We start from the raw sequence: 144,179 nt of genomic DNA, 5'->3' as shown, positions 1-144,179 counted from the left end.
TCTTGCTGGAGACAGGGGGGAGAAGGCTCTCTACATCCATTCACACAAGAGTCACAACAGAGAATAATTACCTGAATTCATAAGGTTAATTCCAGTCTAGACTAAAGCAAAGAGTTGCCACCTATAGGTCTCCATGGGAGAACAATATGTTTGTCTTTCTGGACTCTCTGGTCAGCCTGTACTGCCTCCTCTGCTATATAGTACAAATATTTTTCTCACGGACTGTCACGCAATTACTGCGTCTGAGCACTAGACTTGCTTTCCTCCTGTCATTATCAGTTTTATAACCAGTGTGAGCCACCGAGGAATGAGGCTTTGACAGTGGCTTGACCTGGCTCGCTGGAGTGAGTGGAAATTCTCCTGCAGACAGCGGTTTGGGCGTAGGTGTCTGGCACTGGAGAAGTTGTTGCCTGAGTGAACTAAGGAAAATGTATTAAAAACATGCATCAAAAACTTACTAGCTGCAATCTTGAAGGTGAAGCTTGGAGTAAATTAATGCGTGGGTTCGATAAAAAGGACTGAGATAACTAGTGGAGGTAAAAGAAGAACATCAGATTAATCACTGCAGGAATTTCAGTGGCTGTAATGGGCAGAGCAGATGGATGTGATGCTCCTGTCCAGACGAAGTTCTCCAGACATCTTTGCAAATTATTGCTAATGAGCCATTATTGCAGGCTTTCCTCTCTATGAAGCTTGTGTGAGCAGCTCTGCCTGGTTTGTCCCTGGCCAGCCTTGTGTTCAGTAAAGCCACACTAAGGCAGGCAAATGACTGACTTGAAACTGGCTAAGTAAAATACCATATTGAAATGCTTGGATTTTCACTGTGCAATTGTCTCAGTTTTACAGCACTGCCATGTCAAGACAGCTGTACTAATGGTGGTGTCACTTGGGATGGTTAAAAGATATCATAAAAGCCTGGCTTGTGAAGAGAAATAGCATCCTTCAAGTAAGGGCTTTTACTGTGCAACTAAAAATCTGTCTTCCATTCCTGTGAAGTGTGAAAAACAATGGCTCAGTGCTCATACATTTCTTGGAGGGTGGTACCTACACTAGATGCTATCGCTTCTTTCTCAACTACTAGCCCACATCTTCCTTAGATCCTAAGGCTCCTAACTGACCTTTGTGCCATCCATTTTTGCACCCCTTGCTGAAACTTCTCTCTTTGACTTCAGTAGTTTTGCTTTCCTCAAGATTTCTTTCTATTCCCCTTTAATGCTTGTAAACAGTTTCATCTAGTTTTCTCCCTTCTTCTGAAAGGACAGTTCCATAATACTCCAGTCACCCTTGTCTGCATCTTAACCCTGTGTACCCTTTTGTGCTTAAAAGAGCAACTCATTAGACTGGAAGTCATGTTATTCAATTAAATTTGTTAAGTCCTTTGTATCTTACTCTCAGATGTCACCAGCCATTAACTGTCCTCTTTCTGACTCTGTATGAAGGTAATTTCTGCAGCATGAGTTACTTTCTATGCCCAACATGGCGTTTTAATAGTTCACTGTGGCAGAATACTTCCTCCTCCTGGGCTTCTTAGTATCAAAACCAATTAATGATACCACCTGTGCATTGATAAAGCGATTTCTTTTCCTGTCTTATCCCTTTCTTCTTCTGTCTTTGTTATAATTAAGCACAAATATTTTCTGCTCACTTTCCAGTCCTCTGTTTATTTACTTGTTGATTTGCATCCTCTGCTATGACAGAAATTTCAGCTTCATATGCCTGGTTATCTAGTTTCCCACTGACTATACACATGCAGTCCTCATCAAGGAAGGGAGTTCCTTCTGATACCGGTCTTTAAAATCTGCATCTGATCATTTTGCTGGGAATTTTTATTACATTGCCTATGCAGTGGTGCCCATTAAGCACAATTGTGCAGTCAGCTGAGGAAATAAAAAGACCTGTTCTAGGTGGTTTTTTTCCCCAAAAATACTTACATGTGTGTGACTGAGCTATTTATGGTGATCTATTTAAACAGGACCAGAGTATGTGAGAAGGAGGCAGTGAGAGTAGGTGCATGATGACTGTGACTTGGGAATCTGGCTTTGATTCCAGCTCTGCCACTTGTTTGGGATGCTCCAAAAAGTTACCTGCTGGGGCCTTACATTCCCTATCTTTGAAACAGGGAAAAATTTGCACGTTTACAGAGTGCTTTGAGACCATATGATAAAGTGCAGTATAAAATAACCAGATAGTGTCACTTTTCCTGTCCCGTTCTTTCTTGTTATTTATCACACCAATGGGTTTCAACTGCTGCTAAATTAGATCACAGGCATCTGAAGGAAACCTACATTTTTCACAGTGTGCTGGTAGAAGCATCTCAGGGCTCCCTAATTCCCAGGTAGTAATGCAGGACAAGCAATTATATTAAGAGCACCTCTCCTGGAGTTATGGACAATACTACAAATGGGAATGCTAAGTGCCTCCACTATACAATGTGGATCTAAAGCAATTTCTCATGACATTTTATAGTCTGACGGTTGCCTGAGAGAGACCCCATATGGGATGTAAATTGCATGTGTTGCTGCCATATGCTTGGGGAAGCAAGATGCATTTGTACTCTTAGAATAGAGCAGCCTCCTGAATTCAAACAAGGAATCAGATACACATCACGTTCATTCCTGCTTGTGTTAGGTCTATGGCAGTTTTTATTCTTTTTCACTTGAGCACTGCATAAAGCTCTATTTGGTGTAGCTGAGCTTCTACTGCAGGGAATTTGTGTACTATTTTTGAAGGGATGTAACAGATCCCAGTAGAGGTCTGTATTTTCACTCCAAGGGAAAAAATATGAAGCAGCCCATACAACACATGAAGCCGAATTTGGGCAGAAGTCTCACTCCATGAATTTCATGACTTAATGAGTGTTCTAGTCGCTTATGTGAGGGCTGAATTTGGCCTGGGATGCAGATTAGTATACTAGCTTGTTATTTGAAAGCCACAAAGTTTCTATTAAATCTTTTCAAGACTTTTGTTCTTCTCCAATAATTCACAGAAGAGATAGGAAGGGTGGAGGTTTTTTATCCAAGTCTTGTCTATGTTCTCTATTTCTTGCTCTGTTTCTCTATTGTGACACTGTAATTTTTAGGGATTCTTGTTCTTTATGTGAGCCATGCGGTGGTTTTATGGCTATGCATAATTATGAGAAACAGCAACTAGGGAGGCACTGTGAGATTGAAAATCTTCATTATTTGAATGTACAAGGCACCCATCTTACTTGACCTCTGCTATAATTTTAAAAAAAACAAGATGATTTTTGTTTAAACAAATGTGTACTCAAAGGAACAGAACAGTTGTTTAGACCCTTAGCAGTATTTTTGCAAGGTCCATGTATAGATCAAGAGGAAATGATTTTGCTTCCAAAATACACATTACACATATCACTGTAGGCTGGCTGGGCTTGCCATGTTTTTCAGACAGAGAAGTGGCAGGGCAGGCCCCTCTCACCTGGTGGCAGAGGCCTTCACTCCTGGCACTGGGCCTTGTATTAGCCATGTCAGCTCCTGTGTTGGGAGCATAAACAAGCACTTCTGCAAAAGCAGACATGACAGCCCACCCACCCCAACCTCAGCCATGGGCAGGGCTGCCCCCCACCAGCTCAGGCTGCTCAGGGCCCCATCCAACCTGGCCTTGAGCGCCTCCATGGATGGGGCACCACAGCTTCCATGGGCAGCTGTGCCAGCACTGCACTGCCCTCTGGGGAAAGAATTTCTGCCCAACATCTGACCTAAATCTCCTCTCCTTAAGTTCAAAGCTATTCCCTCTTATCCTATCACTGTTAGTGTAAAAAGTCGGTACCCTTCTTGCTTATAAGGAGCAGGATTTATATGGCCACCCCTGGGCATGGATGTCTCGAAGGGAAGGAAATCTGCTTGCAGAGTTTCAGTCTATCTCCATGAGGTTAAGGTGATACAGTTTTTACACTCTTGACATATGTCTTTGACTACGACAACCTTGTATCCATATCTTTCATTACTGATTTTTTTTTTTAACGTGACCAAATGAGAACACTTTTACTGTGAATATCTGAAAGAGATACTCACCAGCTTTCATTTGCATACTGATAAAAGTTATAAACCATGAAATAAGCTAGTCTTATATCATCCATATTTTCACCTTCCTGCAGGGCTTTGAATATGTCTCCCGCAAAGATATCTGAGGCAGTCTACCCACCTCTAGGCAAGGGCAAAGCATCCCTTCTTGTTCTCTAACCTACATGTAGACTGCCAACAGAGAGCATTTCACTCACTGAAGCATTTAAGAAACCAAAAAGAGAAAGCAAGCCAAGGCTGTGAAAAAAGTCCCTGGAACAGAAAAAGGATCGTAAATTAAAAACATAAAAAACAATTGCCGTGGGTTAAAAGGGCACTTTCTTGGGATACTGCAAAATGGAGCTGTTGTGGTTCTTTCTAGTTGGGGTACAGTGTAGATATCTCAGGCCATGTCATACACCATGCTCCTCCAGACCTGTTCCTGTGGTTTGCTCAGCACTCACTGCTGTCTGTCTCATAACTGCACCAAAAGTAGGAGCAGCCAGGAACCAGATATCTCATCCTCAACAAGCTGCACGGCTTCAAAATTCAGTTTCATTCTGAATTATGAATAAAGTGATTATGGCATAATTTTTCTTGGAGAGAAATACAAACGTTGAGGACAAGATGTTTCCTTTGGACTGACTCACTTAGGTTTCATTTTGCATTTATGTAAATCAGCAGTGTAACATAAAGGCTGTAGTAAAAAGGTACAGAACATTTCAGCATCTTCTGCAAATATTTTAATGAGAGCCGTATGTACTGGTAGAAAACTCCAGTTTTGTCAAACAAGCATTTTCTGATGGAAAAAAAAAGAACCGCTCTGAAAAAAACCCTACTCTGCTTTCTCAGTACATTCACCTAGTAGTTAAGATTGGGTATTAACCAGTCAACAATACATATTTGTCTTGCTACTTCTTTGATTTCCTTTCTGGCAGAAGGAAGGTCATCTAGTGATTTATGGAGGCTTGTAAGACCAATAAGCTTTTTTTTTTTTTCCAGTGGAGAGAAGCCTGAAGATTTTTCATATCTGTCTCATACAAGGCTTAGGCCTGAGGAACAAAGAGGAATGTTGGGAGGTGAGAGAACAGAGAGGAACCATAAAACAGCCATGTGAGGTTGTTGCAGAGGAGCGAAGACTGAATTCCCTGTTTAAAAGCAGGCAAGGCTGAAATTCAAGTGTGTGGGAGACATCATCATTTGTCATTATTTCCTGATTAGTGTATTGTGGTACAGGCCTCTATTGCATTCACATCTGAAAGAAGCAATGCCACATACAGCAGCAAGTAAATTCAGGAAAATGAATATTCATCTGTCCCTCTATGGATCAGTCATTCTCTCCTCAGTGGTCTCTTTAGCAATAGGTTAATATGGTAAAATAATGCATAGAGCTCAGCAATTATGAAACTCTAATAACTTGTTAGGGTCAAAAAATGAGCTTGTGTGCTCTTTGACAATATAGCAATTACAAACCATCGTGTTAGATTCCTGTGGGAAGAAATAGTGATTACAGGAAAGTCACACCACACTGCATTAACAAAGCATTCAAAATGCTTTTAAGATGTAGATAATATTGTACATATAGCTCTGGGAAGGAGATTCAAATCAAGACTTAACTTAGGGAACACCTCTTTTGATGAAAAAAAAATGTGTTCCCAAGAACAGCTGGAGTCATTTGCTGAGATAAATCAGATGATACGTTTATGGGTTGCTAAACCCATGAAATATATGGTATGTCTAGGATTTGTTGGCTGCATTCTTGTGCTATGAACACAGATACTGTAGTTTGCTAACAAAGAATAACGATGGACCCAGCAGGCAATGGCAAAGCCATACCTCCTTTTTTTCATTTCTACTGATTTGAGCTGAGAGAAATCTGCTCAGGCGAACCCCTTTGGTTCCTTCTGATTCTTCCCATAATAGGCATAGAATGGAAACAACATGTATTTCCTATTGCATCCTGCACCTCTCAAAAGGAAAGCTGAGGAAGTATCATTGAGCTCTTTAAGATAGAACAGAAGATTCCCTAGGTGTCATAAAGATTTTTAAGGATGCTGCCTCAAGGCATAATCTTGGGGACCACTAAGTGCCCATGTCTCTAGCATCTCTGAATATATAATAAATACATTCTTTTCTTTTTTTCTTTGTGCTAAATTATGTAAAAGGAAAATATAACTTATTCTAAAGATGATAAAAGAAAACTGCAAAAGCAACAAAATATGAACTGTATTGCAATTTTATCTACTCCTTCCTCCCATCCCATGCAAAACAGAGCATCTCCAAATATACATATATATATACATTACCACAGACAATTGTGTCTGAAGACTCTTGTCCAGGGAACCATGGAGACACGATTTGTATCACACAACAGTGAATTTATTGTGGGTGCTGGAGATAGGGATGATCAAAGATGAAGATGAGGTAAGCCATAAATACAGGTGTATATGAACAAATACAAAAAGGCAGGTCTCAACATGCAAGAGGTACAACAAAATATGTGATGAAGCACTACGAAAGAATGAAAAGATGCTTCGTTCCTTTTTTTCTGCTTTTTGCAATGTAAGTTCAGAGCTCACAGAAAGCTCTGCTTCATAGCATTGCTAGAGAAGGTGTGATGTAAGTGATCTGCCCAGTTCAGATCTTGTTTTACTTTCATGAACTGCTGTGATCCTTGGGTGTGGTGGCTACAAAGGTAACCAACAGACTGTTGTACTTCAGGGGCTGATCTGTTTGCCAGTGAGATGCACAGTGTTTTCTTGTAGAGATTTTCCATGTTCTCCTTCTGTTGTTTTTCTTAGGCTTTGTTACTATTCATGTTTTGGTGGTTCCTCTGCTAATCTGCAAAATGCTTTGAAACGGAAGCTGAATTATCAGACAAAATTCAAACTGTTGCGTTTGTTGGCAGCGAGGAGGGAAATCACAGCACTGCATTACAAAAAAGCCTTCAGCTTTCCGTTCCCACTCTTTTCCTTTTTTGTTTATTTTGTTTTGATTTGCTTTTTTTGTTGTTGTTGTTGTTTGTTTGTTTGTTTTCCTTTATTTGTCCTGCATAGAAAGTAACTAAAAATATGCTATTAACTTACAGGGACAGTATTTTCTTACTATTTTTACCTTTCATTTTTTTAGTTTCCATATTTTTTTTTTCTATAGTTTCATCCTTTTCTGCCAGGCAGAAATGTGCAATTTCTGAGGAAGTGAGGCAATGGAAAGTACCTCAGGTGAGTTGCGACACTCCTGCAGTAAGAACATGCCTTTCTCCCTTTCTGTGCCAAACACAAAAAGTTCCCGCTCTAAAGTAAAGATGTTTTGAGGGCAAATCCTGTTGGTAAGCTAATTATAATTGATATTAGAAATGGTTTTAAAAATAGCATGGATTAACTCAAAAAAACACTAATAAAAATTGAGCTATTTGCAGAGATGAGCAATCCATCTGGTAGCTTGAGTTGAAGCCATTAGCATAATGAAAGTTTCTGGAGACCCTAGTAGTGCTGATGGCACTGCGTAGGGTAAGTGGGTACCCTTGTGGAGCTGGGTGTACTACAGAAAGGGTAATGAAGCCTAGTGAAGACAAATCCATACATGTATATTCATATGATTTTTTTATCTCACTCACTTGATCCTGCTTTCATAAACCAACATGCACGTATATTTTCTTTATGCATTGCACATTGACTTATGCTGATAGCTAAGAAAAGCCAGTGGTTCAAAAGGTCAGAGAAGTGGTATGTGCTTTTCCATCAATGGAATGAGGAGGAAACTTAAGAAACACTACAAAATCTAACAGTACCAACATACTAACAATAGCAATGAGCACTAACAACAGGCTGTATTCTCCAAGAAAGTCGGGGAAAGGGGTGTATGAGTAGGAAGGAAGAAGATGACTTTGTAAGCCAGATGATTTCTTTGTATAATTACAGAAGAAGTGCCTTTGAAACTCTGAGGGAGAAAAAAAGGGGAGAGCTCCACACCTTTCCCACAGTTTCTCCTTCTAGACTGGAAAAAAAGACATTCAACAAGTTTCTGAGGATGAGCTGTGTGCAGTTGTTCTGACACGGGTACAGCAACAGCACCAAAAAGCCCGGAGCAGATGGCAGAAGCGTGGGTGGGGAGTGGATTGCTGAGATTCCAGGAGGAACAAAAGGAGAATCACTGGTTATTGAGAGAACTGCAAATGAGCATGGGCATGGCTTAGTGCATTTTTAGCCACCCTTCCCTGCACAAGCATATGGGGCATGAACATGCTGGAGGGGTATCAGCTAGTGGGAGGAGTGTGGTGAGACAATAATACTCTGAGATGATTAATCAGAGCATGGGGAGAGTTGCTGTTTATATCTAGATATTCTTCTCCTCTGTGTTATGAATCATCTGGTACTCTCAAGACTGAGAACAGATTGCGGTGGAGTATGCAGTACTCATGGTTGGGTACTTCCAAGGTAGAAGAGTTAGAAGAGCAGGCAAAGTGTGTCCCTGCTCCTCTTCAACTGGCTCATCTGGGTTTAGGGAATATGGGATGAGGAGGCAGGAGGCTGGTGCATTTCCAAGTTGTGACTCAACCCTGGGTCTGGAAATAGGCAGGAGGCTCACACAGATACAGAAGCTGGGAAATACCTCCCGGTAAAGACATGAAACTTAAGTTAGTATTGGATAGATGAGCTGGTGATTCAGGCAGTTTTTTGAAAGACTTCATCAGTGATGCCAGTAGTCAATATCTCCACCAGTACCTCCATCAGAAACAGTGCAGTTTGGCATACTGTACAGAGAGCCTGCAGATGAAAGATGCATTTGGGGCAAAAGAATGGGCATCACCCAGTCTGGCAAGAGGGAAAGGAAGCCATGTCACTGTCAGTGTTTACATCCCTGATTTCAAGAAGTTAGTGCAAGTGCATAAGTCATAGACATCAAAGAGAGCAGAAGGAACTGTGGCAGTGTAATGTCCCATTGAGACAACTTATAAGGAAAAAGGATGGAAGGTTTAATCCTATTTTGTACCTTTTGTTCTTTCTTCAACATCTAACATACCCCTAGCAGAGTGCCAGCCAGTGTCAGCATTGTCCTGCCACCAGGGAAAGCAGGAGGCACTTACACACAACAATGCAAAGGTTGTGATCACAACTTCACATACAAAATGCATTACTGTAGCCACACATCCACGCTCAGAGATCCAGCCCTGAAAATAACACTCAAAGTGAAGTCATTGTGAAAATGATTCATCCGAACATGTGCCAGTAGGCAGTGATGGAGGTGAGGGCTGCACTCTGTCACAAAGCATGGTAGCATCTGCATAGCTGGGCACCAGCCCCACTGGAGCAATGGCCTCAGGGTGGGCTCTCCTTGCCCAGGAGACAACCTGCAACATGAAACTTCCTTATTTCACTTGTATTTTTGCTAGAGGAATTCTCACTCCATTCTGTAAATCCATAACACCAGACACCCATCTGTCAGCAGGTACTTGAGGAAGGCATGACAGAGTCCCTGGGGCAATGCTGTTGTTGATTATGCTATTTCAGCAGATCCAGGGATACGTACCATATGCAGAAAATTATTTCAGGAATGTCAACAGCTCTAGGGTCACGAGGTCTCCCAAAGCCACTTACAATAACAAAAGAACTTATTTTCTCTTAATAATCATATCTAGTTCATGTAATCACAGAATGGCCCAGGTTGGAAGAGACCTCAAGGATCATGAAGCTCCAATCCCCTGCCACAGGCAGTGCCACCAACCTCCTCCCCATTTAATACTAGACCAGGCTGCTCAGGGCCCACCCAGCCTGGCCTTGAACACCTCCAGGGATGGGGCATCCACAATCTCTTTGTAATCTGCTGTTATCCCTCTTCTTTTTGTCTTTCCTTCCTATTCTCCTACAAGATGGGTCATATTGTGTTAATTTGGTTCCTAAGATTTCTGGGGTAGTGAATGCATCTTGCTGTGCTTGTGGTGTGTACATCTGGCATTCTCTAACTTCCAAGTGTTTATCTATGTAACCTAAACAAATATCATTTTGGCTTGGCTTTATTTGTATTGCCACATCATATTTACATTAATAATGTATCATTAAATATTGGCAGAAAGTAATTTGTGATGCAAAATGAAGTGAGAGGTGGATATGACAAAACTGTAGTACTATAAACTGCAAAAAATGCAGTGTATTCACAAGATGACTGAATTAAATACTGCAGGGCTGGCTGTAAATACAGCACTTTTTATTTTCAAGCATTTGGCTTCACAACTTGAATCTTGTTTCTTAAAACGAAGCTTTAACTGTTTTAATTCAATTACCCATTATTTCCATATTGTGATCAGGAAGAAATTACAGCAAGCTGCTGTGACTGTGAGAATAACTTTAACCCCCAGGCACAGATATATTGAATGAGATTCAACTCTGGACCCAGACCTTGAAATGTTAGAATAGTTGTGAGACACTTGATTATCCTCCTATTGTTGTCAATGGGATCTAAAGAACTAAAATGGGCACAGCTGCAGAAAGCTGATTCTGGCAAAGAATCAAGTTTTTCCTGAAGCTGAGAACCAAGCAGGGGTTTTTTTTGTTTGTTTGTTTTGTTTTTTCACGATATAATTTTTCACAATTAACCAGCCAAAACTTAACAAGAATTCCATTTTTCCAACCAAAAAGGCTTTGCTCCTCCTGAAAACTCAATTTGCACTAAGACTGAATATATGAACTTTTCTCATGAAACGTCACAATCATCTTTTGTAATGGAAAACACTAAGCAATATAAACTGACAGGGCCCTTATCCACTCTTCCAGAAATAATCAGTAGGTGGCACAGGCTTTTAAGAGAGGATAATGAGGATCGAGGTGCTTATCACACATACGATGCTATTATTTAAATGGCCTGAATGGGTGCCTGACAGGCAAATCATCTTGGAAGTTGCTTGTACCATTGTGCCAAGCCCTCGTGTTGGCTTGTGTGATGCTCACTGAGTCTAGAATGCAAAATCAGCTTCTCGGACTGAAGCTGCAACTCTCTGAGCTATTGTTGGAAGGCATTAATGAGATTTTGCTTTGGGATTATCTGTATGAAATGGAAGACCCAAAGGAGACAGAAGGCACAATAGGCATAGGCAGGCTGTACTTGAGAAAACAGGTTCTGCAGCTGCAATGGACTTGTGTCTCTGATGCAAACGCATGGGATACTGGGCACATTCTCCAAGCTCCTTCAGTTTGCCAGTTACACATAGCTTTATTTTTCTTCATCCATAGCCTCTGCTGGAAAACAAGTCAGAGGGAGCTGAGAGGTGTGTTGAACAACACAGTAGGAATGACCCACTTGCCCCTCTCTGTGTGATGCTGAACTGGAGCTGTGGCTGAGGCTGACTAGTGAAAGAGTCCTCTCAGGCCCTGGGGTGAGGACAGATATCTGTGCTTGCACCAGCTGCCCCTGGGAGCTTTTTCTCCAGGCCTAGCTGATGTCCAAATGCGCTAATGTAGCCTTTTAAATGCACTCACCAGATATCCCACCAGCTATCCTAATGGACGTTTGACTGGTTCATATCCTGAGGCAATAGTCACTACACATTTCTACCTGTGCTGTAATTAATTCACATCTGACTCCTCAGGAACCCTCTGGGAAGGTCCCTGATGTTCTCTTCATTTCTGCTTCACAGCTGCCAAGCTGCAAACTTCAGAAACCGAAGTCCCATTGTAATGGAGCCGCTTACTATACTGCCTATGAGCAAAAGACTGTCGTGACCCCTAAGGAAAGATTACTGGAGTGCTACAAGAATTCAATAGTCTTAGTCATGAAATATGTGTGGGATAAAAATCTGCAGTTCTTTGTTTGCATATTGAGTCTTGGGCAGAGCGCAGAGCTGCCCGTAATGTGCTATTAAAATACAGTTATGCAGAATATTATATGCTAGCGGAAAGCCGTAACAGTGATGGCAGAAGAGCTGCGGTACAGAACCAAAACAGATCGTGCATTTTGTAACAATTTAAATGCATCCTGGCTCTAACTGATTACTAAATTACCGCTGTAGCTGCTGCACGGACATGCTGGGAATACTGAGGCTTTCTGACTGCTGCTTAAACCCTTTCCTCTGTGGAATGACAAGTCCCCATTTTTTAGTCTCCATTACTCAGTTCACCCTGTTCAGATGCGTTCAATTATACAGACACATTTAATTATTTGTATTATCGGAGCAAAATTCATACACCAGGATTCAAGACTGCAATTGTCATACCAGGAAAAAGAAAAGATGAACGGGTTATCTTTTCCTTTCCCAGTAGAAAACCCTTTTGCTTGATTTCATCCTACCAGCAAGAAGCAAGCTTTACTTTCTCAGAAAGTATTGCTTCTGTTCTGTACATTTCTTTATTTGGTCCCTGTCTGTTACTTGGATTTCTCCTTACAAGCACAAAGCCACGCCGTCTGCCATCAGTTTTCCATGTTCATACTCCTCAATCTGCCACTGTACATCTAATATGAGGACCCCACCTTTCTCATCCAACTCTGATGTTCTGGATATGCAGTATTATACTAACAGTTTCTCATTTTCACTCTCCTATTCGCGGCTGCCTCAGTAATTTCTAAACCTCACCTCTCCTCCTGTGCAGGGCTGCCCCTTTCTGCAGCTGACTCTTTCCTACATGACATCCTGTCCATAAGTTCCAAGCAAACACAACCTCCATGGCGGCCTCTCTCTGTACTCCAGGACTGCCTAGGTGCCCTGGATTTTTAGCTTCCCAAGTCCTGGCCTCCCTATTCTCAAGGGAGTTTCTGTTACAAGCAAAGATGAACTTAGGCAAACCAGAGGTGCAGCTTCTAATGTGCATTTGCCTACTCCTTTGAGTCAAGATAGGAACTTTCAATAGCTTCCTCCATTTGCTGCTCATGCCCACTGCTGCTCTGAGGGGCATGGAAAGAAGAAACAGGCTCACTGTGTCCTGCTTCTTTCTCATTGGAAAAGGAGGAAGTGTTAAGCATACTGCTGCTTGTTTCAAATGGCTGCACAAGTTGTTGCCAATTAAAAGTCACGTTTTTCTCCTCCCAGTCCCAAGTTCAGATAATAACATCCCTGAACATCACTTTTGACAAAGGAAGTATGGTTCAGTTACCAGAAACACAGGACAGACTGGAGGTAATCAACTCTTAGTTAAAGCCTGGAAAAAAATAATAATCCATGTTAAATATTAATACTGAAATTTAACTATTACACAACAGAACATATTATGGAAGGACTTTATACACACGGGTGAGTTTGTGCACATACAGTTAAATCCATGCTCCACTGAAGTCAGCAGGATTGAGATTTTACCTGCTTGGCTTTTCTGAACTCAGGTATTTGTCTGCAGGTTCTCGGTTTGAAGACAGTGTGGGGTACCATACAGTCGACAGCTCTCATCATTAAATGTCACAAAGGACAAAGGAAAGGATGGAAGACTTTCATTAGCTACAGCAGGTTAGTAATAATAAAATATTTCCAACACCCTGCAAAGATGTGACGTGAGTGATTCACCAACCATTCCTGCTAATCCACACCATTCTTCAAACTGTTATGACAGTATTTGTGCTGCTCCAGCATCTCTTCCCTACAAACAAAAAGCAGTTACACAAGCAGAGAACAGCAGCAAGATGCAACTGTAATCTCCTCCTCCTCACGTGTCTTCCTAATATTTTGTTTGCCGGAGCTGGCTGCTAAGCATTTCTGGCAGAGTCCTGTTCTCATGTGAACATGCTGATAGCTCCAATCACAAAGCTGAGAGCCCTGCACACACACCCTGGTGGTAATTGGTCTCTCTAATTTCACAGCCGTGCTAAATTACTACTGGTGCAATTCTGCAGTGCACTGAATTCGATCTCAGCGGTAAAAATGCACCCATAGATTCTGCCTGTGTGACCCTGTTTAAATTGGAGCACTACAGAAAAGGCAAACAATTGTGACTGCTTTTATTCCAGTCACTATTACAGATATTTTCCAGCCTGGTGTGTTGATAGGAGGGAGAAGAATAATCATCCCTGACCGTCTTAGCTGTGTCAGCAGAAGCCTCTGGTGCAGATCCAGCTGTACTGGCAAGAGTTCATGTTTGCTGGGATAGTTTGGTTTGCTCACAAAATACATCTTAGTGTTCTTTAGCAGTGCAAAGAAATGGTGGCACAGCTACACCTCTGTGCACAGAGTGTTGTTTTCAGGTTAGTGTGCCTTGGTCATTACGCAAGTAAAGTACTTGTAGGGCTGGCATAGCTTATGACTGCTACGCAAGAACTTTGAGAAACCTGTGGCTACTGCTTCAATACATGAGCAGCTTCAGCTGTCGCTCGCTTCCAGTTGCAAAGGTTATCCCCTCTTAGCAATGTGAGGAGATGGAAAAGTCACCTGCTTCTTGGTTGCTCCAAATTATGGTCTGTAGTGTTAACTGAAGTCATCAATGTGCCAGAATTCCGAATGCGAACAGATGTAGCTGGGTGATGTCCCCTACTACTGACTCCTAAAAGGTCATAACTTTGAATGGGGTGGCTGGAGGCAATAACATCTGAAACTGCTACAGCGTGGGTTGACATCTGGTAAAGCCTTTTGTAATGAATCGGTATGAACTGAATTGAGAAAAAGAAATTTTAATATCAGCTACTAAAGCCCCAAGAAATATGGGAAATATGTGGGAAATTTCCTGTGTGTGTCAGCAGTGCTCCAGGATTCCTGAAACCAGGATTTGACCCTGTTGCTATACCTTTTGACTTGGTCTTTAGTGAGAAAATGGCAATACTTTTCAAACTCCCACGTGCTTGCTAGTAAGGAAACCTGCAGACTGGGTCGTTTCTTGTGCCCACATGGGTAGGAAGAGTACAGTACATCGCAGGGATCTGTTCTTGTAGACACCTAAACACTTGAAGAGCCTCTCTGACTGCCCTCAAGCCATGGTTGGAAGGTGAGAGTCACTGAGTGAGAAACAGAAGAGGCAAGAGGAAAATGACTCCATCTGGCCCTCAAGTGGCAGTTGATCTGTCTTCCCCAAAAACACTGGATTAATCCCAGTGACCATTACTGTAATTACAGATACATTGCAAGGAGAAGAAGCTTCTGCTACTTTCCAGACTCTTTCTTGTCAGCTTTCCTAAGCCTCTTCCCTGACTACAGAGACTTCTACTGTCAGCAGGGCAGAGAGCATCTCATAGAATCATTCAGGTTGGAAAAAACCACTGAGATCACTTAGCCCAGCCACTAGACTATCCCTACCATGCCCACTGCTCATGTCTCTCAGTGTCACATCTCCACATTTCTTGAACACCTCCAGGGATGGTGACTCCACCACTTCTCTGGTCATGCTCTCTTCCCAGCTCCCCTTTATACTGAGGTTGGTATAAGTTCCTATTCAGGCAAAACCAGATCTGTATAGACCAAGGAAAGTATGGAGGCAAGGCTGTTCCACACGTTATTACAAGGGGAGATGACAGAGAGAGGCAGAAGAAGAGAAAGACACACTTTTCTGTAAAAAAAAGCTGCTGATGTTCTGCAGAAAGGCAGTACCTGTGGTGGAACGAGTCATCTGTCATTTCCCACTAATTTCTTAAATAATCAACAGAGAGAGAGTATTTTCAGTCTAAGACACTGAATCAGTATCTAGAAGATTCTAGGGACTCCTCTTTCCCTTTCTTAACTGTATGGAGAATTTACTTTGGGAAGGCTGGATTAAACATTTTTTGTACTGTGGAGCAGAGAGTTAAAATGTAGGCAGGTGATGTCCTAAATTGAATGCTTGTCTGCTTTTGGACGGCAGTAAATCAGGACACACACCTTAGGAGCACATCTGCAGCACCCCAACCCCTGACTGGAGCTCACCCCAGGGACAAGACTTGAATCAGACTGATGTAAACCCTTTTCACATTTGTGCAGTGATGCTGATGGATGCTTAGCATCAGAAGGCCACCCCTCAGTCTCTAAGATCTGCCTCTGCTGCTTCTCCTGACCGACTCATGTGAGCACAGCCCAGCTCAGTAGTGCTGCTGCACCCTTCCCTTCTAGCCCATCTTGCTGCTTGTAACACCACTTTCCTGCTCTCCCTTTTCTCTTAGCAAGCTGTTTGTCTTCCCAAGATAGCTTTGCTCTCCAGGTCAGAGAAGCTGATAGAAGTGGCTTTACTCCTTATTAGTGTTTGAGAAGTTCCCACCCTGCTTAGGTCAGTCTGCTTTGCGTTACAGACAGCTATAACATTCCTGCAACTCAAATCTAGTGACACAAACTAGATTTCAAGTGTATCGAACTGACAGCGTATCATAGCAACAAATATATTTTTTTTAATAACAGAATTTCTAGACATGTTAAACAAACACCTACTGTAATAGTCAGAATGCCCCAGGGCACTATATATTGTCCTACAACCCATTTTCTGTTGACTCATTCTCACTCAAAAGAGTTGTAAAATTAATGTCATTGTCCCAGAGGGATCATCTTTAATGTCCTCACAACATTTTAGACTGCTATCAGAAACGAAGCAGAGCACTGTGCTCTTATTAGCTACCCACACAGACTTGTTGTAGGAGTTTCCTCTGACCACCTGCTAGATATTTCTGGTTGTTGTTTATAGTGATCTGCTCTGAGGAGGGATGCTGAACTGCTTTCTTTCACTGCTGTGTAGTGCACATACAGAGACTGCAACAAGCCGGTCACTTCCCTAGCAATGAGAGCCAGGCTGATGCCTGCTGTCTTCAGCCAGCCCTTGGTTGGCATCCTCACCCTGAAGCTGTCAGGAAGCAGCATCTCAGCTATCCTGCTTGTTCAGGTTCATTCATTGTACTGGCCCAAATTATCACGAGGCTCTCCATGCATTTCCTTTGGCCCTTAGAATTTGGGAAGGATTTTTATTATAAAGAAATGTTTCTCTTGAAAATTATGTAGAGTGAAAACATTCAAACACTGGGATAATTGCTACCATAACCACCCCTGTTTACTGTTCTATTGCCATTGTAAGTTTAGCAATTACCTTTTTTCTCCCCTGCTGGCTAAACCATGAGAATTCCTGTGACACCAAGCCATAATTTGCATGGTCACAGGTATAAATATGTGAAAGCAAATAACAGTTTGTCCTGTGGAATAAAATAACACAGCATGAAATTATAGTAGCTTATCTTCATATTCTTTGATGCTCTCTGGTTGAAAGTTCTTCTGTTTGATAAAGCCCACTAGCCTTTGAATGTTTCTAGAGAGACATTTTTCTTAGCATATCTTCACATGAGATAAATCCAGCCTTTCTCGTCCCCTGCACTCATTGGAATTCAGCTTTATTTTGGGAAGGGAATACTACAGTCATCAGAAGGTGCAGCTTCTCCTGTTGAGTATTTTCATGAGGAATGGTGAGCATTGCATTCTCCATCCCTCTCTAAGGAAAATCCAGCAGGGCAGATTGTTTCCCATATTGCCGCCTATTAATTTGCTTCCCCAACAGTGAATCAAGAGGAGCCCAAGGGAGTCCAGGCCAGGCCAGACCAGGCCTGTTCTCACCTGGCTCCCACTGAATAACTCTTTTTCCAGGCTTACTTCAGTCCAATAATTTTCTCTCTTCCTCCCACCGCTCTCCTTTCCTGGTACAAACAAGTATTTGTGTACAGCCAAGGGAAAAATATCCTTCACAGTTTTAAAAATAAATAAATGTCATTCTGACACTGTATTACATCTTTCAAGGTGGGAAGCTGTTCAAAAGCTGCTGTCATGCATTATTTTGCAAACCTTCCTGCAGTGATCAGGTAGATCTCTTGTTCTACAAAGCCTGTGTCTGGGCAGGAGAATTCATAGTGACACCCCATGCCCTGAGACAGCCAGTAGCAGAAGAAATGCTATGGTAAGAATTATTTGCAACCTATGTTGACAGAGGAATACTGCTCACCTTTGCCATTCTTGCTTGTTAAGAGTCTTGGCCAAAGTAAAGCCTATGGTGCAACCTGCATGCCTCCTGAGCCAAAGGAGTGTTCTGGGTGGGATGCCAACATGATTTGGTCTGAAGACAAACAACTCTTCCTCTGACTGTCATACCATGACTTCATCAGCAAAAAAGACACTGAGAGAAACAGCCTCGTCATGGGATTAGATTGCTTAATTTGGAACAGAAGTGCTTTGAAGGTATTAGTCTATTGATTCATTCTTACACGAGAACACAATTTGATTACTGTATTCACTGTTTTTCAAGTGTTGTAAATGATCTAATTAGCATCTTTGCTTCAAGTTATGTTTGCTCTATACTGCATTGTGATAAATACTAGAAAAAAGGCCACTGAGATGATTTACTCTTTTAGGTCACACCAAGGGAAGCCTCATATGGCAAAGGCAAGCTGAGCTGTGTAAGGCTTCTTCTGCACCACCTATATACCACATAGGCAAGCTGTGTTCACTCCTCCAACATACCCTATTGAGAAAGTACAGCTGACTATGCCAAATGCATCAGAGAGCATTATTCTGATTCATGACTCACATTTTTTTGCAGTTGCATTAACCAACTTCTTCCAGTATTTCTCTATGCCTACAACAGACCCCAAATCCACTACTGTCTTTCTAAGTGGAACACTTCTTTCTGTTCACCCAGAATAACTGTGCATATGTAGGTACATGCACATATTCATCTACATCAACTAGGGCAGCCTGAATTCATAAAAACAGGCAGGCTGTTGGTGGTTTGTCTGTTTTCAGCACTGCTTTACAGCTGAAGCAGGAAAAATGATGCAGAGTAGCCATTTAGCTTCCTGCTCTCCAAACTCAAAGCAGATTTCACTACTGCTGAGATGTTCATCTTGCCGCTGGTTATAAAGCAGTCTGACATCAGCTCTTGGGATAAATGAGATTTTGGGAACTCTCAAAAGAGAAGATGCCATATAAACATGTGAGCGTTGAGTGTTGCTTTATAAACTAACCTAAATCTATTTGCAGCTAGCACAGGAATGCATTTCAAAGCACTGGTCAGGTTATACTAAGGAAATGAGAGATGAAAGATCTGACCTTTAAAAATGTGACTTCCTTGTGTATTGAAAGTACAGCCACCTCCTCCTTCTCCCTCCTCTGAAGGCCAACCTTCATGCTGAAGGCTCTGCAATGTCATCACCTGCAGTTCAGTCCAAGATACAGAAGCAGAGGTTTCTCTGGTGAATATCAGTATGTTTCCATCATAGACACTGGGTGACGAGTTAGGTAAGCAGTTAAGTATACAGCTGGAACATAGCTGAGAAAATGATGGGGAAGTGTAGCCTAAAATAGTTGTGCCTAATTAGCCAGATAATCCAGCTCAGCCAGTCTTGCATCCCTCTCCTTTGTTTTTCAGCAAACATTTGAGCTGCACTGTTTGTTTGCAGACATATTTGGAGAGGAGCTGTAGTTCATCAAGGCCTGCATACAGATAAACACACGCTGCAGGAATTGGTATAATCCAGGCTTAACCCTCACTGTGTGAGGAAGCATAGGGAGGAGACCAGGAAACCAAGCAGCTACCACCCCAGCAACTGACCACAGACAGTGGTGGGGAAGAGGAGGAATCCTTGAGATGTGGTGAACTCCTTGATCAGAGATGAGGTGTTTGTGGTCCAGCCTTAGAGCATGCATCACGGTCTATGAGCAGGAGCTGAGTAAAGGGAGTTACAGGACTGTCTACAGCTAAGGGCAGAGTCCTGTTTGCATAGTCCCACTTCAGCTCTGACCTTAAAGATAACTGAAATGGGCTTGTTTGGGTGGAAGAGTGAGAAACTGTCAACTCTTTAGTATGTTGTTCCAAATCTGACTGCACACTTGAATGAAAAGGACAGCCACCAGCTCTGCTGTTCAGGAGTAAGTGTGAAAAGCGAAGTGAGCATTTGGCAAGATTTCTGCTGGAGGTGAATTCAAGCTGCAAACACACGCATTGTTCAAAAGCCCAGCAATCCTTGTTGCTGTCTTCTCTATATTGAATCAATTTCCTCTGTCTTCCGGTAGCTCAGTTTTTCTTTGAGACATTTTATCTGAAGCTCAGCTCTCCATTTTAGGTGCAGGCAAGAAATTAACAGAAGTATTGGTATCAATCATCACTTGTAATTTGAAACAGTCATACAATTATTTTGGCCTGAAAAGCTTAGCTAATATTTCAAATGCAGCGCTCTACCGTGAGAGCTATATTACCCTGTATAAGGCCATTTAGTAATCCAAGTACAGATACAGAAACAACTAATACCTATTAAGCCACAATGTTGAAATCCAACTGAGTGGATGTGTCCACAGCTAGATATTGTGGCAACTCCATACAGATGACTTTGGATAGTTAGCCTCTATTTCTCTATTTAATTACATGTTTGCTGTTCTCTTACTGTTCTCTTACAGTATTTGTTTTCCATTGAGCTATGTGCACTGTAGGCTCCCACAAGTTTTCCAGTTACAAGTTACTAATTAACACTAAGTGGTTTTCTTAGTCATTTGTCTATTATTTCATTGTCTGGACGTACTGTCACATCTGGCCCTATTTTCCATCAGTTTGTACTGACTGTTCATCAGTCCAGGAGTTTATGATGGATGAGTAAGAAAAGACACCGTGGAGATCACAAAAATCATAGTAGGAAGTACTCAAAATTATCCTGTAGTCAGTTCTTTAATTGTCCACGGTACCAACATAAGTCCAAGTAGTGTCATATGTTTCTGTGCGCTAGAAATGATACTGAGCTTTTCCTAAGTTAAGAGTAGCTAGCAGTGTTTTAGATAGTTTTATTTCTCTGGTAATTTCTTTGTTTTCTCCTCAGCAGTGACCATGTTGAACCTGACTTAATTGCAGTTCTCTTTTGGTCACACAGCCTTTGATTGTGAAGCCCGTTGAAACCGCCTCAAGCCAAAAGTAACTTGCCATAGAAAAAATATTAAGAAAACCCCATCAGTCAAAAAGCAATGGTAAAGCACCCACTGGTTAAAGAGAAGAATATAAATGGAACTGAAGAGCAAAAGTTAGGAGGGGCGGGCACTAAGCCAAGATCTGACATCTTCTGTACCAGATCTCAGTTTTATTTTGCTGTCTTTCTCCAGATATGCTTCTTGCTCTATCACTTGTCTGTTGCAAAGGGAGATAAGATTCTTCAATAAAAGATGAAATGCAAAGCTATGCACTTTCATAACTAAGCTTCATTACTTAAACGTAAACTTGTCTCACATTTGGGAAAAACAGCATGCAGAATTTCATCTTCAGACATTATTCTTGAGCTTCAAATTAATATTAAGCATGAAAAAAAAAAAAAAGTGCTACCAGAAGAGAGTAGTAAACACCAGTGTTGCAGAGCCAATTCCTAGATGTGTATAGATTCCAGGATGGCTATCAATATTTTGCTTCCTTGTTTCACAGTGCCTAATTAGAGGAAACTCCCAAATGCTCATATAAGCTCTGAAACTGCCTAGTCATCTACCTTCCAAATTTAATTCCTCTCTGCCATCCCTCTGCTGTATTTTAGATCAAACCAGGCTAAATAAGTTCTTTTTAATGAGTGTTAATTACAAAATGTCTTGGTCCCATCCTTCTTCACTTGGTGAACAGCCCACTGCTAGACTGTTCTGAACTTGAACCCCATCCTGCATTCAAATTCAATGATACAGCAATTCATCAGCTTGATTTTGGCAGTGTTATACATGCCCTCTGAAACATTATTTTTGGCAGGCTCCCAAATCCCAAATGACTTTCAGCATACACATCACTCTGACTTGCTGCGTAGTTCTCCTTCACGATCCTTGATCAGCATCAGCTGAAGACCTCAGCTGACCAGCATAAACCCAAAAATAGTTCATTAGACAGCTCAAGTCTGAATAACAATTAATACAGAAGCTTAGTTATAACAGTCACTCAGTAGGTTCATGGGGTGCTCTGTAGCTGCCTTGCTCAAGCCCAGTTTGGATGAGCTAGTCAGGAGGAAGAAGGTGCCCAAGAGGGGCCTGCAGCTGGTCCTTGAAGCTGGGAGCTCTCCTGTCATGGCCTCGGTTCGAGTAGTATGACTGCATATTTTTGTATGCTTCGGAACATTGTGCAAAACTTTCTGTCTTTTTTAACTGCCCGTAGTTGAGTGTTAGTTGGCCATGATATACCAAAAGGAAAATGGTAGCACTGCCCAGATTTAGTGCATGAGGACCAGATCCCAGGCATTTAGATTGTTGGATCTCACCTCTTTAAGTCCACAAAGCTTCTACAGAAAAGTACAAGATGTCCCAGCATCTTCATATGCAATCTGTGAATGTCCAAAGAACTGCAAAAGCAGCAGGAAATATTCCACACTTACAGTTCTATAATCCAGCAACTAAATGTCCCTATGAGAAAGCATCATGCCCACCTATACCTGAGATGCGGTGGGGTTCTGTTCAAGTCTAGCTGGACATAACCACCACAATCCAAACACAACCTTCAGGAACCCCACGGAGGAGTTGCCTGCACCCTCTGCTCCCTTGGAAGGAGTCTGGAAGTGACTCATCATGGATTTGATTTGCCTGGCAGCCACCCTGCTTATTGCATTCGGCTGACACTGTTGTGCAATACCATTTTCACTGATAACAAATAAAGTTGAAGCTCTTCCAGAGAAGAGTGATACGAAACTTGCTTCAGTTTAGCTTCATTTCCTGAGGACAGCATCCTCATTTAGCAGACAAGAATCACTCTCCATTGCAGTAATCCTCATGCCTTCTATTGCAGCCTCCCTACCCAGGGTCTCTGTGTTTCTTGCTGCCCAGGAGTTGAGCCCAACCCTTCGTGCCCCGAGGAGACAGAGAAGGAACATAGGTTGCAAGCCTGATTTGTCATTGTGTGTATTTCATACCAATAAACAGCAGCAGTGAAATCTTTGTTGTTAGTGTCAGTAACAGCTACTTTGTGATGATGAGGAATCAGGCTCTGTAAAATGTAACCAGAAATTAAACAAGTAAAACTGGGGCAGAGCAAGCAGCTCTGGCACATCGAGGTAATTTATATCCCGTTAACCAGAGAAGCGGGCACAAGAGACATCTGGAAGTGAAAATTAACTAAAAACAGACTAATGACATAAACAAGAGAGAAATACAGCCTCCACATCTGTGTAGCTGAGCCTGACAGATGTCACAAGTTGACTGATAAGGGGTTTTATTTAAAAAACCCACAACAAGTCAAAGAGGGAATTTTCCATATAAGGCCATAACTACTCAACACAGAGATTTGTGGGGACATAAAATGCATAAGCGCAGAGGAAAAAAATCAGCTGCCAACGGGTTTAGATGCTTGCTGGAACCAGAATTAACTGAATAACAAAAACCATTATTTGAGAAACATTTTTGTTGCCAACATTCACAACTGTTATTATTCACAAACTGCTGCATGACCACCTGCAGATCTGACTGAACTTAAAAAAAATACATGCTCAGATATGCATGTAGGAATGGTCATGAACTCAAAAAAGAAAAAAAAAAAAATGACTGTAGAATAAGCGTTTACAATGTCATGTAAGCAAGCAAATTCTCCCCCTGATACAACAGTCCTTCCACTGAGGGCATCTGTTGATGGTGGTGGAGGTATTTTCTGTGTTTGGTGCACCTCTGCGCTGGGAAGCGTAAGTATCCCGGTAGCTGCTGCCTACAGAGTTCTTCATTGCCTCTAAATGTATGAGGAAGGCTGCACATGCAACCATTTCCACCTCATCTGTGACCTTGAAACCCGTTACTATTTTCTTGCATATCTAGCTATGAGATTTTCACCTGAACTACATCAAGATCTGCCATCTGTTTGATTCTCCTATAGATCTGGGCAGAGCAGTTTTATGATCTGCATTCACGTCTATAACAGGTGGTGTCTTTATAAAGGTGACAAACACTATCACTTAAAAAACAGAGTCAAGGGCAATGTTCATTATTTGCTAACATAGTGGTAAACAAAAAAGAATGTAAGGAATCAGATTTTGGGATATATACCATGATATATCTTATCCATCAACAGTGATGCTTGCCAAAGTCAGAATCCACAACATTTCTGAACAGAAAAGTAGCTTTTAAATCCCAGGCTAAGTTTGTAGTGCTGACATAAAATACTCTCTTGCCTAACTTAGAAATGGACCCAATTTGATAGAAAAACCTCCAAGAGAACATAAAGATAAAAGTCTGTATTTTATTTGATACTGCTTTACTAACTACAGCAATGCTCTGAAGTTCAGTGGTGTTACTCAGGGCTAGAAAACATCCTGCATTAAAACATGTGTCTGGAAAGGATATATGCTTGACTCACTTCTTCACAGATATGGCACGACCTCCACTGTACATCCATCCATTTTGTCTTCCTCCTGCAAAGGGCTAATATCCTGTCAGCAGTTCCTGAATGCTTCAGAGTTCCTTCTTGTGACAATGGCACATGCACAAGAACTCATCCCCTTATCCTGAAGCTTGTTGCTGATACTGCTGTCTACCCATGGCCTCGTAAGGAGGGAGAGGGGAGCATGAAGCATCATGTCATGGTATCTTTCCTGTGCAGCTCCTTGCCCTTCTGCTGTCTACTTACTTTGCCTTGAGCTCATTCTTTCGCTCCTGCTGCTTGAGCATATGGTGCTTTGTTTTCAGAGCCAGGACTTTCAGAATAGGCTGTCTGTGCCTCTTTCATTTTCTGACAGGAGTCCATCAACAGTTGAGGACTAGCTTGGAGGAACAGCACTGGTGTGGACATGGCTGCAACTAAGATGGAATGAAGCTCCAGCGGAGTGCACAGGTGCAGTACTCTTCTTAAGAGAACCTCCTGAGGAGTGCAACCATTGACACCAAGGCTTCTCGCAGCTTTCTGAAACACCTCTGAATCAAGATGTGACACCTGCAACCAGTATCTCCGCTGGCCTGGAGCCCGAGCAGTCAGGACTCTAGGAAGGGTAGAAGGGTGTGCTAAAGGACCTGACAGGTTGCTGACACTGCTAACTCACATGGATTGAGTGCCCCAGAGTATGCTGCTTCTCGAATTAGAGGACTGGAGTTCTATACAAAATAGCTTTGAAACTGTCATGTGGTTGTGGAAGAAATGAGGCTGCTCCCTGAAAGATCCTGAGGATGAGCAAAGGGTGTCTGAGATTGCTCTTCCAGAAGAAAATGATGTAAATGCAGAGCAAAAAATCTTCTGCAAGGGAAGAAGAGTTGCTCTCATCCACCTCTTGGCTCTTACAAGGGACCAGCAGTGTCTGAACGAGCAGTATGCCATCCATGCCATCCCACAGTACCACCACGAAGGAGCCTGTTCCAGAAACAACAGCCAGGCCCCTAACATGGAGCTGTATCTTCTGCTGTTCAAGTAACAGGTACTTATGTGTAACATGCAACATCCTGTCCTTAAAAATCAAGATCTCCACCTACAATGGCACCGAGGTGGGCACAAAGCACGCTCGTAATATCACTCTTGTTTTAAGATCTGCTGTCAGTACACTTTATCTGTAATGAATTGTTTTTTAAATGTTATTGCTTTATTTAGCTTAGCTCTATCTGCCAAAACACCCTGGCTATATAACTGTGGTAATATTTTATCTTTTCATTATTTTGTGCTGTTGTAAAATAAATGGCTACTTTAAAAATCAATCTTTTTGTTTTCTGAATGCATGAAGAGGAAACATTGATTGGAAGAGAAGAAAACCTGGGCCCCACATCAAAACACAATGGAATAAAATTCATGCAGTGTTCTTGGGTTTATATGGCAAGGTTTGGTAACAGAGGTCTGTGGCCTTTGTGATGAGATCAGACCCGGTTCCAGCTGCTCCAAAAGGGACCCACCACTGCCCAAAGCTGAGCCATGAGAGACTTCACAACCTGTGAGCTGTGCATAAGAGACACAGCAAATCTAAACAGTTGTAACTGGTTGAAGTGGTCATTACCAAGAGGTTTCGGACACAAATATGGTTGACACAAGTATTCTGGCATCCAGAGCTATGTCAGCTGGATAGGAGCAGTCTACTGGTTTGTCTGCCTCTTGCCCTGCCTACCTGCTGGTGGCTGATGGGGCAGGTCTTGCAGGTGGCCAGGCCTTTTACTATAGAGAATTCAGAGGAAACTCATAGGAAGCATCTCATAGGTCAGCCAAGGAGGGAAAAGAAAGAAAATGCTGATAATTTTGTATATTGTGGTGTTGAAATTTTAAGGCTTGACAGAAGCTAAATAACAGAAAAACAAGGGTAAGGGGACCTTAGAGATGCTTCTTAATCCATTGCATAGATATTTCCAGAAGAAGAAACTGTAATTCCTTCCATGGTAATTGTACAATACCTACTAAGTTTAAGGATATTTCTTGGTATTTGAAGGATACTAGAGCAGAATGCATTGCTGGCATTCGGAGCTACAGAGAAAGAAAGTAAATTTAAAAAAAAAGAGAAAACGCAGAGTGCGATAAACCAATCTGAGTAACTTGGCAACTGTGCAGGGTTAATTGTCACTTTATTGCCAAAGATGGAGATTATAAAACTGAATGGCTCCATTTTTCTTGCTTTGTGTCAAAACTCATATCATTTGGAGATGTAATAATGCTCCTCCTGAAGTTTCATAGATATGTTCTTTGTGTATTCTTCTGCTTTCTGACCTCTTATCTTTCCCAAATACCCAAAGTCCTACATAATTTCTCTCTAAATGCTGGTGATCTTAACTCATCTCGTTACGGCAGTTGTGTTCAGTCAAAAATGTATTTTTGGTTTGCTTGCTTCAGACAGGACATTTTGCATAGCTTTGGGGTAATCAGGAAAGTCATCACAAGCTGTTAGGAGCTCCTGCCTGCAAAAAAGGGAGAATCTTCCTTTTTTAAATCAAGGTATTTGCTGAGCTGGTAAAAGCTGGGAAAAGCATATCTGTACCTACATTACTGAAAATAGCCAGATATTACATGCCTGCTCTGAAGGGAGAAGAGGTGAAAGACACCCCTCCCACCAACTATTCCATTCTGTGTCAACACGTGTGTGTGCACAATGATAGCAATTGGTCCCCCAAAAATTGTGTAGCACAGCACTCCTACAAACAAAGGGCATGGAAACATGCAGAGAAAACAGCCAGGGGAAGAATGGCCCACAGTTTCAGCACAAAGAACACACATATGTGGCCTTTACAGAATGGACAACTTAGACAAACCAATCTAGTGCTTGATTTAGTGGTTTGTAACAGTGCAGAAAGGAACGGAGGTTGGAACTATATGATCTTTGAGGTTCCATCCAACCCAATCCATTCTGTGTTTCTATAATTCTGACATAAGCACTGAGGGCTGACATCTGAAAAACTTGCTCTAGGGAAACCATTCATACCAAAGGACTCCAAAGGACTTAAAACTTTCCCAAGACTTCACAATCACGGAACAAAGGGTGAAGGAGGGGAAAGCAAAATAATATGGTATAAATCAGAAAACTGAATTATAATAAAATTAATAGAAAGACAAGGCTACTTACTACTAAAAATGTGTCAGTTCATGGACATTATATAGCAGCAATTGGTTGCCTTTGGAGACAAACCTGCTCCAGCCTCAGAAGCAGAGTAACCTTTAATATACATTTGCGAATCTCTAACAATTTTGATCTTATAACTGGTTATTTTGTGTTGTGAGAGGGGTAATTTTCACTCCTTTTACAGTTTTTCTCTCCTAAAACTACTTCTCTCAATTCTTATTCCCTCAATATATCTTTCAGGTGTAACGTAATGTTTCATTTACAAAGCATCATTCATAAAGGGTGATGCATATTCCTGCAAAACAACTTTCTTAAAAGGCCCAGGAAAGCTTCATAGCATAACTTCAGCTTTCTCCATAAGTATATACCACTCACTCAGTCATTTTAGGTGGCATTGTGTCTTGCAGTAATGCCATCCAACAAACCACTTTTCCAAAATGTCTCAGTATGTGTTTCATCCTAACTCATACCTGTTGCCAAGCTACTGAAGCGGATGTCTGTATTTGCTCCCTTATCTTTATGCTGCAGGAAGCTGCTTCTTCATTTGTTGTTTTTCAAGTGAGGCACCTCAGCTGGTTTCATCAACACCACATCTGCTGATTCACAGGGTCTCTTCCAACAGATCTGAGATTGACCACATACCCTTTATGGATTCCTTCGTAACACGCAGAGCCTGAGGCTCTCCTATAAGAGACATTTTGGAGATCAGGCCTGACAGCTCGATCCCACTGAGGCACTTGCCGGAATCATGCAGCTACAAGCCATAGAAAGCTACAGCTGCTGTGCATGAGGTCTGCTTTTTAGAGTCCAAAGTATGGGCCCAGAGGTTTCTATGGGGCCTACATGGAGCTACCTGAACTCACCAAAGACAAACGAGCACAACAGCATTATCAGACTTGTGTTTTTTTCCTCTGCTTTCTGCATTCTCCCCAAAAGCTGCTCTTTAATTGGCAGTGGACTGATCTAGGATGTGGGTATGGTTGGCTGAGGGCAACCACAAGTGGGAATGAGAGAAGGAGAAATGACAACAAACTGCTGGCATCAGGGGAGGCCTACTAAGGTTTGGATTATGAGCTCAAGTGCCCACTAACAAATGGCAGAGACTGAAGGCAGAGGTTGCAGTCTTTACCTTAAACAGCACCACAGGGAACCTGGGGAAGGCCAGAGTGGGCATGAAGAGAACAAAATAGAGGTTTCCCTGACATCTTTGAGGCACTAGGCCTTACTACACTCGATACAATGGCCGCTTACATCTTTGCATCAGTTCCCCCAGGAACCTTCTACTTAACCATCAAATAAACAATGTTAGCCTTGGGTGAGGGTGAAATCATTCCTCTTCTCTATCTGTAGCACGATGCTTCCCTGTTCTGGGATGAAGGGGCTCTTTCTAGACAGATTCACTGCAGAAAGACTTATGAAGAAAGAGGCTATTCCCCGTGCATTACAAAGAGAAAAGAGCTTGCAGGCACCAAATTGTCAGATGAATCCCCTGCAAACCAGTGGTGTTCTAAAGAAATATTTTTCAAATGACACAGTTAGGCAAAAATGTCCTTTTTAAAATAAATACCGGAATGCTCTCTCTACAGGGAGACATAAGGAGCAATTGCATTCCTAGCTCTGCAAACACAGATTTCTGTACCCAAAATGTACTCCGCTTTAGAAAGCAATGCTTGGCTTTGTTTAAAAGATGCTTAGCACTCCCAAATCTGAAAAAATAATAGGATAAAAAATGTAAAAGATAAACTTGTTCTGAGGGCCAGCACTTGCTCAGTAACTCCATTTTAGCCCTAAATGTTTTTGATGGCTTAGTGCTTCTGTCACATTTTAATGGTATTTACTGTAACTAGACAGATTTATGCCCAGTTCTGTTCAGACCTTCTCATTTTTAATCCAAAATTTGCATCTACATCCAATAAAGTTTATGCTGTTTCACTGTATAACAGAAAGCAATTCAGTGTTTTTCCAGACAGTCTGAGCAGGGGACTGTAGTTCAGGGTGGAGGGAGCACAGAGCTTCTGCTCCTCACTGCTCAGGACATCATCACTCCATCCACTTCATGAATGAAGGAACCACATTTCCTGAGGTGGATGTATTGCACCTGTGCTTTCTTTCTGCTGCTCTGGAGCAAGGTTTTAACAAATGGGGAAAGTGAAGTGCTGCAAGCAGCAGAATCCCTGACATACCATTCCGAGAAAACTCAAGGGCTGATGTTTCTTCTATAAGCAGCTTGCCCTTCCCCCATGCTAGACATCAGTGGGAAATCCTTTCCCAAAGGGTGGTGAGGTGCTGGCACAGCTGCCCAGAGAAGCTGTGGTGCCCCATCCCTGGAGGTGCTCAAGGCCAGGTTGGATGGGGCCCTGGGCAGCCTGAGCTGGTGGGGGGCAGCCCCCCTGTTCCAGCCCCAGCCTGGAACAGCAACATTTATCATTTCCAAAGCCCATGTGAGAGGAGCAGGAAGATAAGTTTGGCTATTTTCTGTCAAAAATCTCACAGTAGTTTTTGTACAGTGAATATTTATAACTGTTGTTAGTGTCAACGTAATTTTTTTTGCAGTTACTGCACTTATTTACATTTTAATGGCCAAGTCAATAAAGATTTATGCATCCGTCATATGAATTTTCCACAAAAGCGGTGAATGCCTCACAAAACAGTAGCTCCCGCAGTACGCTCCCCCTCCGAGCATCCTTTTAAACGCCTTCATTGTTTCTGGAAACAGTGGGCTATCCATTAAAATAACCAACCCTTAAAATCATAAGTCAGACCCAGAGGAATGTGTTGTGGCATTCTTCCTCACAAAGCTTCTGCATATTGAAAGGGCTTGTAAAGGGATCATTTTATTTCTTTTTTTTTTTTTTTTCTCTCTGCTTCTAAACACTGCCCCTTGAATGGCATCATTAAGGTTGGAAAAGACCTCTAAGATCACCTAGTCCAGCTGTTGACTCATCCCCACCATGCCCACTGCCCATATCCCTCAGTGCCACATCCACATGACTCTGGAACACCTCCAGGGACAGTGACTGCACCACCTCCCTGGGCAGCCTGTGCCACTGCAGCACTGCTCTTACTGAGGAGAAACTACTCCCAGTATCCAACCTGAACCTCCCTAGACCGTGAGGCCATTACCTCACGCCCTACCACTAGCGACCTGGGAGAAGATCTTGTCCCCCTTCGCCCCAACCTCCGAACGCTACTCGGGGCAGTCCCTATCCAAGCACAGCCGGCCCGAGTCCTGGCTCCCCCTGGCGGTCCCCGTGTGCCGGCAGCGGTCCGGGGGCGGCAGCAGGCGGCGCGTTGAGCCGCACAACGGGGCGAGCCGAGCGCTGAGCTCACCTCCCGCTCCCCCCGCCTCCCTCCCTCCTCCCCGCCTCCCGCCCGCCTCCCTCCCGCGCCCAGCCTGCAGCCGGGAGCTCAGTATTATGGCATCGAGGAGAATGGAGACCAAACCCGTGATAACGTGTCTGAAAACCCTCCTCATCATCTACTCCTTCGTCTTCTGGGTGAGTCAGCCGCCCTCCAAGGGTCACCCCCGCGACCCCCACCTGCCCGACGGTGCGGCCGGTGCCGGGAGTCCGGGGAGGGCTGTGTGCGGGGCTCCGTGGGGCTGACACCGCCGTGCGTGGCGTGGGGGGGGCTAGGGTGGGCGTACGTCCGTGTATACAGATGTATACGTGTGTATACACAGATAGATACACACGTATTCTATATGTGTATACACACACATATATATACATACGCAGCACGTATACATACACGCGTATATAGACACATAGACACCTACATATATGCACATATAGATATATATGTATGTGTGTATTTTATGCTTCTCCATATCGGGGTAAAGTTACCGGCACAGCCCCGGAGCGGGCGGAGGAGGGATGGAGCCGAGCCTGCCGCAGCCCCATCGCCCCCCGGGTAACCGCGTACCACCCCCCCGGCCCGGTGCTGCGGGCACCGCTGGGCGATGCTCGCCCTGTCTCAGGCAGTGGGGGGGTTCCCTGGGCTCTGCTGCTTGCCGGTGTGAAGGGAGCGTTTCGTAACGCGGCTCCCGCAAACCGTTTTTCTGACCCAGATACATTAATTGAGTGGCAGCGATTGAGTGCCGGAGAGCCTGGATTTGCAGGCGGCCCCCAAAGGCTGGAGATAGCCTCGTTGTCCTGGCCTGTTACTCAGCAGATCACTGACATCAGCAGCATATTGTGGCAGCAATCTGGAGATTAAAGACCTTTTAATGGTGTGCGGTGACAGCACGGGATAATGGCCCCACTGTGTACTATTAAAGACCGTAATCTGCGCATCATTGATGCGATACGCTGAAGCGAATTTGTCACCGGCTACTGAGGAAAGCTGATTGTGTTTGATCGTTGTAATGGCTTTATGCTGGGAGAAGTGGCTGTGAAATAAGAGTAACTGATTTTCATTATTCTGCTTAAAATCGTATCCTGAACAAAGCCTTGCTTATTCATCGCAGTCATACTTTATATCTTTATCGTCAGTGTGTGACTCTTCCTGTTCGACTTCTTAGGCTTTTGCAAGTGAAAACCAGAAAACAGAACCAAAAGCCATTCTGCTTCCAGCAGGACCCTGGCTGTGACCCACACGCGTTAAACATGCCCACCCTCCTTATTTTAACAACAGCGGTGGCACCCACAGTGGGTCTGTTTGAGATGGATAGGGAGCCACTGTCCTCTGCTGGTTTCATGTTGATGAGTGACTCCTTCGTGCCTGTCTCTCATGAGGAGGTAGGCTGTGAAGTTGCACGTAACTCAGTGGAAGGATTTTCCCCTCCCTGTGCTCTGTTCTCAGCAGATCCATGAGAAACCCCTGCAGAAGCGCCGGTGAATTCATGGTGTCTTTTCACATGAGGTCTTTGTGAAAGTGACCGCAGTTATCTGTTACGTCTTGACCAAACACAGGGCTTCCATCGCCATGCCCATTGAACGGTGATCTCACTAAAAAAGAGAGAAGTGTGTCGAGCCAAGCAGCTGGCCAAGGGCCTTATGCTTCAGGCTGTGCTGATGGAAGGCCAGGTTGGCAGCTGGGACCTCTCAGGGCAAGAAGCAGAGCTGAGCTCTGGCCCGGGCTGTTGCAATGGTGGGATGCTTGGATGCAAACCCTTTTCCTCCAAACAGGCTGTTCCTGTGTGACCCAGTCTTTTCCAAGGGCATGGCTCCTCTGGGCACCTAAAGCCTTGCAGCTGCTGGTGTTTGTCTGTGTGTTCCCTTCCTTGAGCCTGAAGGAGGAATATAAACAGCTGGAGACAGAATCCAAAAGAGAAGTGATTTTATTTTTCCATCATGCTCTACGTTGCATCTGTTTCCCCAGGGCACCAACCTAGGGAAACCCAGGCAGATCTTAGTGGGAGAAGTCAGCAGAGGGGTTGGTGAACAGGCAGGGTGGCTGACAGCAGGCTCTAAATCATTGCCATTTGTTCCTTCTTTCAGGGTAGGAGAACAAAAACTAGTTTATGTATTCTGGCCTTTTTCTGGGTTGGAATCAACCCTTTAGTATAAACTGGAGCAAGCTGCACCTATTGCCATAAAGGACAAGGTGAGAAGGGGCTTCCAGTGAGCTGCTTCAGAGCGTGGAAAAGGAGCTCTCACTGTTTACACTGATTATAAAAGAAGAAAACCTGTGTGTGCAGATTGTTCCTATCGTGAGTGATAATTTCTCAAGGTTACACCTGAACTGTGTTTTCTGTCAGTGGGTGAGATATATGTGGCTGAAGGCTTTTAGTTTAACTATTAGACAAGGCTCCACTGACTACATAGGAGCGTCAGCGTAGTAATGAGAAGACATGGCTTATTCACATTTTCTACTGCGTAGCTCGTTCCTTTCCAAATAGGTTTTATTTAACAGTATTTGTTACTTTGATAGCTTTCTCTTCTCTCCTGCACTGTGTTTCCCTACTTCTATCCATAAATGTATCAACATGGTAGAAAAATTCCATAAACAGAGATAACAAGCTTTTTATGTGCTCGCATGTATCGTTATTCACGGTGCACATTAATGCCTGGGGTTACCGCTTTTAGTCCTTAAGGGACATAGTAATAAAAATTCAACAGCTGGTTTTTTTTTTTTGCTAATCAGAATACTGCACTGAATGCATCTAGTTTGGAGCCAGTAGATTAAAAAAGGCAGTAAAAACGCTGCTGGCTTGTTAGCTTTTTTCTTTTCTATTTTTCCCTTTGGGGTATCATAAATTGCTTACCTGGCAATCTGTAGTATCACCTGCCTTATTTTTAAGAGAAGGCTGAGTTTTGGATTAGAATTCAAAGTGCCTTTCCTATGTGGGGGTGAAATGTTTAAGCCTTTTATCTATCCAGATCTTTTGACATCTTAAGATGTATGTATTCTTAGTTTTTGTCAATGTAAGAGCTTTGAAATGTATTCTGTTATCAAGTTAACTGCCTGCCTTGGTGTGTTTTCAGGGGGAGTTTCAGGGGCAAGTCCACTGGCCCTAAAGTCAGAGGGCTGCAGAAACTGGCTTTCATCTTCTATACAAATGTTACTGTTGTCCCAAACAGACCCCAGAGCAAAGTGGTTAGCTCTGATTTTAGGTCCTGTGAGACACTTGGCACTAGAATGAGTGCTTTGGTCACTCAGTTCTGCTAGCATGGGGGATTATTGAGGTTAATTAACACAATAACAGCATATTAGTAGAGTTTCAGGTGTTTTGCAAGGCAGATCGCTGACCAAGATTGATATTTGCAATACCGAATTAGGTTCTTAGATCTTGGTTTGTCCTTTGAAATGTCATAAAATTGAGTCTTGAGATACTTACTTATAATAGCAGTTGTTTTCCAAGTCTTCACTGATTGGGAAATGGCCCTGTGCATTCTTGTATGTTCCTGTGGAGCTTGGTAGGTGACAGGATTGCTGCAGTGTGTGACAGGAGGTGTAACCAGTGCTGTAATTGTAAAATTACCCACTGGAATCACCCATTTTCATATCATCAGCCTTCCTTGCAGGCAGTTCCTCTGTTTGCCTCAGGGTTGCTAGGTCAGAACGTGGCTCTGTGACATAGAACATGCTCAGTATTGTGAGGTCTGGGGTGTGTGGGCTTCTCTTTGGAATATCAGCCCTGGCTTTCCATCCTCTTGCGGGCTTGCAGAAAAGGAGGGTGGCAGCTGGGGGCTGCCTGAGATAAAGATCAGGTATGGTGGCCTGCTCTACAATGCGAATTTATGGCTGAACTGCTGGCCCATCTGGAAATACAGCGGATCAAACTGTGAGTTATAATTTGAGATTAACTTTGTGCATCCCTTTGCATTACCAATGGCATTAGTTATCTTCACTATGGACGTCCAACTGGTTTATTGGAATTGCCTTTTTTTTCCTCCCCAGAACTTCTTTTCAGTGCTTCTGAATTGGTTTCTGCTTATGTCTGGTGTTTTAAATCCCTCCCTTCATGCTTATATCTTTTTTTATGTTTGTTTATTTACTTTCTAATAGCTGTTTAATAGCTCTTAGCAGTTGTGAAGGAACTATGCTGGGAAATGTTTTAGCTATCCCACGTGGTTTGGACTGTCGTGTCGTTTGGTGGTTCTGTTGACTGCAAAGTCGTCATTACTGTACTTTTGGAGAGAAATTTCATTGTTTGCATTCAGTTATTTGAAATCCAGAAAGATCTTGCTTTCAGAAGTGCACATTAACCCCGACTTGATGGATCTGAAGTGCTCCATTGTTTGGGCACGAACCTCAAGCCTTTCCTCCTTAGGTCAGTTGTTTCCCTTTCTGTTCTCATAATGACATATGTGAAAGATTAAAGATAACGGTGTTGTGAGCACTGCCCAAGGTGCTTTCTGTTGGCTAAATAAATGACTGGATTTAAAAAGAAAGAGGATAGATGGTGTTCAGAAACATAGCTCTGGATTCGGCTTTCTAAATTTCCTCCTGTGTTACTCACCCAGCTGGGCTTCACTTTGGAGTGGGATTTTTTTGTTTTCATTGAAGCTATGGTATTAAAAAAAACACCTTAATTGCAGTCCTCCATGTGAACATGGCAACTCTAAGCCAAAAGAAAAGAACAGAGTAGATAAAGTGACTTAGACGTGGGCTCTGCAGTAGTTGCCGTCTGGCCTCCAGTGTGCTTGGGTGAGGACGAGGGGGAAGTTGCCTTGTTGTGTCTGCAGGCTTCAGATATCATGCAGACCTAATGTCTTTCTCCTTCTTGGCAGACTTATTGGCAAAACTGTTTAGCTTTTGCATTGCTGATGTCATAGAATCACTGAGGTTGGAAGGACAACTAAGATTACCTAGCCCAACCAGCAGCCCATCACACCATGCCCACTGCTCATGTCCCTCAATGCCACATCCACACGGCTCTTGAACACCTCCAGGGATGGTGACTGCACTACCATCCTGGGCAGTCTGTACCACTGCATCATTGCTCTTACTAAGAAAATTTTCCTAATACCCAACTTGAGGCCGTTCCCTCTCGTCCTATCACTGTTACCTGGTAGAAGAGGCTGACTTCCACTTCACCACAGCCTCCTTCCAGGCAGTTGTAGAGAAAGATAAGGCCTCCCTTGAGCCTTTTCCAGACGAGTTATGTTCCATTCTATTCATGTTTTGTTACAATTAGCATTGTAGAAAAGACTCATTTAGGGGTGTAATTGATTTTTCTGTTGACCAAATGCTTCTTCTTACCTTGCTATCTGTGTAACTCAGATGATGTCTCGATGAGGTACTTGCTACGCCTTGATCTTGGAGTTTGTATCAAGGACACTTCTCTAGCTTGGAGATGGTAATTTTTTTGCATAATAAATCACTTTGGACTGATGGAGAGAGGTAGTGCTCAGCTTGAAGTGCTTTGGGGAGGGTGTAGGCTGGATGTGTAAACAAGCCGTGGTGGAAGACCTTGATCTTTCACAGGTGGTGTGCGGTAATGCTGTCTGTGTAGTGATCACTGCTGCTCAGTGTTCACTCCTGCTCTCAGCAAACTGCTGCGTGGTCTAAATAATGCCAGTGAAAATTCTAGGAAGAGTGCTCAGGAGGTCTTGTTAGTACTTCTTGTTCAAGGAAGCAGTCATATCCTTTTTCTTGGCTGCTGGCTCCTGGTAGCCCCTCTTATCAAGGAAATGGAGACAATTACTGTAGATAAACCTAGGGAATTTAAAATGGATCCAAGAGTCTGATTTGATCTTTCATTATGTGACTATTTGTCAATTCCTTGTGTTGCCAGGAAGGTAAATTAGATTACATGGTACCATTAGTTGTTTCCATCTCTGGATTTTTATCGTTTCTTCTGGTGTTGTGACTATCCTATAAATTTATGTGCAAATGAGTTAATAGATGAATATCTGGAAAGCCTGTGTATGCACGCATATCCTACAAACTTACACTCTTGTAGAAGTATCTCCTTCGATCTTTCACATGCTTTTAAGTCCAATGCAATTTGTCACAGTGATGCTAGCATAATGCTGAATGCATTCAGCATCCACCACGCCTGCAGGTGAAAATCCTGTTAGCCTCTCTCCAGTGCAGACATCAAATGGTTAGAAGGATGATTATAGAAGTGATGATTGAGAGCAGGTAACAGTTTTACAGGAAAGCCATTTTTATTTGCATAGTGCCATTTCTTTAGGCTCATCACTATTAATTAGCATGTAATAGTCTCCTAGAGAATAGACGCTTCCTATCTATGCAGCAGCCCTGTTTCCCATTTCAGCTTTCTCTCACTTGAGCAGGCAGATGGCTTGTGTGTTCTGTGCAGTGCCTTTGTACCAGTTCTGGGTTATGAGAGGGAAGCATTTAAATGTCTTGTGTTCTGAAGGGCCTCTGAAACAAACTATGAAGCATGGCATGCTTGGGTCTCGTTAGGGTACTGTTATTTCATAGCATTGAGCTGAGGAAGTAGGCCATGGGGCTTTCAGGAGCTGTGATGAAGGAATACAGGTGATGCCGTTAATATGCTGTTAATATTAATTTTGCCATAATTTCCATGTTGCATTTTGCAAGATGTTTTCCAGATGTTCTTTATTTTTTCCTTTATTTTTTTCCCATACGTATTGTTTTGGGGAAGAGTTGTAAAAACCTTAAGAAGAGCAGGTGCACCACAAGAAGCTTGGGCTGGGCAGAAGGCTGCAGTCGTGTCTTCTTGTCATTTCCTTCTGGGAGTTACTCTTTGGGAGCTTTGAGCAAAGCAAGAGTTGGGTTTGGATATGGGTGGATCAGGGTGAAATATGTATTTTTTGTTGTTTTGTTTGCTAAGGAAAAGTGGTGGCATGAATGATGTGCTGATGACGTTAATCTGTAAAAGTCTCTGGATCTCTGGAGCGGGCCTAAAACATGAGTGTGTGGTGCAGCAGAGGGAAATGAGAGGGCTGGATGGGTTGAAACCCTGTGAGTACCACAGTAAGAACACTTACATTTCCCTACAACTTGGAAGTCCAGAGAGCCCCCTGATAACCACCTGGGGCTTGAATATAACTTGGGCAGTTTCCTGTGGCTTGCTTTGTCTGGCAGTGACTTTGAAGAGTTTAGAAGATCTCTTTCAGCAGTTTTTGCAATAGAATGTGACAAAGCAGCCAGCTTCGTGTGACTGTAAAAAGAAGTAAGTGGGGGCTGTATCACAACTGAAAACTTGGGTGGAGGTTGTCCTCTTAAGGATGGAACCAGTTTGATAAAGACCTAAAAACTGCAAAGCTTTTAAAGGAACAAGTTCTGGAATATGCCAGATAATGCTGACATTCTTCTTTGGACCCTGATGTTAAACTTAAGCCAGTTTATAGCATCATCTGTTGTCACGGGATGTGTTGAGTCAGTCCAACCAGGCGGAACCAAGGCCCTCCCTTTTGGTGATGTATGGAGTGTGTTGGTTTCAAGTCATGGCTGGGGCTGGGACCTGAAACAGCACTGAAAGTTGTTGGTTGTGGAGAAACTGAATCCTCTGGACACTTTCTAGACAAGCAGTTACAAAAGAAAAGATAGGATCTCAATCCTCTTGTATGCTCTTCACTTCAATAGTACTTAATATCTAAATTGCTCTAATTAGGCTTGGAATGATAACATAATTAAGTACGTGTTGCATCTGTTTCCCTTTGAAAACAAACAAGTAACCAAAATACCAGTATATCAGCCTTCATAAGTTGTAGCTGGGTCTGATTTCTGCATCTCAGTGCAGTGGTCATTGCTGCTGCTGCAGCTGCTCCAAGCTGGTTGAAGTGCCTTCCGCTCTGACACGTACTGATTGCAGTGTGGTTACATTTACCCACACCATTTATGATATTATTTTATGTTTAGATTTTTTTTTAACCACCTCTCGGTTTACAGCTCATTGATACTCAGGAGTTGGACTCTGATCCTTTATGGGTCCCTTCCAACTTGGGACGTTCTGTGATACTGTGTTTGGATTTCACCAGAGCATTTTTCTGCAGCTGTGCTTTTAAGTCAGTTGAAGCAGTCACAATTTGCATTTGCTAGCCAATGTTGAGACTGCATATTATCTGGGACTGATTTTATTTTTCCTGTATACTAAGGGGAAAGTTGCTGAGTTAAATTATGTGAGCAAAACAATTTAGAAGATTAAGTCCATCTCCCTTATCCTGGAAAAAGCTAACAGACTGTCTGTGCTTCACCTTCAAACTTCAGTTTTATTTACAGGAAAGTACAGTTTAAAGTCTCTGAAAGAAGGAATCAAGATCTCGGGGCATTGGGAGCTGGCTAGCAGAGTGGTTCAGTATTGTTTCCTGTAACAGAGAGGCCAAGCCCAAGTTTATTCCTTGCTGCCTGTTCTCATAAAACCAGGAGCAATAGAGAGTGATTGGATCAGGAAGTAGTGGCAGAAGGTCACACCTTTCAAGAAGAAAACATGTTTTGCAGGGATGGCATTGCTAGTTTATTTTTTTGTGGCTGGTGAGATCGAGGCAGCTCATGGCCTATAGGAAGCAGCAAGAAGTGAGCATTTGCTGTGTGTGTGTGTGTGATCATAGAATCATGAATCACCGAATGGCTTAGATTCGAAGGGACCTTGAAGATCATCCAGCACCAACCCCTGCCATGGGCAGGGCTGCCCCACACCAGGTCAGGCTGCCCAGGGCTCCATCCAACCTGGCCTTGAGCGCCTCCAGGGATGGGGCACCACAGCTTCTATGGGTAGCAGTGCCAGGGCCTCATCGCCCTCTGGGCAAAAAATTCCCCCTTAATATCTAACATAAATCTCCTATCTTAGTTTAAAGCCACTCCCCTGTTTCCTATTGCTGTCAGACAGTGTAAAACATCTTTGTGCAGCTTTGTGTTTGGGTAGGATGGTATAACTAGCTTCTTTGCCTGCAGGCTTCTACATAAACACTTTCTTAGGGAAAAATATTCTTGCTTTAATTCTTTTCTTGTTTGTTGCTTCAAGGCAGTGCTTTTGTTGTAGGTCTTTCCAGTGTAGAATCACAGAATGCCTCTGGTTTGAAGGGACCGCATGGATAATGAAGCTCCAACTCCCCCCCTCCCCCTCCCTCATATGCAGGGCCACCAACCTCCATATCTAATACTAGACCAGGCAGCCCAGGGCCCCATCCAACCTGGCCTTGAACACCTCCAGGGATGGGGCATCCACAACCTCTCTGAGCAACTGTGCCAGCACCTCACCACTCTCATAGTAAAGAACTTCCCTCTGACATCCAACCTTCCCCCCTTCAACTTAAAACCATTTCCCCTTGTCCTGCCATTATCTACCCTTGTAAATAGTTGACTCCTCTCCTGTATATAGGCTCCCTTTATGTACTGACAGGCTGCAGTGAGATCACCCCAAAGCCTTCTTTTCTCCAGGCTGAACAAGCCCAGCTCCCTCAGCCTGTCTTCATAGGGAAAGTGCTCCAGCCCTCTGATCTTCTTAGTGGCCATCCTCCAGACCCTCTCCAACAGCTCCCTTTCTTGTATCGGGGGCCCCAGACCTGGACACAGTACTCCAGATTGGGCTTCACGAGGGCAGAGTAGAGAAGGATAATCACCTCCCTGTCCCTGCTGGCCACCCCTCTTCTGATGGAAGCTCTGTGTTTCAGGCCCCCATGCATGTGTTTGGCAGTGGGATAGGGCAGTCCCTGCCTTAGCCCAGGTGCTTGCTGTCCAGAGGAGTGGTGTGATGGAGCATGATCATAAACAGAGCACTGCATCCCACAGTCAGAGTGTTGTTTTTTTTTAGCTGAAACTAGCAACAAAAATAAAACCTCCCACATCCAGGAGTTTTGTGTTTTGTAGACAACAGCTCCTTGCTTTCTTCTGTGAAACATAGTTGTCCTTAAAATAGATACATCTGTGGGGGAGAGAATTTCCAGCTGGTGAAATTGTCCGTAAGGGTACAAAAAAGGTACCTTAGTTTCTATGAGCTGGTACTGTATATCTACAGTACTTAGACAGAGAGACGTATGCTCTTGAGCTTAAAACAAACTCGGTCCCTGTTTTACCGAAACCTGAGCATGCTGCTCCATAGCTATTTTTTAACAGAAGTATCAGATTTAAAGTATTCCCTCCTCCCTCAGTCACTGACCTCAGATTGCCAGGACCAGAAGGGATTCACCCCTGCACCCTGAAGGATATCCAGTGTTACAGTAAGGAGCCAGGCTGCTTGCTAGGGCACTGCAATCCCCACATGAACAAGGACATAACCGAGCCACAACGGCTGAGCTGATTTATCCTTTTAATTTCATGAAATGCTGAGCTTTGCAGTTTCATGCTAAGTGTTAGACCAAAATGTCTTCCTAGTTTTTCCAGCACTGTTGAATATATTGAAGACCTAAGATGGCAGACCTCTCCATCTGAAGGATATCAAGAATTTGGATATTATATTCTGAATCTTTGCTTGTAGTTACATTCAAGCTAGTAATGCTATAAAAAAATAGAACCATCTCATCAATGAGAAAAAGTTAAACAGTTTTTCTTTCAGTACCATACCTCACCAAGCCAGTTGTACACCCAAGCCAGAGTTCACATGGCAGTAATGTTAACCTTCTGAATGTTTATTTACTCTATATACTCACACAGTACTGGTAAGCAAAAGCATATGATGTGAAATGCCATTTTAAGAAGTATTACGTCAGATGAGGTTGATGACCGCATGTCAGTATACTGAGCCTTGTCCATATGAAATGTATAAAATATCTTGCAGTCATCTTTCTTTGCTTTAAACTAGTGAAAACTCCTATGAAATTAGTTGATTGTTTTCTTTAAATTCTCTTATGCTTAATATTCAGGTATGGTGAAACAGAATGTTTCCCTGACTTGGATACTGGAGTTCCCATAGGTCAATCTTGTTCCTTTTTCTTTTCAGCCTCAAAGTAAACCTAGTAAATGTCATCTTAAACCTGCAGTGCCACCGGTACCTGGTCTTTTCCTATCTCTGTCTTGCTCTATCTACATAGCTTTTGGGGAGTATAGGACTTCTCTGTCCTGCGCTTCTGTCCTCGTGAGTATAACCTGAAAGTGACAACGCCACTGTATAGAGAGAACATCACTCATTTAAAACAAAGTAGGGTAGAAGTAGAAGACAAAAGCATGCAGTTATTTGTCTTTGACGTACTGAGTGGTTTCTCAGTTTGCTGGGGCTTGTGATATTAAGGCCCATCTACCCAATACTGATAAACTGTGGCTTTGCTCAAGTATTAATGGTAGAATTAAGATTGAGGTTGGGAGGGTTTGTCACTTGTTCTTGTGATGGATATCACAGCAGGATAAATCTTTTCTTCTCTTTCCTTTAATGGATAAGATGGAAGACTTGTAAAGTTTTACCTTGTATGTCTGGACTTGCCCTTTGATTCTGCAGCCCAGTGTCATTCTGCAGGAAGATGTGGGCTTCTACAAGGGCTTGAATGGACACCAAAGAAGGTAGAAATGTGTGTAAAATATTGCAGCTTCTATAAAAACAAAGCCTAAACTGAAGAATGCAAGAGCAAAATACTTGATCTGTATCTGTATTGATGAGAGGTAGTGTGCTGTGAGATCAAACACAAGTCAGCAGGTAGACGAATAAATGCTGAGTATTCTGACCAGAATCAGAGGGCATGGCAGAGTGAATGTTCTTTGTATTGAAATCTGGAGGAGAAATGGAACCTGGCCGCTCCTGATGGATTAATAAGGTGGGGACTTTTTTACAGCATTGATGGTTATGTTAACATCTTTTCTTTTCTGTTCATAAGAAGCATTGGTTAATTACTAATGGGGAAACAAAATCTTCAGATTTATTTACCAGTGAAGGTATGTAAAAAATAACAATTGTTACACCTGTATTTAAGAGGGAGATAACAATGCAAGTCAAGCAAGATATCTAAGGAACAGTTTGACAGTCAAAGTGGGCACAATTTTGAATCAGTTATTTTAAGCCTCTGACTGAAATCATTACTAAATAATAGCACTCCCTTTGACATCTTATTTCAATTGCAAGAATGGCAAGTTGAAATAAAAATTGAATTTTCCCTGCTGTTAAGGTAGTTTGTAGACTACAGGAAATATTTCTGGGAAGTCTAATGAATACTGCTTGTGGAAAGAAATTGCATGGAGCAGTTGGCTGTTTCTGAATGATGAAATTAGCAGGCTGTAATACTACTTTATTCTAAAGCTGCATACACGATGTACTGCAAGGAGCATATCAAGTTGCTTAGGGTTTTGCAAGAGGGAAGAGAGCTGCCAATGAATGGGACTAGACCCCCAATTCAGTGGGCATCCACTGCTGAGGACGACCAAGGCATCCTTCCTGCCCTCACTGACTGGGCAAGCCCTGTTGTGGGGAACAAAATTGCTTACCCCTCATGTAGAAAATAAGAATCTTTTCCTTTGAGGAATGAAGTGCACAGTTTTGTAAATGGACATCCATCTCTATTTCGAAAGCTGATCTGACTGATGAGTAAGAAGGGTTTGTTGACACGCTTGCCCCAAAGGAAGGAAATGGTGTGCTAACTTAAGAATGTCCTTATCCTCTTCATACCAAATGTCTGTGATCTGTTATCTCCATGGCATGTACCAAGTGTGGCAAGTGGGATCAAGTTTAAATGTTGACCTCAGAACAAGCTAGTTTGCGTATTTTATCTTCCTGTGGGCATCCGTGGAGAAGGATTTTGCTAAAATGAAGCTTTGCTTAAAGACCAATGTACAAAGTTTTGTGATTTGTGTATTCTGTCATGGATTTTCTGAATGAGTTTGCCAAGTGTTCCTAGGAATTGGACTGCCTTCTCAACTAATTTGTCTCTAATTTACGTGTGAAATGGATGCTATGACAGCTGTGAAGACTTCTTGGCAGTTTTCATAGCTGAATTTTAATTGGACAGCAACAACGTACCATCTTCTTGACGGCGGCTCTCTGGAGTCTGCCTTAGTGCAGGAAAAGTGCATTAGTACCTCGTTGGGCTCAGGCTGAGTTCTGCTGGAATGGACAGAATTGAGTTCCCAAGCTGCCACTGAAAACCAGAGCAGGTTGTGAGAATAAGGCTTTCAGTCATTATTGCTCATGGGAAGTATTTAGTTTGGGGACTTCTACAAGAAGAACAGGGTTTGTTTGCATGGAGAGCCTATGCGATAGATCTTTGCATTTCACCACACCCACAGTGAGACCTATTGGGAAGAAATTAATGCTCAGTGCATTTGGTTTTATGTCAGAGTTAAATTAAGGTCTCTCACTATCTACAGGGTAATGTGTATTTTGTCGTTTTGTGCTAGTGGGTGTAGGAGTGACAGCTCGTGGAAAGAAATGGTCATTCATCCTAGTATTCATGTTGAAGCTGAGTGGATTTGGGGGTATTGCAGGCTATTTCTGTTCTGAGGGCCTCTTCCTCCATCAGTGCAGCTTTATCCTAATGTCACTTGTGACTGCTATTCCAAGGTTCCTGGACTAAGAGCAGAGCAGGATAGTTTAGAGCAGTCGCTGCTTTCTTATCTTTGTGTGCAGGCTGGTGAACAAGAATTCCCCCAGATTACAGGGAATTCAGGATTTTGCAAAACAACATTAATTCCCATGGCATTTTTGGATATTACTATCTAAACCATAGAACTGTTAGATAAGCCCCAGCATGATTTCTGTTTCCTACTACTTCTCCATGAGTGGTATCATATACAGACTGAAACTGTCCTGTGTCTTAGGTCCTGCTTTGGTATCCTTTATCACCTTATTTGGCATAGTTAAAGTTATACTTTTCAAGTATGTAAATTACGAGCAGCTCTTAAGGTAATTTAGATAAGGCTTCATAATGGCGTTTTTGTTGGCGGTTTATTTCATCCTTTTCACATAAATGGTACCAACCTACTGTTTAGTAGGACTATCTACTAAGTAGTAACAGATGGCTCCTGCAAGCTAGGACAGGGAGGATCATAATGGTAGGAGCCAGTGATACCTACATGTGTGTTTTGGGTCTCAGCATGCATGTTTTGCAGGAGGGAACACAGCTAGCACTGGAATTATGGCAATCTGATTTTTGGTGTTCTTTATTCCAGCACTTGGCATGCTTGAAAATTAATGTGTGTGGTTCATGTTGGACTATATCAATAATATTGAAATTACATCCCTGCTTGGGTAAAACTGCTGTGCTTGCTGTTTTTACCCTTTCTTGAGTTATCCTGTAATCAAAAGTACTTAGTGACAAAGTAAGTATATAGAAGAGAGCAGTCAGTTCCATTATGTAATCTCACTTCCATTTGTGCTGTGCCACATGATAGCCTAAAATGTAGTAACTGATGAAAAGCTGCAGGAGGAAAAACAGAATTAGTCATAGCTGTTTTGGACCAGTTTTCCCCTGCTAGCCTCTCTCCTTCACTAAAATGCTTAAATACCATGGTGGCCATGGGGTGAAAGAGGAAAGGGAGTATGTTAAGGACCAGCTGCATTGAAATATTGTTTTGGTATTTTATCTTAATGTGGTGAAGGCAGCATTGTCCACACTCTGACTTGGTTTACTTGCGTAGCAATAAGTGTATCCGAGGCAGGGAGAAAAGAACGATCTTGAATACAGTCTACTGAGGTAAATCTTTGATTCGACTGAGGTAGGTGTTGGAAGGGACCCTGGGGATTAAGTCCTGCCCTGTTCCCTACAGTTGGTTGCACAGGAAAGTATCCAGGTGGGTTCTGAATATCTCCAAAGAGATGAACTCTGAAGATGTAGTCTTGTGATTACAGTTTGGTATATCAGGCCTTTCTGAGGCCTTGTGCAGTATGTTTCTTAACTGGCATCTGTCTCCTTTTAACACTAAAACAAATCTCAATGTGGAAGGATACTGCTTTTTCAAATGAGTACAATAGACCTTCTTTGGTATGGTGTGAGTCTTCTTAACAGTGCTGTCACAAAAATGACATTTTGAATAGTATTTTCCCTATCCTTTTGCTTTAACCTGGCTGGTCTCAAACCAGGAAGGGTATGAGCAAGGTCATTTCAAGGCACATTCAGCCTGAAGAAGAATGGCCTTCATTAAGAATGTTTTCATCCTGGGCATATGCGAGACAAGTGTGTGATCTTTGTGCAGAACATCTACAAAGCACTACTTCTGAGTATGACCTTCAGAGGGTAATTCTGTTCTGGCCTATTAGTCTGGCAAAAGCTAACTCTAATATTAAAAAAGATCCAAATTTGTAAAGAAACCCTTGTTCTTTGTAAAGACAGTTGAGCAACATCTGAGCTAGCCTGTCCTCCTAGCACAGTGTAGCATTGTTCAGAGGCACCTAGATCTTGGAAGAAACATGGTCAGGATTAAAGATTTGCTCTTCTTTGCTTCTTCAGAGGATTTGACTGTTTTGTGTGCACTTGTACAGCTGCCCCACAGTTCTGCATAGTGTACTGCAGGTGTAGGTCTAGATGTGCTCATTCAAAATCTCCAAAATATTTCAACTTCTGTTTTCTGTGCAGGTGCCTCATAGATGGCTTGGAGTTGGTCTCTCAGGTGTCTAAGTGATATTCAGCCATTTGGAGAGATGTGTTGTTATTTATATATGTATTTCTATTTATATACACACCTATTTCTTCTGATGAGCAAATCATTCTTTAATTTTTCTAGTCAGTGAGAGTATTTTTATTTATATACTTATTTGTTTTCAATTCATTCAGAATCCCTCAATGAACATTGGACACGGGAAAGGGGAACTGCTGTTCTCACTGGGAATTTATTCTTGGTTGCAAATTGACCAGGCTAAGAACTCCAATGAGTTTCCTTCTCCTGTATGAGCTACAACTCATATGTTTGGCACAGTCCTGTGCCCTGCATTTTCATCACTGGTCTCATTTATGGAGATAGAACTGGAATTACATGGTCGATCTTTCAGGACAAGAAAAGAATAGATTATCCTCACATGCTGCAGGAGGCACTAAGTACATGACTGTGCAATATGGTCAGATGCACTTACCCTTGGTGAAGGTTACAGCTGAGCCTTTTCTGGCTTTTTTATTCTCTGTTAGCTATGATAGATATACAGTGTACCTTCTGGAGAGCAGCAAAGAAGAGAGCATCAGCTTTTGTACCTAAGCTCCTGAAGGGATAAAAATATTTAATGATGACTCTCCCTTGTGCTTGCCTTCTTAAGCTCTGCTCTTGAGAAATTGCTCCTTAATTTGTTAGGGGCCTTCCAACCCTTCCTTCCAGCTGAGAAAGGAGAGCGCAAGGCCACTCACAAATGAATTTGGGCCATGTTGGGTGTCTCCTGAGCATTCAGGAGTGAGTTCTTTCTCTCCTTGCTTCAGTGGGGAGATCTGGAGCTGGATGGGGTGGAAAGTGCTTTCTTTTGTGCCACATACTAACTTGCACACTGTGTGTAAAATCTGTTCTTGATGGACATGAGAAGTTACCTAAGAAATAATGGTAAGGGCTGTATACTTTACATAAAATTCTAGCTTAATCATCACCTTCCTCCCAAAGCTTAACTCCAGAGACTAGATGTAGTATCTTTCCTTTTCAACAATCTGTATGTATATTAGGAGTTGACTGTCAGAAGGATCTTTAGAATAATACTCTGACCACATGTGTCACCTTTTTGGTAGATGGAGTTGGCAGGTTTCTTTTGTGTGGTCTGTCTAACAAGCACTGCTAGAGGAGAATACAGTTCATTACGTGTTTAGGAAAGAGAATATTAGTGTCTTTACACTGCCTGTTGCTGGTCTTTTCTCTAGCTCACTGATAAGTGTATCACAGTGAACAGTGAGCTCTCTGCCTGACTTCGAAACTGGCATGAAAACCACAGGAAAACTCTGAAGTGTAAATATTTGCACTTGTTTCCTGTTGTGGGAAGATGTTGTGGATTTTGAAATTGTTAATGTGTTCAAGTTGAAATTAGGTGTAATTCTGGGCAGAGGAAGTGCCTGTAAAGAAAGATTTACTGTGCTTTGTATTCCAGCAAACAATACGTCAATGATGAACCATCCTGAAAAATGAAAAGAATTTTGGTAACTTCATCTATGATGAGATGGAAAGACAGCCTGATCACCTGATGATTAAATGTTATTCTTAGGTACATCTAACCTAAATAATAAATAATGAAATCAATAACAATGTTGAAAACCCTGAAGGTGATTTAGAAGTTGAAAAATCACTCTGAATCTGATACTTTAGCTGATGACATGAGAAGATACCTAAAAATAGAAGAATAGAGAAGAGGCTGACCCCCACCTCGCCACAGCCTCCTTTCAGGTAGCTGTAGAGAGCAATAAGGTCTCCCCTGGGCCTCCTCTTCTCCATACTGAACAATCCCAGTTCCCTCAGCTGCTTCCCATAAGACTTGTGCTCCAGACCCCTCACCATCATTGCTGCTCTGCAGACACACTGTAGGGCCTCAACCATCTTAAACGCTGTGTGTTTGTGCACTTCCTGGTTATCTGGGGGTTAAAAATTCCTTGTAAAATAATATCTTTTCCTCCCCCCCTCCATTTTCCTCCCCCCCCCACTCATTTTAATGCATTATCATCTGGTGGTGGGTTGGTTTGAATGAACCTGGCTCTTCTCCTGTTGCTCTCCCAGAGTCCCAGCTTTGCTGTGGCTTTTGGGCTGCACGATGGCCCAGGCATCATTGTGCTCACTGGAGTTTCATTTTGCAGTCTAAGGTTTAAGGAGAGGTACTGGTCTGTGTGGTGGTTACCAGCCTTTTGGATGCTGCTGCTGGGCTGTGAGCATGGCTGTGCTCAGCTTTGCCAGGCAGTTCGGCCGTTAGCAGTGGAGGCTTAGCCACGAGGGAAAAGAGATTTATACAGACGCTGAATAGGACAACCATGCTAAATCCATCCTGTGCCAGCTGCATCTTGGATCTGTAATGCTCCCCTAATGAGGCCGCAGTTATTTACTGTGCAGACTAAGCACAGCAGCTGATCCTCCTACGCACCTGCAGCAGGGTGCAGGGCCGAGATGCTCTGCAATGCCAGGCGCCCTGCTTCAGCCTGCATTGTGCCCTTGGGATGCATAGCCCGCATTTTGCCCTTGGGATGCATAATTTGTCTTCTTTTTTTTTTTTTTTTTTTTTCTTCCTTCAGCAGTTTGTAAAGGAAACAAAACAAAACAAAACCCTGCAGTGCACTAATAAGAGGCAGCTAGAAGATGTGAAACAAATGGAAAGTGGTAGCACAAAGGGGAGTTCAAAAACATAAGCTTCAGTGCAGCGCATGCTGACACAAGTGGCAGTGACACTGGATGAAGCCACAGCATCCACGGGGATGCTAGGAGTGCAAACTGGGCTGCAAGACCCTAAAAGCTTTTGTGTCACCTTATTCACAGTGAGCCCCCCAGGCAGCATTACCTCTTTACTCTCCTGCACCACGTGATATCAGCAGCCTACCTAGGGGAAGGGTCCCTGCCCCCTCTGCTCAGGTATTTCTGGAAATGAAGGCAGAAGAGCCCAGGCTATGCCTTCTCTGCTCTGGGAGAAGACATTAGGTCCCTTGTGCCAGAGAAGGTTCAGGTTGAGTATGAGGAACCATTTCTTCTCAGAAAGAATGTTGAGACACTGCCTCAGGCTGCACAGGGAAGTGATGGAGTCACTGTCCCTTGAGGTGTTCAGGAGCCATGGAGATATGGCAATGAGGGACATGGGCAGTGGGCATGGTGGGGGAGGACTGGTGGTTGGACTGGGTGATCTTAGTGGTCCTTCCCAGTTGAAACAATTCTAAGATTTTAAGTGACACCAGCCATTGGCAGTGTAAATGTGAAGGCTGAACCCTGTGCCAGGCACCTGTGCTGTAAATCAATCCCCATGCCTTTCGGTATGCCCTTGCCACAGCATTTTAAGTTTGCATTTTATATCCTGGCTGCACAGGGAAAGGGGGTGCTTATCAAGGATACTTAGCAAACATCTCTGGCTGCAAGGGCTTGTGTCACCTTCAGAATGACACGTCACAGAGCCACTTACAGCAACATCTTCAGCTGTCAGTCTTGGAACAGTGGGTCATGTTGCCATTAGTGAGTGTGAGCATTCAGGCCCCAACATGTCCAGCCATTTGCTGGATGCATGGTATGTGCCTGCTTGATCCATTGCTTCTATATATGTTTGTGCTGCGGAAATGGGGCATTTAATCCAATCCTAAAGCTCAAAGATCCCTGGTTTCCAATTAGCTCTACAGGTGTGTAGCTCTACCAGTGTCTCGCTGTCTGCTGTGCTCTTGTAATAAACGCTATTTTCCCATACTTCTCAGCCAAGATCAGTAGTAATCTTGTTATTTTTAACTATAAATTTCAGAAATGCATGAGCTGCCTGGGGGTGATGGAGCATCCCTTTTGTTTACAGAGCAAACTGTGAGATTTGTGCCAGAACGTGCTTGATGCAGAGTGGCTGTACGAGGCTTTTCTGGTGTCAGCAAGGGACAGAATATGTTAAGACAGCCGCAGCTTCACCATTACTCATTCTTATTGCTTATGGGCGGCGAGTCTGTGCTGACAGCCGAGTACTGCTTCAGAACATTTGTGCTAATAAACTTTCTTTGTGCTCCACTTGTTTATCTGCTTTGTCCCCTGAAATGATGGTGCATTTGTGGATAATTTTCTCCTCTGATGAGCTACCCCCATCCAGTTGAAAGTTGTCTATTTTTAAAATGCCAGCTGCCTTGCACATAAAAAAGCCTCCGCTGATGTACTGTTGCTTGCAATGCATTATTCAAAGTCCTTTTTAGACTCCCTCGTATAAAGAGCTTCATTAATATTGCAGCAGTCGCTGTGATTCTCTGCAAGGGGCTCCCTTCCTTTTGCTGCTTCACACCCCTATGGTTTTTTGCACGTAGCAAAGATGCCTGGACTTTGAGTTCCTTTTGGTGGAACATGCTCATCATTTTCAGAATGAACTGGCTCTTAAAAGAAATGCTGACCTTGAGATTTGCGCTCAGCAGATTGCTGGTGTACCCAGCTTTGTCCAGCAGCTGTGGGAAATGGAGTGGTGCAGGGTTGGGAAGGGGCTGCTTTTGTATCCCTGGAAGTGCTCAAGGTCAGGTTGGATGGGGCCCTGGGCAGCCTGAGCTGATGGGGGGCTGCCCTGCCCATGGCAGGGGTTGGGACAGCATGGGCTCTGAGCTCCCTTTAACCCGAACCATTCTGTGATTCTATATTAGGTAATAAATCTGTTGTAAAGCTGAGCTTTCAAGAATGAACAGATTTATTTCCTCACCTGAGGTCCTGGTAGAAAATAAGTAGCAGGCAGGTCTGGGAAAAAGTGGCTTTGCCTTCAGATAAGAAAGATTGAGACAAAACTGGCCAACCATTCTGAGCTCTCTGTGTGAGAGCAGCTCTCTTAATCCATAGGGACCTTACTTATTTCTTTCCGATGCCAAGATTAAAGAGTCTTTGGCTTGATTGTGCATGTCGGGTTTGTACGCTGGACGATAGGAGCCTGGTGATACTGAGCTACTCGATACAAGGTAGTTCTTCAGTACATCAAGCAATTAAGTGTGCGATAGGAAGACAAGCATTGGAAGCTGTTGCTCACCCGTGAAACAGGAGGGAGGGTGGAAATGCGTGTTAAGCACCAGTGTGGAAATAGGGCAGCTGCAGGCTGGCAGTGTCTGCGCACTGGTGGAGAACAGGACTGGGGTGTCACCTCGTGGTTTGTGTGTTGGGTGCTTTCTGCATGGTAAGGATGCAGGGAGCAGTGTGCAGAGCTGGGCTTTGCCTGTGGAATCCTGGAAAGTGGTGATGTGAGCAGCCGTGGCAGATCTTCCAGAAATGTGAATTCGGTCTGTCTGTTTTCTGATGAAGAAAATAGTTGTCAGCAGGCTTAAGAAAAACCTAGTATTTCCCTGCTGAGTCAGGAGTGAAGTGAAACTGTGGGAAAGAAATACACTTGGCTTTTCCCAGGTCCTTGGAATCATTCATGACTTTCACACGATGCGTGTAGTGTTTAAAAAAGGATCTTGGTCTACAGGCTGCTCAGAGGGTGCAGGAGAGCGCAGTGCTCAGGTGACATGGATGCCAACATGTTGCAGGTGTATTTGGTAGAACTGTTGCTTCTCTCTCATTTGGGGAGGGCAGCAGGGAGCCCGTGGATGTCCTGCATGTGCTGGAGATTTGTGCTGCAGCATCCATCTCCAGGTTTAAAAATACCTGAGGTGTGGGGGCCATAGTGGTGAGGCTGGTCTCTTTTCAGTAGTGCGTGGGGACAGGACTAGGGGTAATGGGATGAAACTACAGCGTAGGAAGTTCCGCATGAATGTGCGGAAGAACTTCTTTACAGTGAGGGTGACGGAGCACTGGAACAGACTGCCCAGGGAGGTGGTGGAGTCTCCTTCTCTGGAGATATTCAAGACCCACCTGGACGCCTACCTGTGTGACGTGGTGTAGGGAGCCTGCTTTGGCAGGGGGTTGGACTCGATGATCTCTAGAGGTCCCTTCTGACCCCTACAATTCTGTGATTCTGAGATCCTCTGGGAGGGCACCTTAAGGGGGAACCAGCTTTGTATCCCCCCATCGCTCTGGCATCTCTCTCTTTTCTGGCTGTGTGCAGGTGTGGAGCCAGGGAATGAGATGGGCTGCATTTCTTACACAGCCTGCTTGGCATCTGCAGGAGATAAGCATGTCATGTGCTCACTGGTTGACCTTAATCCTCATAATATGGGATCACCCTCTCTGAGAGAGACAATAAACAACCCAGATTTTCCTGCTGACGCTGATGCGTTAAGTGAAGCCACTGCTTCAGGGCAGAGATGCTCTTAGGGGTCTCGCAGTGTGGATGGACAAAATGCCCTGGGGAAAATGGATGGGAGGCAGAATTTCTTCAGATTTGCCTTTCATTGTGTTCAGCAGGGCTTTGGGGATTAGCAAATTCCTTCTCCTCAGCTTGCTTTTCCTGGCCAAGCAATCTTCTTCTCGTTACGCCAGCTGTCCCTAGGAGCTTCAGCTGGCCTCCGTCTGTTCTTTCAAACCACTGGAGACCTCCGTTGCTCATCCTCTACCTCCTCCCCCCAAAAGAAAGGGAAGTCACTGTGTGTGTTGTTCTGTTCGTGATTTAGTGGGTGGCAGCCCTGCACACGACAGGCGGTTGGAACTGGTAGAGCTTGAAGGTCCTTTGCAACCCAAACCATTCTGTGATTCTGTGACTGATTCTATGAGTCTGGCCCTGCTATATCTGCCTTTCATTCAGCAAGCTTAATTAAAATTAAATGTCTGTTACCAGTGAATGCTCCAAGTGTGGAATAGGTAGCTAGCTTGTTTGTACCAGGGCTGTATAAGGGTCCTGGCCCAAGGGACCCCTCCAAAAGCTGTTTGCTGCTTGTTAAGTGTTCCATGCTTGTTATTTAATCCAGATGGAGGCTGCTGGAGAAATTGGTTCCATTGTGTTTGAGGATTGACTGTTAGAAGAACAGATGCTTCAGAAGAAGTTCGGTGCTAGTGTCCATTGAATTTAGGAATGGCTTAGCTTGGGAAACAGAAGTCAAATTTGTTTTAAAAGCTCTTTAAATCTGTTAAATCCATTTTTTAAATTTTTTTTTTTCCAAGATAGGAAGCCAAGGCTGTATGTGGAAGAGGGGGAAAGACAGTGACCAAAAACTATTACAAGTTCAACTCCTTTGGGCAGATCTTTGACCAAGTGGCTTAATGGAATGGGTGAGAATGTGAAGGTGCCTTCTTGTACCTTTAGGCAGTTCTTTTCAGAGTGGTATGTTTTCTGACAATATTCTTTACCAGTCAGTGTTGGCACTAGTTCGCTTTCTTTTTCCCCCTCAAACTGGGAAGTTTATGCTTTTTGTAAAGGGATGAAGGTGTTAAGACTTAAAATGTATTAGATGTCTCTTATTTATTTTCGTTTTCCAAGTCGGCTCTGCAAAAGGCCTCTGATATTTGGTTGTTCAGTCCCTCTCCTAATGAGAAGAAGGCTTTCAGTACCTAAAGGGACCTTTTAAAAAGGTGGGAGAGTGACTTTTTATACAGACAGATAATGAGAGGACAAGGGGGAGCAAATTTAAACTAAAAGAGAGGAGATTGGAACAATTTTAAGCTAACAGAGGAGATTCTTTACCTGGAGGGCCCTGGCACATCTGCCCAGAGAAGCTGTGGTGCCCCATCCCTGGAGGTGCTCAAGGCCAGGTTGGATGGGGCCCTGGGCAGCCTGAGCTGGGGGGGGCAGCCCTGCCCATGGCTGGGTGGGCTGTATGGTTCCTTCCAACCCAAACCATTCTGTGCTTTTGTGATTCTGAAGCTTTCTGCGATCCTCCTCATTCTTGTTTGCTCAGAAAGGGACCAGGAGGTTCAGTCTGGAAAGCTGGTTTGCTTGGAGGCTAGCCAAGCAAACAGGCACTTTCACAAATCAGTGGTAAAGATAGAGTGAAACTCTGCATGGAATGACTCAGAGGAATTGGCTAATACACCCTGCAGCTACAAAGAAGTGTACAAAGCGAAACGTTGCTGTCAGCAGAACATCTGATGATGCAGTAGGTAAACTTGTTTTTAATGGAAAGTGGGAAGTGAGGCTTGGAAAAATGTCAGGCGTAGCCTGTTAGGTAGAAATTGAATGCTGTATTTTTGGATGTTTGGAAGACCATAATGCTTATTTAAGAGAGTCAAAAGTTAATTTGTTAATTGAATGGTCTGTCAGCATGCTCCTCAGTGCCAGCACGTCTGAGTCATTACTGATCAGCTCAGCCTCCTTTCCTACATGTGTCACAGAATCATAGAATGGTTTGGGTTGGAAGGGACCTCAAGGATCTTGAAGCTCCAACCTCCCTGCCACATGCAGGGCCACCAACCTCCATATCTAATACTAGACCAGGCTGCCCTGTATTATGGGCTTCAGTTTTAAATTTTTATAACAGCTTGATCTACGTGTACTGGAAACTGAACCTTGCTCCTTGAAACCCATGCAGATCTAAGCGGTAGCCTAGCTAGTGTGGTTAATCTTACCTCTTTTGTGGGAAACATTAGGGCTGGCTTGCATTTTCTTCTGTGAACTCCTGCTGGTCGTGCAGAAATAGCTCATGTTTGTACTGATGGACAGGCAGGAAAAGGAGAATATTGGCAAGGCTCTCGAGAGCTCTGAGCTCTCGAGAATCTCACTGCTGTTGTGTGAAGCACTGGTGGGGCGCACAGCAAGGATCTGGTGCAGCATCTACATTTCCTTCTCTTTTTGCCCTACTTGCCTTAACTTGGCTCAGTGCAGCCTCTTCACACCTCCCAGCAGTGCAGGCGAATGGGAGACTCAGAAAGGTAACTCAGAGCAGTGAGAAAATCAATGAGAAGTGCCTGCTGAGCTCTCCCGGCTTTGGGGTGCTTTTAGGATGGAGCTTGAAGTGCTGCTTGTTTCTGCAGAGAACGGCAGGGTTTGCCTGGGAGGCTGCCTAAGCCCAGGGGCTCTCACAGAAGGATGCTCAGGATTCCCCCCTTCTGCTGGCTTCCCTCTGCTGGTCTCTGTTAAAGAATCAGCATTCCTCCAAAATAAAAAAGTGAGCCTTTCCTGCAGGTTTTTTGTTACCTCCTAAAACGGCACATTTTACCAATAGGAAAAGAAACAGCTCTTTTCTGCTGAGTACATTGAAAGCGCTAGAAGTACATATTAAATCAGTTCTTGAGTTTGAAATTAAGCTGTTGGGCTCCTTATCTTTGCTAATAACGGAGATTCAAAGCTGTTTTCCCGCTTTCTTTATCTGCTGTTTCCCCCCCTCACTTTCTTCTTCTCTGTTTTTAGATCTGAAGTAATTTGAAATTGTCACCGGGTGAACCTTCTGGATTATCCCAAACTATTTAAACCTGGGCAGCAAGAAGCGCATTTCCAAGTGCTTGCACCCATTCATCATTCATAGCAGCCATTGATTTGGCTGGCTGGGGATTGCATCCCCCACCAGATGCTGTGCTGTAGCCTGGGGTACACTGCTGGTCCTCATCCTGCCACAGATGTGATGTTCAGGAGAGGACCCCAAGCACTGGGCACCCCTCTTGGTCATCGCCTTGCTTGTGGTGGCATACATCTGGCTGGGAAGTGCCATTTATCCTCAGTGCACTTTTCTGTACAGCCATACTTGCTGCCATAATTTGTCCTCATATCTCATATAACTAGTCCCATTAACTTTATTGGCTTGCATAATCAAGTTCTCACGTTATTCCACCCTTGGCTGCATTTTACTTTTCTTCTCATTCTCATCCAGGCCCCTGGGGAGCGGCACGCAATACTTAGCATGGGGACTAGCTCGTGCTGGTTGACACTGAGGACTGTGTTGCACCTGAGCAGGTCGATCCTCTGCCCTAAGCAACCTCAGGAATCACACTTTACATTATAACTGATTTCAGTGCGTGTATTATGATTCTCAGGCACCGTCAGTGCCAACTGAAAAACAAAATCATGACCAATAGAAGATTTGTGCTATGGGCACCCAGCAGTGGTAAATAATGGGAGTGCTGGCCTTAGTCCAGGAGAAATGTGACCCAGTAAACTTCTTAAAAGACCATTCAGTTGTCTTCATTATTATGCAGGAGAAGCAGGCTGTACATAGGATGAATAGCGTTTTCTTAACTGCTGCCAAAGGAGACATTTTCTACACCATATATAATAATTTTCTCTGCTTTGGCATCTTGGCTCACAGTAGAAAAGAGCTGCTGCACACGTTTCCACAGGGGTAATTTGTAATGGTGCAGCCTGAACTAAAGGGAGGCACACAGGGACCCATCATTAGTGCTTTGCCTCCTGCAAGTCTAGTAAAGTTCATCTGGGCAGTGCCTTGCAGATGGATTTCAGTAGTAGTATAGATCAGGAGTGAAATGACATAGGAAGAAGGTATTTTTCATGAAAAATACTGTTGTCATACTGGATGAGGACAGGCAGGATGGAGACGCAGCAATTGATGCTGGGATTGTACAGTCTGTAGGAGGCTTAGAAGAGACCTTATTGTTCCCTACAACCACCTGAAAAGAGGTTGGTGAGAGAGGAGGGTCAGCCTCTTCTCCCAGGTAACAGTGATAGAATGAGAAGGAATGGCCTCAGGTTGTGCCAAGGTAGGTTCAGGTTGGGTATTAGGAACAATTTCTTCTCAGAAGAGCGGTGAGGCAGTGGCACAGGCTGCCCAGGGAGGTGGTAGAGTCACCACACCTTGGAGGTATTTAAGAACAATGAGGATGTGGCATGGAGGGGCATGGGCAATGGGCATGGCATGATGGGCTTGTGCTTGGACTAGGCGGTCTTAGTGTTTTCTTCCAGCCTTAATGATTCTATGCTTATTCCCTCTTTGTCTGTCTCTGCTGTGGAAGCATGCTTGGTGGATGGATGGCTCTGGTAGGGAATAGAGAGCATCATCAGACTGTGTTTGTGTTGAAGCCAAGTTTGTGTGCCTGCCATCCTCACATCAGCACGTGGTATGAGGAGGAGCCTACAGTGCACTGAGCCTTGTGTGGGGCTGTGGACACGTGGGCCTTGCTCTCCACTGGTGTTGGGGAATTAATCAGTTTTGGCTGCTTGATGGTGGTCAGGCACTGGAACAGTCTCCTAAGGGCACTCGTCACCGCCCCAAGCTGCCTGAGTTCCAGGAGCGTTTGGACAACACTCACAGACATGGGATTTGATTTTGTGTGGTGCCATGTGGAGCCAGGAGCTGGACTCGGTGATCACTGTGGGTCTCTTCCAGCTCAGGATATTCCGTGAGTCTGTGAGTCTGCTGTTGCTGACTGTTTGATACCTGTGCTGATGAGACAACTGAACAAAAATCCCCAAACACGTTGGGAATAGTGAAGTGTCCTCAGGTGTGTGTTTGTTTTTTTAAGGCCTCCAGCCTTTGCCCTTCCCAGAGGCTTATTAATTTCCCTAAATAGGTTTCTTAGGAAAAAAATGTTCCACTGGTTTTATTCCCAAACCAGAATGACAAACTGTTCATTTATTTAATTGCTTTTATGTCCCAAGAAATAAATTACTGATTTTTAAGCAAAAAGAAAAGAGAATGCATACCAACGTTGTGCTTTCTGTTCTTTGGTGGCTTTTTTCCTTTCATGTTTTTATCAGTTCTTTATATAAATAAGAAGCTTTGTTAAGCATAGCTTTCTCCTAACAGTCTGTATGGAAGTGGAGCCTAAAGAACATGGAGTGGGCTTAAGAGTAGCTTACTGTTCTTATGCAGCCCATCATTTTCTTTACAAAAACAACTCCTGCAAATAATTATTTGGTTATTCCAATATATTTATCTTTTGCAACTTAATGCGTGACTCTTGCAGATTTTCCTGGCGCTCTGACAGCCTGAGCTTCCCATGCACTCAGACCGTTATTTTTCCCCCAAGCTTCTAAAATTGCATTAGAGTGGAGTTTTCTCCTTACTTTTTTTAATCTAAATTTGTTTTTTTTTTATGCTTCATAGGCCACAATGCTCACACTTGTGTGTACGACCCATCTGCACACAGAACAGGAACGCACAGGGTTCATTAGTCAGATAGGGTGAATGGCTTGAAATGTTTAATTAAAGAAAAAACACAAAATGCCCAGTGAATCAGATGGTCACGCAGTAGCAGAGGTGGGGAAAAGACTGCAAATAATTTTGAAATGCCAGGTCTCTTATTTGCCCACTGTTAGTTGCCAGCAATATCTTCATGCAAGGAAGATCAGCCAATAAAATCTAAGTCAACTACAACGTGATATATCTTATGGAAATTCCATTCTTTCGTGTTAATGGCAGACTTATTGTTCCCAATCTATTCTAAAGCAAGGCATTTCTGGAGTTTACAATGCACCTTTGTTGAAGACTGAAATGTACAAATCTTTCCAAACAATGGCATGGCCCTCCTGTCTGAGAACTGAGGCATAAGAAAAGTCCATTCCCATTTACTTTTTACTGAGTAACTTGTACAGTCAGACTTGGGATATCTTTGCTAATTGGCGCTTTCGATGTTTAAAAAGTACACAGAGAAAGTAAGTGCTCCATTTATCTAGTCGTTGCTGTAAAACTGTGTATTTTTAAACCTCTCCTGATGGGCGCTTCTGGTGAGCTTTGCATCGGTAGAGAAGCTGAGCAGAATAGAGGTTATTTTAGATAATTACAGGGTGATGGGATAGCTTGAAATGAAGGACAAGGAATGAACAGGCACTGCCGAGTGCTCTGCCCGTATCTCATTTTGTGCAAGCACGTTAGTAGCCGCATCCATTGGCACATTTTAACTTTGTGTTAGTCTCAGTTGGGGGATGTCTGCCTGTGGGCCTCCCTCACTCTGTTTGGAGCCACTGTGTTCCTGACAATGCGTGCACTGTCTCTGTGCCCTGAGCCGGACGGGTGGTTGTGAAGGGGCCTGAGATATTACATAGGCCTGTCAGTGATGCTCGTCATTTATATTCTGGTCAGGAGCCACTCTGCTGAGGAAGAGACTTGCCAGCATGCTTAAGGATCCTTTGCTCACTCTAATTTTTGCTTGGCCTGGTTTACCGTAGTGAGCTTTTCGAAGTATAGCTTTTTTTTTTTTGCAGACTATAGTTTGGCTTGGGACAAAAAAGAAATTTTCCCTTTGTCTAAGATACAATTTGCTGTATCTAAAATGTGTGGGCTGCTTTGGGACTCTTAATTTTCAAGTGCAAAGAGCTGATTCTCCCCATAGTCTGAAGAGCTGCACGTTTTGAGGCTGGATGTGCTAATTCAGGATGTTTTTACTGAAGTGCTGCAGTGCTCCGTCTTGTGGCGTTAGCACTCGCGCGTGCTGTTCTGCACACACTGGTGTGATTCTTCTCTCCTCCAGCCTTCCCACAGCTCCCTGTTGCCCTCTGCCCTTGAGGACTCCTGTGTAAAGACCATATCAAAACTTCACCCTGGAAGGAAAATGCAGAATAAAGGGAATTTCAGTGAGGCCTGCAGGTCCTACATCAAGTCATATTAGTCCTTGGTAAAGACAGAGACGAAAATGTAACACTTCAAGAGCATATGCCCTTCGCTGAGGCGGTTTCTGAGGACTTTGGTGTCACCTGCAAACACTCAGCAGTTAAACTCCTGAGGGCAGTGCTGCAGGGCCTTTGTGCGGCGGAGGACAGACAGAATGAGGTGGCTGGACACAGGAAAAGTGTCTGTCCGTGTGCATGAGCCTCATTAGAATGGGACAAAGCGGTACCTGTCATGTTATGCCAGGGAGTGCCAGGCCTTGGAGGAAGATGTTTCTTGTACTGGGCTAATAATTTTCTCTGAGGCTCTCACTGTCTGCCTGCCTGTCCTACAAGACAAAGATCTAATTCCAGCATCAGAGAATTACATGCCACAGCAAGGCCTTCCTAAAGGAAGCTGCCTTACATGTCCCGTTTTCCCAGTCCTTTTGTTCTGTATGGAAGCAAAGCTTGAGCTTTGGTAGCTTTTGGTGTGGATGCTGATAGGAGGAAGAGAGAACTTTGTTCTTAAAGAGCATTTTGGATGAAGGCCTTGTAACCAAAAGAAAGCATAAATAAATTCAGAGAATAACATCCTGGATTCATGCAAAACAAACACATGTGATAGCTGTGAATGTATAAAAGTGGTTCCTAGGTTGAAAACAGGTCTGGAAAGAGAAAAGTGAGTGCTGCTGCAGTAAAAAAGCTACATTTATTTATTGTGTCCAAGCAGGGATATGAATACCCAATGCTGGAGCAAACATGCATTGTTCTCAGCAAACCCTGCCCAGAAACTTCCACCAGTCCTTGGCATCATCATAGACTGGTGGAAAGTCCTGGCACCTCTTTTCCTTTGTAACCAATGGATACCAGGAAACGTATTGAAAGGAAGGCATGTCACTGTGATGCAGGAGTGGGTGAATGTAATGGTAGGTCTGCTTGGTCCCTGATTCATTTGGAACCAGGCTTCAGAGGGCTTGTAGCACTTTCTGAATGGAGTAGGGTGGTCTGCTGGGGTCCCGAAGCACCATTCTTTCCAAAATATTACAGGTTTCTTCTTGTCACGACAATCACCATCTCAGGGGAGTTTTCATATCTTATTAGATGAAACACATCTATGTTATTATAACATAACTATGTTATGCCTTGAACCATAAGAACCAATTAACAACTGCAGCAGCAGTTCCCATGTGGGAGCACACAGAAGGGAAAATGGCTGCCATGGACATGGTGCCACTAAGCAGCACAGTGTGCACCTGCAAATGTCACTCACTGCAGAGTAATTCTGTGTGCTGCTGACTGGCCATTTTTTGCTCTGAATGAAATGTCTCTTGGCCTGTGTGCATGTCTGGATTTAGGATGATGAACACCCTCACAAATCTGTGCATCGGCATTGCTGTACATCTTCCCTTTCTGCTTCTCCCTGTGCCATTTGATGGCAAGAAGAGCCCCTAACTCAAACCATTGTTGATCCTTCTGGTTTTCTCTCATATAAGAATTTTCTTCTTTCAAAACTGGTCTTTCTACCACAACCTGACAAATACAAATTTGATGACAAAGCAATCACCTTGCTGACCATAATTGTCCAAGCAGTAGTGTGTGGCTAAGCAAAGTCTCTGAATTAACTGCATTTTAAGCGAATAAAATGTAGCTTGGGATTGCTCTGAGAACTGGGCATTATATTCAAGTGTTTGAGTAAAAGACTGGTTCTTTTCTACAGCATTTCTAGCAGGCTTAGGAAGCAACCCTAGATTTAAAACAGCCTCTTTCAAATGCTCTCCTGACTGCTCTTCAAGGCCATGTAGGATGGTCCTGCCACCACCTCCCTATACTCAGGGCTACTGACTGCATTGATGATGCAGATGTCAGCATGTTTCTAGTTACTGTGGTCATGTCCTTGAGTGCAGCCATCTCCGTCACACAAATCTGTATAGATGAACACAGCAAAGTGTTATTCCAGACCCAGTAAGGACTTCTTCCAGCTGACAGTGCATTTATTTCTAAAGTCAATTCCAGTACAACTTATTTTTTCTTTATTTTTTTTTTCCTATTTTTCCCCCCTTTCTCTAATCCTTTCTTCTGAAGCCACATATCTTATATTGGCATCCAAAAGACACAGCTGAATATGAAGTCACGAGGTTTCTTATGGTTGTTTTTCAGCCAGTGTCATATGCCATTTTTGGCAGAAATCTTTTCCATGGATGGGTTCATCTGCGGGGGAGAGGGGCTCTCTGATCACATTTTGTTTGGGTTGTTCCATTAAAAAGTTTGCCTTCCTTCCCTTAGAGCTAAATGCTGAGTTTCCTGCCTGGCTGCAGAAGTCCTGTTGAAATATATCTATTGGCTTTATTACCCTGAGAAACAAGAAAGTGCCTCTGTGTTTGTCTGAATATGTTCTTTTGTCAAGAAGAATTTTTGCCAGATTCAGCCCATCTTTTATTGCCATAAGAAGTTTCCAAAATAATAATGAACACCGGCTTCCAAATATTTAGACTTCTCTGATTAAAAGATTGGTTGTTGTGCTCTTCAGCAAGGGAATTTTATGTGTCTTCCTCTCCCTCCCATCCCTAAAGGGGCTGGAATGAATGCTGTAACGTAAGAAAAAAAATAATAATTGCTGGATATTTACAAAATCCAAATTATGCTGAGTATGAAAGGCTGGTGCCTGGAGGATGTTCAGATCCTGATGGGGGTTTGTCAGCACTGTGAAGGGCTGGTGGGACCAACTCAGTGCTTTTGTTACTCCATGGAATTAAAATCTGATTTGAGCATGTCCATATATCTGTGCTGGTGTGTCGCATAGAATGTGGTCTGTAGCATGCAACTATAAGAGCGCAGACTTAGACTGGATTTGAGGCAGAAATTCTTTCCCCAGAGTGTGGTGAGGTGCTGGCACAGCTGCCCATAGAAGCTGTGGTGCCCCATCCCTGGAGGCGCTCAAGGCCAGGTTGGATAGGGCCCTGGGCAGTCTGAGCTGGTGGGGGGGCAGCCCTGCCCATGGCTGGGGTTAGGGTGGGTGGGCTTTGAGGTCCCTTTTCTGACATAATTTACTGTTTTCCTAAAGCAGATACCAAGCATGGCTGTTTTTTGAGCATATTTCTCTCCATTGACTCTGCTGGGAGATGAAGGCCTGCACTGAATTTTCTCCCGTTAAATGGATGTCAGTTGAATCTGGTACTTAGTAAAAGGCATTGCATTGGCCCAGGTAGCCTAGACTGTGTCTTAATTTTTAGTGTTACACAGGTACTTTCTGCATGTACGCTTCACCGTATTTTGGTACAGCTCACATGGTTGTAGATCTGTTGTGTTCCTAGTGCTTACATACAGGTGATATTCACACAGAACTAGGAAAAACTGGCTTCATGGTGTACATCAGGAGTTTATCGTTTATTTCTCTCAGAATCCAGGTGTGTTCAGAAGTACTTCAGCTATTCCTTACTGATATTAATCTAGTCTTTGTTTAAAGAACACAGTATGAAATCTATTCCTGTACTTCCATATCATCAGATGTACTTTTTATGATGCTTAATCTGAGTCTTTTTTGCTCAAATTTCAGCCCATTATTCCTTATCTACCTGGTTATTGTTCTTTATCCTGGTTGTGAAGAACAGATTGTTCTATTTACTTTTGTAACATGCTTTTATACTATTAGAAGTCCTTTACCAGCCCACCCATCACATTCTCTTCTCTGGATAAAAACAACACGATTCCTGACAAGTCACATTTTCTAGATCTCATTGTTGTTCTTTGACTTCTCTTTCTTTGGTCTTCAGATTTTTTCAAAGTGCTTAGAGCAGCTGATAGAACCTCATCTGGGTCTCCATAAAGCCAAGTATAGCAGAAGAATGACCTCTATTGTAGGTGATCTGTGCTCCTTTTTATAGATCGTGGTGCATTCAGTTTTCCTAACAGCGTGACACTGAATCACTCACCTTATTCAATCTGCTCCACCTCAGACTCTGTGTTAATGTGGTTCGTTTTCTTTCTCTCTGTAACAGTGTGCTTCTAGCCATGTTGAATTTCAGAACGCGTTTTCAGATGCTGAAATAATCTCATATAATCTTGTCTACCACTTGCATTCCCTCCACATTTGCGTTCTGTGGGTTTTAATAAACATCTCAGAGTGTTCATCCTTTCTTTCACTGATATCAGTATGGAAGAGAACCAAGCATAGGAATGTAAATTAATCATAAACCTAAGGATTTTGGAAGCTGGTAAGTAGTGTGGTACAGCCATATTCTTGGTTTTAAAAGCTCATGAGTGCACAGCTGTTGCACAGTGGTGGCTGGGAATGTTGGCTGTGAAAGTCCCTGTGTTAAATGGCTCCATAGACATGGAAGGTAATGTAGCTCATAGACTCAAGTCAAATGTAGGTTCAAGTGCTATAAATATCCCCGATGCTTTGCCAATGTGTGGGATTTACAGTAGGTACTTTTCATAGCACTTTAGCACTTCTACATGTGCCTTAGATGAGACATCTGAGGAGAGTGGAGATAGAATGTGTGGCACTGACAGATCCTCAAGATGAAAAATCCTGAGAAGGAGAGTTGCTGTGGAACTTTGTATTTGGGTTTCTGATTCTAACAGCCACAACTACAGTGAAGGAAGATGCAGGCTCCTGCTGTGAAAGGCTGTAATAATGCAGCACATCTGATGAGCTGACTGTTCTTACTGATGAGTTGGTACTTTTGGAGTACAAGTAATTGTAGCATATTTGATAATTTAGTTTAGGTGCAACTGGAATTGATTCCAAGAGATGAGGGTTGCGAGGATTGAAAAGTAATTAAGATGTGATATGGCTGGGTGCATATCTTGGCTTTATTTGTCAACCTTTCTCCATCTCTTTTTATTCATCTATTAGGAACTCAGTTTATGCTAAGAATCTCCTTAGACTTGACTTTTTTGGTCTTTAAAGTTGTGCAGCATCATTTTGTTTGCATGGTTATCAGAAGTAAAGGTAGAGCTGACTTGTCATTACATATTAGTCTCACCATGCTTTTGTTGCCTGCTGCCCAGTGTATCAGAAGAAACCTGGGGGAGTTGTATGGGATGAGAGATTTCAGTGGCTGAGGCTAGCGCTGCACTTCATAGCAGTCATTCCAGGCTGCTGGACTGTAATATTACCAGTGAAAGGGGACTGATACCGAAGTATCTTCACACATCGCCGCTAATCATGGGAAGGAAAGTGCCCGGGGGAAGGACAAAACTCTGTAAACAACTCAGAGATGGAAATACGCCTGCCTGTCCTTGCAGTTGTTTTGACGGAGGGCAGGCCAGCATGAGGTCTGTAGCAAACTGTTGTTTTTTCCAGGTTAAGGAAAACATTTTAGGAGTGTTCTCCCTCTGCTTTATTTTGTTTTCTCTTCTTGCAAAACATTTTGAGCTGAAGCATAAATGGTAGCAGTTACTGCTTTGGAACCAGCACCCCAGGGAAGCGTGTGCAAGGGACTCAGATCTGTAGGGGTTTGAAATCAATATCCCTCTCACCCTCAATAAGGTTTGGCATTGGCTCTGCCTACATGGAGAAGGGGGCTGTTTGCCTTACCTGTGCTGCATGGTTTTCCCTTGCACTTTCAGATGCACGCTCTCCTCTTTGTGCTTCATTGAGAGGCACCTTCCTGCACACTGCAGGCTTGAAGAACTGCATGCAGAGGAGGGGGAACAATCAATTGTGATGGCTTTGCCCTTTGCCACGCTCTCTCATCTTGTTAGTGACTCTCTGCCATCAGCGCAGTGCAATTACCAAAACGTGAGGCTAAAAGAAACTGAAATTGTCTGCAGCGCCAGGATGTGTGTGGGGAGAGATGCAAGTCGTTACTTCAATTTATCTTCTGTGTGTGGCAGTCAGCAATTAAATGGTGGCTGCGAAATTCATGCAGGCAAGAGCTGGTCATTTTTGGAGCGCGGCTGGTGAATGTGTCACAGAGCTGACTGCCTTCACACAACCCTGCCAGCCAGGCTTGATAGCAAAACCAGCTCTATAATTAGCTGGGTGGCAGTCATTAACCGCCTGCTTCTGTCCTAGGGGGTCAGAGGATCTGAAGCGGGAAATAGGCAGAGGTTTGGGGTTTTTGCTTTAATGACTGTAGGTTTATTCCCGATGCCAAAACCAATCGGCTTGCTTAACCTGCATTTCAGATTGATTTGTGTTTTTATTTTTGTAATTCGACAGTAGATTGGTCTTTGCACTCCCCAAGTGAATTGCAGATGTGTTGAAACATCAAGAGGCCTTATTGATGTTTCTGCACAACCCCTTCAATTTATAGCGAGCTCCCATCTAATTAAAAAACATCACTGATTAGAATATGTGCAGATGTCTTTCTGGAGACTATCACAGTCTTCCCTTTGACCCGTCTCCTTACCAAGCCAATCAGCTTTGTCTGAAGCCTTTGGGAGTAGAACTCTTCTGAGGCTTGAAATTCGCTGAATACTCTGTCATTTTGTGGTAAGACTTAGGACCATTTTTTTTTTGCTAAAACTGAGTTTATGCTGGTAGATGGGTAAAATTACATCCCCCACAAAATCTGACTTGACCTGTGTGTATCTCCAGGAAAAGAGTGATAGTATATGCTGCCAAATGTTGCTTTTTCATGAGCTAGGGGAGGGCATCACATCCTGTTTGCTCTGTTTCTCTTTTTATTTACAACACAATATCATAGAATCATAGAATAGCTTAGGTTGGAAGGGATCTTAAAGATGCTCTACTTCCAGCTCCTCGCTGCAGGCAGGGCTGCCTACTACTGAATCAGGCTGCCCAGAGCCCCAATATGCCAGTGCATCAGGATTTGTGCTGATGTTTAATAGTTGTTTGGGGTTGCAGTTAGCTTAAATGGTTTGGTACCTGTCTCATCTGTCAAATGATCCATTCCTTTTGTTTTTTTCTGAGGTGATAGGAAATGGTCTTCGAGATGGGATTCAGGTTGGTGCAAATTGCTGGCTTTGCTGAAAGTTCTTTGGTGTTAAATGTGTGTTCCAGTTAGTTTTCATTTTTTAAAAGCCAAGGAAAGCTATGGGAAGGTCCATCAATAGAGAATGGATATGTTTAATTCTAAAACAGCATGTTTGTGACCATTTCTTTAACTAAATGAATTACATATCCTCTATAAGAATTGGTTGCCATCTTTCTGGATTTTCTAAAGCATTTCTGTAATTGACAATACAGCTTTCGAGAATACTTTCGTTTATCTTCCAAAGATGAAAATACTGATTTCTGTACATATTCAGTCATATATCGATAGTTCTAAGAAAAGAACAGCTTTTCTTTGGAAGGCATAGATTTGAATTTAGTGTGGAGCAAGATGTCTTGATTCACCCCTCTCAGTGTTGATGTCTTTTATCATGACCTCAGCTGTTCTGTTTATTTTCCTAGGCAGAGCTAGTAGGTTATTTTGTTGTTGTTGTTTGTAATGCATAAGCCAAGAACTGGCCTGCCTTCCCCTGCCTGCAGTGAAAACATTCACCATATTCCAGGACCTGTATTTTCCTGTAACTGGCATGTCATCCTACAGCACTAGCAGGTCTCTGACAGCTTTGAACAACGTAATGCTGGGTAAGGAGAATGAGGTCTCCCATCTTCTTGGTGAGCAGGGTAGGATCTAGAAGCCTGCATCATATCAGTCTGAGCAAGACTGGTTTTGACCTCATTCTATCAAACTGAAATGCTGACAGTAAGAGCTTGAAACATGAACTCCTTTTTGGTGTCTGCAGTTACAGAATGTGATCAACCTGCCCTGCATTTGGCTGGAGACTTGGACAGTTTCTTGAAGTAGACTGGCTGTGAATGACCTTTATGGTGGTTATTTTTTCAGGGTAGTTTACTTCAATCTATAAGGTAAAGTTTTCAAGGTTGCGTATTATGAAATTTGGGTTGTGCCCTAATTTGCCGGTACACTGAACCCTCTGTGAGAGTTGAAATACAGCTCTCTAGGCTTTGCCTTTAACTTACGGAGTCTTAGCCTAAATCTGAGTACTTAGTACAAACTCCTGCTCTCTTACACCAGGATAAGGCCATTTATATTAGAAAGTACACAGTGAGCTCAGTGTCCGGATCTCTGTGGTGCAACTTTGGACCATTAATCTCTCCTGTGGCTGCTGATGTGTGTTTGGAAGCATGAAATGACATCACGAGGCTTAAAGCCACTACTGTCTTAACTTTGCAGTGTTACCTTCTAAAGTATAATGTTTTTTTCTTCAAATCTGTACATATGCTATAATCCTGAGCACCTCGTTTGTCCCTGTCTCATTCCTTTGTTTGCTCTCTTCCATTAATTATTCACCGTTTCATAAATAAATAAGGATGCAAGTACTTTTTTGGAGCTTTTGCAAATGCTGTTTATAAAATAAATTTGAAGACTATAAAAGATTGCTCTAGAAAGCCTTGGGCATCAGATAACAAAACTGTAATCCAAAACACCTGCTTTGCACCCAGGTTACCATAACCCAAGGCACCAATGAGTAGACTGGGAATTTTTAGGAAGAAATACTGCTTGCTGTGTACAGTGCTGGAAGTGTCTGCTGCCTGATATATTGTGGAACTAATGTACAGCCTCAGTGTCTGTATTTATAGCATGCAGCAGCCAGATACACCACAACAAGCAGAGCTCCCCTTCAGCATCATGGGAATTCCCTAGTGTTATATGCTAACAGAAGGATGGAGCCATCTCGTCGCTGAAACCAAAGCAGTTTCCATTAGACTGTGCCACATGCCCTGTGTACTGAATGTTTCATGTAGAGGCTGCTGCAAGCCAATCTGTTGACACTCTGCCATGCTCTCTCTGTGCTGTGCTGCCCTCCCTGCCTGGGAGAGGGATTGGGATAAGATAAGCATCTGGTGTGTGGTGACGCACTGGAACAGGTTGCCCACGCAGGTTGTGGATGCACCATCCCTGGAGGCATTCAAGGCCAGGCTGGATGTGGCTCTGGGCAGCCTGGTCTGGTTGTTGGCGGCCCTGCACATAGCAGGGGAGTTGAAACTAGATGAGCGTTGTGGTCCTTTTCAACCCATGATTCTGTGATCCTCCTGTTGCCCTTGGATCTGTAGCTCACACAACCAGTAATCTCCCACATTCAGCATGAAGCATCCAAAGCAAGGTGCTGCCCATGCAGTGCTGATGCCATCCTTCTATTATCCAGCCATGTGCAGACATCCAGTACATCAGATGTGCTCATGACTGTTGTTCATCTCAGACATCCCTCAGACACTGGGAATGGGATGCACAAGGAGTTGCCCACTAACTCCATCCAAATACCTCCTCAGATGCAGCTCCTTAGATTTTTTACACTTGGGTGTAGATGTGTATGCGTATTCGTGTAGTGCAATGCATAGAATCATATGTGCAGAATTTCTAAGGAAATAATTTGTTTGCCATATGCTCTTAACTGCTTTGCCAGGCTTTGCTCTTCTGCTTACCCGATGTGCACTCTCAGCCTCATTTGAGTCCTTAAATGCCTTTGTTAGACGTGGTTTTCATTTGCTCAGCTCGCCACAGAAGTACTTTTCTGCTCTGGACCTCCCGATTTCTCTTCTTGAAACGATTCAAAGGTGCTGTTTAAACAGCCATAACTTTAGTCATGTTCTTGGACTGCTCCTCAACAAGATTTACTCCGTAAGGGAAGTGGGAATTTTTCCTTTCCAGTGAGACTTGTATCACTTCCATCATACCTTGGAAAGGACCCAAGAAAGCAATTCTTCAAGTTCTTACTCTCTTTACGAGACAGTGTAAGCATTCTGCATCATGTAAGAGACTTCAGCATCCTCCAAGCCTTGTGCCCATCATCTTGAAAGGATTAAAATAATAATAATAATAAAATACTTGTAATAGGATTTGGAAGCTGTCAGATACATTTCTAGAAAGGTAACATATGGGGGGGAAACAGGGCAGTGGAGTGTAAGGATCCTTTTTATTTTTAACATTTCCACCTTGTAATCCAAACCCAACCGTGGCTTTGCCACCTGTGTGTAGTGCATGACTTCAAACTCATGCTGAAATCACCTTGTATGCCCTCCTTCTCCATCGTGTGTTACCCATATTCTGTTACAGAGTGATTTAAAGAGATGCTTTAAATTTGGCAGGAGCTCCGTGGCTGCCATTGAGCCTCTAATGCATCCTTCTGTATTTTATTCATCACTGACAGAGGATTTGGAGAGGGTGGGGATATGAATAAAGTTTGCAAGATTTGCTGCCAACAGCATGATAATTAAAGGAGAGAAGATAATGGTATATCTAATAATGTTGTTATACATGCACAAAGCAGAGGCGATCACCGTGCTGGGAGCCGTGTATTTTGGAGCTATGTGCCTTTAAGACCTACATACTATGGCTGCATTACCTCCGGGTTTTGCTTTTGAATTTCCAGCTTGAGAAAACCAGGATGGCTTTTTTTTTCTTTCTTTCTTTCTTTTTTTTTTTTTTAATAATTATCCTCATGGCACTCCTAAGACCTGGGGGTGTTTATGTGAAAAAAGACTTCACTGGGTATCAGATGTTACGGCGTGATAAGACACACACTGTCATAAATAGGGCCCTCGCTGTCACAGACATGGCTCTTGAGCTGCACTTGTTACCTCACCTCTACAATGCAGCATCTGACATAGGGCAGCTACAGCTGATGTTTCTCTATTGCTCTCTGACATCTGGTGGCAGCACCAAGTAATGCAGTTAATGTGCTTACAACCGTACTCGCTCAGAGGTTGGGTTTTGAAGCCCAGAAGGGCAGAAGCCTGATGATAGCAATGCTTAGGGAGGGTGGAAAGACTTTGGCTCGCTCTGATGTTTTCTTGCTCTAACTATGAAGTGCCGTATGAGCTGGAGTTTAGCTCATTTGGTGAGCTCTGAGCAAATGGACAAGTCCTGAAACAAAATTACGCTGCCATTCTCAGCTAAAAAGAGAATTCTAGCATTTGCTTTTGCTAGAAACCATTGAGCCTTTCCTGTTCCCTTCTCTCTTCATCCCTTTGCGAGCACTGAGAAGGAAACTGATAAAGCAGGCAGAATGCCCATGTGTAGCAGGTGCAGCAGTGTATGAACTCACTGCAGTAAGCACAGGAGGTTGAGCTCTGTGTGTGGCTGCTGAGGGGGTGTGAATGAACCCCTTGTGACAGTCAGATGCTGTGCAACTGACAGGTACCACGGTTTTCCTTTGAAGGCCAGCAGCAGGAATCGAAATTGTGCTGTTAGCAGGAAGGGCAGCTTGCTTTGTACTGGTTTCTTTTCTGTTCTCTGGTTGCCCTTGTAACACTTGCTGCTGCCTTATCAGTGGGTACTGAGACATCAGTGGGAATGGAAAGCGATGGTGATTAATTTCATGTGGCGTGCTGCAGATTGCCACTCTCATTCCAATTTTAGGCAGCGTGCTGGAAAATCTGTGTTTCTTTTCCTCCCCAGTCTCCAGTAATAAAAGAAGAAAGCAGCCAGCTAATACTCAGGAGCATAATCCCCACAGCTTCTTCGCTGTGCAGTGAGATGTGCTGCATTCACGAAGGAGCTTTTCTGCCATGGCTTCTGGTTTTGCACACTGTGCTGTATTGCCTGTTCTTGTATGGAGATGCCACAGTGTTACCAAAACCTTGTTCCATGTTTCTCTAATGTAATCAAATGAGCTGGTGGCTATGAGTAACTCCTTGATTTTTTCTTCATTTTCTTTTTGTTTCCTTGCTCCAGAACCCCTTTCTTGCTGGATTTTGTCTGAGATTGTACAGTTCCTATTTCTCAGACATAGCTGCCATTCACCGTGGCAATCATCACCGTGACTTTTTTTGGCACAGTAGATGGCTGCATATTCCAGCCCTTGTTGTTTGTTAATAGACGACCTGGGAGCAGGGCAGAGCAGGAACAGCAGTGGCTCTTTGAATAGTCCTACTGGCTGTCTTCAGAGGAAACCTGAGGCAAGATTTATGTCCATCAGCATTGCGGGGATGAACTCTGCATAGAAGAGACTTAAGGAAAGGCTGGCTGTGTTAAAAGGATGGGACAGTTTGCTCTGGCTGAGGGAGCCAAGCTGTGACCAAAAAGACTAAGTTGTGGAGAACAGTGTTGGGTCAGTAAAAGAAAGGAACATCAGGATACCTTGAGCATCTCTTACCATTCCTTATGGTCTGCTTATGAAAGTTGTAACAGAAGTCACACCATAGGAAGGTGACAGAATTTGTACTTCTCTGTGCATAATTTCAGTGTTGATAAGCCTGGAAGGTAGTGGTGTGTTGCCTGAATGGTGTTGCCTGGGGGTGGTAGGCCTGAAGTGTCTGCTAGAGGAGCCCAAAGTACAGGGGTGTTTCAGCCACCTGGCTTCTCTCTGTGCCTTCAGGGTATGTGTCATCCTGATAAAGGGAAGAAACCAGTGCCCCATTTCTGATTATCTCCCTTGCTGATATTAAAAGACTTAGAAACGTGTCTGAAGTGTGGATATAATACACACTATATATACACTCTATGTCCTGGATTGCTAACTTGACCCTTTCCTGTAAGCAGTACTAAAGGCTACCCCAAAACAATGTGCCTCAGTGGCTTATTCCCCACCTACCTCTCACCACAGCCTTTACTTGCTTAGTATTCTAATGACAGAAAAAGAGTGTGTCTTGAGTGTGTACTTTCGATGAGCCTACTTCATCAATTCATTGAAAAGACCACGATTTTAATCCATTATTATGAAAGTTCTTCCCTGAGACTTTGGTAATATTATCTACAGAGCCATTTCTAGCTAGACAGAAGTCAGAGATATTTCATCCTTGTTCATAGTGCCATCTTATAAACATCCTGCTAAACAAGGATATTTAGTAGTCTGAATTGTGGCTGCCCATCCCTGGAGACGCTCAAGGCCAGGTTGGATGGGGCCCTGGGCAGCCTGAGCTGGTGGGGGGCAGCCCTGCCCACAGCAGGGTGTAGGGCGGTGTGGGGTTTGAGGTCCATTCCAGCCCAAATCATCCTATGAATTATACCCAAGTCCATTTTAGTTTGTTGGGTAAATATTTAACAAACATAAAATGTTCAGGGCCAGTCTGGGTAGAACTTTGGGTGTCTGGATCCTGATGGTAGGGTGTCCCTGTCCATGATGGGGGAGTTGGAAGAATATGATTTTTAGTAGTCCCTTCAAACCCAAACCATACCATGTTTCCATAGTGTGTTTTCCCACTATGAAAGACAACTAAATATGATTGGATGTTTAAATGCTAAAATAACGAGCTGAGAGGGAGATCTTAATTTGTTTGCAGAGGCAGTGGGAAAGAGAATGTGAGCGTAAGAGCTGCTGCAAGATCTCCCAGGCAATACAACTGCACTGTAATTTTTCAAGATGACATAACTTACATAACAACAATTTCCTGCTTACTAGTGAACAAGCAATCAGCATGCAAGAGTCTGCTCAGTCCTTTCATGGGGAATGAGCAAAACCATAGATTCTGAGAGTTCTTTGTGGATTCTTGGCCTTCCTCCTGCCTTGGGGAACAGCGTCTTCTTCACATTAATTACCATCCCTGCCATGTGCCTGACAATACTTCCTGCTCTTCTTCCTGTCTGCTGCCTTTTGTGTGGATGTACAGTAACCTTGGTGTGCTGGCATGTTGGGTTTCATATAGTGCAATGGCTCCAGATTCTTCTAGACCACAGACCACACATTTGTAGAGACACTGTTTCATAGTTACACCAATCACTTCTACATGAAAAGACTGACTTAGTGTATTACAGCTGTATTTACTGCAGCTTAGTGATTGGCTCCAAGGAGGGCCAGCACAGCTCTCTCTGCTGTTGCTGTACACACTGCACAGCTTGCAAGCCAGTAGCCCAGTGTAGTTGTAAGAAACATCCCAGTGCTGTGTGCTTTTAGCATCACTTGGGGAATCGAGTTTGGGAACCTGCCACCACAGAGCTAGGAGCTATTTGCAATTGCAAGTTGTTCCTTTTGAATATAAAATGTCTCTGCATTGGAATAGAAGATTTTTATTTAAAGGTTTCACTTAACATTTGGGAGAGCTTTTTCCTGTCTGGTTAAAATTGTTAAAATAGGTCAGGGTTGAGATCCAGGTCATCATAAATCATTCTCCTTTTAAAGACAAATGTTTTCCTGTGTGGCTCAAGGGACCAAAATCAAGTCTGACAGGCACATAGGCCTGCATTTTATTCTTGGCTTTTCTGCAATGCCTCTGCCGTATTTTCATCCGTCTGGAAAGTGGTGCTTACCTTGCACTGCTGTTGTGGGGATTAATTAATCCCTCTATTTGCACAATGCTCTGAAATGCTCAGATGAAATGGTGTTACTATAATTGCCTCGTGGCTCTGTGCAGCATCCCATAACAACAGGCTCTAAACCCAAATAGACCAGCACAGCAAGGGCCACCTGAAGTCCTTCCTGTCACTGTGTCCCCCTTCTAGCCAGCTCAAATTGAGGGGGACAGAGGCTTGTGTACTCCATCACCGGAGCAGCCTCCAGCACCCTCCTGCTCTGGAAGATGAGCTGTCTGCACTGCAGATGCAGCTGCCAAGGGAAGGTTTTCTTGAGGAAGTGTGCAGGTTGCTGTATGCCATGACATGGCTTTCTAGGTCAATCTAGCACTGACTGCTGGAAGCTTAAACCTGAATTTAACAGCTGCACAATTGTAATAAGTTTCCTGATGGCTTTTTGGAGCACAAGAGGACAGCTGGCCTTTGCTTAGATGTCAGACCATCATAAGATGATGTTCTACACAGTATGAAATGCCTAAGAACAAAATGGCATCCTAGATGTCTAAGGGTGGATTATCAACTTAATTTGCAATCTTTGAGGCTCTTTATACCATTTGCAGCCCGGGGAGGTGGTAGAGTCCCCATCCCTGGAGGCTTTCAAGAAACATGGAGATGTGGCACTGAGGGACAGTGGGCATTGTGGGGATGGGCTGATGGCTGGACTAGGTGGTCTTTTCCAACCTTAATGATCTGTGATTCTATAAACCAGATCCCTAGTGCTGTCCTTAGAGGGCAGCAAGGTTTGTGTATTTCTTTAACAGAGAGCTGTCTTATGTACTTGCAGTCTCACCTGCTTGAATTATCCTTGTTAAGCAGCTGACCACATAGCACTTGGAGAAGGGAACTGGTTCACAGCAGAACAGGGGTATTTTAGAGGCATGGGAAGAATACTAATCAGTTGTAGTTTCAGCAGTAAGTATTTGCATGCCAATGACTGCTTTTCTTTATTTCTCTTCTTAGAGAAGAGTTAAACTAGTAAAGCATATAAGACTTTACAGATGGGCTGTAAAATATGAATATAAACACTGTGGAGATATTTGCTGTTTCACTTCCTTATGTCTCTTAGTTTGCTGTCTTACTTTATCACTCTTCCTTTTTTGTCTTGTCAGCCTTCATTTCCTCTGTTTCCCCTTAGCAGAGTTGTTTCCAAGTGGCACCAGCTGTGAGTGTGCTGATGCTCATGCAGCACTGTCCCCACCTATTGCCCATTGCCACTGGAGCATGTCTTGGTGCGGCTGGCTGAGCAGGAGCTGCGGGAAACGCAGCCCACAAATGGACAAGGGCTGGTAAGCCGGAAGATAGAATTTATTTTGCTGTCATCATGATGGTGGATCCTTTTCCAGTGATATATTCGGGACACTTGGATGCCAGTGGGAGGAAGTGCAGCATAAGAGAACGTAGAGAGAAAAGCCTTCCAGGAAAACACTGAAGTTACTATTTGTGGATAAGGAAGCAAATTAAGGATGACAGTGCTGCATGTACGGTGGTGGCTGTGGTCAGCCTGTGGTGTCCTGTTGGACGGGTGGTGCAGGCTTTTCCTTACAGGGAGGAACAAAAGTTGTAGGCATGTTGGGTTTGCTTTTAAAAGGAAGTAACTGCTGCATTGGTGTAGCCCTCAGAAAATTCAGGTCTGTGGGGAAGTTCAGGCTACTCCACGTCTCAGAAGAAAAGCAAAACACAATCATAGCTGCAAAAATCCACCCAGGAACATCATCCTACGTGTGCATGTTTCTGATGCAAATGCTAGTCTGGCCATGGAAATCCTTACTGCATGTTGTCTGAAAAGATGTATTTAGCTCCATGGTGAAGAACTGCATTCCAGCCATCTTTATTTTGTCGATTCTGTACTGCATTAACCATTCCCACTAAATGGATGACACATTTGTGACTCAGAGCTGTGGCAACTGTGGTGTTAGACCTGTGTGTTTCCTGGAAATCCATAGCTTGCAGCTGCCAAACTCAGCCAGGATCTCATGCTGGAGTGATACCAGTGTGTGATGAGCTGTGGATTAGTGCCATTTCCATCTTTCTCCATGTACTCTGCCACAATGTAAAAGCTTTATTTATGGCATTTGACGTAAAGTGGTAGCTGTGAGAGGATGAAGAATAATGATTGATTAGCAGCACAGCTGACTGTCTTTGCATCTGTCACTTCAAAATACATTGACCTGCCTGTTTCAGCTGAAGCTGTGTGCCCTTTCCTTTCCACCCACCATGGGTTACTTTTCATGGAACAACCCAAAGCCTTCTCAAGGCTCTCCCTTAGTAATCAGGCAGCTCTTGGCTATCCCTGAAGCAATTGTATAACTTCTTGACAACGTCCCCTGTGCTAGCTGCTCTGACTCAAGCTCCTCCAAAAAAAAGTTAACAGAGTAGCCTTGGGTAATGTTCATTCTAATGTGCTTTGCTGCGGTAAAAATAATGACAATCACTTGAGGTAGCTGGAAAAGGAGATGAGGTATTTATTCAGCAGAGTACAAACTGTAGTGCTTGAGTTTCCAGGGAAGCCAGCAGGTACCAGTGACTAGCATGGGGTGGAAGATGGCATGGTGTCAGAGACATGATATGATCCAAGCCACAAAGATTGCTCCTGTTCTCTCTCCTTCTACCAAAAAGATGGAAGCTGTTGGCTCTTGCTCCTTGACTGGTGGAAGATGGCTTTAATGTTCCATTAAAATCCTACATGAGAGCCATCCTTCTCCTCCTGCCGGGCCTTGAGCTCTGGGAGGCAGGGGGCTGAACCCTGAGAGGACCTCTGCTGAGGAACAGTATTGTGTGTGGATGCTTGGGGCCAGTGTCAAGGAGGGTAAGGGAGTGTTTAGATCTTGGCTTTCATGGAACTGGCTGCTCAGGGATGTGGTGGGGTCACCATCCCTGGAGGTGTTCAGGAGCCGTGTGGATGTGGCACTGAGGGACATGGGCAGTGGGCATGGTGTGATGGGCTGCTGGTTGGATCTTAGAGGTCTTCTCCAACCTTAATGACTGGGGATGTGGTATGGAGTTTGCTCAAGGCTCCTCCTTTCCCAGAGGCAAATCCATTCAGACCAAGCAGACAGGGCCTATCTGGGAACTTGTGTGAGGTGAATTTTCATCAGAGTGTTTTTAGGAACAGGTAAATTGACATATTTTGAGTTTTTGTTGTCCTGCTACGTGATGCCATTAGTTATTAGAAGTATTCCTGTCTTGTTGTCTTTTACTTCTAAGGTCCCTTCCAACCCAAGCCATTTTATGATTCTGTGATTTTATGAAATACATTTATTCTATCTGGTCAACTATTTACTTTGTTTTCTTGCTATGTCTTAAACGCTTAGAGTTTGGTTTAGAACCAAGTATTTGTAATTGCACTGTATTCACTTATTTATAACTTGATACTAAGCCCCAAAGCAACCAAGCAGAAAAAGTATTTAATAACAGAGAAATGTAGAGGAACAGTACGCACAGCACAGTATGGTTAGCATCCCTCAGCAAAAACGATTAAGTGTTACTGTAGTCAGTGAAGCTTTGGGAGGTGGAGGTTTGGGGGGGGAAGGGAGAGGCAAAATGTCTGATCCACTTAATGCGAAGTATAAATTGATGTCGCTTTTATTTTCTTCTTATAAGATTTACTGCTTTACATGTAAATACCAGCCAGTGATATTCCTATGCTGGATTTCCTATTCATATGGAGAACGTGTTCATCGACTGGAACTTAACTGATCGCACAGAGTTAAAGGGAGGATAATAAAAAGCTATGGAGTGAATAATGGAAGGATTTAAAAATGAGGCATGGGGGGTGGAAGATAGAATACAGTGTGATTTTGGAGGTAAAACTACAGTTGAGATTAAGTGTATATTTGTGGGTATCTGGCTGATCTGATGTCTGTCAGACAGTTATCTTGTGGCTGTTAAACCTGCCACCTTTTTGAGGAAGGTTTGTTAAATACACACAGAAAGAGTGAACGCTCGCTGGTTCTGTGCAGCATCACGTGTGTGAATCCTAATTTGGAGTGGAAGGCTTTCCATTTCTACTTTAGTTCATACATGTATGGTTTGTGTTTTGCTTTTTTTTGCAGAAGTATTGTCAAAATATCAGCCTTTGAGAGGAGCTTAGCGATAGAAGGGAGTTTAAGATAAGAAACTGCTGCCATTTTTAGAGGAGCTATTTGAGAAAGGAAGAGTGCCCGTGCTATTAGGCTACAAATGCATCTTCTGAACAGCTGTATGGAATTAGCATCTGATAATTCTGCGTCTGTACTTAATCACTTTCACTATCACAGTTTTAATTTAAGGCTGACTTTGCCTTTTCCCCAATTAGTTTGCTATTTTAACCTTAGTGCTTATTGAGACACGGTCACAGAAGCTCTGTTGAACATCCTCAGCTCTGTCTGTAAAGAAAGAAAACAACTAGGAAAAACACATTAGTAGCAGCTCTCTTAGAAACACTCAAGCATTTCATTCGTAGTTGTAAACCAGGGAAACAATAGAGAGGGCCTTAGTAGAGGAGATATGGTAAATGGGAAATTGATAATAGAAAGCCAAAGTTTGATAATCCCCCTTAACAACGGCAACATCGTCCTATTATCTCTGTGTTTGCATTTCCATCATGCCCTGATCACAAGTTTCTAAGGCCACGCAATAAATAACAAACCAACCTTAACGAGCAAGAAAAACAATACAGTGGCTCAGCGCCAGCAAAAAATGCTGTGCAGCCATCTGCTCAGAATCAGCCCAACACCAAGCAGTGCTTTGTGAGAGGGAAGTACAGATCATTCCTGAAGGCCTGATGGTCAAAATGTCACTGATTTTATGTTCTTTGCAGAGTGTATTTAATGTGACCTTTTCGTTACAGGCACAGTCTCCACTGGTGCTTCTAGCTACATATCTGTGTTTAAAGTTCATTGTAAGTGTATGGCGTCTATATTAAAAGGCTAAGGGTAGGGAGTTGGAAGAGTGAGTGTTTTGGTATGTCACCCTAAAACAACTTGAATGAAAAAACAAATAAATGACAGAAGATGCGGGAAAAAGGACAGGTTAATACAGGTATGAGTGGCCAGAAAAGGTGATGTGTATGAGGAAATGGGTTTCTACTGTTGTTTTTGTACTTAAAGGTGCAGATGGGTGCTGGGGTTTTCAGGTGGCCTGGCAGCTGGACCTCAGAGCAGCAAAAGACAGGCTTTGGAAAAAGGATGCCTGTTTTCAATGGCATTATCCCTTCTGAATGCACTTATGCTAGGGGAGATTCAGGCTGGACATTAGGAAATATTACTTCTCAGAAAGGGTAGTCAGGCACTGGAATGCACTGCCCAGGGAGGTGGTGGAGTCTCCGACCATGGGGGTGTTCAAGGAAAGACTGGATGTTGTGTTGAGGGACATGGTTTAGTGGGAGCTACTGGAAATGGGTGAACGGTTGGACTGGATGATCTCTTAGGTCTTTTCCAACCTTGGTGATTCTATGATTATATTCTATGATTTCAGCATAAACATGCAGAACTATTACTCTGCTCTATCAGTGCTTTCTTGTGTAGCTCTCCTGTTTCCATGTACATGCTGGAAATACATCATTTGTACAAGGTTTTGTCACACCTGCGTTGCATTGGTGGCTAATATTCATCTTCTGAACATCTGATACAAGTCTTGCATCTGTAACTCCTGACTGCTGAGAGCAGTGTGTGGCAGATACCTGTGTTCTTGTGCAGAGGACTCCTCTCAGTTCATTGTGTGCCTTCTGTTTTGATCTGACACTTGTCCACTTCCTCCATCATCCTCTGTGTGACAGTGTTTCTCACACTGAAAGTGCTGGCCATTTAAATCACTGGTAAAATTTCCTAAAGATATATCTATTTTTTTGAAACCTTCTTCTGTAAAAACAAATCAGCCTGAATTCCCGGCGAATTTCTCCACTGATTTCAAGAGTTTTTCCATCAGCAAAAAGCTACAGCAGCTTTCCCCACTTTCCCAGCTCCTTTATTGGACTGATTTTGTACAGTTTATTTCCCCCCCCAATAGGTAGCACTTATTTGTTCTGTTTCTGTTTACACTGTATTAGTTTGGACAATGAAAATGAGCTCACCAATTTCTAGTAGGTTTTACTTTCCAGTTTACCTTTGCTTTCTTAAACAGAGCCGTTTCCATAAAGATGCTGCAATGGGGTATTTCCTTGCACCGAGTTAAAAATATCCATTTGAATGAGAAAGGTTTTGATCTGGAACCTGTGTAAATGTGTTTCAGAAGCCCTTTCAGATCAGAATTTTTCAGTGAGTTTGATCAGGTGGTGCCCTTTCAGTCCATCCACTACTTCTGTCCCTTGTTTTGCATTCTTGGGAGTTGAACTCACTATGTCAGATCAGCACAAGGGGGAATTTGCCTGTATCTGTGTGGTCCTGTTGGGGGAAAAAAAGGGCAGTGTATGTAGGAAAAAAAAACATTTATTCATGACAGTTAAAGCGCAGATTGCTTTGAAAGATGCTCTAAGTATTATTTATATAGTATCAGAAAGTGGTATAGTATACATATATGGTATAGAGGAAAATAAAGTGCCTACGTAGGGATTGTCCTGGCTTTTACAAGCATGTCTCTCTTACGTTTGAATTCAGAGTCAGGCTGTGATATAAACTAAACATGAATATTCATTCTGTCTTGTTGTACTTCTGAGGGCTTTGATCTGTGCTTCTGACCTTAGGTGTTCGATGCTTAACATAAGGCTGCAGTACTTCATACTGGAGTCCTGCCAGTGTTTTCATGTTTACAAATACCTATTTGCATTTCTTTCCATAATCAATTTTCATTTTAATCATGACAAACTAAGTAGATGTTTTATTTAGGCAGTTGAGTGTGAACGATATTTATTAATTTACTGTTGCCATCACTAAGACATATAGGAAGACTGATAAAAAAACCTTTGGGAACATATCCGTGCATCAGGAAATGTAAGGACAAGCTTACAGGTGAAAGGAGGAGAACATCTGAAACAGGAATATCTGAGGACAGTGTTACCCTTGCTTCTGTGTAATAATGCTGATGATTTTCCATATGAGACAGTTGTCTAAGCTAAACTGGTAGTTGAATTGACTTTCTCTTGTTGGAAGGCCATGGAGTTGTAACAGACTGAGGGACGGTCTGGGCATGTTTGTAGTACTTCAATGGAGAATGCCTGTCTGGGCTTCGTTACCAGGAGAAAATGCTGCTTTATGTTGGAGTCATTCTGCTCTACCTTTCTGTACCTAGCGGAGTGTAAACAGCTTTGGAATGGACCTCTGTGGAAGGAGGAGGTCTAAAGCCATTGAAAGCTTTGAAAGCTCCTCTTTGATATTTTGTTGCTGGATTTGGTGTGCTTTGGATTGGTGTTTAAAAAAGAATGAGCCTATCTCCGAGTTGTAGAGTCCAAGTGCCTGTCAGGCATTCACATAGGGTATGCTCAGCCACTTCTTGAGGAGTAAAACATGGTGATGGAGCAAAGTAGCAGCCCAAGATGAAGGAGAATGAGAACAGTTTTAATTTTCTTTCTTTTTTTTCCTCAAGGAAAACATATTTTTGCTTTTGAAAATTAGCTTTGTTGAGTGCTTATCTCTGTTCTATTCTCTATTTCAGTTTTCCTGCTTTCCCTGAGTATTTATCTTCTTTCCATTCCTGCTCTCTAAATAACCGAATGTACTGCTATGCTGTCAATTGCAGCACAAAATAGCTACGGTAAAACTTCTTCCAAATGTTATGTACTTTAGGGCCAAGCCTTGAACTATACTGGCAATAATATTTATGTATAATGGGGGAACATGTTGTTATATTGTGGGAACATTCTCGTGTTCTGATTTCCCAATCTAAACGAATCATTTTGGTAAAAATAAAATCACCTATTGAGAACTTGACACCTTCTTATTATATGTATATAATATATATGGTGTACCCACTGAGTAGGTAGCAATAGCAGACCGAATACATCATCAGTATTCTAGACTTAGCAGGTTTCCTTCAGGTTTGCTTTTGGTGTGAATGGCCTTGGCTCTGTACAGCACTGCTTAGCAGCAACTGTAAACATCAGTCTGTTATCAACATTGTTTTACTCCTAGAACCAAGACATAGCATCATACCAGACATTCTGAAGAAAACAATTACATCCCTGCTGAAACTAAGACACCAGGGAATGGAAATGACCATTGATTTGTTTCCCCTATAATCTTCCTAATAAGATCTAAACTGAAAACCTGGATCCAGGAATCTGGGAACACAGTGGTCTGAGAGTCAGATATTGCTCTGTGGTCTGTTGGGATGGCAAAAGACCAGGTGTTTTTTGATGTGGCATGTTTTGGGGTGCTTGCTACTGATAGTGAAAGCATCTCTGCAACTCTGCAGTACAGCAGAATGCAGCATTTGCTGTGTCAGGTCTTTGCGGTGTAGAGGCTTGTGGCAGATGCCAAGATGGTTCTAAGTATGAATGGAAATTTATGTACTTCTGTGTGAAACAGCAGAAAAAAACGTTGAAGAACAGCGTGTGTTAACTGCTGTGCAGCACCCTTTGTATGAGTTCATTCAAGGAACCAGACAGCAAAAAAGCAGAGGAAAAATCTAACCCAAAGATGGCATAATTCAGTGAAGAACAAGACTGGAGCCATAAGATGCCTGGATGGGGAAAACACTAATCACTAAATACTAATCTTCTACAATTGTAGAGTTCATAAGTGGAGTAGTGAGAGATGATGTAGATAGACGCTCTCAGCAAAGCTGCTGTCGTCTTCTCTGAAGGCTGACCCTGGAGCACCTGAATGGAAATAACTTGGTTTTGGAGAACTGAAACATAGTCAGACATACCAAAATCCAGAGTGTTTGTTAGGGCTGCTGTGGCTGGAAGGGGGCTTTGCTGTGCATTTTCTCCCCTTGAATCCTAGGATGGTGCGTGTTTCCTGAGCTTGACCTCAGCAGTGGCCAGGCAGAACTCCCTGATGGCCTGGAATGCTTGGAAGCCATGACACCCATCTGTTAATATAAAAAAAATATAAAGAAGACGGGTGTTTATATTTTTATATATTAACTAAACAGGAGGATGTGCACCTTTTCTGTTTGCCTGCAGTATGGATATGGAAGTACTGTAACATCTGTCAGCAACATGACTGCCAACACAAATTTGAAGAGGGACATCTAGACTTCTCCAGTTGCTTTTTGTCTCCTCTCTCTTTCTATTATTATTATTATTATTATTATTATTATTATTATTATTATTATTATTATTATATGTGGGTGAGTGCAGCAACTTTATTTGCTGTGTCTTTCTTGCTGATAGCGCTGTTTTGTTTGGAGGCAGCCAGGCTCCAGTACCTTAAGCTTTTCATAGCCCATTTGGTAAGCCACCATGTCAGTGGCATGGCATCCTGGATGATCAGCTAGTAAGCATCAGCTAGAGCCAGGTAGAATGGCAAATTTGGGAGCTATTTCCCTGCCTGCAGCCAGTCGCAGCATGGTCTTAGTGACAGCTGCTGGCAGTGTGTAGTAAGAACTGCTGAAGTAAGGCAGGAAAGCTTCGTAAATGTATGGGAGAGAGTAATGAGCTAGGAATTTGTATGGCTCATGCCCAGCCTTTTAATGCCTTCCATTTTCTCTTGTTAGTAGGTGGTTCCCCAAATTGGAACCATTTAAGATCATAGATGAGGCTTGAGCAAGCATGGCTGGCAACCGTACAGACGTGAATTTTACAACAACCGGTCAAATGAAATAAAGCAGAATGATGTGTATAATGATGGGAGCATTAGCTTGTCTTACTGTTAATATGAATGCTAGTAAGATAAATATTGGATTTCTGTAAATAAACTATCATTATACTAGCGTGAGACCTTCCTCCAGACTGTAATTCTTCCTGAAGAGACGATGGTTTTCTTTTCAACAGGAGCCCTGCACTGAATCATTTCCTTTAATTGCTGTTCTAAAATATATAACAGGGTTTTTCTTAATGCCTGCTTCTTATATTTATGTTTTTACTTTCCATTAATTGCAGTATTTCCATTCAAGCTTGAAAATGAAATTGCTTCCTCAATGTATTTCTTGTCTGCTCTATGTAAACATGGGCTTTTTTTATTAGCCTTGTTTCAGCTGAAGCTGAAAGCACAGCAGAGCCGAATGCACCGAGAGGCTTCTGTCGGCTGTCCTATTTACAAGCGTTTTAAAAGGAACGTAGAAAAGCTGCCAGGGAGGGCAAACCTCATCTCTTTTTCTTACTTGGGAATTCATCTTTTGTGTTGGAGTCTGGTCTGCAAAAGCTTCATCATGGAATTTATCCTTAATTCGGTGCAACCATCTACTAGTTAAACTCCCTTCAGGTGGTTGTAGAGAGCGATAAGGTCTTCCCTGAGCCTCCTCCAGGCTGAACAACCCCAGTTCCCCATAAGACTGTGCTCCAGATCCTTCACAGCTTTGTTTCCCTTTCCTGGACAAGCTCCAGAGCCTCCATGTCTTAATTGCAGTGAGGGGCCCCGAGCTGAACACAGCATTCAAAATGCAGCCTCACCAGTGCCCAGTTTTGGGGGATGTGGGCAGTGATTACACGAAGCTGCTCCTGCCCTGCTTTAGGCAGATGGTGGAGAACAGCACCAGGTGCTGTGACGGCTGCTCAGCTCTGCCTTTCGGGCGGCTGCTGCAGGCAGCCCATCAACGCTGCCTGGTGCCTTGATCTGTGAGTCTGAACGGTGTGTGCCAGAATGAGGGATCGTGATAAAGGCCTTCTCTCCCTCTTCTTTTAAACAGCCCACCTACTTCATTTATTTGCTTTGATTTTCAGTGCATTTGGTTAGTGAGTATGTTAGCGTTATGTTAAAAACTGATTGGAGCTGATGAGGTGCTTAGCAAAAGAGCAGACTTATTTCAAAGTGAATCATCGTTAATAGCAGTAAGATGTGCAAAGCTGGGTACAATTTGGCCCATCTGTCATTAGGTACATCACTAGTTTTTTGAAGCAAAGGCTTGAAGGAGGAATGAGCAAGCGAGCTGCAAGTGCTGCATGTGGCAGTGTGAGAGTTTGATCCATACCTTCTGCAAACCTCTTGCTGCATCTCATGCAGAAGGAGCATTGCTGCTCAGAAGTTTTTAGGTCTGTCACTCTTTTTGACAAAGGATGTTCTGCAGGCCAACAGTACATCACGGGTCTGAATGATCTGCAAGTAAGAATGGCAACCACAGCACCACCAGACTTCCAAAGTTCTTATGAAGAGTTTTAGAGCAGCTCAGCTACAGCATTAGTGCCTGTGTTCCCAAAGGTGCTGTGAGAAAGCTTCAGCATGGGGCAAACATGTTCCATAGCTTCTGGATCCATATCAAGATGTAAGATGAGTCACAGTGGTGGGAGACCTCTGATTAAAAGCTCTTCTGATGTCCTTACAGTCTTCATGGAACTGAGCAGCAGATCAGGTTGTCCATTTATTGTTGATCATGTCAGTGTTTCTTGTAACTTACAGTAATGTTTTGGAGATGTCTGAGTATTTGCATCTTAGAAGAGCTTTAAATACAAACAGTATAGTTACCTGTGAGTTATCAGGTACATATATACCTGTGTGTTATACATATATATACATATAGAAATGTAAAACACAATTCAGTGGCTTCTTTTGTATTTTTCCTTTAATATGATGTACTGCAAGGCCAGTTCACTGCAGTCTTGCGCTGGATGTTGTGTAGCAAGGAGCGTGCTAGACAGTTGTTCCTTCTCTTCTGCTGCCCAATTGCTCTTATCCCTTTCTACCAGTCCAGCTTGTGGAACAGTCATCTGTTTCCTGCTGAGGATCAGTATATTCTGATAGCACAGCTTCATACACACAGCTGAGCATCACCTCCTTGCATGACCAGTTTGCTTGCAGATGAAGAGGCATAGGTATCCCTGTTAAACCTGCAAAGGAGGGTGCTGATATTCACTCTGGGTGGGATCTGATCTTGCATAGGAGAACCCTGGCATCTACATAGTTGTTTCAGGAGTGTGTACATGATTTGTTTGTAGGCAGTTGCTGATGTTAAGGACTGTGCATTCTAAAAATGTGCAGTAACACACTCTCACAAATGGCTGCTTCTTTAAGTCTTAGAAGTTAAGAATTGTCAGTACGCAGTGTCCATTTGCTGTGCAGGCTCTGGAGGAACTGACAAATTGGAATTTCATCAGCCTCCTTCCCTTTTTACTGTTAGGAAGATGCAACTGGATAACCCTTTTATCCAGGATAGCCCTTTACCCTTCGTTATTAAATGCAGAGTGCAGAAAGCATCTGCACACCACAGTTTGTGGGAATGCCTTCCTGTTTGGATTCATGGCTGATATTTCCTTCCCCTCCCTAAAAAAGTCTGATGCTGGCTTTGGTTTCTTTAGTAGGAATGGCATGCGGAAAACAATTACAAGTAACAAACAGAGCAGTATGAAAAACTGCTGTGTAGGTGCTAAGAGAGAGCACTGGACCTTGACTGGAACAAACTCAGGTTATTTTGGAGTGGTACATACCATGCTTTTGTCCTCCTTTGCCTTGTTTTGTTACCTTCTTTGCACTCCTGGATGCATTGCTACCTGACTTTGGGAGGGGCGGTAGCCAAGTGTGGGTGAGAGCAAGTGTGGATAGCTATACAGAGCATTGCTTTTGATGGGCTGAATTGGGTACACTGAAATGAGAACACCTGCTTTCTCATGGTGACTCATTTGAGCTGCACTGCAACGTGGTGAGGGTGCACTATTTGTATTGCTTTCTGAAACAGTCCTGTATGCACCAGAGGCATTTCCTACAGCACAGTGCCTGAAAGAGCTGGAGAGGAAAACATGGGTCAAAGGGAGAGAAGGAAAGACAAGAAGTCTTGGGTAGGAAAGAAATATGACCTTTTGGGAAGGGAAGGGTGTACAGAAGCAATGACACTTCTCCATAACTTCTAAGAATGATTAGGAGATTGTAAATAACCAGTGGTTTCCAATGAAATGGGATCAGTAAGTTAGGGGTTTAGTTGCAATAATAAAATCCTTTTTAAACTTCAAATAAAGCACTTACCAGATCACCATGTGTGCTCCCAAGCTGATTTTTCATGGCTTGAACTGCAGTGCAGGCTGCAGCTGACAGCTACCTTGGCAGAGGAGCCCTGGCACTGAGCAGATGGAGGCTGTTTGCCCCCCCTTCCTCTCACAGGTTCCAGCCAATCTGAGTTTCTAGCAGACCCTCTGCTTTCCACTTGCACCATTGCCCAGCAGCCCCCCTCTGACAGATGAAGGGACACAAGCTGCCCACCCACCGTCTTTTACAGGCAGTGACCCTAGGACAAGAGGAAATGGCCTCAAGTTGTGCTAGGGGAGGTTCAGGTTGGATATTAGGAAACAGTTCTTCCCTGAAACAGGGGTGAGAGGCATTGGAGCGGGCTGCCCATAAAGGTGGTGGAGTCACTGTCCCTGGAGGCGTTCGAAAGCTGTGTGGATGTGGCACTGAGGGACATGGGAAGTGGGCATGGTGTGATGAGCTGCTTGTTGGACAAGATGGTCTTAGAGGTCTTTTCCAATCTTGACAATTCTGTGCCTGTGAGTCTACCTTCTTTACACTAGTGGAGATTCCCCACCTTTGGAGAAGCATCTCTGGGTTGCGTGTGCCTTCTTCTCATATCTTTGTGCTGCGAGGGATGCCTCATAAACCTGTGATGTGATGGCATGAAAAATGCTTTTCCTGCTCGACTATTTGGAAATTTAGGAGCTTGAAACTTCTGGACTTAGTCCCAGCAGCATGACCTTGAATTTGCAACTACTGCATTTCATCATACATCTATTATCGCCATTTCTGTGCTGTAATCTGCTATTTCTGAAGGATATTAGAAATGTAAGTGCCTGTGTAAGTGTCTGAATGCCAAGTGGTTCCAGGAGAGATTCGTACCAGTGCTGTTGTATGCTGTGATTAATGAGCTTGTTAATCAGTTTTTAATTCAAGTTTTCTTACTGCTAAATTTTAGCTTTGTAAGGACTGTAGATAAACAATCTGATAGATCTGCTTTGCCTCCAGTCTCCTCAGCCAGCAAAGAGAGCAGTCACTCTGGTTCTTGTGCTGCTGTGGATGTCATTATTGCCTCCCGTTACATTTGGGAGGAAGCTGTGTGGGACTGCTGCAGCCCTAATTGTAGCTATGCATTTGGCATATAGGCAGCAGCGGACTAGTGCTTGGTTAGGGATGGAATGGGATCTATACTGCCCTACATCTGCCCTAGAGTATCCATGAGCCCAGCAGGCCTGACTGCTGTTGTTGTCCTCAGGGCTCATTGATGAGTTTGGTGCAACCAAGAGGCTGTTTTTCCCATATGGACTTTGCATGTGTTTGAATGAATGCAGCAAATAAAAAGAAGAAAAAAAGAAAAAAGGCCGGACTGCTGGATTGCAGTCGTGGCCCCAGCTCTCAAGCTTTGAAGCAATGTTCTCATCCACCCATTGCTGCCTTGCCAAAGAGGGGAGGAAATTGTTATGAGCACTGATTCTTGAGAGCGACAGATCCAGGCAGAAGTCTTCTCTGATTATGCAAGCCCTGGGGCTAGTTCAGATGTGGGATGTTCTCCTTTCCATTCCTACAATACTAGGAATTATTCTGCTGGTTTCCCAGTGCATGCCGTGCCCTTTGGCGCACACCGCAGTCCTGCTCTGTTACATGGAAAACCAGAGGCATTATGTTGTTGTGTGTTTGGTGAGCACTGATACGCTATGAATCTGGTTGTCAGTCATGAATGGTAGGAATGGGCCCTCTTTCCAGAAAAGGATATTCAGAAGATAAATCAAGGAAGGAGCCACTTAGCTGCAGATGGGCTTTTGGCTGTGCAAAGCAGTGCAGTGTTTGCAGAGCAACCTGTAGGTGTGCTGGCCAGAGCCCTGCTGCAAAGATGCTGCATGACTGTTGCATCAGGCCTAAACCATGAAATATCTAATTTGATGAAGTATCTTACATAGAAATTAGTGTAAGCTTCATAGTGAAGGTCTTGATTTGATTGAGCTATCTAAGCGTTTCTGTGAACACAAGGTGGGATAAAGCTGAATTGTACACCATCAGGATATGTCCGGTCATTATAACCATTCATTACATGTATGATCTTAGTATGGAGATATATCCCAAATCTCATTATTCTTCCTGAATCTCCAGTAAGCAGGATGTCATTAACAATTTCCTTAAAGAAAACCAATCCACTAGAATGGGTATTTGCTGCTATATTAGTAAGAAATGATTAGTTTTGAGCCATGTTGCGAGGCTCCTTTCAAGCTGTTGTGTCATGTGCCTCTTCCCCCTGCCTCCCCCCCCACACACCCTTATTGTAAGTGCTTTTTAGGGCTTCTTGGGACATAACCCGGTATTTCATCCCACAGAAAACAGAATTACTCAAATTCCCTTCCCCCAGTGAATCAGAAGAGCATCAGCCTCTTGTCCAGGTGTCAAGGAGTACTGGGGGAGTTAAGGATAATGACACACTCTATTTTCAATGGGATCAGTGGTGAGCAGTCTGACCGGTTGTGTTCTCTGTGATAACCTAGTAGTCACTCCAATGCCAATTTGAGAGTTGGTATTTTACTTCTTTTCTATTGTACTGCCCATGGCAGCGGGGTTGGAATTGGATGACCTTTGAGGTCCCTTTGAACCCGAGTCATTCTATGATTCTATGAACATTTTAAAACTAGATGTTTGTTTTCAGCTCTGAGGATATGAATGCTGCAGCAGCTCTCTTCTGACAGGCGTTTGTGCACTTGCAGAAGCATCACAGCAAGGAAGAACAGTGAACCTCACAAATATTTTTGAGAAAGAAATAAGATTTAAGTCTGCAGGTTGTTAATCTTGATATTAGCGTATCTAATCAAAATCTGCTGCACTGTATTTCAGGGTGAACTTGTGGCTGTCTGCTGACTGACCCGGATGCTGTAGCTTGCTCCTGCTGGTATTCCTGTGTTTTTGCAGGGAGGGTACGGACCAGTAGTTTTAATAAATAGGAATCACGGTTCAGTATGGAAACAGCGAGAGCTGTGCTAGGTAATCTGTTTTGTGACAGCTGCTGGTACTAGATGGATGCTCAGCAGCATGGATCCTAATTCAAAGGGAGTGCTAGGGCAGATGGACCAGCCAGGAGCTGCTGGACGTCCTGCCCACTCAGCAGCAGGAGGCAACTGGGGGCCCAAAGATCTGGGCAAGACAGGCAGTGAATTGCAGAGAGGGACAAAATCTAACAAATTCAGGTTGTAGCATTCTTCTTTGTATCCTTTGAGCCGGATTTCTTTAGAAAGGCATTATTTAGGGGGAAGCTGTCAGAAAAGGAGAGGAAGGAGAGGGACAAACCTGAGTTAGAAAAGGTGGGAGGGGCTGGATTTAAAAACAAATTAAAAAAAGAAGTTCTGACAGAAGCATTTGTTTCATCAGGTTTTTCTTAGCAGCTTCATTTTTTTTTTTTTGAGGAAATACTGGGCCATAGCATTAATAATTGCACCTTTGGTGGTGGTTTGTGTTGCTGTTTTCTGTTAGTGTGCATCCATTATTTTTCCCAAAGCAGAGAGAAAGCTGTGAAAGAGTTGCCTTCTTCCAAAGACACAGCTTTCTTTTAGTTCCAGCAGCTGTCTGTACTTTGCAAATGGTAATTGAGGTATGTCTGTAAGGTGCAGTGAAGATGCCCAGTTATGAGGACAGAACATTCAGCTGTGTGGCTGGCTTAGGTGCATCTCTGCATTGCATCACATCTTCTCTTACTGCGATGTTCCTGCCTCTGAAGAGCTGACACTGACCTTCCAAGGAAGATTTACATCTGGTTTAGTCCCCTGCTGCCTGATGAGAACCCAGTGAGGGAAGCAAAGATTCAAAGCCAGCCGCTCCCCTTGCTCGGCAGGCTGCAAAGCAAGAACATTTTGCATGTGATCCTTCACTTATTTTGGGAAACTCATAAAATTTTCAGAGGTAGGCCAGTTATTTTTAAGCCTTTCCAGACATGCTTTTAATGCAGGGTCTGCTCTGGATGCTGTCAAGGTCGACCATTTCTTTGTGACAAAGTTTCCCTCCCTTGGGGAAATATCTGGTGGATGTAATTAGCTCTGTGCCTTGGTCCTCTCTCATTTCCTCACAGCCTGCTAAACCAATCACTAGGCCTTTCAGCTTCAGCCAAGATGGATCACATGAGTTCTTGTCTGCCTTGCCATGGTTTTGTCCATTTTGTGTCTAGTCTGAGAAGGTTGCATCAGAATAGTACTGAGACAGCACACTTCTACTGAGGTGCAGGGAGGCTGGTGTTTGGAAACCAAGGAGCTGACATGGACATTTTCTTTCCATGACCTCTTTTCTACTGCTTTGGATCTCTTTTTAAGGTGGACACATTTTGCATTCCTCCAGCAAGGGTCTGAATATGAAGTTAAATGAAAAAAAAAATAATTAAACCAACAATGAGATCTTGATTTACGAAGCTCACCTCCTGTTTCCTGGTTCTGTGCGTAAAGATCTGGCCCAGAGAAGTGTTGAGCTCTCTCAGCTGCTTTGAAATCAGTCGGGCTTGCTGCATGCTTGGCGTTGATGAGGACTGGGTACCAAGTCTTATTTTGCCAGAGCTTAGGAAGCAAAATAGCTGACATCTGTAATGAACAGGAGGACATGAATTATGTAGACAAATAAACTAGCAATTACTGCTGCACATTTATCTTCACCTCTGTAAATGATAAACTTTAATGTTCCATATGGAAGCCCCGTGTATAAATTAGTTTCTCTGCATTTGGGGCTGTTGAAATCTCTGTGGATGAGAGATGGAGTTCCTTTTATATCTCCTATCTCAGTTTGAGGCAGCAGCTCCCTCTATGCCATGCTGCAAATGCTCTGGGAGATTTTGGGTGTGAAGAAAGCAGACTTCATTAGGATGCTGTGTGCATCCCACTTGAAGGAGTATATAGTGTTTTCCTGAGTAATTCTGATGGAATTAAAGATAGAGCACTTTCATAAGTTACTCTCTGATTCTCTTATTTACATATTTCTTCCCTGTTACACAGGAAGAGGGGGTTGATAGTTTAATCTTCTTCCTGACACTATTAAAATATATAATTCCTAGGCATTTTTGTATTGTCCCTCATTGAGAAACAGCGTGTTCAGTCTTCTCATTTCAGAAATGCATAGTGTTACCAAAGTATCATTCTCTCCCTAGTTTCTATAAAGCTGCAGCACATGTCCTTATAAAAGCTATTGGCCATGTCTTCACTTGCATTATTTCCTAAAAGCATAAGGTTTATTGGGCAAGTGAAGTTACACCTAGCATTCAATTCTGTTGTATTTCTGCCTGTCTGAAGCATGTTAACTTTTCACCCCATCCAGTCAGCTCCAGGATTGGAGACAAGAAGGTCCATGACACTGAGAACATCCATACTAACTTTGAGGGAAGGCAAACTAAAAAGCTTGCTTTTGACTTTTTTAGTTTCAAACTAAAATAGAGGAGGTTGATGGTGGGCAGAAATCCTTTACTTAAATGACAGTGATGCCCAGAGGAAATGTGGTGCTGCATCCCTGGAGACGCTCAAGGCCAGGTTGGATGGGGCCATGGGCAGCCTGAGCTGGTGGGGGGCAGCTCTGCCCATGGCTGGGGTTGGGGTGGGTGGGCTTTGAGGTCTCTTCCAACTCAAACCTACTGACAAACCCCAGTTTGCTCGAATGCTGAATAAGAGTAACTTTACACAGTGACATTAACTGGAAAGCAGCGGGAGAGGATCTAGATTGAAACACTCCATGGGAACTTGATGTCAGTGGAGTTTTTCTTGGAAAATGACCAGGTTGCCTACCTGCTTCATTTCCTGCCATCTAGTGAGTCAAGGGTTTCTGAACTGCATTTGCCAAGCCTGAGTTCAGAAGCAATGAAGTGTGAGACTTTCTAGCTCTAAACAAAACAATTTTTAGTTGTGTGTAGTCTTTATAATCTTTAACACAGAGAATCACAGAATGCCCTGGGTTGGAAGGGACCTCAAGGATCATGTAGTTCCAACCCCCCTGCCTGGCAGGGCCACCAAACATACACCTTTACTAGATCAGGTTGCCCAGAGCCCTGTCCAACCTGGTCTTGAAATCTTTGCTTCGCTTCGATATACACTGAAGAAACATGAGTTTCTGTTTATGCCCTACTGAGGGCTTCCTCAGTAGTCAATTTTTGTAAGGCCCTAGAAGGTGTAATCTGTCTTCGATGAAATCCAGGATGAAATATCTTCTCAATAATGTTCAAGATTGGAGAAATAGCACAGAAAAGAACCAGAAGTTGCATAGTGGTTCCTTACTCCTATTTTGGATCCTGAAACACTGAGGGATGTGGTTAGTAGGCATGGCGATGATGGGTTGATGGTTGAGTTAGATGATGTTAGAGATCTTTACTAACCTTAATGATTCTGTGATTCTGTGCAGCTGTGGGCTGCTATGGTTTAAACCCTGTCACCGTGTCACAGTCAGTGCCACATAAGTAAAAGCTGAGGCCTAACAACACAGCTTGGGCTCTTCATGCCTCCTATGGGCAGTGGGGGTCCCAGTCTACCAAAGGACAGCTGTTGACCTTTCACAGATCCTCACATTTGGGCAAGATCTTCCCTATTGGCTCTTTTTAGAGGCAAATCTTAAGTCTTTTTTCTTTTCTTTCTTTTGCTGTTTCTGTTCTTGTTGTTTGTTTGTTTGTTTTCTTTTCAATGCTTGTTTGAATGTTCCGCTCCAGATTGCTGGTCTGGGACACTGCAGTTTCTTCTGTGCCTGCTGAAGAGCTTGAATCTGGTTGTGCTTTGAGACAGACATGGCTTTGTTTGTGTTAGTAGGGACACTATGCCATTTCCAGGACAAATCTTCACTTCTAGCAAGGGCACATGAAGGCCAAATTTTGCTGCTGCTCTCCTGCCCTATGTGTACCAGCTTTTGCAGATACTTATTTGCAGTGCAGCTGTAGACTGTGATCTGTGGCTCAGATGGGCTCTAAAAAGCTTGTAGCGACCCTCCTGTATCTGCCAGAAGAGCTGAAGTATTCTGTATGTTTCTAGAGAGTAACATGTTAATCATATGCATGTATCTGCTACCATTTATCTTGATGACTTGCTGATGTCTGTTGAAAGAAAGAAATATGTACAGGCACAAAACGTACATGAGAAAGGCTCAGGATTCCAAATGAAAACATTTTTCTCCTATGAAATCCAGTGTTTTCTAGCATATATGTAGAGAGAAAGTCTGATTTCTTAATGAGCAGAGCCTTGGGAAGAGCTCTAAGGATAGCTCTGAGCACCCTCTCAACATTCTGAGGTCTAGTGACTAAAATCTAACAGAGCATCCCAATGTGTGATATGTTTTTTGCCTTGAGCAGCAGAGAAGTCTGAAATCCGAATAGCCATTCACTGCTGTTGTTTCAGATTTGCTGAGGGTAGGTGGCCCTTGGTAGCTTTTGAGTGACAGCAGAAAGCTGCCATCTTTCACCTGGATTTCGAAGTGCTGCAGATACCATAGCTGTACGAGATCCCTCTGAAGCAGATGACGTTACCTGTTTCTCTGTGCTTTGATGGAAGCACATTCAACATTATATTTCTTCCACTGAAATATGTGAATGAAAGAGAAGGGAGTGGGGAAGATGAGGGAAATGAGGGAGAGGCTATGCACTGCAGGAGGTACGTTAAGTTTACTTTCAGACCTTCCGGTTGTGAATATCCCCACTGCTTTTAAAGAAAGCAGACCTGAAAACCAAAGAGGCAGCTGGTACATTGGTTACGTGATGCAACAGAGGTAAAGATAAAAAGCGTATCTCAGAAATAAGGAAATGAGGTTTGCCTTTGGGTGAAAGTGGGTATTAGTCAGACGGCTGCTCGTGCTTTGTTAAATAAAGGCCATTAAAAGATCTGCAGGGAAATCTCCTGGTTTTTCCTCCTTATGAGTGCAGCCCGAGGGGCATCTGCAATGCTTCTCTAAGGAAACTTCCCATCTCTCTGCACAGTGACAGATTTGCTACGATTTTAGCCCTCACCAGCAGCTGCCAGATTTCCTTACAGCAGCGCTCTATTAAGAAACAAAACGTGGATGAGCCGCCAACAGACTTTGCTCTTTCTTCCCCAAGTCTTTCCATGTCATAAATTGGATAGGCACCCTCAAGATATAGGGAAACCAGACTCTTAAAGTGCACAGTAAAGGGTTAGTAATTGTTTCAAATAGTGGAGTATAAATGCTTTTTATTGTAAGACCAGAGTTCTCTTTCCAGTGTGAAGCCGCTTGTTTGTTTTGGCAGCGAAGGCCGCTTTTACTGCTCCCTGGGGGCTGTGGTAAAACTTTCAGCAGCTCGGCTGAGGCACAGAAACCAGCCCTTTGTCCAACCAGAGGCAAGAAACCAAGTTTTGATCTTTGTATTTCGGAATCCCTCACAGCTCACTTCCTGGCTGAGTAAGGACTGAGAGCTTTTCATGATGCTGCACCAAGAGATAGACAAGAGTTGGATTTACTCTTACTCCCCTGTAGGCAAGTCTTTGCTAATCCTAGTCTGGAGGTGTGGCAGAAATACCAGTACCTGCTTTGCCAGGTCAGGGGCAAAAAGGGGATGTTTAGGGAAACCACAGGAATTGGTGGGTTTCTCCAGCAGTGCTGCACCCTGCTGTGCTCTGGGTAGGGAGTCAGACAGGGCATTTCTTTCCCTACAGCTCAGAGGTGAGGTGGGAAGGAAGACAAGGAGTTAAAATCACCAAATGAGATTATTCTCTGTGTTATAGGAAGTGTCTCCTCCCTCTGAGGGTATGTTAATTAGATTTCCTCTGCCTGCCCTCCTCTCCTTTGGTTTCTCTTTAAACTACTCTTTGACCTCAAGGATAGCAGCGGCACTTCCTTCTGCTCTATGCCCCAACACATTCCATTATCTCCATCTCTACCGCTGTCCAGGGAGCTCCACTGGGGATCACCTTAATGCTTTTAACTTAATTTAAATATATATATATATATTCTTGTTAGCAATACATTACCACTGGGTTTCCAGGGTGTGAGCATTTACTTCACACCTCAGGTAAGAGGATGGCTCCTCCCAGGACCCTGTACTTAGTGGGGAAGATTCTGCTTTGCTTGGGGTCTCACTTGCTGAGTAGGGGAAGTGGGAAAAGCACAGCTTGCAGAGCTACACACTGTAAGGGATGCTGTGTTTCTAGAGCTGGGTGCTTGAGCTTTAACAAGGCCAGGTTGAATGGAGCCCTGGGTAGCTTGATCTAGTGAGTGGCATCCCTACCCATGGCTGGGGAGTTAGAACTGAGTGGGATTTGAGGGCCCTTCCAACCCAGACCACCCTGTTGTTCTATGAAAAAGTGCTTTTGTGGAAGCGAGTTTGGTGGTTGTTCAGTTTTTGTGGCAAAGCTCAAGTCTGGACAGTTGCTGGCTTTTGCTAAGATAGATGGATTTGGCCACCTTTCTTGGCATGCTGTAGAGCAGAGAGCCTGTTCCTGTTTAGAGTGGGGCTACCAGCAAGCTCTGTATTCTTTCTCAGCAATCATCAGCCTTGCAGTGATTAGCCCTAGAGGTCTGTCTTCTGTTAGTGGCCTTAATGTAATATTAGTATTTTATAATAATGTATTTTTAATTAATATATTAATATTAATATTTATTTATTTCTGTCCATCTCTCTGGAGTTAGTAAAAGTCTTGAGGTCGTCTGCCAACAGAGCAGCACCGATGAGTCTCTTCAGGACCACTGTGTACCAAACTTGGATGTCTTCATTGGTAGCTCCTGACGGCTTTCTCCTCTTACTTTGCAGATCACAGGTGTTATCCTTCTCGCGGTCGGCGTCTGGGGAAAGCTCACTCTAGGCACGTACATCTCTCTCATTGCGGAGAACTCCACCAATGCCCCCTATGTGCTCATCGGGACGGGTACTACAATCATTGTCTTTGGGCTTTTCGGCTGCTTTGCCACTTGTCGTGGCAGCCCATGGATGCTGAAACTGGTAAGTGTGTTGAAGTGCCAAAGTGCAGAAGAAGGGAAGAGCTTTTGTCAATACATTATGATTTCTTGCTCTCACCCCAAGCTTCACCAGATGTTAACATGTTTTTTTAGGCACAGAATCTAGATTTTATGGATCTTAATGTTCTACACATGTTTCTTTTGGATAAAGAAGTGAAAAAGAAATACCTGCCAAAGCCAGTTGTTGATTGAGTATGAATGAATTTTGCTACCATGCAGCGTACAGGCTCATGTGCTGCTGGGAGCAAGGCTAAAGTGCCACTGATGAATTACTCCGTGACCAGTTCTGTGGTCATTCTGTATTTATGTGAGCCGTACAGGTGAATTTACAGTCTTAAAAATATTCACAGCACCATAAATGTGAAATGCATTTGAAATACAGATTAAGGGGGTCTTTTTAGTACTGTGGTGCAAAATCTATGGAAAAATATTTGATACTTTCTAAATGCATACCAGCCTTGCTCTTTTTTCCTAACATTTACTCAAAGAAAATACATCAACCCCAGAAAACAAAGCTCTGTACTGTATGTTTTTCCACATCTCAAAAGCACTCTAGAATGAAGCTACACTAAGAAGAGGTAGAGCAGCCACGTCTCAGTCCAGTTTAACCTTCTCCACTATGAGTTTCTCTGTTCTGAGTTTTCCATTTCTCTTCAAAATGCAAAGTTACTAATAGTTAAACAAATCTGTATTGTGGACTGTGTGTTCTAGGAATATTCAGGAGCAAAATCTTAACGTATGTAGTCATTTTTGGGGTAGAAATACCCCTTGTGTATTGTGTATCCACACTGACATGGTGGAAAAGGGCTTGATACTAAACTTACCTGCTGCTACCATATTTTGGGACCAATTTCCTAAGAAGATGAGCTGATTCTCCCCCAGTTTGAACTGAACTTAAAAAAGGGCATGGTAAAGGGAGTTAATTTGCTGAGATGGTGTCACAGTGGGGCACATGCTTGAGCTGCCAACCAGTCAGCAGGTATGTGCTCTTATACTTGGCGCTATTGAAGATGCACCACTGTTTATGGCTGGTGATATGTTGTCAGGGCGTGTGTAGAGGCTTGTCAGAGTTATTGCAGTCCAGATGGGAAAGAAATAAAGAGTGAAAGCAGATAAAAATCCATAGGAAAACAGGCTCTACTGGTTGCTCCGTAAGTCATGTAGCGTGTTTAAAGGTCTGTCCTCTAACTTAGTGTGGCATGGTGCTGTTCCAAGCGCATCATTTTATTTTCGTTGTGCACATGAGAAATACTTCACAGCGTTATTGCTTTGCCTGAAAACAGGCAGTGATGTGACAGCAGCATCGGTTGGGGAGAGTGATTTTTCTAGTTCTGTCTCCACTGCTGTCCTCCCTTCTCCAGCAGCCTTCAATTAAAATTAAATTTCCTTCCTTCCATCAAACCCTTTTAGGGCTGAATTTAATTTGTTTCCTTTTTTACAGTAACTGTTGAGTATTTAGAACATGGTGCAGAAAGGCATTTTCCCACGAGAAGATTAAGTCCCACCTTCACATTTTACTGCCTCGCTTTGCATTTATTTCTTTTTTTTTTTTCTCTAATTTTTTTGGCCTGCATTTATTTTTCATGGTTTGTGAGAGGTGCTGCACTGCAAGCTACTGTTGTCAAGGTTTATTTAGCTCTGAATTCAAATGCTGCTCAAATTCAAACACGGGCTTTGGCATAGCAAAATGTTAGGGGCGTCTGTCTGGTATTCCCATGAGAATGTTCTCAGTGAAGTCAGTCAGTTCATTCATTTGAGAAACTTCAGGAGTCAGGCGGGAAATCCCAATGTAGCAGTAAGAGATGGATAAACATGAGCCAGAACACCTGGAGAAGCCTGTTGACTTTATCAGAGGGCCATACAAATAAAAAGGGTCTGTTTGTATTCCTTACTGCAAGATCAAAACCTTAGTGATTTGTGATCCATCTCTGGAATGTGTGTGTTAATTTATCTGAAAATGCTAAGAAATATGGGAACAAAAGTTTAGAAGAGCTTGTAATTGGAAAGCGCATGTAATTTGTGAGTTGCATCAGTACATACTACATATTCACGCAGTAGCCTACATATTGCCTTCAAATAAACTTCGTTAATGTCTTTAAATGGTATCTAGAGCAGAAATTATAGATAAAACTCGGTAATGAACAGTATTTGTGCTGAGAGAAAAGCCTATCACACTCTAACTTCTCATGCCTCTTTTCTTTTCAGTATGCCATGTTCTTGTCCCTGGTGTTCCTGGCTGAGCTAGTGGCTGGCATTTCAGGGTTTGTGTTTCGCCATGAGGTAGGTGGAAATGTGCTGAGGTTGCATGTGGCAGTGCCTCCCTGGGCACGAGCTGCTGAGAAGTGCTCTGGAGCGTGGACGATTTGTAGGTCGCTGAGTTCAGCAGCTCCATGTGCGTCTCCAGGGATGTGGCTGACGTTCAACAATAACGTGTACAGCTCTTAAAAATGATACGATTCCAAATGAAGGGATTTAGCCAAAGCTCTCGGTCTGAGCTGTCTGGTATTTACTCTGGAGCTATCAGTTTTTGTGTGTCCATCATGTATGATCTTCTTTACTCTTTTGCGTATGCTGAAGACTGAAAAACGGATTAAATACTTTTCTCAAACACAGCTTCTGCAGCCAGGCAAGCACTTGTTTATATAAGGCAAAGAAGCACTTTCACATCAGAGCAGGTTTGATGTTTCATAAATCTTTTTTTTTGCAGGGAGAAAGTGCAATAGGGCAGTATTTTTATAATGAGAACAGGGAGAGATTAGAAGTAGCATGAGGTAGGAAACTGGGACAGGAAGAAGCTTTTAAAAAAACATGATTTGTAGTAGCACTTCTGCTTCACCCACTGTAATCAGGTCTATCTCTGGTTTTAAGTCCATGAACCTATAAGCAATTAATGCTGAACCAGAACAAAACCCCAGAGACCCTCTTAGTCTCCTCTCGTTGTACTAGCTGTTCTTCTTGACTCCTCTTTTGACACGAGAATTCCCTTGGTATAGATTTTTCTGGTTCCTTGCAAGAGGTGAGTGGCTTTTAATTTGATCTTGAAAGACCTGTCCATCTGTTCAAGGTTGCCATTTCATCTGGCCTTGGCAGCCTTGGTGCGACACTGCTGCTCCCTCTTGGCAGACTCTTGTGAAGGTCACCGCAATGTGGATTGACCAAATTATCTGCTACCTGTCCCCTTTACCACCCTGCTGGAAGCACCTTTGGCAGTGATCTACCTGACCTTGCCATGAGAGATCTCATTTTCACCGTGTGTGTTAGAGATGTTCTCCAAGTGATGGCTTTGTACGTTCTTCTGCTCAGGGGCAGTAGCGTGTGAACCCCCTGGGCCATGTCCTGGGACTGCAGCATCACAGTCACTGCCACATGCTGTGCCAAGAAGTTTCACCAAACTCCAGCTCTCATAACGTACCCCTGAGCAGAGAGATTCATGCAGCCTCTTTAAAACTTGGTGCTGAAGCAAAGTATTTGGGGGGAAAAAAGCAAGAAAAGATATACTTCTCATAGCTTAAGTTCTTTTCCCACTCCCTTTTAGACACCTGGCGGGCTTGACTTCCCTGGGTGCCCGCAGCTGATGGTGGTACATCCACCTGCTTCCTCTCCACATCTTCCTTGTGTTTCATAAGGGACTTCCCTGGTTAACCACTAACAGTTCTTGTGTGCTTTCAGTGGTCACATTTTGCATGTTCTTTGGTTGCTGGTTAGCTTGAAAAGAAAGTCCTCAAAACCAGTGATTTTCTCTTGATCTGGGGGGAAAATAAATAGATAGATAGATAGAAATATAGAAATATAGATAGATAGATAGATAGATAGATAGATAGATAGATAGATAGATAGATAGATAAAAATTAAAACCTTATCTGGGTAGTCTGAAGCTGTCAGTCTACAGGTCCATGCACAGGATCTCCTCAGTGTCATTATGTATGCCAGGGATCTGTGATCTGAAGCATTTGCTTTGAACTATGATTTGTGGCACCATCTTTTTGCTGTCTGCTTTTCCTTCTAGAGAGCCGTGGTTCAACTGGACCAGTTCATACATGCCCCAAACTTCCCCAAAACCTTCTAAATGCATGATTTTTTTACATTAACATCCAAACCATTACCATTTTGTAGTGTTCTTTGAATATACCCCACTTGGAAAATACCGTCAGTAGACTCCTGGCAGTAAAGAAAGGCCTCTGCCATCTCTGAAAGCACACTTTAAAAAGAGTTTGAGGGGCTACTTTAGGTGCCTTTTTAGGTTTAAAAATGTGTTTATTTCCTGCAATTAGTGCTCAGGTGTTATGCCTTTCATTTTTCACTTGTGATTTGTTTTTTTTTCTTCCTCGCCCTCTTAGATCAAGGATACCTTCCTTAGGACATACACTGAAGCAATCCAGAATTACAACAAGAATGATGAGCGGAGCCATGCAGTGGATAACGTACAGGAAAGCGTAAGTCTGAAATTGGATATTAAAAATGAATAAGGAGAGACAAAGCATACTTTCACATTTGATCACAGAACATGAAGCGCCAACGTCTCAATCTGCAAGCTGTATTTTGCAAGCAAAATCCAGCCTGTAAGGTTTGGTCTTGCTTTGTGTTTCTGATTATAGCCCTGCCTGTTTGTGTGTCTGTATTTTTTACTGTATGAAATTAGGTTTCTGTATGCTTGAGATGACATGCTGCTCTGGCAAAGTTAATGGGGACTTTACCATACGCACCAGTGAAACTAGGTTTTGCCCAGAGCATCTACCAGTTGTTGAATAGTTGTCTCACGAAGGACGCCCTATTTAGTTCGGGAGATTTGCTGGATGCCGTGCCCAAGGCATCAGGAGGCACAAAATGTCAATATTTCAAAAACAATATTGCAACAGCCCCATACTGGTACACTCTTAATGCTGTTGTTCTGTCAAATCGATTGCAATTACTTCTAATCTTGTGCCTGGCCTGTGTTAGAAAACATATACCAGTGGGATGGAAACTTTTTACAATTGATTCAGATAAACTGATGTAAGCCCAAATTAGAGACTGGCAAAAATCGAAATAAAAAGTATTGCATCTGACATGCTTGTGCAAGGTTGCTAAATTTTAATGAGCTCAGTACAAACTGACCAATAAAGATGAGTCCCGCACTGTTTGACCTCAGCTCCTGAACTACATTTAGGAGACAGTTTTTTCCTTAAGAGTGGTGAGCACTGGACAGCCCTATTCTTCAGGGAATCTGTCAATAGGATTATAAAACATCATATGTCTCTACTGGATCAGACAGGATTTTATTATCTAGTATCCTGCTTCATTCATCAGCTGCAGATGTTTTGCTCACAAAGCACAAGGAATGGCTGGCAGAGGAGACCAATGAGTTAAGAGGAGAAACTTTGTGTATTTTTTCCTAAGAAGAAAGCAGATGTAGCTACTTGCCGGTACTCATGGGTGACACGTGTAAAAGCTATAAGGCTCTGATTATTCTTGTTTAGCAACAGAAACCAAATAAGCATGGACTTGAGGAAAGCAGGAGATGGTTTTGAAGAGAGTTTGAAGTAAGATTTCAATACCCAATTTGTCGTTGTTTGTTAAATCTACCTCTTTTTTTTCCCCACAGCTGAGCTGCTGTGGCATTCAGAGCTATACCAACTGGAGCACCAGCCCTTACTTCTTCAAGCATGGCATCCCTACAAGCTGTTGCATGAACTCCAGTGACTGCAATACTCAGGATCTGCGCAATATGACCGTGGCTGCCACTAAAGTAAACCAGAAGGTACTAAAAAACGTTGTGCCAGTGGAAAATGTTGTGAAAGCATCTAGTATGTCAGTGCAGCGTATGGCTGCTTGTAATGGCATTTCATTTCATGTGGTTGTTGATATGAGTGTCTGTTGGGGTGGAGTGATGGTAACGATGAGCTTTGCCTCCCTCTTGCTTTCAAATTCCCTAAGCTGACCTTTCCCAAATGACTGATTGCAGCGACATTTCTGATAAGAAGGAAATTTGTTCCCCTTCCTTGTAACACTGATTCAGGTACTGCACTGCACACAGAAGCAATGCTGACCAGGCTAAGAGTGCATGCAGCACTTGCCTGCCCTTAAGAGCTGGGTCTGTCACTGCTGCTCTGCACTCTTCTGCTGAATGCTGTGCTGTATTGTAGCTAGGTGGAGGGAGGGATAGGTTTTATTCGTAGGACGTAACTATGGGAAAGCAGAACAGGAATGGGAAAGCAGGTTAGGAAAACAGGGAGGAAAGGAACAATAAAGACAGGGGGAAGGGAAGATTAAAGGGCAAACGTGCAGCACATGTAGCAGATGCAGCGCTGCAAAAATACAACTCAAGTTTCTCCCTGAAGTACTGATGCATCATCAGTTCTTTCTTTCTGTTCAAAATTAGCAAGAGGCAACAGACAGTTTATTGATACAATGAATTGTTTGTAGCCCGTTTACCAAACTGAGTTGTGGCATAACTTTGACTTAAGGATTGTTTTCTTCGCTATTTTTGATTTCAGATCTGTACACACAAAAGAAGGGGAAAAGAGAAAAATAAGGAAAATTGGGGAAATACAGACATGCCTCTCTATTTTATGTCTCTGTCTTTTTCACCTCAGTCACCTGTGGATCAGGAAGTCGGAGTGATGGCTGAGCACAGCCTGCAACATCTTTCTTTGAAAAGCAGTCAAGTGGATAACATTTTCTAGCATGTACTAACAAAGGGATAGGAGAGGATTATTTTCCCACTGACTTTTTCTCTTCTAACCACTTTCTTTCCTATAATAGTTTAGTGAGAGCCACTTGTTGAGGATGTACTTGGAGCAGTAGTGACGTCCATCTGTTACGAAACTCACAGCAGTTGACAGCAGAGTAATGCTGCTGCATTGCATAAGATAGATATATATAGAATATAAAGGACGAGTGAGTCCATTCATTTTCACTTTGTGAACTTGTTTTAACTTTCTATTTTCATCAAAGTGGAAAAATGGCGAGAGGCAGGATGGAGGTGGATCTAGGGGAGCTGCAGTACAGCCAGATCCCCTGCAGGAAAGCGTTCTGGTGTGTATGCATCCTCAGAAACTGTCCTGTCCTCTACCAGGGGGTTCAGTTTGGGATGGCCATATGCTTTGACCCTTTCCAGGCTGCATAACTGTGCAGGTGCCATTTGCATTCTCATTGCCAAGTATAGTGTTGCACTAAGGACTCTCCATCCCTTTGTGAGTTCTCTTGGCAAAGGTCACCCACAGGTTTTGTAAGGAGCAGCTGATGAATGAACTTGTGTTAGTCCAGTGCAAGTGAGTCACTTCTAGCCACGCTTGCTCCTCAGCTTGTGTCTTCTCTCTAATGCCTGGGTCACCCAATAGAACTTCTGATTCCTCAGCTGGAAACTCCTGTGACTTCTGAAAACTTGTGTCCAATTTCCTGAGATAGACATTTGTATTCAAAAGTTGTGAAGATTTCTTCATTGTCAGATCTTGGAGTTGTCCCTAATGCGTGAGATAGGCAAGATGTGAAAGGGGCATGAAAAATGAGAAGTAAATCATGAAGAAAGGTGGTGTGACCTTCTGGTTGCACTTCAGATAAGAATCAAAAGCCATTGCCTCTGGCAGTTTGCTCTGTGTGTTTTGAAGAAAAAGGAAAATGCATGTTCTCTTCTTTGTAGAATCACAGAACCATAGAATGACCTGGGTTGAATGCCTCCAGGGATGGGGCATACATGGCCTCCTTGGTCTACCTGTTCCAGTGCATCACCACCCTCTGTGTGAAATACTTCCTCCTAATATCTAACTTAAACCTCTCCTGTCTCAGTTTTAAACCATTCCCCCTTGTCCTATCACTATCCACCCTTGCAAACAGCCATTGCTCCTCCTGTTTATATGCTCCCAGAAGACCCTTGATACTGTTCCTATGAATAAGTATATTTGAAATACAGATTTTTGGTGGATCTTGCAAAATGATCAGTAGGACAAGTGAGCTAATCAAGTTACTAGTGGTTTATGAGAAATAATGATAAGCTATCCAAAGAGGATTAACTAAAGATTGAACTGAAGGACTAAAAGAAAACACTCCTAGATTTTCTTTGCCAACACTGCCAATGACTTGCTTAGTGACCTTGGGTATATCATTTAGTCTGTCAGTTTCTTCATCTCAGGTGGGACTAACACCTAGCTTTAAAAGCTGTAATTAAGATTAACTAAATTAGATGGATGTAGTGCTCTTAGTCTCCAGAGTTCCTTACCAAAAACTCTCAGGAACTATTTCTCTCTAAAATCTTGATAAAGGAAAAGATGGATATTGTCAAGAATGATTGGATACTTGCTAGATTGTAACCTTGGTCTTCTGAATCAGCATCCAGATGTGTGCACACAGCTTCACATGCATTTGTACTGCACGTGCAACTCTCCTATGCACAGTAAGGACTGAGCAATTAGTGGTACTTATGCAACGCACTTCAGGAAACAGAATATTATGATTTGGAAAAACAGTCTTCAGATGAGGAAAGTGATGACACCTATCTCCCTTGCATGCGTTTTTAAGGAGATCTTCTGTTGCCTTCAAATTATCGTTGCTGTTAGGTGTTGCATCTCTCAAAGGTTGCTGAACAGAAGATTTCAGGCAAGCGAGGAGAACATGAAGGATCTGGTTGAGAAATCTAATCTTGTTTCATAATATGTAGAACACAAAGCTAGAGTTGCTTGATATGTTAAATGCAAACTTGAATTTAACATACTTTACAGTTTTGTAAGACACAATTAATATGTATGCTTAAGCATTTCACAACTGAATAATGGCTGTGCTGGTCCTTGGTTAGTAGAGGTTATTAGGTTTACCACTTAATTACTCCCAGGATTAAATAAAATGACTTCTGATATTACAGAAGAGGTTAGAGAAATGATATCATTTAGGCCATGGATGGCCTGTCTTCAGCAGATGACATTGTCCTTTCCTTCTAGCTGTTATTTCTTTCAAAGGGCACAGAGTCGTGTGCTGCTCCATGTCTTGCCTGATCTCTTTGACAGATGATGGCAAGCAGAATGCCTCACAGGACACCTGAAGCATGCTCATGTTAAACATCTGGAATATTAGGAGATCAGCTTTGTTTACTCATTTTTGACGCCTCTGAAATAACAGAAAGAGATTCTTGAGTGTTTGCAAAAGTGGTGTGTGGATGGAGGGCAAATGGCAAAGGTGCACATCCAGCAGGACTGGCGGCCAGACTGGGAAAGGGAACTCACACTTATTTCTGTCATTTCCATCTTCTGTTAAAGTGGACAAAGTTCTAGCATTAAATGCAGTGCCCTGGGACCGACTTTATGCTGAGAGCATTGTTGATCCTTTGGGTAACAGTAGCAGAAGGGCTGAGAGATGGCTTTGTATTGTGTGGGCAGATGGGTTAGTAAGGAAGAAAAAAATATTCCTTTAGGGACCGCAGACTAGGGAAACTAATTCCAAAGTTTTTGTTTGTTTGTCTTTTTAACGAAGAGTAGGCAAGTGGAGAAACTGAGATCAAGTTAATGTAATGATGGGGACATCTCAAAGTAGCCTGTCCAAGAGAAGGGCAGCTACATATATGAATTTTCTGGCTGTGGAATGTGCTAGGAACTGAGAGGTGTGAGGAAGCAAGTCAGCTGGTGGAATCAGGGTCTGAGCCAGAGGTAAAAAATAGGGTCTGGGGAGCTGGACAGGGTATTGTGTGTCCAAGAGCAAACAGAGAGGGAAGCTTCATGTGAGTGTTTGATAGCTTCATTAGGTGGTTTAGAGTCGTCTGCTGCTCCATATCTTGCCTGGTCTCTCTGACAGATGATGGCAAGCAGAATGCCTCAGTGGACACCTGGAGCATGATCGTCTTAAACATCTGGAATATTAGGAGATTGACTTTGTTTACACATTTTTGACACATATCTTGTGTTATAATATTATTATATATTGTTATTGATATGGTTTCAGATCAAGGCTATATTGATGCGTTTTCAGTCAATGCAAGCTGCCTTTCTTTTAATAAGACCTATAAAAATGAGTTCAGCATCACATTTAGCTTTTAAAAATATTCAAATATGACTTTTTGTAAAAAGAGCCATTTTTGTCACCTCGTTTTGTTCCATCATTCACTTGGAAATCTTATTGAATAAAAAAGCAGCTTTGTTGGAAACAACAACAAAAATATCATCTAATCCAAGAACATCTGAAATGAGATGTGTGTATGTGTGTGTACATGTGTGCCAGGGAAGATCAGTTCAAGGAACGATGATGTTTGTTTTCCAGGGCTGCTACGATTTGGTGACCAGTTTTATGGAGACAAATATGGGAATTATAGCTGGAGTTGCTTTTGGAATTGCATTCTCACAGGTAAGTGCATGAATGCTTCCTCCCCTGGCTTTTTTCTTCCCTTCTCTCTCCTTATCCTGACTTCAAGGAAGGAGGGATCATGTAAGGGACTGAACTCAGCATGCTCGTTAGTCCTGAGGTCATCTGTTCATTGATTTTCTTTTTTTCAACTTAAATGAAGTTTCTCCTTGGGAATATCAGTTACGGTAGAGCTAATGACTAGCTCAAGGAAAACAGCTTGTCCCTTCACTGGGTCAAATAGAGGTTAACCCAATAAAACATTGGCTTAAATGGAGCATAAACAGCAAAGAAGACAAATAGCTTGTCCATTGTTTGGATAAGCTTCTATCTCCTAAGCGCTCTTACTGTTTTTAAAGGAGTGAAGAATCCAAATAAGGCCCTTCAGGCTTCCCCAGCCCAGAGAAGGGGAAAAAAGAGCCTGGAAGGGGCACTGGGTTTGGTGACTGATTGTTTTTCCCTGTAGCTGTGAACTCTCAGAACGGAAATCTGCCAAAACCAGGTTATTAAACCAGCTCCTTGCCTGCACTAAAATGTTTGGTATACAAAGGATAAGAGGAGAGCTTGAAGAAGTTTTTGCTTGTCCCTCATATCCAAACTGCCTTTTTCTAGCCAAGAGTTACGGAACCTGAAAGGCTGGTCAGAATCATTTAATCAAGAAGTGGCAGGAAAACACCTGCATCTTTCAGCAAGTCCTACTCTCCTTTATGCTTATCATTTCATGTGTGATGGCAAGGACTTTCCTGGAGATGGGCAAGACTGAGAAGGGTGGAAGTACCAGAAACGAGAATCTGCTTTCAGAATGTTGCAGTAAACTGTGTGACAAAGCCGGTTACTTAGGAGAGGCAGGCTGCCTTCTCTTGTATATATTACGTGGTATGGCTGCAAGTGCCATATTCAGAAACTGTCATGCAACTTTCTCTTGCCTCCTTCACACCACACTAACAGTCTGTTTCCTGAGGCAACACTGGAAGTGAAGTATATCTGTTGAATGACTCAGGTTTATTCAGCGCATGAAAAAAATGAACTGCTACGACGCATTATTTGACTTTGTGAAACTCATGAATTCAGTCTGCAAGATGTAGATTGACACTGTGCTGCACTAGAATAAGTGATTTTCCATTGCTGCTGCTGCTGCTGGTGATGGGCAAGAGAATCAATGCAGGGGATGTAGCTGCCCTCTTGCCCTTGCTGCCCCTGTCATGGTCATCCTGTGCTTGGCTTCATGATTCTTTAGTCGGAGTTCTTTGGGGTTAAATTTGCTCAGCAGTTACCGTGGCCTTCAGGTTCTTTAGAGTAGCCATTTCCAAACCCTGTAGAAAAAGACCACCGTGTCCTCTTGATCAACATACGCACAACTCTAGATAGCCCTGAAAGTGGCTGGGCTCAAACCTGCTGCTACCTCTACCATGGGCATATCTGGAAATCTGATTCCTTCTTCCCTTGATGCTGGGTGTGAGAGGCCCCACACTTTGGCCTTAGATCCTGTTTTATGTGAGTGTAAAACCTGGCTTGCCATACCTGCAGCCAGCCAGAGAATGTTTGTGAGAGTCACCTGTTGGGGCTCAGAAGCAGTAAAACCACCGGTCTAGGGATGTTGGTACATGGAACAGGGGAACACTGCTCAAGAAAACAGGCTTCTGCAGTTCTTGTTGAGCAGTCATGGTTGTCTTCATACTAATCTCCAACCCTGATTATGTTTTGATTGCTGGTGTAGAACTCTGAACTCTCTGTTTCACTTTGGATTCTAGACAGCTAGAAGGCTATATAGCATCTTGTCAGTTGTCTCATGTAAAGTTCTCCAAGAAATTAGAATAAGTAGAACTTTATGAGTAATTCACATGCTGTTGGGGCAAGTTTGTCGATCAGGATTGATGTCATTTGAAACACTTCAATCAGTCTACCATACGTAGGATAGACAAATAAACATCTTATCTTGCCTGAAAGTTGCTTGCAGCTGGGAGGGAGACTGTAGGAAGAGTTTGGCTGCAACTGTTAGTATTCTGGCATGTGTCGTCAGTTGTCTGTGAATGTGACATGGGAAGGCAATGCTGCAGCAAGGGCAGGCAACGTGTGCAGAGTGTGGTCCCTGAAACAGGAGCCTTTTGGCATTAGGCAAGACGAGCCCCAATGCTGCAGGCAGCACAGCAGGGAGTGCTTTTTGCCACTGTGGCTCCGAGTGAAACCCAAAGTGTGTTTAGATGTGGTGTTGGCAGGTCGCCCTGCCTAATGGACACGTGAGCACTGCTACCAGCTGGGATGTCACTCCCATCCCTAAACACAAGCTCTGGCGCACTGAGGAGATATCCCAGGGTAGGAAAGGTCTGCTCAGGGTGTTTGTGAACGTGTGAAAAGAGAGGTGCTGTAGGGGAGAAAATGGTGTGTGAAGGTGGACAGTTATCATTTACTGATTAATCCATTTTGCAGGACCCATTTAGGAATGGTGTTTACAAATTGCTTTCAGGTTAACCCTGGCTGGCAGTGATGGCAGGCAGTGTTCCAGCTGTAGGTGGGATTTCTCTCTTCCTACTGAGAATAGTTTTAATCTAAATAAAAGAGAAATGAGATCGTGTTGCTCTTCTACAGCAAAACATGCTCAAGGGGCCTTTCCTTCAGATGATTTGTTAGGTGATGAGGTTGACTAACATGAAGAATGTGCTGATTCTCCAAGACGGGGAGAGCTGATGTAACAGCATTACACATCTTGCAGGCTTGGCACAGATCTCCCAGACAGAGTCAGAGTTTTGAAAAGCTCTGCAGTGTTGCTGACACTGTCTGCATGCTCAGAAGCAGGCACTGCTTCTTGAAATAATAAAACACCATTTGATTGTTTTTGCAATCAGATGCCAGTGCTTACTCCCAGCTGGAATAATTTCAGGTTAGCAGGTGCTCTTCAGAGCAGCAAAATGATTGCTCTGTGTTCTGCCCAACAGAGAATAAAAGAATGCAAGCAAGACAGATGATGAAGAGTTTTTTCCTAGAGAAAGCTGAAGTGCGGGGTGAAAGAGATTTGTCGGAGGGGTTATGAATTGCGTTTGCTTTAGTGTCCCTGACTAGGAAACTCTTTAGTGTGTTGTTATGGCCACATTCTTCCCTTCTCTACTGAAGGACTGGAAGCCAGGTGTTGTCCATATGCTTGAAGTAAACAACTGAGCTTGTATGTACAGCTCCCATTTGTAGACAAGTTCTCATGTGGCTTCAGTCCTTCTGTGCAGAGCAGAGCCCACCTGCCCTCTTACATGTGGGTACCTCCACTGACTATGGACACAGTTCTGGCACGGGCATCATCCACCTTGTCTAATGCAACTCCTGCCAAATATATGGAAGCTGATACTTGGCTTGGTCCTGGCACAGCCCCCAGAGAGGAGTATTGCACCCTTCTTCCCCCTTTCGCAAGAGCTGGGGAGCTGGACCTGTATTGGGGTCCAATGTGTGACCTGAAATCTGACATAGGACTAAGTCTGCTGCTTCTGAAGACCAACCACTGTGGATTTAGTGTGGAGATAGGACCTGTGCCAAGGATGTATCAGTGCACAGGAGGCTGACTTGGGTATGAGGCACATAGCATAGAAAACACGTCTTCTAAAACAGAGGTAGGGACCCTGGTTGCTTGGAACTCTGTGTATTGAGAATATGACAAGGTAAATCATTGAACTACACTATTATTCCTGATAGTAGTTTCCTATTCCTGATGCCATTTCCTATGGCAAGACCAGATGTATTGAGGTAAACCTGCTGGTTTTCTGTAGTATTTCAGGAGTCAAAGCTTATCACCTGGATGCCTACCTGTGTGACCTGGTGTAGGGAACCTGCTTTGGCAGGGGGGTTGGCCTCGATGATCTCTGGAGGTCCATCCCAACCCCTACAATTCTGTGACCTTAGAATAGAAGGAAGAAAACAAAAAGTGAGAGAGAAGACACACCTTGTAAAATACACTTTTCTCTGGGTTCAAAGTACTTCAAAGACATTTGTTACAGCTCTGCTGTGTCCTAGCGATAGCTAAAGGTGCCTTATAAAATCAATGTGTACAATAGCTTGATATGCACCCCATTGTTTTGAAACACAAAAGTTGAATATTATGGTAGTATAACCACTTAAGTGCATAAACCAGCATATGTAATCAGGGCCAAGTGTTAGTGAGCAGACCAGATGAGAAAGACATTAGTGCATTCATGTGTAACCTGTCACTCATCTTACAAGTGACTTGGTTACACCAAAACATTATCACGTGCTTGCAAACACTGTGAAACTTTGCCAGCAATGTATTAGAGAGTTGCAGTCTACATGAAAGAGAAGAATCCATGACTGAGGTTATCTGGGGGAAAATATATCCCCCAGAACCTAGTAGCTGAGATTTGTACTGGAGGTTGTTCAGGGAGTGTTACCTGTGACCCAAGTCCAGTTAGAACCAAGGAAGTATCATCCTTGTTACTTGGTGCTGAAATTGGCGTTTGCGTGTTGGAGCAGGTAGAGATTCAGACTGATGACTCCGTGCCCTTTGGAGGTGCCTAGCATAGTCATGGTGGGATGTGATCTGACACCCATCACTTGTGCCATACTGCTCCTGGTGTGGCTGTGCTGGCTGGAGATCAGGCAGTCTCTGAAATAGGAGAGGGAGTGGTAATAGCAAATTTCCAGCTAATGAAGTATGGCCTGACCAGAGATATGAGGTCTTAGGGGCAATAAAGCAGTTTATCTGGATGTGTGGTACCCCAGCTTGGCCTCGCTCTGGGCTTATGCCAACTCAGCTGTGACATGTGTTGTGTCACTCAGCTGTGCAAGGCTCCTGGGGTAGGATCTGCCTTCTTGAGAACCAGCCAGTCCCAAAAAAGCTAGCTGGGAGCTGGAGCAGCTGGGACACCTCAAGCGTTAGCAAGAGCCACTGCAGCTGGTCGGAGCAAGGTCAAGGAGAGGCTGATACTCCCGCAGAGGCAGCCCCCTCACCTCACCCCGTGGCTGGTGATGAACGGTGACAATCTGGATGTGCTCATGAGTTAATTAATTGACCAGTCCAAATGAGAAAAATGAGGCTGAATTATGTATAGCGCATTAACGCTGTTAGCAAATGGAGGGAACGCTAACAAATTGCGATAGGCAAAACGTTAAAATGACTGAGAGATTATTGAAGAGTGGAGACGAGGGATCTGTTTTCAATAACCTGAGTTATATCCAGGGGAATAGGGAATGGCTTTATTTATTTTTATTTTATTTTTTTTTTTTTTTAATTTCCAGATTTATGGTGTTCATTTATCGAGTGTTGCATCATTTGTTAAGAAAGCATAAATGCCCGAGGGGGGAGTGGGGGTGGGGGTGGGGGTGGGAACAAAGCAGAGCGGGTGAGTGAAATGCAGCTAGGCAGCAGCCTATTGGGTATCCTGCCTGTGCTAGGCTGGCAGTGGCAGTGGGATGGAAAAGTAGTAAAACGTGCAAAATCAAGCAAAGAGACTCTGATAACAATCAAGAGGAAGATGCCGTGTGGAAGGACAAGAGATTTTAATGCTATTTCTCTGATCAGAGTATAGGGGATAAGTTCTGTTGTTGGTGATAGCACCAGAACATGAAGTCTCTGCTTGCCACAGCCTCTCCTTTGCTCTGCATTCACTCAACCTAACTTCTTCCTTTCTTGTTCGCAACAGTTGATCGGGATGTTGCTGGCGTGCTGCCTGTCCCGGTTTATTACTGCTAACCAGTACGAGATGGTGTAACAAGGTGAGTCTTTCCTTCTTCTATTAAAGGTGGTGGACAAATGACATAATAATTAAGAACTTAGTCTTCCCATGTGATTTTTTGCTTTGTATTTTTAATTCCAATGTTCTGCCTGTCTGAAAAAGAAAAAGGTGGGGTGGGAGGGGAGTGGAGAGGAAGGGGAATGTACCATTGAATGCCTTGACACTTTGGCTTCCTTCTTGAAAGGCAAGGGCACAGTACCTGCTGCTGGCACCCAAACCAACCCACCTCTTGTCTTTTGTCCCTTCATCCAGTCTTTCAGAAGCGTGAAGCCCAGCGCCTGTCCCAAGATCAGGAACTGCAGCATTCAAGAAAGACTGACACGAATGTTATAGCACACACTGTCTCTCGCACGCACGCACACCCCCACAAGCAAGCACGTGCGCGCGCACACTCGCCCCCCCCACCTCCCAACCCGTCCCATGCGTAGTGTACCATCCTGTGAAGCACCACCGTGCGCCCAGAGCCAACCCCCCGGGCCAGGACGGCGCGCTCTTGGTCACGCTGTAGTTGCATTTGTAAGTTAACACAGGTAATTCATTAACAGCATCGATCGGGCTGTGCATGTAGTGACCGGAGGGCACGATTAGCCTTTCACCATGGTTAATAAGTGTTGCACACATTCATATAAACCGGTATATGAACTATGTATTCTTTTGGGTTTATCTTAATTTCTTGGTTTGTTTATGCTTTACTAAGGTTTTCACCCTTTCCCCCTTCCCTGCCCCCCTTCCCCACAAACAAAGGAATCGGTGACATGACATAAAGATACTTGAAAACGATGTTAAAATGTTGTGCTTGAAGGGAACCGTTCCTCCTGATGTTCTTCGACATCTTTGATTCTTACTCAGTGTTGTATGCCCAGTGCGTATCCCGGTAGGCTTCGTCTAGTGCATTTTGCCTCTGAACCTGATCCTGTGTAATACTGTTATCAAGCTGTGTTGTCGCTTACTGTGAAGGCAGTAATTTTGCTCCCTTTATTTTTATTAGATAGCTATGAACTAATTGAACCGTGCCGTACTGCGGCCTTCGGACTTTTTTCCTCTTCTTTCTTTCTTTCTCTTTCTTCTCTTTTTGCATTGAGGTTGCAGCCACCAAGGTACATCGTTGAATCAAAGCAAAATAGAAACAACAGAAAACTCACAGACACCAACAGGCATATGGAATATTATTATTTTTTTTGGGGGTGGGGGGGAAGCAAAAATGTAAAACCTTTTTAAAAAATAAAAACGAAAAATAGGACTTTTTTAATAATGCCTCTGTCTAGCATGCCAACGAGAATGCATTGATATTGTGAGTATTTGTGATATATGTATTAATAAATGGAACCATTACAGATTTCTAGCCGCTTCCTTTGTGTTCTTCAGTCATAACAAAACTCTTTTTGAGGTGGGGAAGCGAACATGAAACGCGAGCGCGCAGCTTGGAGTGACGGGCCTTTGTGCGTGTTTTAACAGCCAACTTGTTTGTGACAGAAAAATGTTATTACCCTGGGGAAAATAAATAAATAAATAAAGAGCTGGAATTGTTTCAAAGCTCCAAGAAGAAAAAAAAAAACCCTTCCACAGCTGGTTTTGCCATGTGACAAATCCATACCCTCTGCTTTGCAAATTCTCTTCTTGTGACTGATACAATCTGCAGCGTTTAATTATCCCGTCCTTTGCGCCGTGCGTGATTGTGGCGCTAAGCATTTCTCTTTGATTTTGGTGAGCGTGTGGGTGGGGGAAGAGAGATGGGGGGGAGAGGGGGGAGAATCGCAGCCGTCTCTGCTGCGTTTGTGGAAAGGCCTTTATCTCTTTCTCATCGGATGTGCAAAGGCTGAGCATACCTGTGTGAGAGGAGCCCACAGTGTGTTTTGTTGCAGGAGCTTCTGGTGGCTGGGGATGCCCTGACTTCCAGCTGAAGGTCCTTTGTGTCTGAGGTGTTCCCCCAGCGCTATGCAGGAATAGCAGGCAGAGCATGTAGTGGTACACTGAAGAAACGTGCTTCTCTGCCTCCAGTAGATGCACCTACATGCCTGGTGTGAAAGCTGCAGGCTCACCCTCAGCTGAAGAGGGGCTGAACTTTGAAGATCTGAACACCTCGGGCTGAGAGCTGTTGTGCACAAAATCCTGCTTATCTCATAGAAGAATTTGAGTTCCTTTATTCCTACAAACCAAATAACTGCCTTCAATCAAATGAAGCGCTCACAAAAGCAATCCCTCCATCTCCCTTCTCTATGTGCCCATTTTTCCCACCTGAGCCTGTCCTTGAGATTCAAATCTAACTTAAAATATTGACTATGTGAGGCAGAGTGGAGACCGAGCTTTTGTTCTGCTCTCTCATTAGCCCTTGTTTCTTGATTTATTTGCCTTGCATTTGTTTTCTTCCACGAACGCTAAGCACTGTGGATTGGCACTGAGGTCACTCATGAGCCCCATGGCTTAGCACTTGCACCCGCAGTCCATGCCTTGGGATGAAAAACAGTAGTGGTTTGAGCCATCAGATCCTAGAGCCGTGCTTCTTCCTGCATTTTCACAGGGAAACATTTGTCCACACTGGGAAGACCTCACCCATGAGCTACCCGTGTTAATGCGCTTATGTGGGAATTACTTCCATCATTGTGTTTGTAGTTTACTGCATGGTCAAAAGAACCTGTTCATCCTTTTGTTGATTATTTGGTGTCTTCAGGCTGATAGTTATTTGTAATTAAAAGCGAGTAAAAGTCGCCTGGAATTTCCTTCCTCCCAGGATTCACTGTGGTGCACATGTTGGGTGTTTTAGTTCTTCCTCCAGCTACAGAAGCCGGCCCACTGAGCCTCTGGGTTACTGTGCGTGCTGCTGCATTTACCTTCCTACAGTCTCTGGTCCTCAGGGATGAGGATGGCTTCCCCTCTGCACACAAGATGAAGCTCAGCCTGCGGTTTGTTTGGATCGCATACTGTATTTGCTACAGTATCAAAGGGAAATAATAATAATTTAAAAAAAAAAAAAAAAAAAAAAAGGCTTTATGAGACCAATTCAATAAAAAAAGTTATTGGCAATTAGCACAGTCTTTTTTTTTTTTTCTTTTTTTTTTAAGTAATTAGCTCTCCTGCCCTGAGAATTAATGAATGCTTTTCATTAGACCCCAAGGAGCAGTCAACCCAATAATAATCCATTTCAGGTTAATGTTGTTCTAAGCCAGCATTGTTTGAACATGCAGGCTGTGGGATGACCACAAACATGAGGCGCTCGTACTGCTGGTGAGCGCTGCAGCAGGCGGCTTCAAAACGAAAGGCCATCAAGTGTAGGTGTGGCACTGAAGGACATGAGTCTGTTCCCAGCACTGGTGATAGGTGGGTGGTTAGACTAGCTGATCGGAGAGGTCTTTTCCAACCTTAATGATTCTGTGTTGCTGATTAATTTGCTTGTTTTAGCGTGACAGAATCAACTTCATCAAGGAGATGAAACACAGCATCGCCGAAAACATCATAGAATCACAGAATTACTCAGGTTGGAAAAGACCTCAAAGATCATCAAGTCCAACCACAGCCTAACCATAGTACCCTAACTCTAACAACCCTCTGCTAAATCATATCTCTGAGCACCACATCCACATGGCTCTTAAACACATCCAGGGACGGTGACTCAACCACCCCCCTGGGAAGCCTATTCCAGTGTCCTCCTATGACAAGATGGGTGTCTCTGGGTGCAAATCTTACAACACCAGCGGAGATGTGCCAGTACTGGTCACCACCCTTTGCTGAATGTGCCCATAGAGCCTGGCAGGGCAGAACATGAGCCATCTGCGTGACTATCAGGAGGTGGCCGATCCACCATCTAAGGCTGTTTGGCAGCCAGGCAGCAAGAGCTGGGGGGAAAGAGCAGCACTGGCTCTGGATCGATGTGAATTTTAACAGCTGGTTCTGCTGAATGTCTCTCTCTGTGTGGCCACATCTCTGCTGCTTCACCGTTACGTGCAGCAAGATGAAGCTCCCAGGTGAGCAGAATGTAATGACTGCTCAGCATGCAGTGCTGTACTGCCTGGGGGCAATCACACAATATCACAGCACTGTCCCGCTGGATGCACCAGGGAAACACAGTCATGCATGGAGCACAGGCTGAGCATAAGGGCAGGAAAAAATGGGCAGAAGATAGAGAGTATTTGGCAGCTCCTCTGCTCTAGGCTGAAGACACCCAGGGACCTCAACTGTCCCTCATATATTTTGCCCCCCAGATCCTTCATCATCCTCATAGCCCTTCTTTGGACGCACTCTAATAGTTTTATGTGCTTCTGTTGTGGTGCCCAAAGCCACACACAGCACCGAAGGTGAGGCCGCAGAGCAGGTGCAGGAGCATGTCCACCAGGTACTGGGGGCTGCTGAGGGGCTGAGCAGGCAGCACGGGGATGATTGCAAGGCTCTGGGCAGCCTGCCAGGCTGGATATGCAGAAAAACAAAAGGCTCATTGCTGAAAGCATCAGTTACAGAGATTGCAGCTCAAAGCGTTGCCTCCTCTGGAATTATTGCTTTCAGGTGCTGTGGTCAGCCTCAGGTGGGGCGACTCCTCCAGCCACCTCCCAGCAATCAGGATTAGTGGTGTGGGAGGCTAAGGGTGCTGCTGGTGTCATGCCACTGCTGGGCTTCAGGACAGATGCACTGGGTGAATAAGGAGGCCCTTCATCATGCAGGTCCTCACGTATCCTTAGATGAGGCTGTGTTACTTGATAGTGCTGAAAAACTCTACCCTGCAAGGGCACCGTGTCCCCTCTTGCTCCAGGCTGAGTCCCTCACCCTGGCACTGTAACACCACCTAAAGCACACTCGTAAATGCAGCTCTTCCACACCACGCCTGCCAGAATGATGTGATGGGCCCATTTCTTCCTTGGTGCTGGAATTACCATGGTCCCTCTCCAGCTGGTTAAACCTCAGACATGCTGTGGAAGAGGCACGGGAACCCCAGGCCCCGCAGCAGGAATTCGAGTCAGCCTTGCTCTTACATCCCAGCAGCCCCTTTGGAGCCCCACATCAATGCAGAGTGTTGTTTTCAATACTGCATTCAAACCCCTGGCTTTCTGCTTTTTCTTCCCCAATTAAGATTCTCAGCACTTTGGCTCCTTAAGACAAAGGTCAGTGCCCCTGGGGAAGGCAGGAGATGGGGGTACAGCCCTGAGTCTGAGGCACAGTCCCAAGACAGCCTCACTGCCAGTGGCTGCCTGATGGAACCACATATGTTGGCAGCAGCTTAATGAGCTGCCCTTAAGATGTGAGTACAAAGCACCAGCCTCTACACAGTCCTCATCTCTGTTTTGTGCAGGTTAATGAGCAGAAGAGTCCCTAGCCATGAAAAACCCTACGTGGGCTTTCCAGTTTATCAATACTCTTCATTTTTACCCTTCAAGGAAGAAATACAGCAGATAAACTATACTTTGGTGACATTTCAATATGCTGAATATTTCCTGTAACAAAGAAAATAAGTGTGTGGTGGTACACACGTCTGGGTATGCGTGTAAAAGGCAGTTATTATGCCATGTATCACAATAACAACAGCAATAATATCGTTGTATATAATCCCGTATATCTTGGCTGAACTTGAATACATTTTTTGCCTTATGGGAAAGCAGAGCCCTGTTGCAACCCCACCTTACACCTCCCACGCACCCCTGCACAAGATAGACAGATCTAATTTCAGGCCCACAAGCGCTGCCAGTGTCCCTTCAGTGCTCTTGCAATTGCACCTCTTACACCACTGCTCCTTATTCCCACTCAGTGAGTTGTAGCACACTCGCTGCTGTTGCAACGGCGGCTGACAGCTCCCTTTGCAGATCTGCTTCTGTCGGTTGCAGGTACTGCTAATCAGATAACACTGTTGTACTCACACTGTTGTTTCGGTTGTGCTCACGTTTGCCTCTGCAAAATGACAAGCAGTAGCTTGTACTCTGCTTTCTGGTGCTTTGTTTTTGAGCCTCTCAGCTGCACTTGCTGTCTCACCTCTGGAAAGTATCAAAGTTGTTCTCTTTGCTTTGCAGTACAGTGGCTCTCAGTCACAGGGAGGTGCCTGGCAGCGGGTGAACCTCATTAGCCCATCACTGAGGCAGCTCTGAAACTGATTGCAAGCGAAGGGCAGTCCCCTGAATCTGGTCCCAGTCTGGTTTCTGTTGGTTGATCTGCCAGATGGAAAACAAGTCATGCTGCATGCTGTGTATTCGTGGGCTCCCTCCCTTCATCCTAGGAGCACATTTATGAAGGAGCTGGGAAGATAAGCACAGGAGCAGTGACTGTTTTTGTAAATCTCGTTCTCACTAATGAGCCTTGAGGAGAAGCCTGCCTAATCGAAAGAGGGCAAAATTAATATATCACCCTCATGTCTGAGATCAGAGCAACTAATCTTGCTAATAACACAATCTCCCACTATGGCAATGATAAAGGATGCCTCGTTCAGTGCCGGTTGGAGGAGCCTGTGCGGTGCAAAGTTCAATCATCTCTACACACAGAGGTAATCTCCAATGGAGTGTTAAGCCCAGCAGTGAACCTAAACCTCCTGTGCTTCCTAATTGGTTCTTGTTCAGCACCAAGCTTCCAGCTGACTTTCACAGTGCCTTGAACAGGGAGAAGTGGTTCCCAAATGGCGCTGAGCTAGGCTACAGTGCCACTGGAGGGCTACTTGGCAAGTTTCCCTTCTCATACTTCGGAAATGCATCCTACAGATCAAGCACCAGGCTTAAAAGATTAAACATAGGGAAGGTGGAAGGATACTTTGGAAAAAATCCAAATTAAACTTGCCTCTTGGCCTGAGGTAGGGTAGGAAAATGGGAAACAGCCTAGTGAATGGCACTTATCCTCTGTGGTGGTTTCAGCCACAAGGCTGAGTGATGGTAAGAAAGGTAAAACGCGACTTCAGAGACAACAATTCAAGTAAGTGCCCTACTAAAGAGCAGTGTCCTGCAAAAGAACTTAGAAAAAAGAACACACAGATTTTAAAGAGAGTCAAAAGAAATAATTAGCTTTAATTACCTTTCTTAATCATAGAATCATGGAATGGCCTGGGTTGAAAAGGACCGCAGTGCTCATCTAGTTTCAACCCCCTGCCATATGCAGGGTCACCAACCACCAGATCAGGCTGCCCAGAGCCACATCCAGCCTGGCCTTGAATCCCTCCAGGGATGGGGCATCCACAACCTCCTTGGGCAAACTGTTCCATTGCGTCACCACCCTCTGTGTGAAAATCTTCCTCATAATCTCCAAACTAAACCTCCCCTGTCTTAGTTTAAAACCATTCCCCCTTGCCCTGTCACTATCCACCCTCGTAAACAGTCGTTCCCCCTCCTGTTTGAACGCTCCCTTCAAGTACTGGAAGATCGCAATAAGGTCTCCCCGGAGCCTTCTCTTCTCTAAGCTAAACAAGCCCAGTCCCCAGAGGTGCTGAGGGTGCAATTGATGCTATTGTCTGTGTCACTGATGAAGATGCTGAAGAGCACTGTGCGCCTGTAGAAGCCCTTCTTGTTATTTTTCACATCCCTCGCCAAGTTCAGCTCTATCTGCACCTTGGCTTCTTAATCTGACATATAAAGGAAACTCCACAACTCAGAGGTGATCAGCTCATGAGATATTTGCACATAGCACCCCACAAATGTGCAAAATATGTAGAATATGAGTGATTGCCATGGGAATGATATGAACAATCTGCAACAAGAAGACACTGTGCTACTGCTTAAGGATCTGTTTAATAATGTTTAAGCCTTGTAAAAGACAGCAGGCAATCACACAGGGACACAAAGGTATGTCATGGAAAAGGTGAGTCTCGCTCTTACTACCACTGTATACTACTGTATGGTTTCCTAAACCTGAAATTAAGGGATTAAAAACAGTATTGCAAAACAGAAGAGCAGATAGCATAGTTTGTAGCACAGGGAACTTGCAAAAGAAAGCTTCACGCCAGTGAAGGAGAGGACGTGGGACAGGAGAGGGACCTGGTTGTACTGTGACCATTTGACAAGTACACTGAAAGCAGGAGGGGACCAGACTATTGGGTGGATCAGCTGCTTTGGCAGGGTTTTATCACCTGCCAGAGGATGAAGGAAAGCTCCAAAGCAGAGCTACAGCTGGATGTGAGGGGGCTGGCAGCCCTGGCAAGCTGGATGGGGACTTGAAACCTGGTACATCACTGCAGTGCGCTGCAGGCTCCAGCATGCAGCTGAAGCTGACTTGAAATACTCTTCTGAAGTGCTCTGAGAGCCAGAAATACTTCCCAGCCTCATTCCAAGCACTAAGGAGTCTGGCAGGAGCGAAAGCATCCATTGATTGTGTGCCATGCGGAGGCAGCATGGGGATCAGAATCCCAAATGAGAGAGGGCATAGAGGCAGCCAAAAAGATGCCACCCAAACCTCAGCTGAGCCAAACGCCAATCCCAGACAGTTTAATTAAGTCTGGAGAAAACAGCCACGAGGGGAGTAAAGCCACTGTTATTAGCAACAGTGAACAAGCAGAGAGTGAGAGGGGTAAACAAGGAAGTGTAGAAATTGCAAAAGAGGTTGAAATAGGTGGATGCGTTCACACCCAGCAGTGCAACACAAGCCACTTACTAAAGAAATTGATTTACTTGGATACAAAATAACTTTGGTAGCTAGGGCAGAGAGCAGGGAACAGTGAGAGCCAGGATTTGAAGCGTCTGAGAGCATCACCATTCAGCATCTCCTCCTCCTTCCCCTTCAAGCACCACCATCAGACGTATGCTACAGGCCAAAACGCAGCTGTAAATAAACAAAAGAATTTTGCCAAGCTATGGAAATAACTGTAGAATATTTCATGGTTTTTGGTCCCCACCATCACAAGTGTCTATTTCATTAGGATGGCCATATTTTTTATTATTAAACTGTAATCTGTCAAAGAGTGTGACACTGGTTGATGGGCAGTATGGGCTTAACATGCTTGGTGAAGCTGAGATGATGATCAAGTGTCTATGCTAAAATGTGGGGAAAAAAGTCATCAGAAGAGACCTAGTTTTCCATAGGGGGAACTGAAGGAAGAAGAGATTGGTGTCACCCCAGAAATTGTGAGTTCCTTTGGACATAGTCCGAACATTAAGGACAGTGTAATCAGCCCTCCAATACAGCTCCCCAGCATAATCATGCAGCCATTCCAGGAGCAGTCACAAAAAGAGAGGACACAGTGACATTTCCCACGGTGCCAGGAAGGAAGGCAAACAAGGGGAGGGTGGGAAAGTACTGTGCAGCCACTTCAATCGCTGATGTGAAAAAGGAGAGAAAATAGCCTGATGTCTAGGGGAGGGCAGTGCGAAGGACCCCTGTTTCCATCCTGAGAGGGTCAAGCACGTGCTGTTGACCTCGAGGAAGCTCATATCAGTTGCGTTACACCCGTGCTGCTCCTTGTCATCCCAAGAGCTCCAGCTGTGCTCTCGGCCAGACTCTCCGGTAATGCACCCAGCCCCTCTGGGAAATAACTCATGTTTCCAGCACAGGAGGGCTGCGGAGTCAGCTAAAGTATTTATGGACTTTTAATGTCAGGCTGTAACTCCTGGATACCCACTGCTCTTCTAGGTCCAAATCTGCTCTGGATGATTGGAAGCTGGGATTTTATCATTGCCCAGCCATCACTGTCCTCTTAAACTAGCAAAATATGACTTCTCAAAGGGCATCAGTCTGTCCCCCATCTTACTTTAATTTACTAGATTGTGCCGTATCCCCATCTGGCAATTGGCTGGAGCTTTGTTTTTTGTTTTCCCCCTGAGTTACTCAAGGAGACGCAGAGCTGGCTGAGTACAGTGGGTCATTATATGCCTTTTAAAGTACTTGCTAGATTTATTTGAACGGGGACTAAAAAGACTAAGAACATTTTCTTTAAATGAATATAGTAGCCTGCAATTTTAAAATGGTGGTTTTGGCTCATTATATTGATTTGCAGTTAGAGGACGTTGATGTTTTTACTGCAGTGTTCAGAAAGCTGTTAAGTATTGGTGCTGGGGAAACCCAGAAATGCTCAAATTTTGTTCAACGCTGTGAAACAACAGGTGCACAAATGCCACTGAAATTCAATGAAAATTGGTCTCTTCCCCCTCCAAGTTACTTTGTAAAGCTCCTTTGTAGCACTTCCAGAAGTAGATGTACACCCAATTAGTATTTCCTACCAAACATATTCACATATTGTTATCTTGGGAAAAAGCAATTGGAAGGGCGTTCCTGACAGCATTACATGGAAACGTGTTTCAGCCCTCTCTTTATCTGTTTTCATCTCTGAAGTCCTACAGCTCAGTTTAGCTCTGTGTGGTGCTGACATCAACACAGTGCAGGAAGAAACCTTTCCACATGGAGCCACGGAGAGCTGAAGATGTGCCGCTCCTTTCCCCCTGCTAATGCTTGTATGGAGCTTATCCAAGTGTTGACCCTTACACCAGCCCACGACACTTTGCTGTTTATGCTTATCCTTAAGGCTTTAGTTGCAGTTGGCTTTGACCCTCCGTCAAAGATCAATTCAGTGAGCGAGTGCCAACTGTGTACAGCTCCTTTCCACACTTACTGGCATACCAGTAAGCTAACACAGCCTCCTTTCTGCAGCAGTATTATCTGCATGTTTACAGACAAGGCCTAAGCTGGGCTGTAGGAGAGGAATGCTTAATTATTTGGTGCCCGTATCCCGAACAAGGTTCTGCATGAAAACCACGGGATTTTATTTTTGTTGCTGGAGGGAAAAGGATGGGGAAAAACAAGGAGCATAGAAACCCTTTTCTTTCCTAATCACGCTACGTCTATCCAAACCATTCAGTCATTCTCTGTGCACGCTTGGTGGGAGAACAATAATAACAATAATAACACCCAAAATAATAACAGTATCTTAATGAAACACTGCAAAGAGGAGCTAATTAGTAAGTGTCACACAACCCTCTAAGTGTGTTTGCTAAATTGCAGAGGGATCACATCTGTGTGCAGATGGCAGGTGAGTAATGAGAGCTCAGCCTCTTCTCAATATCCAACCACCATCAAATGCAGCATCTGAAAATATTAAACAACAGACAAAACTCAGTTATTTTTCTTTCTCTGACTTTCTATATATATCCTCACACGTGCGACTCGATAGCTAATATTTCTGTAAGAAATTAAATTATTAAATTAAATTAAATTTAAAAAGCCACGCTGTCCTAAAAGCTAAGCTAAACTGTATTTCAGAAGCACTACCTCTGCAGGGTTTTTGATGGCCATTTCTGTCTCTTTGAAGACGCCCTTGGCATCCAAATCCTTGGAACAGTAGCATTTACCGGGTTGGTTTTCAGGCTGCATCTTCTACAACCTGTGCATTCACACAACACTGCACACCTCATGGAACCAGCTGCCATGGCAAGGCATTCACAGCACAACTCTGACCCTAACTCAGCTCCTCATATGATAAGCCATTGGCTTTGGGGTGTACTAGCTACAATAATGCTCTCTTTTTGCCTACTGTAGCCAAGAAAATGAGTAAGATGTGTACAATTTAGGTCTTGGCTTTCTTGCTTTACTATTTAAAAAGTCCTGACTCCATCTGAGTGTGTTTGTCTTATATTTGCTCTCCCTCCACTTCCTTCCACTACTGATGTGCAGTGCATTGCCAGCCATGTGATTGCCTCTGCCCTATCCAAAGAGGGACCAGCCTTCCGAAATGCTGCAAAAAGGCAGGTCACGCATTTGGAGAAAATTGCTCTGAAAGTGGAAAAAAGAAGCTTGAAAAGCACTTTGGGATGTAAGCTATTACGTAAAAGGTCGGCTGTTATTGTCATTACTTTATTAGTCATTATTGTTGATAATAATGAAAATGCTCGCCTGGCTTCAAAAAGGTCATTCTTCCTGCTGCTGTTTGATTCCATTTTGAAGTCTGAAGTTTTCGTCCCTCTATCTTAGTGCTGATTAGTTTTGAGTTTGCTAAGGAAGCAAGGCCAATTCCATCACTTCAGTTGATTTTCAGTCCAGGTAACCTCAACAGTTCTTAAAGTCACCAGCCAATTTAAGCAACTGTGGCAGAGGGCCAAAGATGTCAAAGATAAAACTTTCTCTGAGTTATAAGAAGGTGGAAATCTGGGTAGAAAAGACTCTATTACCGTTCCCAGCTAGGGGAAAATGTACAATGTGAGCATAACTGCTGTTAGGCAGTACAAAGTCCTCTTAGGTGCTGAGCCTCAAGCCATAAATCCATAGAAAACCAAGTCTCTCTGGATCTGGTCTTCAAACACTTCTTTGTTGTTCTCTCTTGATAATGAACTCAATAAACTCCTAAGTAAAGTTCTGAATTGCAGATGACAGTGTATCCTGTGCTAGCATGTAAAGTTGAACCTCGGTGTTATTCATAGCTCACCAAGCCTATGGGGTGTGGTATTGCTTTTCTTGAAAGTTGCCAAGTTTTCTGCCTGGTGGTTTGGCTGCTGCCTTGTTTTCCCATGGAAACAGGTGGTGGAGGTGTTCTGAATACAGCTCGTCATCCCCGGCTCAAATAAGTTTGTTTTACTTTGCCCCATCACCGTCTACTTTTCATTGTTTTACTTTGCCCCATCACCGTCTACTTTTCAAAGAATTAGCATGTGATTTTTGCACTCATCCCCTACCTAAATAATGCTGATGCTCATCTACAACGAGTTCCCATTACTATGATGCTGTATATGCGGTTCCAACTGCAGAAGGAGATTTTATATACAGAAATCAGAGATGATTTCTAAATTGGTTTCTGGCACTTGCTTGCCAACACTGATATTTATTTATTTATATTTTTTCTGTAAAGGAGATGACATTCAAAATCCAACCTGTTACTTTCTCCCTCACTGCCAGCTTCCACTCATGAATCAGGAGACTTCAGTTCTGTACACCCGGAGCTGGCTGTGGGGTGGGCAAAGTCACTTCTCTGCCCTCTCCATCTTGGATGTGACTAGGATGAGCTGAAATCAAAACTAAAAGCAAGAAATTCACCAACAATTAATCTGTATTTAATATAAAAACTAGGCTGGACAATTTTCATATCTAATCATAACCTTAAAGATGTCATGGCACTGAGTTTGCAGACACAGCATACGCTACATGAGCAGGGAGAATGGGTTTTGGAAGCGAATCATAGATTTGTACATGAGTAAACCTTGTGTTTCTTGACCTGAGGACTTAGCACAGCACTACTCTACTTCCAGCCCACCAGCTAAAAGCCCATTGATTCTAGGGCTCCCCGGAAAACTCCTCACTCACACCTTACAGTCATCCCTACATTCACTGGAATTATTCACCAAATACATTCAGAAAAATGAATACATTTGAGGAAATCATGACCTACTCACGGACAATTACCAAAGGAGGGGGAGGTCACACAAAAACTGCCCCGGGTCATTATTCACTGTCACTGAAAATTATTCACCTGGCTCTGCTCCCAAGCTTCCATATGTAAATCACGTCGGGCACGACTAAGCCGCATTTGCCAAACAAGTTGAGTGCTCGGCTAATGGCTTCGCTCCCTTCGCAGCTTCAGCACTAAATCAGGCGATCTGGTGGTTCCGAATGACACTGGATATCTACTTTTAGGAGGTATCTAATCAGCTAAAGAAGTTTCCAAACGAGCCACAAATAGCGCGTGCGGCCGCTGGTAATTTATCCCTTTCCCGTTGCTATCGACAATGTGAAATAGAGTCTCTGTGCGCCAGGGTTATCCAGCCATTACGGCACATAAAATATTGATGTAAATGAAGGGGGGGGGGCTGAAAAAAAGCTGGAGATCCCGCAATTCCAGCTGGCGAAGAAGCCTGATTCCTCCCTGCGAGGCAGGAGCGCGATGCGGGCTGTTGGCACTAGATGGCGAGGCAGCTTCAGCTATCGCGGCTCGCCCAACCCGGGCTGATGCTGCTCCCAGGGCTGCGTTCCCAGTTCTCGGAGACCCCCCCTGCCCCTCACTTTCACACGTCAGGGGTAGCCCTGCAGCCCAGACAGGGTTGGATGTAGCTCTTAAACGACCAAAATAGACGTGTGGCCGACTCTTCTCCCGATTGCTGTTGTTGGCACCGGCTGTCTGCTTTGCAGCTGCCCTCGCGAGCTCCAGACCCCGTGTGAGATGAGCAGCCTTCTCTCCGAAGGAGATTACCCAGCAAACGTGTTTAAAAACTTGTCTCGTCTGCTCATTGATCTAAAAGAAATTCGCATTTAATAGTCCCACGGGGAGACACCTCTCCTATCAATTTTATGTCAGTCTGCGCGCTGCTGTTTTACTGTGTGAGAGGAGCTACCAGCTATGCAGTTAAGCTGCAAGGTATTTTTATTAGGAGTCTGTTCTGCTCTTTCTACATGCAGATAAGAGCTGTTTATGTGAAGAGGAGTAATGGAGGAAAAGGTGCAATCTCCGGGATCCCATTCTGGATCAAATAACCAGAATATAAGCAGAAGAAGGTGCTGATATTTGGGCAGGCCAATAACTTCCCATCAGGTTTATACAGCTCCGGGTGCTGATGGAAAAGATGGGACTCCCTTGGAGATGCGCAGTCCTCTTCCTTAGATGCAGTTGAGCCCAAATGGCCACTCACTGGTGAAGCACGGCTTGCAAAGCAGAGATTTCCCTCAGAAAGTTTTACAGAAGCTTTGAGCTGTGTCCATCCCTTTGGTTTTTCTCTCCAACCTTGTAATACTCCGTTCTTCCCACTCCTCGCCATCCCTGGATGTATTTAAGAGCCGTCTGGATGTGGTGCTCAGGGATATGATTTAGCAGAGGGTTGTTAGAGTTAGGGTACTATGGTTAGGCTGTGGTTGGACTTGATGATCTTTGAGGTCTTTTCCAACCCGGGTAATTCTATGATTCTGTGATTCTCCCCTGCCTTTTGGGAGCTGTTGGTCGGGCACTCCCAGGTCACCCTCTCCCACAGGAAGCTCAACACATGAGGAGGCTGTACCGACTCCCAGACTTCAGGGATCAAAGCTGAAGATAACAGTAGCCTAAGGGTATCTTCTCCTCGTATTGGAGGTTTGGCAGTTGCCAGGCCCAGACAGTTTCTGTATTTAGGACAGGAAGAGGCTGACTTGAAAAAATCCTGCTTTCTTCTGGTGTGGACTTGTAGCAAGCGAGATGTATTGCGCTCATCCTTGGCCATTTAAATAACACGGTCTCACTCTGTATAAACCAACTTAGAATATGAATGAAAAAATAACTACGGATCATGAAACAAGCGGGAATGGATAATCAATTTTTATCACTAATATTGTGGGAAAGACCAATAACTCTGAATGAGTTATGAAAGGCTTTCTCTGCTCTGAGCAGATATGTCTCTTTTTCGAGCAGTCTCCTTTTATCTCCATCATAATAATAGAGATTTTGCATATTATAAGTTGAGTTACACACATTAAAACTAGCATCTTTTTTTTTTTCCCTTACCCATCACATTTCTTTTTAAAATAAAGGAATATGAAATTCACACAGGTGGGCCGGCTGCGGGAGGCACCACACTGATGGAATAGAAAAGCCTTTCAGCTTTACAAACATGGGTTCAAATCAAGCTTAAGTAAGTGACAAGTGAAATGGGGCTATTGATTTCAATCTAGTCCCATTTGGCTACAGCAAAAATGCAGCACAAGTGTATCAGCGCTTAAAGGGACACTGCCAGCTAAAAGATAGTGCTTCTGCTGGACAGCATCAGTGGCCTTATTTATGCTGGCTGAGATTAGCGGATTGGTTGAGATTACTCAAGCTGAAAGACATTAAAGAGTAAATTTATCTCCCCATGTGTTAGGAGGTGTGGTTGTGCTTCCTGCCAGACCCGTACCCTAATTCTCCTTTCCATTTACACAGCAGAGCTCATACAGAGCATTCAGGTCAGGCTGGGAAAGCATTTTCTTGAGACTTGTCTGTCAAAGAAACCCATTTACATGAAGTCAAAACTCCTTGGCCATCAGATGAGGCAAGTGTTCAAATGTACTTGATTTTCCTAGCTACTCTGCACCCCTATGCTCAGCATCCCACTTGGAAATGCACTGAGGAGCACTGGTAGTATTGCCCATTGGTGGTATTGTCCTTTTTCCATGTTTCATGGTGCAGCTTCATTTTCTGGGAGAGTTATAATGCAAGTACTTACAAATTTGGACCTTGGTGGGGAAGTCTGTGTGGGAGAAGACGATCTGCCTTGCTCTGCACTGCTCCTGTGGTTGAAGTCTGGTACTTGAAGAAGTAAAAAACCTGGCGTCTCTTGGTGACAGTCAAAAACAGGTTGCACAATGTATTGGGAAAGAGAGAAAACAGGAGGAAATAGAGCTGTTAGATTGTGAAATGATAAAATTATTTATAACATCATTTGGAAACAAACAAACAAAAACCTTAGAAGAGTCCAGCACACACCATTAGGGCTTGATTCTTAAGCAATATGTATATAGCTCCTTCGGATCTGTAAGTCCCCAGAGCTCAGTACTGAGCTTATAGAGCCGCATCCAAAGCTTGGCTTTCCCTGTGTCTGTTTCACCTCCGAATCCCTGATCTGAGGTGACCCATGGAAGCCCACAGAGGTAGTCAGACCTGGGGTTAAAACACAAGTGTTTCTCGTGCTCACGGGGCTCTTTTACCCACCTGATCCCGCTCTCCCAGAGCACCTTTCCCGCTGCTGTTCAAAGGCACAGCAGGGCTCAGCGGTTGGCTCTGTTGCTGCCCCTCTGCTTCCTCGCACTAGGGGACTTGTGTCAGAAGTTCAGCATTGCTAAATGTCATTTTGAGTGATTTTGTAGTTCTAGGTTAATAAACTGCCTGGCGTCATGGAGGAGCTGAACCATGCATTACTCCAGTTGCTACGGTGAACCCTTTTTCTTAACCATGCATACAAAATATGCAGTTCGGAATGATTCTCAATAGCCCTCCATTTCCAGGTTGAAATTTTTAATTAAGCAGCATTTTCAGTCTTCTGTTTCTAAATGGGACTATCCCAAACAGCAGGACTTAAATGTCCCCGACATCCGTGACTGAAGCATCTCAAGCTCCACTCTGGCTACAGAGAAAAAAAACAGCAGAGAATAGTGAACTATCATAACTTACAGAAAGCAAGATCTCTGTAATTATCCTGTTATTAAATTATGTAGTTAAAAAAAAAAAAGTCTTAGCAATTCAAAGCATCTTTGTAGCGACCCAGCTTCAATGTTGTCTAAAGATTATACTCAGCTCTAATTTAGGGAGGCTGTTTCTCAGTTCAGGAGGGAAATAGAGACCTCCAACCCTGGTGAGAATGAGGATCATTAGAAAAAAATTACTGGTGTTACTGTCTCCAATATAGCATAAACACACACGTAAAAGGGTTGGATTGCTACTGCTGTTCTGAAAATGACTGTAAACCTCGTGCAATTAGGTGCTTTATACAGACATAGGCAGGTATTCTGGGAGTTTCCTTGATGCTGTGAGATGTCGAATGCCTAGATATTGCAGGCATCACTTTTTGTGCTGTAGACTGCTGAACTCTGTATGTGTGCCCTCCAAAACCATAATTTGGTCTAGATCCAAAACAAAAGGCAGCTTTTGTTCCCGACCCCACTCGGCACTGCACCCCGTGGTATCTATTGGTGGGGTGTCTGCCAGAGTGCTTCTGTCCGCTCCCAGTTCTTCCCGCAGGCACCGCGGTCTGTATCCCTCACAAGCCTGGCCGCAGCTTTCAGAAACATTCAATAAATCAACAGTTAAAAGGGAAGGGTAGACACGGGGAGCAGGTGCTTATTATCTGTGCATCTCTGGAGAAGAATAACCCACAGTGTATTTCCATGCCCATTTGAAATGGAATATGGCCGTGACCCTGCAAGTGGCTCTGCTTGAATTGTTCTTGGCATCGTGCTTTACTCCTAATATTTTCATTGTCTGCCTCCATCAGTTTTACCTCCCACTGTAGCATTAATTTTGTATGTGAATATGGAGGCTGTGCTTTAAATAATACAGCATATGCTTTTTATTTGCCACATAGAATAATATTTTTTTGGCTGATTTACGTTCCACCTGGACAAAATTATTTTTTATGATGGGTTTATTTCATTTGTTCCCACTTCCCCAAATGGAGGAGGGAGTGGGGGGGGAGGGTGGTAGGAGAAATCTTGTAAACCACCAGTAATGATGAACATAGAAATCTGCTTTGAAATACAAATTCCCTGCAAAAACTGATCCTCTCCAACCATGCAAATGAAAAAATGCTGTTGCAATAACGTCAAGCTAGCAAACCCACGGTACTGCTGAAGAGGGTAATCTGGGGGCTCTCGTCTCTTCCCTTATACAATGTGAGCATGGAGAAATGATGCATATGGTCAGAGCGTGGATTTAATTTAACTCTTTTTCTGAACTTCATCAAGAAACAAATCCAGGACAAAACCTTTTCACCTACAGAAATATTCATATCAACAGATCTATTAAGAAAAAAATATGCCTTACGTAATGCTGAGCACAGTTTCGTTCTGATTTTGACTTGCAGCTTTAGGTGCTTTTAACAACAAAGTGTTAATCACACAAATCCATAATGGTCGTTGCAGTCAGAGAGCACTGCTTCTATTTCTGGTTGTAATAGCCATCTTTTACCATAAAACATCCGCCAGCCCAAACCACATTTTAACAGGAGTGCATACAATGAGGACACACAGCATCTCCACGTCAGCTCTGAACTGCCAGGAAAAGTAAGATATCCTTCAAGAGCAGTTTTCCTTTCGATACTGAATGCAACAAGAGAATACTTGAACAGGAGAATCTCGCTGTTGCTAATCCCATGCCATAGCTCCTCAATAGGTGGTAGAAATCCAAGCTGATGTCAGGCCTTCCACATCCTCTGGCAGCAACTGGAAGATTTTTTCTGCTCCATCTCACCAAGTGCAAAATGTATCAAACAGCCAGACAGGCACTGAAAATTGCATCACTGGTTGAACACGAGGGGAGGTGAACTATGGGACAGGTGTGTATTGGATTTGTTCCACCACTGTTCCCAGCCCTGGGCTTTTCCAAGCCAAACTGAGCTCACATTCTTCCATCAGCTCCTCGTGATGAAGGCAGCTCCTGCAGGAATCGTAAGCCTGCAGACAATGTAATAAAGCTACAGTAGATGGTGCTAGAAAGGTGCAAAAGACACAGCTAGTCATTTGAGGATACCTGCAAGATTTACCCCTAAGCTAAGCGGTTTAGAAAATGTGCAATTTAGATTTATCAGTTCAGGAGGGAGATTCAGATAAAAACAGTTGAGCCGGTGAGATTATTAAATGCAGAACCCTGCGCTGAGACAATGCCCACGTTATCTCCCACACTGACTAAGGGGAAACGGGGAAACGGGCCCCCGCAGCACCCAGGCAAGCAGGCGAAAGGCAAGGTGCAGCAGGGTCTGGGAGGGAAGGGCAGCCAGAGGGTTTACCCTCTACCCAGGGACTTCTTCCACAGTGGGGACAGGCAGCACAAACTGCACATGCGCTGCAGGCAGTGCAATTCCTGATGTCAGTCCCACATCCAAACTGCACACATTACAGAAGGACAGCATTGTGTATTTACTCTGATGGATGCCGCACTCGGTGCATCACTTCTGTGCCGATATACTCGGTGTTTCAGTGTGTGTGCTGCCTCATCACAGAGATTAAAGGCTCTCTTCAGAGCCTGGTGTATTACACACAGATGTATAAATCAGGGCTTAATATATAATATTTGTCCATAAAAGTACATCATTGTGGCATTTGTTTGGATCTGTGCATATTAAATACTGTTACAGAAAGTCACGGGTTTACTGAGGATTATTTTGTCAGGCCAACAAAGTCCTCTCCCATTTTAAACAGGTATCGTATGTTTCAAAGTATGGACGCAATTGCAAAGGGGAAGGGGCAGGGTATGTTCCCAACCTTGTGTGTGCTTTCATCCTGCGGCCGCCGCACAAAGACCTGCTATCCTCACTTTGGCAGTAAGGGTATTGAAAGGACATCGTGGGAAACGCTGGCGAGGAGGCGTAATAGGCAGTGTTGAAAGGGGGATGCCCACCCCGCTGGCAGGTCTGTGAGCTCAGGCACATCTGTGCCACATCTGTGCCGTGGCGTGCCTGCGCCCAAGCCAGACCCAGCCAGGCAGGGCAGCGAGATGACACTGTGTGCCTCTAAAGGAGAAAATTGCATGATGTATTGCCACTCAGGAGCACCCGCTGGAGAGCTGTTCAGAGTGAGATTGCAGTCTCAGAGGAGGCTCTCATGCCTCTCGGTCACAGGGTTACTATGATGATGCAGTTGCAGCTTGTATGCAGGAGGTAGGAGGGATTTAAATGATGGCCGGAAAGAAAAGCTGGATCAAACCTCCACAGACCCTGCTCAGATTAACCCAGATTCTTAAGTCCCCAGCTTTGAGGGTCTTGAAACCAGCCAAATTGATTCTTTTCCCTTAAATAGAAGAAGAAAAATGCAAGGGAGAGGATGAAGTTTATCCTGCAGACAAGAATTTACAAGCAGCATTTAAGACTGAAGGGAAACAAAGCTCCTTAAAATCAGAGTTCGTGCGGTCCAAAAGTCTCAATTCTACTCACACCACTTTAATATCAACACCGCCAGGTGGATTTCTCTGTGTTTGTTTCCTGAGAAGCAAAGGAGAGAAAATCAGACTCGGTATTGCAGTCTGACCCCTTTCATCCTCTTCATATTCAAGGTTGTTTTGGTTTTTTTTTTTCCTTGTAACTTCCTATTACTAACACAGGAGGAAAAAATCCCTCGGATCCCTGGTGCATCCTTGGCGCGGCTGCAGCTGCATCGCAGATGACTAGGCACAACTGCTACCGTGCCACCTAATGAGGAGCACGCATGCTGCACCGGGAGAGACTAATGAGGGAGCTACAGCCCACTTAGCCCTCTCCAGTAAATCCGTGTCTGCAAGCCATGTTTTATTTATCAGCCTTATTATGGCAGTGCTAAGGAGCCATATGAAAGGGATCACCATTGTCCCGGGCACCGCACATCACTGTGCCTACTCTGACGGGCTTACGGTGGGAACAGATGAGACTGGCAGAAGGTGGGGGAGAGGGAGGTAGCACGTGAGTGGCGTAAAGCACTCAGCAGGAACATTTATTGCGTCAGCTCCTTTCTGGGGGATTTCAGGCTGTTTTGACCTGCTGGTGGTAGCTGAGGGAGGGACTCTGGCCCCCAGCTAACAGCATGAAGCTGAACTTGTGATGATTTCCAGGCATGCAGCTGAGGAAGGCTTGGCAGGTTGCCGAGTGCCGGGTGCAAATTGCAGAACCGGATGGATCCAGGGGTCTTTCCAGCAGCCCAGCACTATGCTTCTGCTTGCAAGGCTCCAGCTGCAGCCTGCTGCTGCTCTGCACCTTGCAGGCAAGATGCTGCTCCGAGCTGTGGGGATGCAGCACCTCAGAACTCTTGCTCTGCCTCATGCAGAGCTGAGTGTCTGCCCAAGGGAAAGGGGATTTACGAGCTGTGTTCCCTTCTCCAAGCGTCCTCTTCCTGACCCCTCTTCGTTCCTTGCACAGGCTTCTGTCAGTGCGGGATGATCGTTCCTCTCACAGAGGGCCAAAAGAAACGAGGGCAAAATCAGATGGAAGTAAACCTTTGCAAAAGTAATGCCACAGATCTCAGCACGACTCAGACAAATTGGTCTGCATTCCTTTAACGTATTAGATTTTTACTCACCCTGTTCATTAGCATGTTAAGCTACGAGTGCTGATTATACGAAGCTCGTGGAGAGACATCAATTAAAATGATGAATTTACATACATTCCTTCCGGATGAGAGATGACGGGTTTCCCTGGTTCGGAGTTTGGGAGGCACTTTGCGGTCCGGTTGTAACAGTACTACAGGAGCTGCTCACCTCTCCTGGAGAACTGCTGGGAGCCAGTGGCACTGGTCAGTAACAGCAGCAGCTCCACGATGCCTGTGATTGCCAGGGAAGCAGTGACTTGCGGAATCAAACTCTATAATCCAGAGATGGGTTATAAAGCAGGTATGTTTATTTCAGCATTGCGCAGCGCCGGGTGCAAGGGAGATAGCTCCTCCAAACTTGCACACCGTAAGGAGAAAAGTGTGTTACAGATATAGGTCATACTAATACATAATCAATAGTCTCCTCCTCAGTTTGATTTCATATTCATTACATTCCCTATGGCCCCATTCCTCACAACCCCATTCCCTCATTCCCCGGGACCCTTGCCGTTGTTTTGGGGTGAAATTCTTGTTCTGTTTTCTTGGTGTTATCTGCTGCTATCATTCTCCCATGTCAGCGTCATCTTGTCCGGGGGTATCTAATCCTTCTTCTTGTCAGAAGTCTCCGGACAGTTTCTTCTTATCTTTATTGCCCTATTCTCCGGTTTTCTTTTGACTGTCTGTAATTCCCATTTTCCCTGCCCTTTTAAATGTAAACTATCTACAGTTACCCTTTGTCTTGGTTTCTGTGAAATTCTCCTTTCCCTTTCAATAGCAAAGTGTTACCTTACCACCATTTTGAGGCTTTGCTCACTCTTCAGCAGCCCTGCTCTGTATCAGGAATGGTGTGCTGAGCAGGTCTAGGGAAATCATCCTGCCCCTGTATTTGGCATTGGTGAGGCCTCATCTTGAGCACTGCGTTCACTTTTGGGCACCTCAGTACAGAAAGGACATGGAGGTGCTGGAGCAGATCCAGAGAAGGGCAACAAGGCTTGTGAACAGAGGTACTGGAGCAAGACCAGAGAAGGGCAATGAGGTTTGTGAAGGGCTTGGAGAATCAGCCCTGTGAGGAGAGGCTGAGGTAACTGGCATCGCGCTCCTCCCTTCCCGCGCCGCTCCGCCCCACGTGACCCGCGGCGCTGTTACCAAGGACGCGCCACCCGGCGCTCGGGCTGCACGAAGAGCGTGTGTGGGGGGGAGGTTGTGGAAAGGCTCTTTTATTTCCTCTTCTTGTTTTCCATTGGCCGCTGCCCCTCCGTTCGCTGATTGGGCGGGGGGCGGCTGAGCGGGGTCGCCGATTGGTTGGGCGCGGAGGTGAGGCAGTGGGGTGATGGCGGCCGGGCCCCGTGGCTGCAGACAAAGGCAGCGAGTGGAGCGGGGCGCACCGCCCGCTTTGCTCTGGGCCCGGAGGGAGGCACGAGGAGCGGGCGGGGCGGGCAGGCGGGCGTCACGCTGAGCGCGCGGCCGGCAGCCAATGAGCGGGCGAGGAGAACGCAGGCTGCACGCGGGGCCCGCGTGTCCCCGCCGCCCGCCCGTCAGTCAGTCAGTCAGTCACACAGCCGGCCGGGCGGACACTCAGCGAGCTGCGCTATAAATACGGCGCCGGGGATGGCGGTGGCTGCGGGCTGAGGGCGGCTCCGGAGCGCGGTGGGTGCCGGCCGGCCGGCCTTCCCCAAGGGTTTTTTTTTTTCTTGCTGGAAGGAGGCGGGGCGGGGAGGGGCGGCCCGAAGGGAAGAGGCCGCCGATAAAGCGGAGGGGAGGGAGCGGGGTAGGAAGGCGGGACGGCCGCAGCGCCTCAACGCGCCTCCCCACAGAGCATCCCCGGGGCGTTGGAGGAGCGGAGTGGTGTGTTGCGGAGGGCCGGGCGGCCGGCAGCCAGCCCAGGCGGCAGGATGCAGATCTGCGAGTCGTACAGCCAGAAGTACTCCCTGTTCAACGCCATGAACCGCTTCATCGGCGCCGTCAACAACATGGACCAGACGGTGATGGTGCCCAGCCTGCTGCGCGACGTGCCGCTGCTGCTGGGTGAGCTGGACGCGGCCGGCGCCGTGTGTCCCGAGCGGGAGGCCGCTCCCGGCGGCGGTTACTTCTCGCGGCGGGACATGTACAGCCACTACGTGCTGCTCAAGTCCATCCGCAACGACATCGAGTGGGGAGTGGTGCAGCAAGCGGCCGGCGAGGAGGCGGCCCGCAAGAAGGACAAGCTGGGCGGCGGGCCCGCCGAGGAGGCCGAGGCGGAGGAGGACCTGGAGCAGCAGTTCCATTACCACCTGAGCGGCCTGCACAGCGTGCTTTCCAAGCTGACCCGCAAGGCCAACGTGCTCACCAACCGGTACAAGCAGGAGATCGGCTTCGGCAGCTGGGGGCAGTGAGCGAGGCCGTCGGGAGCGGGGGTTCCCTCCGCGGGGCGGCTCCTGGTCGGCGCTCCTCCTGTCCTGGAGGGCGTGGAGGCGAAGCGTCGAGGCTCCTCGGCACGCCGGTGGGACTGCGGTCTTTTCTTTTCTACCAACGCACAAACGAGAGAGAGAAAGAGAGAGATGTAAATTAATCGCTACTAGTTCATTAATTTTATTATTATTATTATTTTTTCTTTCCCCCCCTTTATTATTTTGTACGGGCTGGTCGCTGGCCTTGCTGAGCCGGCAGCCGGTTCCCGCTGGCCGATCCGAGGCTCCAAACAAGCCGATGAAAGCGAATGGGGTGGCACGGAGCTGCCCGCTCACCGGGACGGTGCCCGACCCCGCGGTGTTGGCTGGCAGGGTGAAGGGCTCCAAGTTGTACGTGCGCTGAAGTCTATTTAAAACTTTCTTTTTTTTTTTTACTCAGATGTGTAGAGTATATTCTAAAAAAAAAAAAAATAATAATAAACGCGAATGTATTGACTAAAAGTGACTTTAACTTTTTTGGTATGATTTATGTTTCGTTAATTAAATGATATTTTTAACATCAGAAATTCATCTGTCGTTCTTCTTTCCGCCGCTGCCTTAACAGAAATGGCTTCTGGACGTGTGAGATGTGGTGTTCGTGTTGTTTGTTTTCCCCTTCCTCCAAAGGGAGCGACGGTAACAGCGGCGCTGGGAAGCGCTAGAACTGACAGATGACTGTATGTGCAATGCACGTGGCCCGATGCAGGCAAGCTGTCCCCAGCCCCTCTGTGCTGCAGGTGTGGATGAGCAGCAGCGTGAAGGTCAGTGCCTCTAGCAAAATCTGAGAAGACAAGAGCCTTGGCTGCTTGTACGCTGCAATTCAAGGGGCTGGAGCAGAGCCGAAGAATGAGTTGTTTTTCAGGAGGTAACTCAGTGTACTGTGAGTGGGGAGCTCTTTTCTCTCCCTCAGAATAGGACTGGGATACTTGCCTCTCCTGTCCCCACTGCTCCTCCCTAATCCGCTTGGGTAACTAGAAGTTAATTGGGTTTATGCTAGGCAGATCATATTGCTTTCATTCAATTTTATTTTTTCCATTTGCTGAAGGAAATGTGCCTTAGAATTGGGTCTCTGTATTGTTTGCTGTGTAGGACCAAGTAAAGGCTTGACATGGTGTGAGCTTGAATATCACAATAAAATGCATGTGTTTCCCAAAGCGTAACTTCACTAAATGGTTTTAAGTTAAAAGAGGGAAGATTTAGGTTGGATGTGAGGGGGAAGTTCTTTACTAGGAGAGTGGTTAGGCCCTGGAACAGGCTGCCCAGGGAGGTTGTGGATGCCCCGTCCTTGGAGGTGTTCAAGACCAGGTTGGACGGGGCCCTGGGCAACCTGATCTAGTAAATGTGTATGTTTGGTGGCCCTGCCAGGCAGGGGGGTTAGAACTACATGATCCTTGAGGTCCCTTCCAACCCGGGTCGTTCTGTGATTCTGTAAATAGGTACCTCATTCTGTAAAGTATGTTGTTTTCAGGCCCTGAAATAGTCAAGTTTCTAAATGCACTGGAATCTCCCTCTGTCTTATTGCTCTCAGATGTAAGACTTGTTTGTCGTCTTTTTTTTCTTTTGGCTTTAAGGATTGATTTGTTTCCATTGTATTCTTAGCAAATGAGTTGTTTTCAACTCAAATCTTGGCACTCGGTGGCAAAGCCTAGGTACTCCATACCTTGTACTAGCTGATGTGTTGGCATAGTCAAAAGAATGAGCCCGTGGGTATGCTTAAAGCAGTTTTAGAAGGCTTTCCCTTCTAAGGTAAAGAAGAAAACTTAAGGCTGGATGATTTAGCTTAGCGATGATTGCTCTTACTGGTAACGTTTTTAAACACCCCTCGCTTCTTGGGAAGATGCCAGGGGAAAATCAGGAACAGAGGGATTATCCTGGCTTCCTCCTGCTTGCCAGCGCTGTTGTGCGGCCCATCAGATGCAATGCCTTGCACGGGATGATGTTTTGCTCTCCCGAATGCTAATGGTGAGAGGAAGAAAGAACTTGTTGAGCTCTGTTGCTCTCTCCTGCCTTGCACTTGGCCAGCCAAAAAAACATGTTACTGCCTGGTTCAGAAGTGCTTTTTAAAGCCCTAAACTAAACCAGTTAACACTATGTCAACACTGATCCTTTTGAACTCCTGGTAACTTCTCCCAGATCCGGACAATGCTGTTGAAGTGTTGCACAAGAAGCAATGGGGTGCTGAATTAAATGATGAGTAACATTAGGAAAAGAGCTTGCATTGCATTAGTGCAGGATCAATGTGAGTATGACATTTGTTCTGCTCGCATCCTAAAAAGGGAACGTTTCCAGTGAAAATGAAACTAAACGCTAGTGGTGTCTGGTAGTAAAGGGGAAACTCTCTTAGAGATGCTGCTATGGCTGGTAGAGAGCATGGTTCTAGCTGGATGATGCTGCACTTTAAGGGTTTGTCCCATGTGGGTTATGCACTGCTGCTCTTGGGTTGCTCTTGCCTGTAACTTGGGCAGTCTGGATTCAGACTGGACAAGAAATGGCTGAGACACAGGCCAACAAGCTGGCAGAGGGGGTGCTTTGGAGTTCCCCTTTTTGAAGTCATCTGAGAGGATCAAGAAAATGATCTCATGATGCAGAGGAAGGGAAGTAACATATAAACAGGGGGTGTATCTCATGCAAAGGACAAGGAGGGGAGCTGCTGTTGGCTAGCGCTGCTGAGGAAAACAACTTGCATAAAACATGGTCGGGCAATTACATCAACGCTGGCACCTGACTGCAGTAAGCAAAGATGAAATGGCAAAGTTTTCACACTCAGGTCTCGCAGATGCTGAGCTGGGAACAATTTTCATCGGTGGTGCTGGATAACAAATTCATTATTAGGAGCTGCGTTTTCTTCTGAAGGACTGCTTATCTTCAAGTGCACCTGATTGGATACGAAGTCCCACAAACCTTTAGTCTGTTCCAGTAAAGCGATTCTGATACCTGCAAGTGATAATGAAACATGACGCAAATCTAACTTAAAAATATCTTAATGATGTCAAATATTTAGATCTGTGTCTTTCCTTCCAAGCAAGGCTTGAACAGAAAGTCTACTTGCAGAAGTACAGCAGCTGTGCACAAACCAGTGCAATAAACAGAGGCACTGTGAGAAGCAGCTGTAATTCTTTAGCTTGCTGAAATTAAACAGGCTCAGTATATACAGTAAGGTAGACATTAGCAGAGTAATAAATAATGAGATTCAGGACAGTTTGCACTTACAAATGGATTATGGTTGAAGGTATTTTGTCACCAAGGAGCCTCAAGGACATTCTTCATTGGATGCATAAGTTAATATATGAAAGTGTCATTATGTATGTGTCATTACAGTTTATGGGTTAACACTTGGTTTTGTGTACACAAAAGAATAGGACAAATGGGGATAAAGTCAAGGTTTGATCTCCCAGCACTGTATGCATATCAGTATAAAACAAGGGTGCTGGGGACTTAGGCTACAGAAAGAACCCGTGGCTGCTGGCCTGTATGGACAGCAAGTCTGTGCTGAGTCACCTCTCTTTGCACCATCAGGTTTTTTCCATTCCCTGCCAGAGATGTGCCGCTGTACCCATTGCTACTTGGGAACATCTAAGAAGCCTGAGACCAGACTGCTGAGCTCTGCGTTGGCAGACCCTCCTGCTGGGTGGGTTGCATCTCTCCCCTGATTCCTCTCCAGAACACGGAGTCCTGCTGCTGCTGCAAAGGGCTCACTGTGGTCAACATTAGTGGAAAGGAGGTGAGTGAGGCTGGGTCAGGCTAGGCTGTCATCTTTCTCCTGTTTGTCTAAAAGCTTTTTTTTTTTTTCTTTTGCAGAGGGTATTTAACAGATCAAGATCTCTCTGTTTTGTGGTTTGTTCTCTCTCCTTCCCCAGGAACTTACACTGAAAAAAGACATCAGTGTAACTTCACTGAGTGATGCAGTACTATCAGTGGCCAGATAGAAGGCTACATTAGAACCTCATTATTACAGAGTTAAGATTTGCACCCTGTTCTCTTGTGCCATTTTGTCTTATCTCTCTGTGAAAAAATCAGCAGTGATTTCTCCTGCAGACTTACTTCTCTGAAACACTGAGTAGGGGAGGGGGTTGTCTGGTAGCGCTGCTTTTTGTTCCTTGTATCTCACTAACAGCGTGCTAGGTGCTATATTCCAAAGGGCTCAAAGATCTTAGACGATATTACGCATAGGGGAAGAAGCAAGACCACACTGGATTATAACCTGCCATAAAATCTGAGCAGACTGCCAGGAAGGTGAGCACTGCAAATACAGTTCCAGCTTTGCATGCATTTTTTTTAGGTTATTTGTCACTGTCACCTTCAGGCACACAGAAGTACCCAAATATGCTGAAGCTCCAAATGGTTCTTGTTCCAGATCACAGACTTGCATGACCAGTCTGGGTCAAAATTAGTTTTAAGGAATTAAATTATATACTCCTTTCCAAAAGGTAACTTGCAAATAGGAATGTGGTAATTGTATACCTTCTTGTTAGCGGCCAACTGCCAGAATCAACGTCCTTTATAGGAAGCAGTTTTCCTTCTGCTGTCAAGCAGACTTATACTTACTTGATCCACAGGGAAGGAATGAGGAAAGCACCTTCTAGTTCTTGTGCTTGTGAATTTTCTTCTGTAAGAGATGGCACAGAAGAAGCTTGGAGAGATAACAGGGCAGCAAATGAGCCTGCCTAATGATGTTTGTAAGGTTTGTCATAGTACCAATTAGGGTGTTGTACCTTTTTATCATGTTTATCTACATACATATGAATCTAATGTAATTTTTTTCTCTTTGTTCTGCTCTGTTCTACCTTAGAAACTGCAAGCTGCAAACATTGGTTGACATCCCACAGGCGTAGATACGGTACTTAGGATTGAGCCTTTTCAAACACATCTCCCATTTCATCTGTATTTGAACTGGAAAGGCAGGCAGAGTGTCTGCAACAACAATTCAGAGCACCGCACAGCATCCCCTTGCTGCTGGATTATTGCTTTGTCATTGACATATGTCAAAGGAAGCAGAATAGTGGAACACCCTCTCTGTGCTCCTTAACAGCAGGGCTGCTGCCCATGTACAAAGGCTTTCCACCAAATATGGAGCAGAAGAGATTGATCAGAGGCCTGTGCTGACGGCATTTGTGGTTTATCACAACACCTGGAGGCTGGCAGATTAGGGACCCGCCAAGTCAGCACTTGCCTGCCAACAAGCAGATGTGGCATGGATGGAGGCTGCGTGAATGCGGAGATTAGATACGCTGGATAGACTACACCCCTTCAGTGTTTTCTATAGGTCTATAGGAAGCCTGGATGGCCAGCTGTTTTCACTTACACTGCTCTCAACTGAGATTTTACTGACATCTGAGAGTGATTTTATTATATTTTTTTTTTTCAGGTGTGAAGAAAGAGGGTTGTTTGTTGTTGTTTTTTTTTTAGCTTTCCTGTATTTCAGTGTAACATTCTGCTCCCCTTGTCTTTTTTTTTGCAGGTAGATGATCTAAATGCAGACCCAAGGAGGCAGAAGGTTCTGATTAGACATCAGCAAATCATTTGTTTTAATCTTAATATCTATACATCCGAGATACTGTGTTTCATCTTAGACAAATTTCCTGTCAGCATAAAAAGAGGAATGATTGTACTCCCCTAGAAGTCTGGAACTGCAGCTTGGTTTTCTTCAGTTTTCAAGTAGGATAAGTAACCTGCAGGACATCATGCATTTTGTTCATTTGGTTCACGTTTCATTCTTATTATCAGACTGTTTTAAAATAGGAATGCATGTATTTTCTCATAGTGTGTACCTCTTGAGCCTGGCCATATGCAACTAACTGAGGAGCTATGCAGATATGCACAAGTTAGCGTATATTGACAAGTACAGGGCTGACTGGCATTTTTGCAGGGCTAGTTACAAAACTTCCCATCTACGGTGCTGAAGCAGACAAAGCTACCGACTCAATAGAGAGATCAAACTCTCCACAAAAGAGCTTGTCCCTGCAGCTGTGAGCAGCCTACAAGAGCAAACTGCCACAGCCATTCTTACAGCCAAACCCTCACTGACCTCACACATTTGTTTTATTCAGGTATCTGTCAGCAAGTGACTCTCAGGATGGCCCAAACTACCTTCCTTTGCTGCTGCTTGCTTGCTCTGGCTGCCCGTTCCCTTCTCTTCACATGCTCCCTTAAGATCACTTCCCCTAGGGGTTTGGCCATTCCCCGTTCCCTTTCCCCACTCTCTGAGGTTTTTCCTCACTGAAATTCCTGGTAAACCAATCTCATTTCACTACTCAGAAAGGTCTCAGTTGTGTGAACCCGACTGCAAGAGGTAATAACAGCATATTAGGTGATCTCATGATATTTCCTCATTTGAGTCATGTAATTAAACCTGGCCTCTTTTATTAACGTTTCTCATGTGGAGGCCCTGCATTTTTGAAAACATCTGAAGAATGATGGCTGATCACCAGTCCATAACTTGAACTATATCAGAGTGCTGTTTAGAAGGCATAGCCTTCGTAGAATCATGGGATATCCCAAGTTGGAAGGGACTCACATGGACCATTGAGTCTGACTCCTGGCTCTGCACAGGACCACCCAAAAATCAGACCATAAATCATCATCACACCGTATGCATTCCTGCTGCTGACAGTGTATTGCAAAAATGGCCTTGTGTAAACAAGCAGAGAAATCTGGTTTTAATGAAGCAGAAGATGGATTACTTTCAGCTTTCACTTTTCTTACAGTATTTAGCAAAAACTAAAATAATTCTGCATCTAAATGAATGTAGGCCTGTGAGTCTTATAAATAAGACCAAACTAAGAACATGTGGTATTTCAGACGGATATGAATGTTAAGACTCAGAGGTGGCTGTACCTTTAGCAGCTGTACAGTACCAGGAAGCGTGATCTTGTCCTGTCCCCTGTCCTGCACCATCTTGCTTCTGCAGCCACACAGCTACCAGACTAGTGAAGGGATCCAGCTGAAAATCAGCATGCACAAAAAAAAGTTTCCAGCTGTATTAATTCCCTCATTCAGCAGAACATTGTGGCTGCATTAGCAGTTGTGCCAGTGCAGAGGAAGGATTGGGAACGCGCTGCCGGGAGGCAGAGTAGGACTTCCCATGCTGCCAGCTGCTTTCATGTTGATAGTATTAAGTTGTGGAAGTGTAGTCGGAGTCTGTTTTCAAAAGACATTTATATGCTGATGAGTCTGAGTCTCACTGAAACTGGCAACTGCTCAGGTGAGACATGGAGCAGGACTTGGATACCTTCATCCACTCACAATGGCCTTCACAAAGAGCAGATGCTTCTATGTGGTCTTTAAGACCAAGATGCTTTGGTCCTTTGGAGTACAGCCACCAGCCATGTTGTCACTCTGCCACCACTGTCCCAGCATCTGCCTGAGGGGTGGCTGTAATGTGCAATGTCGCAGCTCCCTGGAGAGTACCTCAACCACGGGAGCTTCAGGGTGTTATGGGGCAGCAATGCCAAGTATGCTGTGGTAGCAATTATGCTCAGTGTGGAAAGCTTTAATATTTATACAGTGCACTGGAGGGAAAGAGAAAAGAGCAACAAGAATGCTGGATTC

The 144,179-nt window shown here is 44.0% G+C and overlaps 2 protein-coding genes and 1 long non-coding RNA gene across 3 annotated transcripts; 2 read left to right on the top strand and 1 right to left on the bottom strand.

Moving 5' to 3' along the window:
- The first annotated feature begins 30,766 nt into the window (after window positions 1-30,766).
- TSPAN7 (tetraspanin 7) lies at window positions 30,767-113,974 on the top strand. The gene is made up of 8 exons (XM_015884608.3): window positions 30,767-30,853; window positions 96,405-96,593; window positions 98,816-98,890; window positions 100,948-101,043; window positions 102,192-102,347; window positions 106,829-106,912; window positions 112,546-112,618; window positions 112,891-113,974. The coding sequence occupies exons 1-7, from the start codon at window positions 30,773-30,775 to the stop codon at window positions 112,612-112,614; spliced, it is 750 nt and encodes a 249-aa protein (XP_015740094.1). The 5' UTR covers window positions 30,767-30,772; the 3' UTR covers window positions 112,615-112,618; window positions 112,891-113,974.
- Window positions 109,995-112,990, bottom strand: LOC116654427 (uncharacterized). The gene is made up of 3 exons (XR_014946704.1): window positions 112,865-112,990; window positions 111,295-111,509; window positions 109,995-110,786 (listed from the first exon to the last, which is right to left on the bottom strand). It is a non-coding gene; the product is annotated as an uncharacterized LOC116654427 (long non-coding RNA).
- Window positions 113,975-135,742: 21,768 nt separating the features above from the next.
- On the top strand, window positions 135,743-137,158 carry MID1IP1 (MID1 interacting protein 1). Its single transcript, XM_015884628.3, has 2 exons — window positions 135,743-135,852; window positions 136,020-137,158. The coding sequence occupies exon 2, from the start codon at window positions 136,098-136,100 to the stop codon at window positions 136,575-136,577; it is 480 nt and encodes a 159-aa protein (XP_015740114.2). The 5' UTR covers window positions 135,743-135,852; window positions 136,020-136,097; the 3' UTR covers window positions 136,578-137,158.
- The last annotated feature ends 7,021 nt before the right edge of the window (window positions 137,159-144,179 follow it).

Source organism: Coturnix japonica, chromosome 1 (assembly GCF_054131305.1).
Source record: "Coturnix japonica strain WE chromosome 1, WE-NBRP24, whole genome shotgun sequence".
Lineage (NCBI taxonomy): Eukaryota > Metazoa > Chordata > Aves > Galliformes > Phasianidae > Coturnix > Coturnix japonica.
Note: the sequence above shows the minus strand (reverse complement) of the source record. Positions and strands in the feature narration are given on the sequence as shown.

Excerpts from the sequence above, each read along its gene's own strand:
- TSPAN7 (XM_015884608.3), top strand. The coding sequence starts at position 30,773 with ATGGCATCGAGGAGAATGGAGACCAAACCCGTGATAACGTGTCTGAAA. Across the intron at positions 102,348-106,828 it reads CCACTAAAGTAAACCAGAAG|GGCTGCTACGATTTGGTGAC; the intron begins GTACTAAAAAAC and ends TTTGTTTTCCAG. Across the intron at positions 106,913-112,545 it reads TTGGAATTGCATTCTCACAG|TTGATCGGGATGTTGCTGGC; the intron begins GTAAGTGCATGA and ends TGTTCGCAACAG.
- MID1IP1 (XM_015884628.3), top strand. The coding sequence starts at position 136,098 with ATGCAGATCTGCGAGTCGTACAGCCAGAAGTACTCCCTGTTCAACGCC.